We start from the raw sequence: 144,179 nt of genomic DNA on the forward strand, positions 1-144,179 counted from the left end.
GGAGTCAATGCTCAATGCACAATCATTAGTCCACCCGAAGCCTAATTTTCGTCAGTCTCCAATCTTCTGAGGCATAACAAACAAGTTCTTACATGGAGAACAAATTCTTACATAGTGAACAGTACAAGGGCAGTCATCACAGAAACTTTCGGTTCTGCTCATGCATTATGAACTATAAACAGTCAGTTCCAATATGAATACTCATTTGGTTTTTATACTTGATTCATATGTGGATACCACATTTCTCTCTTTATTATTATTATTTTTAATAAAATGCTGAAGTGGTAGGTAGATACAAGATAAAGGTAGAAAACATAGTTTAGTGTTGTAAGAGAGCAAATGTAGATGATCAGGTGTGTGCCTGTAGACTATGTGTTAATCCAAGCTAGACAAGGGCAATAAAACATCCACGGATGCAGAAGATTTCTCTCAGAACGGTGGGGGGGAGATTCTAAGCCTCACCTCTGTTGATCCCCATTTCCTCACCTGATGGCCCCCCTGTGGCTGTGCCTGTCTTAGGTTGTTCCTCCCTTGAGGAATCTTACCCGTCTCTGGCTAACCAGTCATCTTCCGAGGCCATACAGGGAAATGCTAAGTTGGTAAGTGAGAGAAAAGCCTTATTGTTTGAAATGGTTAGCTTTTTATTTTTTTGCATATTTGTGCCCTGTAGCTTCTATGCCCAGCATTTGTCTTGAGGTATCTTTACCACTTGGAAGAATTATGATACTTGGTAAATTTGATATGAGGCACGAATTCTATTTAAGGGTTGTAATTACGAAGGAAGAAGAAAAGCTATAGAAGTAGCAGGCGGAAGAAAACATGGGAAGATTGATTATTTCTTTGACATATCTTCTTGTAGAGTAACTTCAGCATGTATAGGTTTTAAGCTACTACTTAAATTGTGCACACACATTAACATAATAGGAGTATAGTTACATAACCAAAGCATATCTGTAATTACCAGCCATCTCCAGTGAAACCAAGAAAACCAGTTAGGCACCGTAGGCATTTGTGAAAACTTATCTATGATATGGTGGATATTGTCCAACTGAACTTGAACAGTCTGAGAGAAATCAGACAAATTAAAACAACCCATTCCTGGGGAATGTTCACATCCCTTATGTTCTTTTAACAGTAAATAGTCTGTAGTTGTAAGATTTTGGAGCGCTACAATTTGCACTTCTCCTAATTCTTGGTTGAGTTCCAACAGTATAGATCCAGTCAAATTTGTTGTTTTACTGTATGCACAGGCCAGCTTAGATATCTCCTTCATTCCCATGGCAAGTCCAGGAGCTGGTGGGATGAGTGCATCTACAGCTGTAGCAGTGCGTGGATCTTTGTTGGGGTTTTTTGATGATCATCTTCTGGCATGAGTCTTCCAGAGAGTGCTGATGTTGGAAGTTCTCTTTCATATCGTATCTTAGTTCATTTTCGAGGTAGCCCAATTAGGCTTTGATCCTCTGTATAAACGCAAACAGACCCTTTGCCTACACTTTTATATGCCCTTTATACCCTTGTGTAGAACTCATTGGAGGTTACCACACAGGAACTGCCCTTTTATTTTTGTTATGTTTTGTTTTGTTTTGTTTTTGGTATCACTAATCTACACTTACATGACGAATATTATGTTTACTAGGCTCTCCCCTATACCAGGACTCCCCTATAAACCCCTTTACAGTCACTGTCCATCAGCATAGCAAAATGTTGTAGAATCACTACTTGCCTTCTCTGTGTTGTACAGCCCTCCCTTTTCTCCTACCCCCCAAGCATTCTAATCTTAATACCCCCCTATTTCTCCCCCCCTTATCCCTCCCTACCCACCCATCCTCCCCAGTCCCTTTCCCTTTGGTACCTGTTAGTCCATTCTTGAGTTCTGTGATTCTGCTGCTGTTTTGTTCCTTCAGTTTTTCCTTTGTTCTTATATTCCACAGATAAGAGAAATCATTTGGTATTTCTCTTTCTCCGCTTGGCTTGTTTCATTGAGCATAATGCCCTCCAGCTCCATCCATGTTGCTGCAAATGGTTGGATTTGCCCTTTTCTTATGGCTGAGTAGTATTCCATTGTGTATATGTACCACATCTTCTTTATCCATTCATCTATCGATGGACATTTAGGTTGCTTCCAATTCTTGGCTATTGTAAATAGTGCTGCGATAAACATAGGGGTGCACTGATCTTTCTCATACTTGATTGCTGCATTCTTAGGGTAAATTCCTAGAAGTGCAATTCCTGGGTCAAATGGTAAGTCTGTTTTGAGCATTTTGATGTACCTCCATACTGCTTTCCACAATGGTTGAACTAACTTACATTCCCACCAGCAGTGTAGGAGGGTTCCCCTTTCTCCACAGCCTCGCCAACATTTGTTGTTGTTTGTCTTTTGGATGGCAGCCATCCTTACTGGTGTGAGGTGATACCTCATTGTAGTTTTAATTTGCATTTCTCTGATAATTAGTGATGTGGAGCATCTTTTCATGTGTCTGTTGGCCATCTGTATTTCTTTTTTGGAGAACTGTCTGTTCAGTTCCTCTGCCCATTTTTTAATTGGGTTATTTGTTTTTTGTTTGTTGAGGCGTGTGAGCTCTTTATATATTCTGGATGTCAAGCCTTTATCGGATGTGTCATTTTCAAATATATTCTCCCATACTGTAGGGATCCTTTTTGTTCTATTAATGGTGTCTTTTGCTGTACAGAAGCTTTTCAGCTTAATATAGTCCCACTTACTCATTTTTGCTGTTGTTTTCCTTGGCCGGGGAGATATGTTCAAGAAGAGGTCACTCATGTTTATGTCTAAGAGGTTTTTGCCTATGTTTTCTTCCAAGAGTTTAATGGTTTCGTGACTTACATTCAGGTCTTTGATCCATTTTGAGTTTACTTTTGTATATGGGGTTAGACAATGGTCCAGTTTCATTCTCCTACATGTAGCTGTCCAGTTTTGCCAGCACCATCTGTTGAAGAGACTGTCATTTCACCATTGTATGTCCATGGCTCTTTTATCAAATATTAATTGACCATATATGTCTGGGTTGATGTCTGGATTCTCTAGTCTGTTCCATTGGTCTGTGGCTCTGCTCTTGTGCCAGTACCAAATTGTCTTGATTACTATGGCTTTATAGTAGAGTTTGAAGTTGGGGAGTGAGATCCCCCCTACTTTATTCTTCTTTCTCAGGATTGCTTTGGCTATTCGGGGTCTTTGGTGTTTCCATATGAATTTTTGAATTATTTGTTCCAGTTCATTGAAGAATGTTGCTGGTAGTTTCATAGGGATTGCATCAAATCTGTATATTGCTTTGGGCAGGATGGCCATTTTGACGATATTAATTCTTCCTAGCCACGAGCATGGGATGAGTTTCCATCTGTTAGTGTCCCCTTTAATTTCTCTTAAGAGTGACTTGTAGTTTTCAGAGTATAAGTCTTTCACTTCTTTGGTTAGGTTTATTCCTAGGTATTTTATTTTTTTTGATGCAATTGTGAATGGAGTTCTTTTCCTGATTTCTCTTTCTGTTGGTTCATTGTTAGTATATAGGAAAGCCACAGATTTCTGTGTGTTGATTTTGTATCCTGCAACTTTGCTGTATTCCGATATCAGTTCTAGTAGTTTTGGGGTGGAGTCTTTAGGGTTTTTATGTACAGTATCATGTCATCTGCAAATAGTGACAATTTAACTTCTTCTTTACCAATCCAGATTCCTTGTATTTCTTTGTTTTGTCTGATTGCCGTGGCTAGGACCTCCAGTACTATGTTAAATAACAGTGGAGAGAGTGGGCATCCCTGTCTAGTTCCCGATCTCAGAGGAAATGTGTTCAGCTTCTCGCTGTTCAATATAATGTTGGCTGTGGGTTTATCATAGATGGCCTTTACTATGTTGAGGTACTTGCCCTCTATTCCCATTTTGCTGAGAGTTTTTATCATGAATGGATGTTGAACTTTGTCAAATGCTTTTTCAGCATCTATGGAGATGATCATGTGGTTTTTGTCTTTCTTTTTGTTGATGTGGTGGATGATGTTGATGGACTTTCGAATGTTGTACCATCCTTGCATCCCTGGGATGAATCCCACTTGGTCATGGTGTACGATGGTTTTGATGTATTTTTGAATTCGGTTTGCTAATATTTTGTTGAGTATTTTTGCATCTACGTTCATCAGGGATATTGGTCTGTAGTTTTCTTTTTTGGTGGGATCTTTGCCTGGGTTTGGTATTAGGGTGATGTTAGCTTCATAGAATGAGTTTGGGAGTATCCCCTCCTCCTCTATTTTTTGGAAAACTTTAAGGAGAATGGGTATTATGTCTTCCCTGTATGTCTGATAAAATTCCGAGGTAAATCCATCTGGCCTAGGGGTTTTGTTCTTTGGTAGTTTTTTGATTACCGCTTCAATTTCGTTGCTGGTAATTGGTCTGTTTAGATTTTCTGTTTCTTTCTGGGTCAATCGTGGAAGGTTGTATTTTTCTAGGAAGTTTTACATTTCTCCTCGGTTTCCCAGCTTGTTAGCATAAAAGTTTTCATAGTATTCTCTAATAATTGTTTGTATTTCTGTGGGGTCCGTCGTGATTTTTCCTTTCTCGTTTCTGATACTGTTGATTTGTGTTGACTCTCTTTTCTTCTTAATAAGTCTAGCTAGAGGCTTATCTATTTTGTTTATTTTCTCGAAGAACCAGCTCTTGGTTTCATTGATTTTTACTATTGTTTTATTCTTCTCAATTTTATTTATTTCTTCTCTCATCTTTATTATGTCCCTCCTTCTGCTGACCTTAGGCCTCATCTGTTCTTCTTTTTCCAATTTTGATAATTGTGACATTAGACCATTCATTTGGAATTGCTCTTCCTTTTTTAAATATGCTTGGATTGCTATATACTTTCCTCTTAAGACTGCTTTTGCTGTGTCCCACAGAAGTTGGGGCTTAGTGTTGTTGTTGTCATTTGTTTCCATATATTGCTGGATCTCCATTTTGATTTGGTCATTGAGCCATTGATTATTTAGGAGCGTGTCGTTAAGCCTCCATGTGTTTGTGAGCCTCTTTGCTTTCTTTGTACAGTTTATTTCTAGTTTTATGCCTTTGTGGTCTGAAAAGTTGGTTGGTAGGATATCAATCTTTTGGAATTTTCTGAGGCTCTTTTTGTGGCCTAGTATGTGGTCTATTCTGGAGAATGTTCCATGTGCACTGGAGAAGAATGTATATCCTGTTGCTTTTGGATGTAGAGTTCTATAGATGTCTATTAGGTCCATCTGCTCTACTGTGTTGTTCAGTGCTTCCGTGTCCTTACTTATTTTCTGCCCAGTGGATCTATCCTTTGGGGTGAGTGGTGTGTTGAAGTCTCCTAGAATGAATGCATTGCAGTCTATATCCCCCTTTAGTTCTGTTAGTATTTGTTTCACATATGCTGGTGCTCCTGTGTTGGGTGCATATATATTTAGAATGGTTATATCCTCTTGTTTGACTGAGCCCTTTATCATTATGTAGTGTCCTTCTTTATCTCTTGTTACTTTCTTTGTTTTGAAGTCTATTTTGTCTGATATTAGTACTGCAACCCCTGCTTTCTTCTCACTGTTGTTTGCTTGAAATATGTTTTTCCATCCCTTGACTTTTAGTCTGTACACGTCTTTGGGTTTGAGGTGAGTTTCTTGTAAGCAGCATATAGATGGGTCTTGCTTTTTTATCCATTCTGTTACTCTGTGTCTTTTGATTGGTGCATTCAACCCATTAACATTTAGGGTGACTATTGAAAGATATGTACTTATTGCCATTGCAGCCTTTAAATTCGTGGTTACCAAAGTTTCAAGGTTAGCCTCTTTAGTATCTTACTGCCTAACTTAGCTTGCTTATTGAGCTGTTATATACACTGTCTGGAGATTCTTTTCTTCTCTCCCTTCTTATTCCTCCTCCTCGATTCTTCATATGTTGGGTGTTTTGTGCTGTGCTCTTTCTAGGAGTGCTCCCATCTAGAGCAGTCCCTGTAAGATGTTCTGTAGAGGTGGTTTGTGGAAAGCAAATTCCCTCAGCTTTTGTTTGTCTGGGAATTGTTTAATCCCACCATCATATTTGAATGATAGTCGTGCTGGATACAGTATCCTTGGTTCAAGGCCCTTCTGTTTCATTGTATTAAATATATCATGCCATTTTCTTCTGGCCTGTAGGGTTTCTGTTGAGAAATCTGATGTTAGCCTGATGGGTTTCCCTTTATAGGTGACCTTTTTCTCTCTAGCTGCCTTTAAAACTCTTTCCTTGTCCTTGATCTTTGCCATTTTAATTATTATGTGTCTTGGTGTTGTCCTTTTTGGATCCTTTCTGTTGGGGGTTCTGTGTATTTCCGTGGTCTATTCGATTATTTCCTCCCCCAGTTTGGGGAAGTTTTCAGCAATTATTTCTTCTAAGATACTTTCCATCTCTTTTCCTCTCTCTTCTTCTTCTGGGACCCCTATAATATGGATATTGTTCCTTTTGGATTGGTCACACCGTTCTCTTAATATTGTTTCATTCCTGGAGATCCTTTTGTCTCTCTCTATGTCAGCTTCTATGCATTCCTGTTCTCTGATTTCAATTCCATCAATGGCCTCTTGCATTCTATCCATTCTGCTTATAAACCCTTCCAGAGTTTGTTTCATTTCTGTGATCTCCTTTCTGGCATCTGTGATCTCCCTCCAGACTTCATCCCATTTCTCTTGCGTATTTCTCTGCATCTCAGTCAGCATGTTTATGATTCTTATTTTGAATTCTTTTTCAGGAAGACTGGTTAGGTCTGTCTCCTTCTCTGGTGTTGTCTCTGTGATCTTTGTCTGCCTGTAGCTTTGCCTTTTCATGGTGATAGGAATAGTTTGCAGAGCTGGGACGAGTGACGGCTGGAAGGACTTCCTTTCTTGTTGGTTTGTGGCCCTCGTCTCCTGGGAGAACAGCGACCTCTAGTGGCTTGTGCTGCGCAGCTGCGCGCAGACAGGTTTTCTGCTTCCTGCCGGGCTGCTATGGAGTTTATCTCCGCTGTTGCTGTGGGCGTGGCCTGGCTCGGGCAGCTACTCCAAAGTGGTGGATTCGCGTTGGAGCAGGAGCAGCTGGGAGGCTATTTATCTCCGTAAGGGGCCTCCCTGCTCCCTGCAGCCCAGGGGTTAGGGTGCCCAGAGATCCCGGATTCCCTACCTCTGGATTAAGTGTCCCGCCCTGCCCCTTTAATACTTCCAAAAAGCACCCACCAAAACAAAACAATGACCACCAAAAAAAAAAAAAAAAGATTTTTTTAATTAAAATAAAAGGTGGTCACTCGTTTTTCTTTATTCTCCGGTGCCAGCCTCAGGCCTCTGCTCACCGGTTCTGCTGCCCTGTTTCCCCAGTATTGGGGTCCCTATCCCTTTAAGACTTCCAAAAAGCGCTCTCCAAAACAAAACAACAAAAAGGAAAAAAAAAAATGGTCGCGCGCTTTTCTTATGTCTTCCGGCACCCGGCCTCCAGTACCCGCTCACTGTTCTTTCTGCCCTGTTTCCCTAGTATCCAGGGCCCCCTGCGCACGCACTGTGTCTGCGCTCTAGCCCAGATGGCTGGGGCTGGGTGTTCGGCAGTCCTGGGCTCCGTCTCCCTCCCGCTCTGCCTACTCTTCTCCCGCCGGGAGCTGGGGGGATGGGTGCTCGGCTCCCGCCGGGCCGGGTCTTGTATCTTACCCCCTTCGCGAGGCGCTGGGTTCTCTCAGGTGCGGATGTGGTCTGGATATTGTCCTGTGTCCTCTGGTCTTTATTGTAGGAAGGGTTGTCTTTGTTATATTTTCATAGATGTATGTGGTTTTGGGAGGAGATTTCTGCTGCTCTACTCACGCCGCCATCTTCCGCCCCTCTCCCTTTTCATTTTTGACACAGTAAATCATAAATTACAGAAATTTGGATAAATCAAGTTTAATTTTCATCTCACTAATGCTTAATGACATCAAACAGTTTTTCATGTGCTTGTTGTCCTTTCATATACCTTGTTTTATAAAATGTCTCTTCAACTATTTTGCCCATTTTTAATTGGGTTGTTTGTCTTTTGCTTATTGAGTTATAGGGTCTCTTTCTACATCCTAGGTACATCTTTGTCAGATGTATGTTTTGTGTCTATTTTCTCCCTGTCTTGGGTTGCCCATTCATTTTCTTAATCGTGTTTTGATAAGCATAAGTTTTAAGTTCTGATAAAGTATAATTTATCAGTTTTTTAGTTATTGCTTCCTGTAACTTTAGAAACGTTTGCTTATATACAACAAACATCATTAAAAAATTCTATATTTTTTTTCCTCAAAGTTTGATGATTTAAGCTTTTGCATTTAGGTCAATAGCCCATCTTGAATTAATTTTTGTATATAGTGTGAGGTAGGGGTTAAGCTGCTTCTATTTTTTTAAATAAATTTTATATTTTAGAGCAATTTGAGGTTCACAGCAAAAATGAGCAGAAAGTACAGAATTCTGTTGGTCAGAGTACTGTGCTCTGCCAGTTACCAATCTCGACTGCAAACACTTCTGCCCTTAGTGTCATCTTAGTATCAGAGTCACCAAGGAAAACACAACACAGTGAAGCACTGGAAGGAATAATGCTTTGATTACATAGAGAAGAGGCAGAAGAGGTCAGCTTCAATACTGGATGTACCCCATGGCAAACATCTCTCCTGGCAGCCAATACAGGACAATTCATTTATTCTCATCACTTTCTAGCCACAGTGGAAGGAACACTTACCCCTCCCTGGTGGGGTCTGAAATACTGAAAGCCAGGGGAATGCCTGAGGGCCACTGACTTCCATGCTTAAGCAGAACAAAGCAATACTCACCGCTCCTAAAACAGGGTAAGGTGTTTCCCCTTGAGCTGATAGGACTTGCACAGGCTCTGTGAGCTCTTTATCTGTTGATAAGCAAACTTTCAAGACCCAAGGCCCATTTTTTTGCAGCTGGGGTAGGGGAGGTCAAAAGACTGAATTCATGAGACCACATTTCTCAATAATTCCCATATACAACCTGTCCCCACACATACATAATTTTCCCCCACTATCAACAACACCCTGCACCAGTGATACATTTGTTATAATCACAGTACCTATACTGACACATTGTTATCACCCAAAGTTCATAGTTTACATTAGTGATCACTCTTGGTGTTGTATACTCTGTAGGGCCTGACAAATGTATAATGACAGGTATCCTCCATTATAGTATTGTATACTAGTTTCACTACTATAAAAATCCTCTATGCTCTGCCTCTTCATCTCTTCTTTCTCCTAAAGCCTGGTAACCACTAAATTTTTTTGCCTATCTCCATATATTTGCATTTTCCAGAATGTCATATAAATGGAATCATATACATACAGCATGTAGCCATTTTGGGTGGGCTTCATTCACTTAATAATATGCATTTAGGGTACCTCCATATCTTTTTCTAGCTTGATACAGTTCATTTTAGTGTTGAGTAACATTCCATTGTCTGGAGGTACTACAGTTTATCCACTCACTACTGAAGTACATCTTGGTTGCCCCAAAGTTTTGGCAGTTATGAATAGAGCTGCCATAAATATCCATGTGCAGGTTTTTGTGTGAACATAAGTTTTCAATTCACTTGTGTAAAAACCAAGGAACATGATTGTGGGATTATATGGTAAGAATGTTTAGCTTTGTAAGATACTACCAAACTATCTTCCAAAGTGACCGTCCCATTTCACATTCCCACGAGAAATGAATGAGAAATCCTGTTTCTCCACATCTTTGTCAACACAGCATTGTCTGTCCTGGATTTTCTAGCTGAATAGTGGTATTTTTTTGTTGTTTTAATTTGCAATTCCCTAATAACATATGATGTTAAATGACTTTTCTTACATCTACTTGCCCTCTTTATATCTTCTTCAGTGAGGTGTCTGTTAAAGTCTTCTGTCCATTTTTTGATTAGGTTGTTTATTTATTTATTGTTGAGTTTTAAGTGTAATTTGTATTCTTTGATTAACACTCCTTAAGCAGATGTCCTGTTTGCAAATATTTTCTCCAAGTCTGTTCTTACATACTCATTCTCTTGATATTGTTTTTTGAAGAGCAGGAGTTTGTAGTTTTCATGAAGCCCAGATTATGTTATCAGTTCTTTCATGATTATGCCTTTTGTGTTGCTTCTTATAAGGCATTGCTGATGGGAGTTGGGGGGAAAAGATGGCACGTGAAAAATGAGGAAGAAACCTCCTCCCAAAACCACATATACAATAAAATATGGCAAAAAGAACTAATCCTGAAAGAGTGACCCAAAGACTGCAGGACAGACTGCCTACATCTGGAGAAAAAAGAAGACCTCACAGAAAAGGATAAAGTAGCAAAACCATGATCTGGCAGGACCTAAGCCCTCCCCTGAACCCAGCTTACAGATGGGAGGAAGAGAAACAGAGTGGAGATGGAACAGAAGCACAGGAATGCTAAACACCCAGCCCTGAAGATCTGCTCCAGGAGCACAAACCAACATTACATGGTGCTCTGGAGATCAGTGGGGTTGGAAAGTAAAGACAGTCAGAATACTCAGTTAGACTGAGATTCCAGGCACTTGTGGAGAGCAGGTATGCACAACCAGCTGCTCCAGGACAAAAGAAAGGTAGGCACATTGAAAAACCTCCCAACAGTGAGAGGGGTGCTAAAAGGGCAAAGATTATACAGAGCTCACTGCTCAGGAGAAAAGGCAGATGGACAAACTCATCTTAGCACACTCAGCCAAGCAGTTTAGGAATTTTCAGGAGTTTCAGATGCTCCACCACCCCGGCTGGTAATGCAGCCCCAAGGCCCCCCACTGAGATATGCAGACTGCCGCTCATTCCTTCCAGCAGGCATTGGTCCACATACCCACTGCCACTGCCATCGCAACATAACAGGCAGCTGGAGGGCAGACCCGTCATGAACATATCTTCCCAGGCAAGGGAAACAAAAGCAAAAATGAACAAGTGGGACTATATCAAACTAAAAAGCTTCTGTTCATCAAAGGACACAATCAGTAGAACAAAAAGACATCCTACAGTATGGGAGAATATATTCATAAATGACATATATGATAAGGGATTGACATCCAAAATATATAAAGAGCTCACGCACCTCAACAAACAAAAAGCAAATAAGCCACTTAAAAATGGGCAGAGGAGCTGAAAAGACAGTTCTCCAAAGAAGAAATTCAGATGGCCAACAGGCACATGAGAAGATGCTCCATATTGCTAATCATCAGAGAAATGCAAATTAAAACCACAATGAGATATCACTTCACACCAGTTAGGATGGCCACCATCCAAAAGACAAACAACAAATGTTGGCAAGGATGCAGAGAAAGGGGAACCCTCCTACACTGCTGGTGAGAATGTAAATTAGATCAACTATTGTGGAAAGCAATATGGAGGTTCCTCAAAAAGCTCAAAATAGAAATACCATTTCACCCAGGAATTCCACTCTTAGGAATTTACCCTAAGAATGCAGGAGCCCAGTTTGAAAAAGATGTATGCACCCTTATGTTTATCACAGCACAATTTATAATAGCTAAGAAATGGAAGCAACCTAAGTGTCCATCAGTAGATGAATGGACAAAGCATATGTGGTACATATACACAATGGAATATTATTCAGCCATAAGAAGAAAACAAATCCTACCATTTGCAACAACATGGATGGAGCTAGAGGGTATTATGCTCAGTGAAATAAGCCAAGCAGAGAAAGACAAATACCAAATGATTTCACTTATCTGTGGAGTATAAGAACAAAGCAAAAACTGAAGGAATAAAACAACAGCAGACTCACAGAACCCAAGAATGAACTAACAGTTACCAAAGGGAAAGGGGCTTGGGAGGATGGGTGGGAAGGGAGGGAGAAGGGGGAAAAGGGGGCATTACAATTAGCACACATAATGTAGCAGGGGTTGGGGGAGACATGGGGAAGGTAGTGTAACACAGAGAAGACAACTAATGATTCTATAGCATCTTACCATGCTGGTGGACAGTGACTGTAATGGGGTATTTTGTGGGGACTTGAGAATAGGGAGAGTCTAGTAACCATAATGTTGCTCATGTAATGGTACATTAATAATACCAAAATTTTTAAAAATGCCATCCTTCCAAAAGCAATCTACAGATTCAATGCAATCCTTATGAAAACACCAATGGCACTTTTCAACAAACTAGAACATGTTTCTAAATTCATGTGGAAGCACAAAAGATCCTGAATAACCATAACAATCCTGAGAAGGAAGAATAAACCTGGGGGTATTACACTCCCTGACTTCAAACTCTTGGGGTTGTCTTTTTGGGTAAAACTAAAGGTATTCCTGAAGCACTCATAGACAAGGTCCAGGCTTTCCCCACCCCTACCACTATGGCAGTATTACAAGAGTTTTGGGATCTTTTGAGCTACTGGAGAGTGTTTACCCCACACTTGGCACAAATTCTGAAGACTTTATACTGATTGGTGCAAAAGGCTGTCAGGTGGGACTGGGATGAGACATGTGCATCTGCCTTTACTACAGCAAAATGGGCAGTCAAGGCTGTGCAGGCCTTGAGTGTGATAGACCCATCAAGGCCCTGTGAGCTGGATGCTCATGTAACTGAAGACGGTTATGGCTGGGGTCTCTAGCAGTGGCTTGAATGAACTTGCCAACCTACTGGATTCTGGTCACAACTCTGGAAAGGGCAGAGGTATGATACACTTTGATAGAAAAACAACTGGCTTCCATGTATCACGCCTTGCTGGCTACAGAACCCATCACTGGAATGGCCCTGATAAAGGTAATAACCACTTATCCCATCTTGGGGTGGGTATGAGACTGGACCCAAAAGCCAAGGAGTGGTGTGGCACAAACACCCACACTAGCCAAGTGGGGTGCTTACCTACAGTAGTGTAGTGCCCTCTCTAGCTGCCCCTTGAGTAAAGAACTCCAATGCTTGTTGGGGCCAGTGACATATACTAATGAAAAGCAGGAAGAACTTGCTTTTGAACCATTAGTAGCAAAGAGTCCCTATCAGGAGGGAAGAGCCCCTATACCTGAAGATGAATGGTACACAGATGGCTCCAGCCATGGGCAGCCCCGAAAATGGATGCCACAGCTTTCCATCCTAAGACTGAGACAATATGGATGGAAGATGGTGAGGGGAAGAGCAGCCAATGGGCAGAGTTGCAGGCTGTGTGGCTTGTGATCAGCCAGGAGCTCTCCCCTATAGTTGTCTGCACTGACAGCTGGGCTGTCTATCGGGGCTTGACCCTGTGGCTCCTGACATGGTACCATGCCAACTGGCTGGTTGGTCACCTACCCCTTTGGGGGCAAGAATTGTGGCAAGATTTATGGGCCTGTGGTCAGACTAAAATAATTACAGTATACCATGTGACAGGTCATTTGCCATTGGCATCCCCAGGAAATTATTAAGCAGATAAATGGGCCCAGATATGTTGGTTAGAAGGAAAGCCTGCCTCTGATGTAGCCTAATGGCTACATCAGTGTTTGTTGCATGTGGGACAAAAGACATTGTGGCTGTGACCTGGCAGTGGGGCTTGCCTTAGACCTTCAAAGAAGTTAGTAGAGCCCAGCAGGAGTGTGTCCTGTGCTCCAAAAGGGACCTACACCAAGTTCTACAGCAACATGGGACAATAGCTAAGGGGCCTATACCCCTCATCAGGTGACAGATAGACTATATTGGTCCTCTACCTGTGTCAGAAGGATATCGGTATGTGATGACTTGTGTGGACACAGTTACTGGACTTCTGGTTGCTTTTCCTATCCATTGTGCAGACCAGCAGATGACCAAAAGAGGCTTGGAGCATCGCTTTGCCACCTATGGCTGACCACAGGTAATTGAGAGTGATTAGGGCACCCATTTTACTGAACATACACTCCAAGAATGGGTGCGACAGCTGGGAGTCAAATGGAAGTTTCATGTGCCATACAATCCTACCGCAGCAAGCATGATAGAAAGGCACAATGGCTTGTTAAAATCCTGACTAAAGTCAGATACCAATAGTCTGCGGGGATAGTCAGTCCACTTATGGACTGTGCTATGGTGTTTGAACAAGAGACCCTGAAAGGGAGCCCTGGGCTCTGTGGACATGTTACCACATATGGCTGCCTACCCTATACAACTGCAAGTACAAACCAAGGAAGAATCACTGAAGCCAAAGTTCAGCCACCAGAATAACATCTTGCTTCCAGCACCAACTGCACTGAACCCCGGAGACTCCATTGAGTGGATATGGCCTTGGACCTTTCAACACATGGACCAATGACAGCTGGCTCTCCTGGCCCCTTGGAGACAAGGCCCGGAAGCTGGCCTCCTGTGGATTCCTGGAATAACAGCAGAGTGGCTCCCAAAAGTCATAGTAGTGTATCCTGAATGGCCAGAAGGTAGGAGCATCTTATTGGGGAGTTTTATTATTATGGCCAGTGCATGCACCTCCAGTAGCACTATACATAGACCCCTCAGTAACCCCCATGGGGAAGGAAGTAAAAGTATGGTATACTAGACCTGGAAGGGACCCCCTTCCTGCTACAGTCCTATCACAGGACCACTCTCTTGCATGCATCCTACCTGTTGGACAAAATTTGCCTATGTTGGTGCCATTAAAATGTGTGTCTTATAAACCCTAAGGTCTTTGTGGATTAGGAACTTCCTCTGGTTTGAGGATTATTATAATTTTTATTATTAGGAACCTCCCCTGGCTTGAGGATTACTATAATTTTTGTGACCTGTATCAAAATCTTGTTGTATCTTAATTTTTGTTGTTATCTCTAACTTGTTGTTATCCTCTGTTGCTGTTGTGGAATCTAGTTACAGTGCTCTAGCTTTTTCACAAAGGGACCATTGTGGAAGATTGAAAGCATGTAGATTGAAAGGAAAGAATCCTGAAGGGGTGGAGTGTGGGGAAGTTGGGGTTCCTATGGCCAGGATCCTCACTGAACTTAAACCATCTGATGATGTAACTGGCCTGTTGTTAGGCTACTGCTTCCACACCTTTAGGCAATAAGCTATTGTTACACTATAAAGAGATCTGGCCCAGTGCTCTGGGTGGAGGCAGAGATGCTAGTGCATGACCTACCACTGGAGAACAAGCCGGGTAATAAACCCTTTCACCCAAAAGAACATTTTGCTGTCAATTTCTTTGGTCACACTGAAACCACAGTGAAATTGCCCGGGGCTGAAACCCATTGGCAAGACATACAGTATGGGAGAATATATTCACAAATGACTTATCTGATAAGGGGTTAACATCCAAAATATATAAAGAGCTCACATGGCTCAACTACCAAAAAACAAATAACCCCATTAAAATATAGGCAGAGGATCTGAACAGACACTTCTCCAGAGAAGAAATTCTGATGGCCAACAGGCATATGAAAAGATGTTCCACATCACTAAAACCATCAGGGAAATGAAAATTAAAACCACAATGAGATATCACCTCACACTAGTTAGGATGGCCAACATCCAAAAGATAAGAAACAACAAATGCTGGCATGGATTTGGAGAAAGGGGAACCCTCCTAACTGTTGGTGGGAATATAAATTAGTTCAACCATTGTGGAAAGCAGTATGGAGGTTCCTCAAAAAGCTCAAAATAGACATACCATATGACCCAGGAAGTCCACTTCTAGGAATTTACCCTAAGAATGCAGCATCCCAGTTTGAAAAAGACAGATGCACCCATATGTTTATTGCAGCACTATTTACAGTAGCCGAGAAATAGAAGCAACTTAAATGTCCATCAGTAGATGAATGGGTAAACAAGAGGTGGTACATGTACACAGTGAAATACTATTCAGCCATAAGAAGAAAACAAATCCTACCATTTGCAACAACATGGATGGAGCTAGATGGTATTATGCTCAGTGAAATAAGCCAGGTGGAGAAAGAGAAGTACCAAAAAATTCCCTCATTTGTGGAGTATAACAACAAAGCAAAACTTAAAGAACAATACAGCAGCAGACTCACGGACTCCAAGAAGGCACTAGTGGTCACCAAAGGGGAGGGGTTGGGGAAGGTGGGTGGGAAAGGAGGAAGAAGGGGTTTAAGGGGCATAATAATTAGCACACACAATATAGGTAGGTCACAGGGAAGGCACTGTGGCACAGAGAAGACAAGTAAAAACTCTATAGCATCTTACTACACTGATGGGCAGTGATTGCACTGGAGCTTGAAGGACTTGATAATATGGATGAATGTTGAAACCACAGTGTTGCTCATGTGAAACCTTCACAAGGTTGTGTATCAATGATACCTTAATTAAAAGTAAAATAAAATAAAATAAAATAAAAATAATTGCCATACCCAAGATTATCCAAGAGTTTTATAATTTTGTGTTTTATATTTAGGTATATCATCCATTTTGAGTTACTGCTTGTGAAATGTAAGATCTGTGTCTATATTATTTTTTTGCATGTAGATATCCAGTTGTTCCAGCACCATTTGTTGAAATAACTATCTTTGCTCCATTGTATTGTCTTTGCTCCTTTGTTAAAGATCAGTTTACTACATTTATGTGGGTCTTTCCCTGGGCTCTCTACTGTGTTCCAATGATCTATTAGTCTATTCTTTCACCAATACCACACTGTCTGGATTACTGGTAGCTTAAGAACTGGTCTTGAAATCAGGTAGTATGCGTTCCAAACTTTGTTTTCTCCTTCAGTAACTGTTTTTTCTGTTGGCTATTCTGGGTCTTTTGCCTCTCTATGTAAACTTTAGAACCAGCTTTTTAATAACCACAAAATAACTTGCTCAAATTTTGATTATGATTTCATGGAATCTATAGATCAGGCTGGGGAAAACTGACATCTTGACAATGTGAAGTCACCTATCCATGAACATTTATTAAGTTCTTCTTAGATTTCATTAATCAAAGTTTTATCAATTTCCTCATCTTTTGCATATTTTGTTAGATGTATAGCTACATATTTCATTTTGGGATGCTAATGAAAATGTGTTAATTTCAAATTCCACATGTTCATTACTGGTATACAGGAAAGTAACTGACTTTTGTATATTAATCTTGTATCCTGCAACCTTGCTACAAATGCTTATAAACTCTATGAGGTGTTTTGTTGAATTTTTTTAAAGTTTCCTACATAGACAATTGTCATCTGCAAACAAAGACAGTTTTACTTTTATCTTCTTAATCTGTATGCATTGTATGTATTTTATTTCCTTTTTTTGCCTTATTGCATTGGTCGGGTCTGATAGCACAATGTTGGAAAGCAGTGGTTATGAGGGAACTTCCTTGCCTTCTTCCTGATCTTAATGAGAAAGCTTCAGGTTTCTCGCTATTTAATATGATGTTAGCTGTAGCTATTTTTTTGTAGGTGTTCTCTATCAAATTTTAAACATTTCCCCTTTATTACTAGTTTTCTGAGAGTTTTTATCATGAATGAATGGATGTTGGATTTTGTCTAGTGCTTGTTCTGCATCTATTGATACAATCATGTTCTTTTTCTTTAGTCTCTTCTGATGTGATGGATTACATTAATTGATTTTTTAATATTCAACCAGCCTTGCATACTTGGGATAAATCTAACTTGCTTGTGGTATAAATTATATACATTATTGGATTGGACTTGCTAATATTTTTTGATGATTTTTGCACCTATGTTCATGGCAGATATTGGACTGCAGTTTTCTTTTCAGTACCTCTGTCTGATTTTGGTATTAAGGTAATTCTGACCTCATAGAATGAGTTAGAAAATATTCCCTCTGTTTCTCTCTCTGGAAAGACTGTAGAGAATGGATAAAATATCTTGCTTACATGTTTGGTGGAATTAACTACTGAATACATTTGGGCCTTTTTGATTCAATTTACTTAATAGATACAGGCTTATACAGATTAATTTTTTCCTGTGTGGAGTCTGGCAGATTATGTCTTTCAAGAAATTGATCCATTTCATCTAGGTTATCAGATTGAGGGGCATGGGATCATCTAGGGATGAACTCTCTTTCATATCTGATATCAGTAATTTGTGTCTGTTCTCATAAGTTTTTAGTTAGTTTGGCTAGAGTTTTACCAATTTGATTGAACTTTTCAAAGAACAAACCTTTAGTTTTGTTGATTTGTTCTATTGATTCCTGTTTTCAATTTCATTGATTTTTACTCTATATTTATTATTTTCTTTGCTTACTTTTCATGTAATTTGCTCTTTTACATAGTTTCTGAAATGAAGCTTAAATAATAAATTTTAGATCTTTCTCCTTTTCTGTTTTCAATGCTATAAATTTCCCTCTAAGACTACTTTCACTGCATCCCACACATTTTGATAAGTTGTATTTTCACTTAATTCAGCATAATTTTAAATTTCTTGATATTTTTCTCTTTGACTCATGTTTTATTCAGAAGTGTGTTATTTAACATACAAGTATTTTGAGATTTTGCAGCTATTTTTCTGCTACTAATGTCTAGTTTAATCTCTTATAGTCTGAAAGCAGATATTGTATGATTTCTATTCTTTTAAATTTGTTAAGGTGATTTATGACCCAGAATGTGATCTATTTTGAGCTTTACCTCAAGTAGTTTGACACTTGTTGTTAGGTGCATGCACATGAAAGATTATGTTTCTTTGGAGTATTGACCCTTTTATCATTGTGTAGTACCCCTTTGTCTCTGATAACTTTCTTACTCTGAAGTTTCATTTGTCATAAATTAGTATAGCTTTATTTGATAAGCATTACCATTCACTTTTAATCTATGTTCGTCTTCATATTTAAAGAAGATTTCCTGTAAACAACATATTGTTAGATCTTATGGTTTTTATTCATTTTGACAAACTCTGTTTTTCAAATGGTGCATTTAGACCCTTGACGTTTAAGGTAATATTGATTGAGCTGGATTCATATCTATAATATTTATTACTGTTTTTATTTCTTGCCTGGTTCTCTGATCCTATTTTTTGCCTTCCATATTTTGTCAGATCTTTGTGAATTTTTTCAGGCTTTGAATATTTTATATGATTTTATTTTCTCCCTTAGCATGTCAGTTATATTTTTTACCATTTTTTGATGTTTGTCCACAGGTCATAATATACATTTACAACTAATCCAAGGCCATAACACTGTACTGCTTCACAGATAGTGCATGTACCTTATAAAATATATATATACACACACACATATATATATATTATATTATTCCTAATTTCTCCTTCACTTTTGAAAGGTAAATTTTCAGGGTACAAAATTCCATATTTTTTTTTCCTCTCAGTATTTTAAATATTTCACTCCATTCTCTTTTTGTTTATTTGGTTTCTGAGGACACGTCAGATGTAACTTTTAACTTTGTTCTTCTCTAGGTGTTTTTCTCCCTCTGGCATCTTTCAAAAAAAAATTTTTTATCTTTGGTTTTCTGGAGTTTGAATATAATATGCCTAGAAGTAGATTTAAAAAATTTTTCTGCTGCTTGGTATTCTTAGAGCTTTCTAAATCTGTGGTTTGTTATCTGACATTAATTTGGGGAAATTTTCAGTTATCATTGCTTTAAGTGTTGATTCTGTTCCTTTCTTTCTTTCCCCCCTTCTGGTATTTCCATTATGCATATGTTACACCTTTTGTAGTTGCCCCACAGTCCTTGGATATTTTCCTCCTTTTTCTCTTTGCGTTTTATTTTGGAAATTTCTATTGTCACATTCTCAAGCTCAGTGATACTTTCCTATTAATGAACCCATCAAAGGCATTCTTCATTTCTGTTAGTGTTTTCATTCCCTAGCATTTATTTTTGATTCTTTATTAGAATTTCCATCTCTCTGCTAAGCATTATACATCTGTTCTTGCATTTGTCTACTTTTTTCATAAAATCCCTTAGCATATTAATCACATATACTTGTTTCTTTAATTCCTTGTCTGATAATTCTTTGTCTGATAATCCTGCCATTTCTGACTGTGGTTCTAATGCTTGTTCAGTCTCTGCAAACAGTTTTATCTCTTAATATGCCCTTTAATTTTATGTTGAAAGGTAGGCGTGATGTACTCAGTAAAAGAAAGTGTGGTAAATAGGTAAGTGGGGCAGGGAGAAGCAGCCTGTAATCCTATAACTAGGTCTCAGTCTTTTGGTGCATCTTTGTCCCTGTATTGTGAACCTTCACCATTACTTCTCAGTTCCCCACACCCCTGTCCTGAGGTGGGACTGGATGGCTAGAGAGGGCTAGATTTGGTTATTTTCCTTCCCCTACATGGAAGGCTAGAGCTAGCTGGAGTTAGGTATTTCCTTTCCTCTAGTTTGATTAGATTCTAGTAAAATCCAGAAAGTCATAATAACTGGTAAAACAGTTTTTCTTGAGAAAAGGCCTCATTAAGAACAGAATGCTCTGGTATATTTCAAAATGACTGCTTTTTTCCTCCCCCTGCAGATGCATGAGGTTTTTTTCTCCAATATTCAGTGTGAGGGTACAGCTCCTGAAAGTTAAACTCACAAAAGTGTGGGAACCTTCCTGTGACTGGGTCTCCATTTAGTTTTTAACACTCATTAGTTGCCCATACTAAGCCTCTAGCAATTTGTCAAGTTTATGTTTCCCTACCCTGGCACTGACTGGTTCCTGTGGAGATTTCTGCCCATGGATTTCTGTTCTGATAAGCTGTGATTTTCTGAATCTGCCTATCTCTTCAGTATTTGGAGCAGTGGTTTGACCTGGGACATCTCTTCTCTAGGAGATCTAAGAAAAGTTGATTTTTAAGTTTGCTCAGCTTCTTATTTGTTAGGATGGAGCAGCAACTTCTAAACTGCCTACATGCTGGACTAGCCCCAATCACAATTAAGTTTCTTTTTATTTTTATTCTGGATACCCAATGATTATGACATCATTTTTTAAAGTATTTTCCTTTACCACTGGATTGCTTAAGGAATTTTTTTGAAAATAAGGTCACCATACAAGTACGGGTCTATTTCTGAGATTTCTAATCTGTTCCAATGTCAGTCTGTCTGTCCCAAGCTGTCTTAATTATGCAGAATTATAGTTAAGTCCTTTAATCCTCCAACTTTGTTCTTCTTTGAAGAGTGATTTAAATATTTTAGGTTTTTTTGCATTGCTATACAGATTTTAGAATCATTTGTAAATTTTTACAAGTAAATCTGCTAAGATTAGGATTAGGATTGCATTGAATTGTATCAATCAAGGGAGAATTAACACCTTAAAATACTGAGTCTCCCAATTCATTAACATAGTGTCTCTCTCTACTTACACAGGTCTTCTTAATTTTTCTCAAGAATGCTTACTGTTTTCAAAGCAGATATATCATACATCTACTGTTTAATTTATGCTTAAGTGCTATATGTATTGTGACAGGATTACAAATGAAAAATTTTTATACTTTATTTTCTAATTGTTTACTTCTAATATGTAAAAGTATTTTTTCATATTAGTCTTATATTCTACATCATTGTCAAATTTAGTTATTATTTCTAGTACTTTTTGTAGATTCCTTAGGATTTTCTATATAAACAATTATGTGTAAATTAAAGGCAATTTTATTTCTTTCTTTCTGATCTTTTTTTTTTTTTTGTAGATAATTATTTTTTATTGAAGGGTAGTTGACACACAGTACTACATTACATTAGTTTCAGGTGTACAACATAGTGATTCAACATTTATATACATGATAATTCTAGGTACCAGCTATCACCATACCAAGTTGTTACAATATTTTGATTATATTCCTTATGCTATACATTATATCCCGGTTACTTATTTATTTTACAATTGGAAGTGTGCACTTTTTTTGTGTGTGTGTGTGTGTGAGGGCATCTCTCATATTTATTGATCAAATGGTTGTTAACAACAATAAAATTCTGTATAGGGGAGTCAATGCTCATTGCACAATCATTGATCCACCCCAAGCCTAATTTTCATCAGTCTCCAATCTTCTGAGGCCTAACAAACAAGTTCTTACATGGATAACAAATTCTTACATAGTGAATAAGTTACATGGTGAACAGTGCAAGGGCAGTCATCACAGAAACTTTCGGTTTTGCTCACGCATTATGAACTATAAACAGTCAGTTCAAATATGAATACTCATTTGATTTTTATACTTGATTTATATGTGGATACCACATTTCTCTCTTTATTATTCTTTCTGATCTTCATATCTTAAAATTTTTATTTCTTGACTTATTCCAATGCTTAGGGCTTCTAATTAATATTGAATAGAAGTGGTGACTGGGTATTTTTTTTGCCTTTTCAATAATATCTGGGAGAAAATATTCAATATTTTTCCAATGTGTATATTAGCTATAGATTAAGGAAATACATCTTTTATCAGATAGGGCAATCCCTTTATTTCTAGTATGCTGAAAATTTGTATCATAAATGATGCTTTCTCTGCATTTATTGAAATACTATTTTTCTCCTTTATTCTGTTAATATCTTATGCTTACAATATTTTTGTCATTTCTCTGTCTATATTCACAAAGGATATTTATCTTTAGTTTCCTATTTTTATAATATTTTAGTCAGACTTTCTGTTAGTCTCATAACATGATCTGTCTTCTTTTTTGTGAAATATTTTGTGTAATATTGGGGTTATTTCTTCATTAATGTTTCTTAGAATTCACCAGTGAAACTATCTGGGTATTTAGTTTACTTTGTGCTAAAATATTCTATAACAATTCAATTTACTTAAGAGATATAGTGCTATTGTTCATATGAATTTGGGAGTCACTAAGCTTCTGTGTATCTATGATTTTGTGTTTTTCACTATTTTGTCCACTATTTCTCCTTCTCCTCCTTCTTCTTCTTGCTGTATTTTCTCCTTTCTCTCCTTTGGGACATCAATTATACATATATTAGAACTTATGATATTATGCTATTAGTCCCAGAGTCTCTTTTTATGTTTTTAAAATATTTTTCTATTTTTCAGATAATTGCCATTGACTTAGCTCAGTTCACTAATTCTTTCCCTTGGAATCTCCATTCTATTATTAAGTGACATTTTTATTGAGGATATTGTATTTTTCATCTCCAGAATTTCTATTTTGTTTCGAATTTTTTTTAAATCTCTGTACTTTGATTTCCTAGCTTTTTAGTCATTGTGATCATATTTTTCTTTACCTTAAGTTACTTCATTGAGTACAACTCCTTAATGTCCTTCTAGGCTAATCTCCACATTTGGTTCATCATGCTATTGGTATCTGCTGATTATCTTTTCTTTTGAGAAAGGGTCACATTTTTCAGATTCTTCATATGTTAAGTGACTTTGGGTTGTATATATGGTATTTTGAATGATACACTGTGGATTCTATTATATTCTTCTGACTGATTAATTTGACTGAATTTGAAGTGCAAATTCTTTAGTAGCTCAAGTCCCAGCTCAGTTATTTTATCTTTACCTAGGGAGTCTTCCACACATGCATATTTCAGTGGTTAGCCAGAAAATTATGTAAAGCTTATGCAGAAAATTGGGGGCTCCCATTCTCTGGTTCTCTGCTTTCCAGAACTGCTCCTTACTTTTCAGTGTTCCAGGTCATAACTCTGTATTTGGTATTAAAGACCAGAAGGCCTATAGTTTTCCATCAGAGTTTCAGTCATCCCACATGGCTGCTCATGGTAGTCTGCTCCTCCCTTGATAACCCAAACCCTGCCAGAACTCCAGGGACCACATCTGCATATGAAAACGGCTGGCATAATAAAAAAGGCATCTTTGTTCATGCATCAGTAAGGTTGTCAGAAGCCTTCTCCCATGGCAAAACTGTTACATGCCCATCCTAAAGCCAGTCGCTAGCAAAGATAATGATATATTATGTTTGGTTCAATTATATGGCCTTGAGGTGGATGGGGGGTTCACCAAATAAATTAGAGACTATGTCACAAAGGGAAAGAGTGGTAACAGTTCTTGGAGAGGCAGTCAGTTTTGCCTGCTATATGAAATATCAGGAGACACTTCTCACATAGAATGACACTGGAATGATACACCCCAGAATTGTGCAATGTGGTGCTATTAAAATTAATTAGAAGATAATTTTATGAAAATAGGATTGGGAAATTCATAAAGTAAAAATCCATTTTATTTCCAGTTAAGTGCACAGCCACTTAAATGGAAATGAGATTGGTTAAGAATTCAAAGTATGGACACTCTGATCATGGATATGCAAGGAAAGAGGAAAGCATTCTTGGGGGGGGGAGTATATAAAGCAATACATAATCATATTGAGAAAATATACAGGCAAAGGGAAATCATTAGATAAAAACTCTCAAAAAAAAAGCAAAGGAAGTATATATTAAAAACAAGATGAAACACTGGGTGATAATAAAGCAAACTTCTCTTTTTATAGCATCACTGATTCCACATTCTCCAGTAATATGAAAGTCTTGAAAGGGAAGGATAAGAAATTATACATTTCCTATAAGAAACAGTTTCAGGAAATACACTTTTGTTAGAACATAAACCCAGAATAGTATTCAACAGGACAACATCTGCTGAAGCAAGGACTGATTTAAGTCTCAAAATACTGCCCAATTTAAACACATTACCTCCCCAGTCTATAAATCTTGACATTTTTTAAATGAAAAATCATTAATAATCTATTGGTTAAAGATTCTCTCCCTAAGCAAAATCATGTTACTTTTACTAACTTTAATAATATCTGTATAGTATTGCTGAAAATAAGACATTACAAGAAAATAATGATGATTTACGTAAGGAGGCTTAAAATGGTGTCACTTTTGGAAAATGAGTAGCAGAGGAGCAATGATTCCCTTCTGTCATGCTCCTAACCTAAGCTTCCAGCCCCCTCCACAGGAATGTCACTCACTCTTAGAATTGAGAACAGTGCCTCACTGCTTCTCTCCACTGAGGAGTGATGCACTGGGGCTCAGGCTTTTAGTCTTACAGCTGCTTTGATGAAAGACAGGGATCTGGATCAGAGCCCCCTGCTTTGGCATGCTCTCCCATCCCCTGCTCACTGGGCCCTCACAGGGAATGGCCCATGACAAAATATTTCGCTTTCCCCTCATCCCCTCTCAACTGTAATATACCTCCAGCTTCTGCTCTTTCCTGATGGAAGTTGGGGAATGAGAGCTTTCTCTTTTTCCTCCACCAACATAATGTCAGCTACAAATTTCCAGTTTTCCCTAATAGTCATTCAGTGGGGTGACTTTGGACAATTCACTTGGTAATAAAGATAATTCAAACAGGAAAAAAAGGATTCCCTCCAAATGACAGAAGCAAATATTTTTAAGACAAAAAATTATGTAAATGAAACTGGCTCCCGAAACTTTATACAATTAATTTATTCCCAAAACACTCATCTGTTGTCATGTGGATACAGCCTTGCATATTTTCAGTAGGCCTAAAAGGGTAGTGTTTGTCAATAAAACGTTTCTAAGTACCCAAACTAATTATACTTTGTATTGCTAAATCTGGAAGTTGCTTTATTTTTTAAAAATCAGAGGTTTCTATTGCTGTCTGTATTTCATTTCCCTTGCTTATTTATGAAAAGATAAACTAGTCACATTTTCCTCCTGGCTTTGCGTAGTTATAATTTTTTTTTAACCTCCTGGACAATTTTATTTTGGACTTCAATATTGGATATCCTGTCCTTAGGTTACTATATTTGTTCTAACTTAAATTTTTACTTAATTTTAAAAAAGCATTAACAAAAATTCAACTGACAAACTCAAGATAGAGAGTTGAAAATGGCAGCAGAATTTGTTGTTGTAACTCTAACTCTTCAGCAGTGGATGAATAGGGATTGTTTTTTTCCTCACAGCCCCCTCCCCCCTTGTCTGAAAAAGATGATTTGGCATCATAACTCATGACTTTAGTGGCCAGACTGGGATCTTGCACTAAGAATCCTCAACAAAGGAAGCTCCAAATACTCAAGGGAATGCCCTCAAGTAGCTTGAAATTTTTTCTCCACTAATTATGTAGAACCTATGTGCAGCCATCCCACCTTAATTTTCTAAGCAAAATAACCAAATTATTTTTCTGTCTTGGCACAAAACTAGCTTAGGGGTCAAGTCTCTGCCCCAGAAAAAAGGAGAAGAGAAACTTGACACAGAGCATACAGCCCCCAAATTAGGGGAAAAGGCTCTCTAAATTCTGTTTCTGTTATATTATCAACAATCAAGCAGAAGAGTCAGTTATTTAGAACAAATATCTTCATTAAAAAGGAATAAAGAAGCAGAGATGATATGTTTACGTACACATTCAGAGCCTAAAACCTTCTGGAAGAATTCATAAAAATCGAACTCCTGAAAGAAAAACACAAGAAGACATCAGTGCGAAGTACCATTGTCCTTGTCCCTTAGATCCTTCCAGTGCAGATACCTCCAAACTTTGCCAACAGGCATTTCTGAGGTTCAAGTGCTCCATCTGGGTCTGGAGGGCTTTAATATTCATAGGATTATGCCAAAAGGCGAGTCCTGGCTCTGCCCTTTGGGCAAGCTACTTCACTTTCCTAGACTTCAACATACATATCTCAAGATATTACTTCCTCCTCTGTTTTGTTTGTTAATGACAAAGAACTTACAAACCTATTCTTGTAAGAGGAATTTTTCTGATAAATCAAACATTCATAGCCACCTTCCAGTTACAATGGGCTCCTTTCCCTGTTCTACTAAGCAATTCTTTTACTTGGGTTATTTCTGTCAATCTAGAAGTTGATCTCGAAAACAGACAGAATCGAGTACTAATTCATATAAGTAACATTAATCTCTTATAAGTAAATATTGAGCCACTGCAAAAGTTGTTTCTGTATTTGGAGGAAGGTGCTCAAAAGGTACAAACTTACAGTTATAAATAAGTACTAGGGGTGTATTACAACCTGCTGATTATGGTTAACATTGCTGTATAATAAATACAAGGGAAAAGTTAGGAGAGTAGGTCTTGAGAGTCCTCTCACAAGGAGACTTTTTCTTTTTATTGTAGCTATAGAAGATGATGCTGTTACCTGAACCTACGGTGGCAATCATTTCACATTATATGTAAATCAAACCATCATGCTGGACACCTGAAACTTACACAGTAATACATGTCAATTATTTCTCAAAACCAGAGAAAAAAAAGAATGAAAACGGGCCACTTTAACTCCTAGACATCCTCTTAATGCATGCTTTGGAGTTTTAACAAATTGTTTTTCAATCAATTCCAAATGATCTGATAGACTTTTATTTTTAATAATTCAAAACAAATCTAGATGTCTAATAAGAGGAGTGTGAAGGCCTGTGTGTGTGTGTGTGTGTGTGTGTGTGTGTGTGTGTAATGACAATAAGAGAATGAGTATGGTGATTTACCACAGGTAAGTTTCTCAGTGCAGAAAATATGAGATGAAAACATTTCTCACATATTATTTCCTATTTTTTACTATAGCAAAGATAGGTAAAACAGTAAAAATAGTATCAGCTAAATAAATGAATCCAGAAAATACTGCTATCTAGTGCTATAAAGTAGGAAATATCTAGCACAAATGAACAAAGGCAAAAGAGTATTCCTCAGCAGTTAGCCAAAGAAATGTTTCTGAGTCTTTTTTCTCTCTCTGCTTAGAAAACTTAAGTATATCAAACCAAAATATCAAAACCTCTACTGATAACTGAAATAGGAATATGAAATCGATAATGGGATGGACAAGGAGCCATTTTTGATTACTGAGCAGAAATTAATTTAAAAATAATGTATTTTTGAACTGTTATCCTGAGATCAGTCACCTTATTCCTTAGGTAAGGTTCAAGAGATTGATCAAGATGCTCACCTAATTTAGAGATAGCCTAGTATATCCTCAACGACAAGGACATCTTCTTCTAAAGGCATACATTGGAATGAACCCTGATAATTTTGTAAAATAAATAATAAATGCCCCAGAATTTCTGAAATCTTTCCTTGCTCCTTCCCTGTCCCATAGCCTCAGCAGGGGCCACTGTTGTTCTTGCAAGTATGTAACATTCTTTAAATATGTGAAGGCTGAAATTCTTAGGATTTGCTCATTGAGTGCATTTATAAGAAGCCCATGACCACTAGCCCTGTCATCCCAAACAGCTTGCTTTACCTTCCCAGGCCTCTTTCTTCTTCTTCTTCTTCTATTTTGTTTTGTTTTCACCTGTAAAGTAATGGCAGTGGGACTAAGGAAGTAAAAGTATTTTCTAGCCTTAAAGGTTCAAAATTTTATCATTGTTCAGGAAGATAAGATGAAAGGATAAAAAAGAAAGCCTTGATCTGAGCTCCATAAATTCTAGTCTATACTGATTTCTGCAAAAAGTTAATTGTGAAATCTGTGGAATTGTGCAGATAGTAGTCAACCCACAAAATTATCTGTATATATATATTTATATTCTATATAAATATATATATTTTTTTGTCTTGAGAGTTTTGGTACTTTACCCAGTTTGCATGCCTAACTGTACAACTCCAGGCTGGTTGCTTCTCAGTTTTTAAGGAATTGTCTTTGGATTAAAACAAAGTAGGCTAGAAAATAACTATCAATTTCCCTCATTCCTTTCTACACTAAACTACAAGCAAAGGTCAGTATAACAAATTTCCTCACCAGAAAACAACTAATTATTTTAAAGCTCAGTAGATTTATGTTAGGAGACATCTAAATTTTTCACAGTAAACTGAAAAGAAGAAAGCTAATGTTAACATAGGACATTCACTACAGCATTTCACAAATGTATGTTGTTTATGAAAATAATTTGTATTTTCCTGAATTTGGTTTTATAAACTTATCTATGTAAAAGTATTTTATTGAACACTTAGCAGTCAAAATGTTTTACCCTTTGATTTTGAACCTCAGAGTCATTGACTAAATGAAAAATACTTCTGCATAATCAATCAAAATGTAATACTGGATTATGTATTTCTTGAGAGCAAGTACCAAGTGTCATTATTCTTTGTACAGCTCAAAGAATATAGCATATCAAGCAAGCACTAGATGCTTCACTGTGCACTTTGAATTAAATTACACTCCCCTGTTATCTTGCACATATATAAAACCCATGTTATTACAATTTTTTAAATTTTATTAGGGTATCATTGGTATACCATCTTATGAGATAAAACCCATATTATTATGTACTGATTACTTACTACAGAAGATGTATACTGTAGTGAACATAAGAAACGGAATTACCCTGATTGATTCAGATGAACAGACCTGAACAAAGTTACCAGTGAGAGGAACAAGCACTGGATAGTGACCGCAGACAGGCGACAGAAAGATTTGTTATTATTCCTTCGGCTAAAGAGGTAAGTTTAGGAAGTACTATTGCAGGGACTCCAGTGATAGCTCGAGCCCTGGAGGAGGGATATCGACCACTGCCAGAAAAGAGACAGTAAAACAAAGAGGAGGATGAGGAGGAGAGATATACTCAGAGTTCTCTCTCCTCTGTGCTCCAATTCTGAAGATCCTATTCACCCAAACAGACTCTAGTCCAACTCTTCTGTCTAAGAGACACTAGTGATGTATAGCTGTCAACCCAGAGCTGAGCAGAGAAGGGCAGCAAATGGACCTGGGGCCAACCCAAGAAAAACCAGCATTGCAAATATTACATTTATCCAATGCAATAATATGTTTGTTAATAGTAACTAATAAAAAGTAAATCTTTGTTAAAGTCTATTTAACAGAGGCAACATTTTTCCAAAGGGAAAATCGGCATTAGGGAAAATTGTATTTGATAATATGTATGTTTTAATAGGGGGCACACAGAATAGCAGATGGAATACAGAATGCTTATCAGGACATAATTAAAGTAATAAGCTAGAAAGCTTAAAATATGCATCCAGCAGTCTGAGAGCTGAAAGGAGAGCAAGTCAGGTTGAGGTAGCAGAAAGGACAGAGCCAAATCCCCAGACTGAAGGAGAACCTGTGAGGGATTGTGCCGAGGTCATAAAATAGGAGAAGATGGAATCTTGATCCTTCATGATGCCAGACAGAAGTCACAGTTTCCTTCAGCTCTTTTTGAAGGTAGTAGGACAACCAGAAAGAAATTTCAGGGGCTCTTTTTTCTCCTACCAAATCTATCCATTTGTTTTCTGAGTTCTAAGAGATCCCTATATTGTCCACCATTAATAATAAAGTACCTAAAATTATTCATGCTGTTTACAAGGTAAGTTGCTCTGTCTTAGTTCTTGCTACAATCTTGCACCATGTACAATGCCCAGTTGGCACATAAACAGGTATCAGTAAAATTAGACAGATAAAAAGCCAACTAAGTGAACGATAAAGAAATAAACGCACTTTGTATGTCTGTTGTTGTAAAGCATTGCAACTTTAACAGAAACATTATGACCTGCCAATTAATTCACAAAAATAAGTGACTGATACCAGAATGTTTACCATTTTGATCAAGGATACAGGAGCAGGAAACCTAGAGAGCTGGAGGTAGAAGGCAGCACAGCTCTACAAAAGGACAGCTGGAAACAGAAAACAAACAGAACTCTACAGAGACTTCACAGCTTTTTCAAGGGAAGGTTCTGTTTACCATCAGCTGGGAGGAGACAAACAGCAGCTTTGTGGAAAAACGTTTGTTGTGTTTGGTTGTGTTTGATGCCAAGATGCAGAGTTCAGTTTCCAAGAATTTTTGGTGATTTATTGCATTATGAGTGACTTAAACAATTGCACATAGAATTTTTTTTCCTTCAAAAGATCGTTTCACCATCGTGGTAATTTTCCCTTCTCAGTAATAGATCATTAAATCTGTTTGATGGCTAGGGAATAGAAAATATTCTTTAGTTTCAAACTTTGAAGAATAGATTGCTCAAGCCAGTACCTATACTTCAAAATACCACACTGCTTTATGGAAATTTAATATTAGAATAGAGAAAGCAGAATCAAATTATAAATCTACTTTTCTAGGAGATGCCATAAATTTCCTGGAGAACTTCACATTCCAATTATATAGAAAAAACCTTGAATACTCTGAAAATACATGGTATGCATTGATCTCTAATCTTGTTCATTTCACACACTGTGATAAAATTGCCAAATATATGCCAATATTTATTTGGCTGATCAACTGTACTTAATAATTCAACTCTAAGCTATTTTATTACTTTTCTCTAGCTAATCTATTGCATCAAAGTTATATTGGTTTTCCATAAGTAAATCCTTCTAAGCCTTCTTATCACCTCCTGGCACCTCAGATTCATAGAACAATTAGTCGTCAGTGATAAGGAGAAGAGTAGAAGGGAAGAAGAAAAGGGAAAATGGACAGAGCAGGTATTACCAAAAAATTAGGACGACAACCTATAGTCTAGTACCTGAGTTCTAAACTCAGCCCTCCCACTGAGTGATGTGGGCGTCAGTTCTCTCCTGTATAAATGAATGAGCTGGATTCAGTTATTGCTAAGATTCCCTCTGGCTGTGAAGTATTGCACTTTACTCTGTAGGGTAAAACCTCTTTGCTTTTCACGTGAAACTCCTAGTTCAATGACAAAAAAATAAGATATTATTCTTCTATCTGCCCCAAACGTCTCTGACTAAGCATCACCTCTGGCTGCATCTCGGGAAGACCATAAGCCCCAACAACACCTTAAAACTGTTATCTTCCGTATCCAAAAGGGAAATGGGCTGGAACACATACTCCTGAGGGCTGCACTGCACACTTTAAAAATGAGGCCTGCACATGTCTACTTTGTAGAAAGCCTGGCTGACTTTTGACCTGACTTAGTACTATTTGGAGCAGCTTACTGACACTGCCAATAACATCACACATACTAGAACACACAACTGTAACTAAACCACAGATAGTGCCAAGCAACATAAAGAATCCAGGAAATAGATACTTAAAATAGAAACTGCTCAAACAGAATAGCTACTGAAGGATCTGGAAGTACATTAGCAAACTGCTTTTCTGAGGTTAAATAGCCACATTTTAGGATTCTTCAGGGGCTGCTGCCATGGTCTTGCTGTTAAAAACCTCAACAATTTTTCAAGATATCACATTTAACAAAAGGCCACATCTATTTCTCCCAATAAAGATTTAGCCTAATATTACTGGATACATTTAGGGCATAGAAATAAAGCATGCTTTCCAGAGACAAGGAAAAAAGAGACAAATAGCCGTTTAGAATTAGTAGGTACCACTCTAATCTGAAGCTTGCACTGTCCTTTTCAAACGCTGCAGAGAAACAATTAATAAAGGAACCCATTAAGACCTGATTATTGCTGCTAAAAAAAGGAAGGTAGAATTTCAGTCCTTTGAAGTAACTGAGAATGATTCAGGCCTCATTACAGAGATATAATCTACATTCATACATTTATGTTAGTGATTCAAATCTATTGGGAGAGATTGAATTCCGTTAAATAGTGCATCTTTCCTGTGGAACTTTTCTCAGGCTTTCTCGGGCTAACCTAAGAGGTGACCTAACAATGCAAAGCAGTGGAGTATTTAGGAATTCAACTGTGCTATAAAAGAAAGGCTGCACAGAAAAGAAAAAGAAGAATGAGATATAATCTAAAAAGCTATGTCAGCTTTTCCTTTGGGCTGTTTTGTAAATGCCCTTCCTGTCATCACGCTATACAGAAGGGCTGCAAAAGGGCTCCAGAACTTTTAAACACTGCACCTGCTGCAAGCAGATTTTAATATGGAAGTTTTAAAGATGTGATTTTCCCCTTTCCAGACAGAATAAAAGCATAAAACTTCAAACAAAGATCCGAGCAGCTTCCTCTACTGGAGCATAAAAGTGGTAGATTTGAGTGTCTAAGAGGGAGAGGGAGCAAGGGAGAGGAAAGAGAGAAACAGGGACAGACAGATACTACCTTCAGGGTGGGGTAGGGGTGTCTACGGGGAGTTTTAAAAACAATTAAAAGGATCTCAAGCTGGCATCAATATTGTTGATGCTCAGTGTGTAGAAACCTCAAAATAATAACTTCCTGTGTTTAGTAACTTTTTAAAGTAGAATCTTTATTGTATGGTTTCATCAAACACAATTTTTTTAAAAAAAAAAAGAACATGTAGTTTTAATTAGCTGTCAATTCAAGCAGTTGGATTCTGCTAAACAACTGAACTGAAACTCAAATCCCTTAGAAACGCTATGCTCTCAGGCATTTGTCAGCTCAGGTATGAAACTGAATTAGAAAATTAAAATTAGCACTGGGAGTTCATTTTTAAATATCCATGTTTTAATGAAAGAAAAGAATTGTTTGATGTATGCTTTTGAGTTGCTTAGCGTTCCAATTAATAGCTGCAAAAATTAGAGCTAATTATATTAAATTTGAATATCTACTATGGTGTTCACCACATTGTCAAAATCTTCTGTCAGCATTGCCATGGGTTACAAATAATGCAATTAAAATACTGATTCTAGTATTAAAAAGTTCTATTTCCAAGGCTCTGAATAAACAGGAAAATATAAGAGCATGCACATGAAGTCACTTTTCAGGTCACTAAACAATATAATTGGGCAATCATTCCTAATGCCCATCTCTAAAGCTAGATTTTCAATTCCTTTCTATTTTCTTCTGTTCAAACGAAGTTTGAGGCTAATGCACATTATAGGGATTCTGACTTGTATATGTTCTTCTGATTAGCTCCCTCCAAATTACAGTGACAGAGGTCAAACTCCCAAGTTCACCTTGAACTGATTCTCCCTCTCAGAATAGCAGCCTGAATATATTAGGTTGAACCAAAAGAAATGGTCACTTTTGAAGACTGTGAACTATCAGACTGGTAATTTCATATGCTTCAATATAGCACAAATGTCCAACTGTCCTACAAAACATAAACACTTTCTACAATACACCTGTAGGTACTCCTTCCAGCCAAACTTTCCCCAGTTTAGAGTTATTCTTAAAGAAGAGATCCTCTAAGAACTGTCTGTTACTCAAATTAGAATGGATTATCGTGATATTTTCTTCTTTGTGCCTCAATTCTTGGCAGGGACCTGATTCTGTCTACACCTGGGTTATGAGCAGGGTGAGCAATTAGGAGTTGCAAAGGGTTGAGTGTGAGCCAGGAAGACTGGAGGTGCAGTTGCATTATAAAATAGAGCCCTTAAAACATTAAATCTGAAGATAGAAAAAAGAAAACGTCCTTTTAGGGCGAGGTGCAAAAGAAACTGCATAGAAAACAGAACAGCAGAATATTCAGCCAAACTTCACGGTTAAATCTTTGCAAACTCAGTGAAGTGCGTTCGCTTTAGAGCACACGTATGATTCAGTGAGAGACCCATGTTAGCAATTAAAAATCAGTCATTTCATCATTTCGGTCCCTGATTTCATTTGCACCAAGAGAGGGGCAACTTTTAAGGGTGACGATAAATCTCCCTGAGCTTGAAAGGCAGAGAGGGCCAAAGTGTGAACTTTCTACTTCAGCAACGGAAGCGAGAAATCAATGATTCATTAAAGCAGAGACCTCCTTGGAAGCTGGCAGATGAGGAGGAAAGGAAGCTAATTATGTCTCCCTTTTCGGTGCTCGCTCCGACCAGTTTATAATCTGCTGCTTTGGGAGGTTTACCCTCAGCATCTTCTGCTTTCTCCCTCAGCCCTCCCCTCCTTCGGGGAGCGAGAGGAGGGAAAAGCCAAGCACAGAGCTCCAAACTCCAGGTGGCTCTCAAATGCTTCACTGCCAAGAGAGAGAGAGAGAAAAAAAAAAAAAAACTCCGACACAGGAAAACAAGTGAGAAAGGGGCTCCCCAGAGGGGATTGGTTCATGCTGGAAAAAGCAAAATTCGGAATGCACGAGGATCCAGCTCGCGCCGGTGGCCAGCGCAGCGAGCACCAGGGCGCTCCAGCAGCAATTAGGCGGAGCTGGAGGCCCCCGAGGCGGCTGCGGCTGCACAGCAGCGGGACGGACGGCAGCCCCCGAGCGTCTCCTTCTCCCCGCTCGCCGGCTCTCCCCCCTCTCGGCCCCCTCCCCCCTCCCACTCGCTGGCGTTCCCAGCAGCCGAGGGTTTCAGATGTCCCACCGCAGTTTGACCCCCTCCCCCCGCCTCTCCACCCCTGCAAATGAGGTTTGACCAGCAGAGGCAGAGCCCACCTCTGGCTCAGAATCACTGACATTTAGACTCCAGGCTTCAACCTGTTTACAAGCGGGCTTTCCAAAGGGAGAGGGGAAGGGAAACAGGGCCAAACAAAACACCAACCTCCATCCCCCCCCCCACCCCCAAACAAGAAGTGACTTTCTGGAGGCTTCAAATCAACAGGCACCACCAAAAAGAGAAAGCAAGAGAGGGAAGAAAACAACGGCGAGCGGGCAGCTGCCTCCAGTTCGGACAACTCCAAAGGGACGCACTTTCAGAACTGGGTGGCCGGCTGGGGCTCTGCGGAGCGGGACTAGAGGGTGCCAACCGCAGAGCGACGCGGAGAGCCCTGCCAGCCTCCCACCCCAGCCCCTTAGGTTTTGTTCACCGTGCTGTCATCTGTTTTTCGGACCTTTTCTGTGCATAACATGGTGAAGAAAGGAGTGAAGAAGAGAACAAACTAACTCCTGGGGAAGTGAAGATCGCTGGTGACCAATACCACCGCCGCCGCCGCCAGCTCCTGCGTCCGCGGCCACCCACGTCCACCGGTCTCCCGCAGACTCGAGAGGAGCGCGGCCGCGGATCCGAGAACGGGGCGAGGAGAGGCAGCCGGCCCTTCCGAGGAGTGATGGATGTTGGTGCATTCACTTCTGGCCAGATCCGCGCCTGCAGGGAGCTAAGCAGCGGCCGCCACCTCCAGCTGTCTCCTTGCCTCGCACCAGGTCTTACCCTTCCAGTATGGTCCTTCTGATGAGACAATTTCCAGCGCCGAGAGTTTCAGTACAATGTGGAAATGGATACTGACACATGGTGCCTCAGCCTTTCCCCACCTGCCCGGCTGCTGCTGCTTCCTCTTGCTGTTCTTGGTGTCTTCGGTCCCTGTCACCTGCCAAGCCCTTGGTCAGGACACGGTGTCATCGGAGGCCACCAACTCCTCCTCGTCCTCCTTCTCTTCTCCCTCCAGCGCGGGGAGGCATGTGCGGAGCTACAACCACCTCCAAGGAGACGTCCGCTGGAGAAAGCTGTTCTCTTTCACCAAGTACTTTCTCAAGATTGAGAAGAACGGGAAGGTCAGCGGTACCAAGAAGGAGAACTGCCCGTACAGTAAGTAGCAAATGCACGCTCCCCTCCTTCCAATTATCCACCCCCACCCCACACGGGGGGAAATCTGTTCCAGATGTGGCCGGCTAAATATTTACGTCCCCAACCCCTGTAAAATGATTAAGTGGAATACTTTCACACTAAGCCACCCCCCTCCCCGTGTATACATTTTGCTGCTGCACCCCCTCCCCTCTGCGCGGCTCCCTCCACACCCCCCCGCTCCTTGCCACCCTATGGGCCGCCCCTCTGGCTTGTCACTCGCCGGACCACGCAGGGCTCCTACGAGCTGCTGCAGTGCCGTGATGCCTCCCTCTCTGTCTCCATCGTCCTTCCCCGCCTCATCCCGAGGTCTCCTTTCCCTCCCTTCTGGAAGTGGCTCAAGTAAACACATTGTTTCTTTTCCCCGGCAATCTTATTAAGAGTTTTGGGGCAGTTTCCTCAAGCTGAAAATGATTATCTGCTGTCAATTATAGGGGCTTTATGTGAACTTTATTCAAGAAAAGAAAGTCAATTCCACTCATCCCCACCCCCCACCCTTATTACTCTACCACCCCTCTAGATAGGAGTGAAAGCATTTTTCTGGTTTTGATTTTTTTTTTTCCGTCCTTCATGTTGGTTTGAGTGATTGCAGTCCATGAAGTTAGCTTCTCAGGCACCACCGCTGCTATTTGTCTTCTGCCTGCCTTCTCTCTTGGTAACATGATGCTCATGTCTGCATTGTCAACAGCATATGCGCTGCTCTGTGGTGTCCTGGTGTACTCGTTTCTTCGGAAACCTCTCATGTTGCAGAGCAGTACTACTACAGCATTGTAAACATCTGGGACTGGATTCACGCAGACCTCACATAAATTTCATTGTCATTCTTTTATTTTCAAAGTAAAAGTCATGAGTCTGTTTCCATGCTGTAGTTTGTCGGGTAGGATGAGGTTTTCTTCTCAGTACAAATTGTGCCCTGGAACCCTTTCCTTTTTCCTTTCTCTCTTTCTTTCCTTCTTCAGCTCTTTCTCTTCTTTCCTTCTGTAGGGGTGTGGACTGGTAGGGGGAGGGAGAACTAGAAGAGGAGGGGTGGATATTGTGTCTCTTCTTGAGTCAAGCCAGCAAAGCCGGATTACTCTGTTGGCTTCCTTTCCTAGTTACTTTCAAGTGGTGAGACTTATTCATCCTCTATTGATTGCTGTTTGAAAGGATCCCGAGGCTATGCAATGGCACACTGAAGACAGTAGACGAGGACATTTAAAGATCTTTAATGACCATTTAGCATGATCTCAATGGTACTTCCAAGTCACCTTTTAAAGGGACCTTTTCATGTCAATTGCTTGGGAATTACAAGCACATATTTGCCAGCTAACTTAAATATATGGGTCATACATTTCAAGATTCCTTGGCCCAGAAAGTGTCTCATACTCAGGAAATATAGGTCTCCAGAATTTACCATTTCCATTTTAAATAAAGATTTACAAGAACTAAGACTTAGCTTTCTTATTTGGGGACTCACATACATTCAACATTAATTTCTGTTTCTCCTCACCTGCTGCTCCCATTTACTAAAAACACCAATATGTATTCAAGCAATAAAAATATTTGTAGAAGTTATTTTAAAGTATTCCATTATATGTTTCATACTAGAGATGTTAAATAATCCATTACTTATATTTTTTTCCACTCTGATTCATAGAAAGTGACTGAAATAATGCCAGTTATGATGACTATAAATATATTTTTGGTCGAAAGTCATTTTTTACCTGAATTCATTACATATTATGTAAAGATGTTATGGTTCTTGATTTAAAAATCAATACTTTTTTTTACTTCTACAACAAAAGAGTTGTGGTGTCATCAGTAGGACATTTGGGAAGAAGTGGTTCAAACACTTACTGAAGAGCTGGGAGTTAAAAAAAATTCCCAGGGACTGAAGTTCTCTGTATTTTTAGTACCTGAGGATAACTCAAAGAAACATAATAAAATTTCAATGTTAACCTTGAGGAAACCTTATTCTTTTCTATTTTTTTGACACTAACTTGACTTTGTTGTATTTGAGTGGGTTTCTGATGTGATGCAGGACCAATCTACTCATTTACTTAGGCAACTTGTACTATTTTCTAAAATAATGATCTTTGTGAGATTAACTGTTTAATTACTTGATTTCCAGCATACACATTGAATTACATTTTTAAAATCAGAATTATCTGCAAAGAGAAAGGTGTATATTTCTTATTGCACAATAATGAGGGTAGATAGTTCCTATCTTAACTGTCCAAAATATACTAATATCTCTTCCACGTGACAAGGTATACTAATAGTCTTTGTTAAAATGACAATGTTACATACAGTAATACAATCTTAATCAGTGGTTGAAAATGAAAGGGCTGGGGCTTGCTCTGTTAACTAATGTCAAACCATAAATAATTTAGGCTTTCCAAGAACATCTGTATCAAGACACAGCAAGTGAAATGTACAGGTTGAAAAAGCCTTAATTTCACATGTGGCCAGGTAATCAGAATGCTGCTACAATTTCCAGCTGCACTGATTCAGCAAAACTACATGGTATGATTAAGATATTGTCTAATGTTGTATAATTACATGTGAATAAACTTTTGTCATGTCTACAGGGTAACGAGACAGCCAGTCCACCAAATGGTAGCTGTTCAATATTAGGGTATCTAACTTCTGAAGACTGTCAGTTCCTTGTCCAAAAACCACATTTCAGTCACATTTTCCTAAATAAGTAATTAATTATTCTTAACACTCAAAGCTGTTCTTTTGAGGTTTGCTTATTTGAAGCTTAATTTTCTTTGTTACTTTTTTTCCTCATATTATTGCTTCTAAAATATCGTAACATCTTACCTAAGAGGTTATATGTTTGTGATGTCCTGGGCAATTAAACAACTGTTTTACCAGCTTTTTGCCAGCAAAATGCTAACAAAAGGGAAGTAAGGAAGTCACCCACAGGCATTGCAAAATCATTTTTAACTTCTACCTCCAAAGCTGGTTCCCAGAAATTGGATAGTTCTAAAAATATTACATGTGCTAAAGAAACTCTTCTCAATTTGGGTGACGATAATTTCTTTCTTTTAAGGGGGGTTGTATTTTTGGTTTGTTTCTTTGCCATTATATGAGAATAGAATAAAGGTAACAGAGATAAATTATATTTCTCCTGCTAGAAGTCTGAGAAAGCTTGAATAATTTAGAATAGCTGTGGTGTATCTGTCACTAGATATGCTCAGGCTCATTTAGGTTTGTTTTATCATTCTTTACATCTAGAGCTTTGCCCTTGAAACATTACCACTCGGCTCCAGTTCTGGCCTCCTAGAAAGGCTGGATACAGCTGTTAGGTACCCTTGCAACTGGGACTGGTGGGCTTATTTTTGGATGTGAGTAAAACAGCTGTGGGCTTCTCCTGTGGTTGTCACTTGTAGAAAAGGGCGACCTAATGAAAGGAAAGTGTATTCCTAAACTTGAGACAGCCAAGGATAGATATTCTACAAATGGAGAGCCATAGTGCTTGTAAGTCTTTCTGGGAAAGGGGTATAGGAGAAAATAGAGAAACCAGGATGTACTGAGTATTTAGCATGTGCCTATTTCTTTATACATATATATATATGTAATATTACTATGATTTAGATATAGCTATTCACATTTCTCAGATAGGAAAACTAAGCCTGAAAAAAGTAAATTACATAAGGTCATTCAGCCAAAAATAGGCTGGGCTAGGATTCAAAGCTTAAGTCTATTTGGTTACATCACTTGTTTCTTCTATCGCTCTTCTACCAACAACACTGATACCAATATATTAGATTAGACACCCCAAACACTCTAAAAAAGCAAATTATCCAAAACCTTGATTGTTTCTTGCTATGTACACCAATAGTTCCTCAGAATGAAACTGGAACACTAGTACAGTGACAGTGCCAAAGAAATGAAATATCTTAAAGTTATTACTGCAGAAGTCTACAAGGTCTCAGGCACTGTGAGTGCATTCTCTAGGTGAAGTATCTCTTGTGATATTACATTTGGGAATATGATTGCTCATAGGAACACAACACACACATCCATCAACCTCACTTATTTGAACAGAGGGCATTAGAAATATAAGACCATTTAAGAAAAATCCATGAATGTCATCAAATATAGTAATTGTTTATAGCTGAGGGCCAAATGTTTAATTGTTCCCATGTGTAATACTGTATTTTGAATACCAGTGTGAAATTGGGCTGCTGCCGAAACTTCTGATATATGACTCTAGAAAAGGGCAAAGTCTTTGAGAACTAAAGTTATATATATATATATGTGTGTATATATATATATATATATATATATATATACACATATATAATTAAATATATATATAGCTTAATATATATAGTAAGAAAGCTTTAAAATGAGTCCACAAATCAAAAAGGTACTTCAACACATATAAATGACAAATTATTGCCTAGGATTAAAGCTTTACATTGTTACTTTTTAATCAGGACTAGAGCTTATTATAGGAGTTAAAGTAAGAAAATACTTCTTGAGGAAAATAGGGACTCAAATATTATCTCCAAATAAATATATAACAGCTTTCTGGGAAGAAACCTATATACAACAAGTCTTATTTAAATTGTGCTTGTTTCTAGCATTTGGTTGCATAATTTACAACCAGCAGCATTTAATCATGAGCATTGAGGATTTATGAAGGTGAAAGTCACTGTATTTAATGTTTACATGACACTATCCTGTTACCTTTACTACATTCCTACCATATGGACCCTCCACTTTGATGGCATTATCATAAATCCATTAAAAATGCATAATTACAGAGAATTGCCTCTTCATAAGTCTGCAGATCTATTTATAACCATCTACTAGAAGAAATGCAAGAAAACAGTTGGCAGAAATCACACGCCAATATTGAAGTATGAGAACTCAGAGACACCAATTTCTAGGTAGGTCTTGGATAGCTCAGTAATCGTTTCGCCAAAGGTATGGAAGGACCACTCTTTAAAAATAGGTGTTTTCAAAATGATATTTAAGCATAGAATTTAAAACAAGAAGAATCATGTCTAACAGAATGAAGGAAACCCCACTGTATATATGTTTTCTTCTGCATTTCTACTGACCACTTTCAAGTAAAAGGCCTATACCAGTTCTTTAGTGTTTAATGAACTTACAGGAGAACATGAATAAGCACTCTAAGTTCCTAAACTATTACCTTAATGTTCAGAGTCAAACCCCATTTCTTATCCAAATGCCTGACTTTCTAAGTGCCAAAATGTTGGAAAAAAGTTGACAGCTCATTTGAAATGGAGCTAATGTTCCTCACATTTATGAGCTGCCTATGAACATCTACATCTTTCCTAAGCCTTAAATGCCTGTATGCTTATCCAAAATTGTAACACAAATGATATTTCTTTATTATGCTTCAGAAGGAAGCATAATACATGTGTATTAGTTCAAAGTGATTTTAATCTATCTTAACATTAATTCTGTGAACTTTGCAATGAACAGTAATTCAGATGACATTTTTAGTATTACAGTTCCAACATTTGTCAGCATGAATAGTTGAGGTTTGTTTGAAGCAAATAAGTAAAATATTAGCATTTCCCTCCCAGAAATTAAAGTTCTCTTTTAATTTTCCAGTAAGATGGGGCATAGGATTGATGTTTATGTAATTTTAATAGTTTTATCACAGTCTAGAAAAGTAAAGAACCTCATTTTGTCTCCAGTTCTTTATGCAGAAGTATCTTTATTTTTCATGGTATATCACAATAATTTAAGATAATTTATGTTTGACATTTAACCAATGGTGTTTGTACTTGCTTTACAGATTAAAAATATCTACTTTTCATAATTTTTTTTCAGTCTATTACCTTTACTTGTGCCAGTCATTCAGTATAACAAGTAATAATGGAGAAATGTGCCTTTAAAGTTAGTGAAAGAAAGTCATACCTGTATCTTAGGAAGTCACTCTGATACTGAATTAATGAATACAAAATGTTGATACTTACAGAATCAGTTTAAAACCAACTACTTAATCAGTATAGATACTATACAAATAGAAAGTTTCCAGATATCTAAAAGGGAGCCAGGTCACAAAATAATGGCTTTAAATGTTCCCTTGCTTTTAAATCAGGTCAATTGTGTTCCTTCTTTGAACACTGTGTTCTAATTGGAACAATAAATCAAAGAAGACACTCAGAGTAGATTCCCATGTAAGGTGGACAACTGGACAGTGACTTTTTACTGCTGCTAACACGTGCTTCCAATTACCACTTGATAGATTCATAGTGCTGGCAGTAAAGCATTGCCTCATTTTATAGTTCACCTAATAATTCTTTAACCTAAATGTGTTCACCGTTACCTATATAGAATCTGTCAGTATGTGTATTATCATTAACGAGGAATTTTCAAATGTTTGGCATGCTTCTTATAAAGAATGATGACAGTGAAATATTAATTAACCACCTAATTAACCATAATAGAAGACATAAAGTATTAAGTCAATATATTCCCAACTTCAAATAATTGTCAAGTAAACATAATCTAAACATTTCACTAATACTATAACTTAATTATGAATAGTGTGGGCTAACTACAACTTAATTCTCAATAGTGATAACTAACTGTGAAATTGAAAACTTTCTTAAAAAGCATTTTTCTATAATTATTACTATTTTCTTTGAGGGACCTTGTGTTAACATGCTTTATTGATAAACATATGTGTTAGTCCTTCCTTAATCTTTTTTGGGGCATTGCCCCGGTTTGAAGATACCTTGACATATTCATATCATCTTTACAGGTTTAGGCCCATTAGCGTCTTCCTAATAGCTCTGTCTTAAGGTAGTTACACATCTGAAACATCAGCCATCTGTGACAACTCTGCCTCTGAGTGCTGTGGATCCCTGATACTTTATCACCCTCCATACCAGTCCATTATTTTCTCCTCCTTTGCTTGTTTCCCCCCACACCACCACCCTTTTCCCTGGCTTCTAAACTCTTATATACCATTGAGGCCAGGGAAAGGCATCCATTCTCATTGCTCAGCATCCCATGTAATATTTAGAGCTAGTGGCTAGACCTTTTTTGGATGTAGATCCAAAACATATAGTTTACATTCTATGCATGAAAGTCTCCAATAATGTACATTCAACATACTCTAATAGGAGCCTCTAATTTTGAATCTCCAGTGAATTCTTTATTCCAGTGTTCAGGACAATTTCTTATAGCTTTGCCTTTAGTCAAGTGGACAAACCACAGATCAGCACTTTCTGAGAATGGATACTGATCATCTCATCACTAAGCCATCACTCTGCATTTTTCCTCCAGGTTAAATATTCTGTTCCCAGTAACTCTCCCTGTAGGCTCATTTCACCTTACTTTGAAATTGTTTTAGTACATGCAATACTTACTAGCTACTTTGTCAGTTTCCTTACCTTTTTGCCTTTGTCTGGATTCTGTAAGAGAAGGAAAGTAAAGATGATTTTAGAAAATCAAATCATTATTTCTCTTCTATTTTTGTCATTTATTTCAAAGAGGGTGAATGCTAATCTGGAGGCCTTTAATATTTCCAGCTTCCAGATTTCACTTAGATCATAAAGGTTATCTGTACACCCCTGCCAAATGTAGTTCTTTAAAATGAAATCCATGTTCTCATTAATACTGGTTATCATAGGGAAAAATGTAAAATATATATACACATATAGTCCAGGCTGACCAACTATAGAAATGCACATATCTTTATCAGAAATATACTGACACCTATAGGAGTTAGAATTTGAATTAATAGTATACACGTGTTCACGTACTCCTTTCAGTTTGGCACTGATTGCTGAATTAGATTTTTATTATATGCAGAATCTGACTATATATGTTAAATTAGTCTGTTATTTTAATCATAACTAAAAGCCAAGCTTCTTTTTATAACTGGTTTCAAATTATATGGATAAGTATAGATAGATTTCCAAAGCCTAAACATTTTTGATTTATTAATAGAATTAGTAAAAGAAAAATTAATATTCTGTAATAGGTGAAATGGTAATACATGATACTAATTTACATAGTATTTATGACCTCAAGTGAGATATATTTATAATGTTATTAATAACAGTAATTATCAATGTAGTAAACCAGATTTCCAGGGCATTTGTGGGGAACATCTCTGTAGAAGGATATGATTCCACAAATTTAAAAAGAGTGCTAGGGATGTTAGTCAAATTATGTATAACAACTTCATGAACAAAACCAAAGAAGTACTCTAAAGCTGAAACAAAGTGATGGTAAAGAACATATCATTAGAATGTTAGAAACCAGAGGAAAAGCAGAAGAGGCCCCAGAGCATTTAGACACAGGCTGTGAAAGGAAGAGGAGGCGCTCTGCTGGAGTGATGAAGACAAGTTTTTTGAACTCCCAGGAAAGAGATCAAGCTAATGAGTAGCACTGCAAAAGGGCTGACATGACAAGAAAGGTGTGAGGGAAATATAACCCAAGTCCTGGCATTCAACTGGATGTTAAATTAACTGAAATGAGAACCTGTGATCTAAAGGAATCCCACCGAAATAATCGCAGCCATGGTATCAAAGAAGGGAATGTTAAGTCCAAGTTTCCGCTGAAGAGGCAGTAAAACTAGAGGGATTAAAAGTGTGGGCTCTGAAAGTGAGTACAAGCATGACCTGGTAAAAAGTCAAAAGTAAGCTTTGAAGACACACAGTTGTGTGCATTTGAGACTCCAAACTGCCAGACCATAGCAGATGACTTGGGCAAGCTGTCACCGGTAAAAAAAAAAGGACATTAACAGTACCTACCTCTTTCCTACCTGGTAAAGATTTAATGAGATCATTCATTCAACAGAAATTTATTGGTTCCTGCTTTGTGTCAGGTACTGCATGACACTTAAACACAGTGCTGAAAAAAGATGCTGGCTTTGTTTTCATAGAGCTTTCTTTACTCTATAGAGAGTGCCAGAAAAACACACAAGTAAACAAGGAGCTATATGATGAAAATTTGGGGTAAATGCTGTGGAAGAAACAAGGTACTCTAGTAGAAAACAATCAAGAACTAATTCTAAGCCTCATGGCCAGATAAGTCTTTTGAAGGTAGGGGACAGGAGGAAGGGAACAGCTTGGGGAAAGTTTGGTGCCTCTTTAGGAATTATAGAAAAGACACACTGAGCCTGAGGTTGGGTGTGAAGTTTGAAGTTAGACTTAATGCATTTAACAGCTTAATAGGTGCCTGGCACATAAAAATCCCTCATCAAGTGGGTATTCTATAAGGGAAAAGTAAATATGATGCTTCTCCTTGTTTCAAAAGAAAGCATCCAAAAAGCAGCTAGCAGACTGTGTGATGAAGTGGTAATTAAAAATATTGAAATTGAAGAAAGAGGCAGGAATGGGGAATACACCTGACATTTTTTAAAAGGGGAAATAGCACATCTGAAATTATTTAAGATTAGCAATTGTAGTGTTCATCATGTTCTCAGTTTGGGGGAAAGAGTAGAGACCTGGTTCTATAAGAGACCAGCAGCACCATTTTGAAGACTGACTACTTGGAGAAGAGTGAAGAGCAAAAAACAAAGAATGGAAGATAAAAGTTGTGTTCAAGGACACACTATGAAAGAGAACAAAAGGGAAAAAAGGGGACAAAAAAGGTAACCATGGATATTGAATATATAAGATTTGTTTTGAAGTATTTAAAAATTTGAGTCACTTTTCTCTTTTTGCCTTTCATGAAATTTTTAAATATTTCAAAACAATTGTTTTGAACCTTATATGAAATTTGAACCTTATATGAACCTTATATGAAACTCTTAGGAAAAAACGAGCAGGCCACTGGGGTGGAGCAGAGTTTACAGGCTGGCAGCTGCCTTACAAAAGGTAAAGCAAAATACACCAGAACATGCTGTCATGTGAGAGGGAAGTATACAAATACCCTGATATTTGAGGATTTAAATTTTCTGCTAAAATATGACTTAATACACTTTTCATTTAAAATTGGCCTTCCTTATTTATTTTACTTTTTGAAGTAAAGATAAAACAGAGAAAGTGGAAAAATATTTGAAAGAGTACAAAATATAGTATAATTGGCATAGCCTAAATATATTACAATTGGAGCTTGACAAGGAAATAAAAGCATTAATTTTATTCTAGGGACAGGAGAAAGTAGTTCTTCTGATCTACACCAAATGATATCATCTTTAGCATTCCTGACTTGCTAAATAATCATTACTTAAAATTTAAAATAGTCGCTACATTTTAGTAATAAGAAGTTCTTAACATATACATGTCACTGGGAAAAGGTTTAGTAATTCTGTAGCAGATTTCTGATAGAATGACTGAGAGTTGGTATTACTTGCTACAATTGTGTATTTTTTCTTGTCATTCCTGTTCTAAATTGTCTTAGATTTACTTGGTTTAGGTGATTAGGTAAAGAAACAAAGTACACTACAACTCTTTCTTGCAAAAGAGTGTACTTAAGTATTTTTAAAACAAACTAGGAGCAGGATACAGATGGCATGTATGTAACTGCACCCACTATTAAGACCATGAGCTTGGGAGACAAAGTTCTTGATGTAGAATCTAGTTCTAAAACTGCATTGTACAAATTACCCTCTGGGTCTTGATCTCTGCAACTGTTAAGTGAGGAGAATATCACCCACTCATCGTTGATGGAAAGATGAGTTTGTGAATTTACAAGTGAGACCGTAAATGTGAAGTTTTTAATATTGGGGCTGGCACATTTTAAGAGCTCATTACTGTCTTAAGCTACGACTGCTGTGTTGTTTGTTTTTTAGTATCCCATTTTCTGAAAGATCCCTAAATCATGGAATAATATAAAATTAAACTGAATATTGATATCATACCACCTTATAATTTATCAAGTGCTTTCATGTTTCCATTAATTACTTTCAGAAAAATTCTGTGAAATTGGTATAATAGTCAGTTATCCCATATTATATTTAGACAAGAAAATTGAGTCTATAAATTATGATGCCAGACTGAAGTTATAGAGTTAGCATAAGTGAACCAGGATTCAAACCTAGGCTAGCCTTAGGAAGGTGGGACAGTCTCATATTTGCCTCTTGTTGTGGCATATTATTCATAGTACCCTATTGATTCTCAAAGTATCCCATTTCAAAAATAGCCCTAGTCTTAGCCAATCTGATCTGTGTAAGGCACAAATCTACAAGCCAGTCCCCTATAAATACTCCAATTTCTTCATTATGTCAGAATAATATCTATATTCCTTTGCATGTCTTATTAAGGCCCTCATGGTATTTTTCCCTGCCAGCCCTCCACCCCACTTGATTTCTTTCTGTACTCCCCATTATAGTCAGACTGAGTTGATTTTAGTTCCAGAACATGCCTTGTCCTCTCACATGCAGCCTTGGAGCACACTACTAGGTCTGGATGGAATGAAGTTCCTGCCCTAGTCCCCAGGTCTGCTTCCTCTAAGGTTTCAGTTAGATGTCATTGCTAGGAAGCCTTCCTGACTACTGTATTGTCCCCACAAAATCTGTGCTCCCCAAAGCTCCTGTATCTATATTCTAACATAATCTCATACTTGATTCATTTACCTCTCTTGTTTCCTCAAACACAAAAAGCTTCTTGAGAATGAGGACTGTACTTATCACATTGACCATGCATGGAAGCCTTTAATACAGTGCCTGGCATATAATGGGTATTCTCTATATAGTTACTAGGTAGATTACTGTTTTTAACTACATGTCCTTGATCCAAGTCACTTAGACTAACTTTGGTTCTGTTACCTGAACCAAAGTGTGATGAATATACTACCCACTTGAAAAATTTGGTTGAAGTAAATTATCTTTTAAAATTCCATTAAGTTCTAAGTTCCACAATTCTGAGAATTCAGAAAATGTTAGGGCTATCATTACTTAACTGAATGTTAAGTACTTAAATTCAAAGTCCTGAATAGAAATATTGTGTAATGCTTGAAGTGGATTGTTTTCCATATTTCTCCAGTTTGCCTAAGGTAACTATTGGATATGTTCAGTGGAGATAATGACAACTTTACTCCCCTTTTAAAGTTTGCTCTGACTATGAGATGGTTATTTACAGTTTTAGAGATATATTTGGGTTCTGGAATAGTTTTGGTAACAAGAAGTGAGAAATTCTTGGTAATTTATTTAGAGAAGAAAAATAATGTACTGCACAGAGAGGCAGTACAGGGCTATGGTTCATAGTCTTGGCTGTGTGAGGACATTCTCTGTTCAATCTTAGGCATATCACTTACTTTATCTTGGCCTCAGAGACAATCTATGACATGAGCATACTGAACCAAGTTATTATTAAATTTTTTTTTTCTCAATACACTCATCTCCTAGATTAAGGACCAGGGTCCAAGAGCACACCTACTTTAAGAGATAATAACTATAGTACGCTGAATAACAGCCACCCAAAGATATCAGGTCCTAATCCCTAGAACCTGTAATGTTAATATAAAATTTTGCAGAGGTGATTATGTTAAGGATCCTGATATGAAGAGATAATCCTACATTATCTAGGTGGGCTGTAAATGTTATAATTTGTTCTTACTATAGAGAGAAACAGAGAGAAACTAGACACACAGAGAGGTTTAAAAATGCAATGCTCTGGCTTTGAAGACAGATGAAGGAGCAATGAGCCAAGCACTGAATGTAGCTGTAGAAGCTGGAAGAGGAAAGAAACAGATTCCCCTCATAGAGCCTATGGAAGGAATTTTGCCCTCCTGACACCTTAATTTGAGGCCAGCAAAACTGATACTGGACTTTTGGCCTCCAGAACTGTGAGGGAGTACATGTCTTTTGTTTTAAGACATTAACTTTGTGATAACTTGTTGCAGGAGTTAGAGGAAACTAATACAGATTGTGATATCTTAGAGAGGTGTGCTGCTGTAACAAATACCTAAAAATGTGGCAGTGGCTTTGGAATTGGTGAATGGGTATAGGCTGGAAGAATTTTGAGGCACATGACAGACAAGGCTTAGATTGCCTTAAACAGACTTCCGTTAGAAATATGGACTTTCAAGGCACTCTGGTGAAGGCTCAGGAGAAAGTGAAAAGCACAGGAGAGAAAGCTTATGTCATTTTAAAGAATACATATATCTTCACAAACTGAATGTTGGTAGAAATGTGAATATTAAAGTGAAATTCTAGGGAAAGTTAGAGGAAAAAGCGGGAATGTTATTGGAAACTGGAGGAAAGGAAATCTCTGCTGTGTGTGGCAGACACATAGCTGGACTGCATGTTATAGTTGTGTGGAAGGCAGAACTTGGAAGTTCAGCTTAGGAGATTTCCAATAAAAGTGTTGAAGGTACAGCCTGATTTCCTCTTGTTGCTTATAGTAAAATGTGAGAGGGAATAGATAAAGTGAAGAAAAGAATTACAAAGCAAAGTTGAACCAGTACTTAATGATTTGGGAAATTCTCAGCCTATGCAGACTGCAAAAGATGCAAAATTAGGAAATACTCTATTAAGAAAATATGTAAAAAAAGGCCCAGTGTGTGGCTGGACAGACTTGTGCTTGTGTTGAAGAGATTAGGTACATGACTGATAGGTTCCCCAGCCATCTTGCCAGAAGCTAGGAATAGAGATTACCAAAGAGAGATTTGAGCAGGAACCTCTTCTCTACTCAAATGAGTGCCTATGACATACACAGGAGACCCACAAAGTTTTTGAGAAGGTTAAATCAGCAGAAACACTACCAGCTTGAAACAGAAGAAACAGAATATGAAAAAATAAAGGAAAGCTCTCAGACTCCCAGAATTCTACAGGCAAGAAACAGGCTGGTAAACTATTCAGCTTCAAGAAAAATGAAGGGTCACAATGAAGGCAGGGCCCTCAAGCCACAGAGAACTAATCCCAGGCCTTAAGACCTAATGGAATTTTCCCTGCTGGATTTTTTAAATGGTTAGAACTGGTGACACTTTTCTTCCTTCCATTTTTCCCTTTTCTGTAATGGAAATGTCTATAACTGCTACACTATGCCTGTCCCACCATTGTATTTTTGGAACAGAGTCCTTATTTTCTAGTTTTTCAGATCCAGAGATGTAGTGGAATTTTGCCCCACCATAGATCATACCCAGAGTCTCACCCATACCGGATTTAGATTATTTAGATGATAAGACTTGGGATTTTTGAGCTGATGATATTTAAATGAGATTCTGGACTGGAGTTTTTGCTGTAATGTGTATAAACTTTGGGGGATGTTGGAATGGGGTGAATGTAGTTTACATATGGGATGTCTGTGAATTTGGTGTGAAATTGGTGGGGTCCAGAAGGTGGACTCTAGTATGCTGAATAATGGCCATCCAAAGATATCAGATCATAATCCCTGGAACCTCTGAGTGTTATTTTATGTAGTAAAGTTTTGCAGACGTGATTAAATTAAGGATTTGGGGATGAAGTGATTATCCTGGATTATCCAAGTGGACCAAACAAAACACTATCACAAATGTCTTTATAAGATAGAAGTGGAGAAAGGTTAGTCATATACACAGAAGGCAGAGGATGGTTCAATGATTGAAGCAGAGAGAGAGATTTGAAGACGATATATTGTTGGCTTTGAAAACAGAGGTGGGGCCATGAGCCAAGGAATATGGTGCAAGAAGGTGGAGGAGGCAAATAACAGCTTTCACTCTAGAGAGCCTTCAGAGGGAATGTAGTCCTGCCAACATTTTGATTTCAGCCCAATAAACTGGTATTGAACTTCTGGCCCCTAGAACTGTGAGAAAATAACTGTCTGTTGTTTTACACCACCAACTTTGTGGAAAATTGTCCAGCAGCCCTAGGAGACTAATGCAGTAACCTATGATAGCTCTATGTGGCCCAAATTCAGGATACTTTAACAAAACTAGTATATTATTATAGAAAGCACTAAGCATGTACTCAAAGAGATTTAAGTTCAAATACTTTATCCACCTCTTCTTAGTTGTGTGACCGAGATAGGTCTCTGAGCTTCTGATTCTTCATCTGATCAAGAAAATTAAAATAAATTATGTAAAAATATCTAGCTAAGTATCAGGCTCATACTAGGCCCTCAAACTTTTGCTTAATAAATATAGTTTATTTTTCATATGGTGCCTTGACTGCTGGGTACCTACAAAAGCAAAGGAAGAGCTTGGATTGTTTGATGTGGAACCTGGCTATAATAGTGTTCAGCTTTCCCATTAGGTTTTAAATTCATTCTGGATTAAAGTATATTTGTTCTCTTCTTCCTCACTGGTCCAAGAGCCACCCCTCTGAAGAGGCATGCTAATCCCCTGGGAACCTTTCAGTTAAGGAAGCCCCTTTATAGGTAAGAGTGATAGAAAGTCTACTTAATCAATGGACAATTAATATTATTAAAATGAAAGCAAGTAGTACTTTCTGAAGTATTTCAGTAACTAAATATTCAACAATTTGACACTAAATTCAATAATTCAATACTGTACATTTGCTATCTTTGAAACCATATATCATGGATCATCTATCCTCTTTTACTATGGATAGAATTTGTATGACATCCAGTTTTTAAGCTTCTCATATCTCAAAATGTTTCCATAATAATGCAACCCTCTAAAATTTTATTATCACAACTGTTTATATCAGTTAAATTTTTAAGGCCGGGAAAAAAAGCAGGATTCTAAAACTGGCATTTCCTCTTATGAAAAATTAGTTTCCCTCACAACAATAGGAGCCTATGAAGTTGCAGACAGTAGACAAATGTTTTGCTGTCATGTCTTAGAGTAATGAGGCTTTTTCCAAGCTGAGGCTGACAGTGACATCTCCTAATTTAGAGTATTATGGTGCTCACTCTTTCTTCTCCTTAACAGTAATTGTTAACATAGTCGTTTGAGAATGGAGGTAATGGTGGTGCTATTGAGAAAGGTGAGTGTGATTAGGAATAGGGCTCTGGTGCAAGGGAATGGTTGAAAGATCTGACCCAGGATTACCCTCAGCACATGAGCGTGCTAGGGGTGAGGATCAATCCTGCCAGCCATAGTGGCATTCAAAAGTTTTTACTTCTAGTCTCTGAGAACAATCAAATAGCATAGGTCCGCCCAAATCTACAGAAGACTTCTGAAATTTTCTTAGCAATAGAATGGCCACAAAGACACTTGTGAGTTCTGGTTTGAGATCCAGCCCCTACCCATTCCTCTTAACAAAAATAAGATTCTTTATATTAAGTACTTAGGAAAGTGGTTTGGAGCAAGAGGAGAGAGAAGCCAGATTTGAAAGAGTTAATAGTAATAGGCAATGTTAAGTATTTTCCAAATTTGGGCCTATGGATGGACCACACATTAGAATGGACTAGAGTGCTTATGCAAAATACTAATTATAAGAGTCCTATTCCAGAAGTACTGCACAGGAAAAGAGGGCATTGATAAAAGGTGTATGCACAGGAATCTGAACTTTAATAAGCCCCTCAAAGCATTCTTAATGCCAACAAATCTCTAAGGAACAATAAACAGTGACACTAGGTAAAGTGTGGAGGTGCTGGGATGATAGGCCAAAGGTGTGAGTTCGGGAAAACCCAAAATGTCTGGAAGAACAAATTTCATGTACATACTCCATGCTCACATATTTTCCATGTTTGTACACATTCTGGGAAAGGAGAAAGTACCAGTGCATTCTGTAAAGAGGAAGTAATTTAAAGTAAGTTAAAACACATGCTAAAGTTTGGTTGGTGGGAGATACTCCGATAAACCTAAGATTAGGTCTGTTTTTAGCCCACTGTTCTAAGTGTAGGAGTTGTGTGTGGGTGAGGGAGAGACCTGTGAGAGCCAGCAAAAGCTGACTGTCCCCTCACGGTGTCAGTGCTCTGCCACCGCTGTTTGTGGGGAGGAGCCACGGACGCTACACCACGTGACAAGTGTGTAAACAAACGCTCAGGTTCAGGCTCCTCCCTACTTGTTTGTTGGTGATGTTTTTAGGCCACAGGAATTTGTGCATAAGCGCCTCTAATCCCAGGAGTGTTGGCAGCAATGTAGCCCTCCAAATGATTCTGCGTACTGAGTAAATAGTCTCAGCTACTCATCTTTAACTCCATGGTTTGAAGTATTGTTTCAAGTCTGTTTTTAAAATAGGATAAAATAGTAACAGCTAATGGTATTGAATACTTCTTGTGTGTACTGATTTAGCCTTCAAACAACCCTAGGGTGTGGATGCTAGTGTCAGCCCAATTTACAGTTGGGAAAATCTGAAGCCACTAAGAGATTGAATAATTTCACTTAAGTATTACAGTTAATAAATGATGATGCTAGGATCTGAACCCAGATAGAGTGGCTCCAGTGCACACGCACCTAACACTATAATACTGTACCCTTCAATGAGCTATAACATAGCCAGTCTAATTTGAAATCCTTTAGTCAAGCAGAGAGAAACTGGGCACTATGGTACATTGGCAAATTCAATTTTACAGCTGCACTAGCTGTATGTAATATTCTGTGCTTTCTTGACTTGACTTTGCTTAGATAAAGGCCAAAGAATATTTCTTCTTGCCATCTACAAATTTGAACCAGCAGCTGCAAAAATCTGGCTCCTTATCACTTTTGTCTTGATACTCATGATGACTAAAAAAGAAATAGGTCAAAAAATATGTATACTTTTCTAGCAGTAACCTTTTTATAGAATGATAAACTGGAAATGTTTTAAAAATAAAGTTTTAGAATATGGATTCTTTTTTTATCAATTCTTTCAGCTTGAAATTCTTTATATCATTCATCTAACATTGAAGACCTAATCACATGAGAAAATATTTATTCTGGTTTTCTTATAGTTTGGGAATATTTGTCTTGATGTCCAACTGCCCAAAGACATATTCTTTCACTAAGAAAGCAAAAATTTAAGAGAAGTTTACTTAGAATTGCTGATCATTTTCCCTTTACTTAAGGTTTTCATAGAACCCAAGTTGAAGACTTGACACATTCTCTTTATGTAAAAAAAAAGCCATTCATATTAAACTCGTACATCTACATATAGCCATTTTTAAGTCCAAAGAACTTTAAAATGATCCAGATATTGAATCAAAAAAAAGATTTATTTCCCCATCTTGGCAAATGTCTTTCCTAGTGAATTTCAAAACAACTGACCTAGAATCAGCTTTTGGCATACCTCATGCTAATGGTGGACTTGCTTTCTGCTTTTGAAGGCGAACTGATATTCACAAATCATATGTCACAAGCCACTAAAAGTGTCAAATCCCACAGCAGGCCCTTGGTGGCTTGTTAATCTCTCCTGTTTAAAGGAAACAGACTAATTCACTTAAATATAATGAAAGCCATGCCTGCTCCAGCCGGGTCCCTCGGAGTGTCAGCCCATGCAAGCCCTGCCTTCTTTCTTCACCTCCTTCTTTCCTGGCTCTGACAATTAAACATGAAACTAAGAAGCAATGATTTCCCTAATGTTGCCATGTCTGAGTTGTTTCAGATGTCACACATGTGCAAAATGCAGAATGCTTTTTTTCTACACTGATAATATATATAAAGAGGTATCCCTGCTCTACCTTCCACCATTGTTCCCAGCAAAGCCTCAAAGATAAACCAGGATGTTAAATGGAAGGACCAGATGTATATATAACCTTTTGCCCTCATTATTCTAATTGGCTTCTATTAGGAAGAAGGAAGGAAAAATAGTACAAAGTAGGAAATAATTGATATAGAGGTGTGAGAGTGAATTTTTACTGTGAATTTGCTAAAATCTCGAATTATTATGATCAGAATGATAAAAGGCAATGTTCAAATTATTTTTAACATTTCTCATATTTACATTTGTTTCTGTACTTTGAAGGAAGAACCAAATGATCTTTGACTCTTTTTGCCCAAATATACACAACCCACACACTTTTGGCTAGTTCTGTTTGTAGACAGTTTCCCCTCCTAACTTTGGTTATTTTTCCATTTTAGTATCATTATGTATGTGTTGTTTTCTATACTGAAATGAGCTGCAACACATAGAGAGGTTAGATCTTCCTATTAAGTACCTTAGTGACAAATGAGGGAAATGTAGGACTGCGATGACATCTTCCTAGGATGAAACAGATTTTTACTTTTAACATATGTCTTAATCAAGGCTTAAAGTCCTCAGAGTGAAAATCTGGAGTTAGGACATTTAGAGGGAAGAACGATTTTTATTGCAAGCATACTGTACATGTTAGTCATGGCTCAGTGGAATAGAAATTTTATGGAGCGAGAAGGGGGAGGTGCAAGAAGAAGGTTTTGAGTTTCCTTCCAAATGTATTGTTAAAATAGCATTATAGAATCAGAATTTATGAAGAAAGGGAGACAGTAACAAAAAGAAAGCTTTTCCTTTGACAAATTATTTGATGGCTGAATTGACCACCAGGAAAGGGGCATAAAGAGCCCAAGCAGAGATGCTTGACTGAAGAGCTCTTGAATGTGGCAATGTCTGGAATTCTACAAGTCAACCTGCCAGAGCCTATTGACAGCTAATCTGGAGCTATAAAGTTTGAGCAGACATTGTAGGAATAGAAGGGGCTTTCAGAGTTCACTGAGATCACCCCCACTCCCTCCCCACAAACCACACCCTTTGTTATTTTAGATTTCTCATACCCACATTGATAATACTCTTTGTAACTGGAGAACCTACAATACTCATCAATAGCCAATGGTAGCATTTGAATATAGTATCTATATATGTATTAAATGTTTAACTTAAATCTCTCTTAATTTTAGATCACTTTGTCATGGTTTCTCCCCATGAGAAATAATTGAGTCTAAAAAACCTACTTAAAATCTTTAAATTTGCTATTTATTTCTGTCTTCTTCAATTCTTTTGTTAAAGCCTTATAGATATGTACCCTTTAAGTGCACAGGTTGTTCATCTCCTTGGTTAAACTTATTACTAAGCATTTTATTGGTTTTGTCACCATTGTTAATGGGGTTGTTTTCTTTCTTTTTCAGATAGGTGGTTATTAGTAAATAGAAAGGCAGCTGGCTTTGTATCTGCTAATTATATTTTCCATGTAAAACCATCCACAGAAAATCATCCTCAGAGATTATATTGCCATAATTCTAATCTTATTTCCTTGAATCAAAAGGATTCATATTATGGTTTAATACATTCGGGTACTTTACCTGGATACTTTTATGTATATGATTTTATTTGGTTTTCACAGCTGCTCTTTCAGCTAGGCAAGGTAGAAGGTTAATATCTTCAGTACATATATGAAAAAACTAATCATATTGCACTTTAACTAGAATTCTTTTTCTCTGATTTCTAATTAACCTTTCCTCTATTATATTTCTCCTTGATCAATCAGGGTTTCTTAACTGTAGCACCACTGACATTTTGAATTAGGTCATTCTTTGTTGTGGGAGGATGACCTGTGCTATGTAGGACGTTTAGCAATGTCCCTGGTCTCTACCCACCAGTTGCTAGTAATACCCTTCTTGCAGTTGTGACAACAAAACATCATTATAATGGGCCATGGGCTGAGAGGTTGACAACCTGATTATATCTGGAGAGTAACTGTATTTAATTACTGTTAGGTAACATGAAATTCCCTAAATATAAGATGTGTATCTTCCTATTAATATACCTGTGATTGTTGATGTGTCACCTTTTTTATAAGAAGGGCACCTGTCTACTCACAGAGGATATAAGGTAGTACCTTCCCTTAGTAGTTCTAAGGCCTTTAGTTTCCCATCATAAAGTAATTTTCCATCTTTCCTTTAAAAGAGTCATACTAAGAAATGTTATTTTTCTTTTTTTCCCAAAAATTTAAAATGCAAAGGAAGAAAATATAACTTGGATGAATTTGGTAGTTTCTTAGCCACCTAAACCTTGGTCTATAGCCAAGGTCTGAGCTCTGAAGCCTTATTTCTTTGTGTGATATTCTCTGAAGCTATAAGCTTTTGAAATATGCAGTGGATTCTACAATGCAATTCACATGTGAGGAAGTTGTGTTTAGTACTAGTTGCTACTTTGTTGCCTCATTACCATGTGATCCAGGGCTACCTTACTTGTGTAGTTGGAAAGATAAAAACCTGGAGAGAGAAATTAGGAAGGAAAATTTTTTCTGGGAAACCAAGAAAATATTAATGAGAACAAAAAGAATGAGTAAGATTTTCCATAGACCAAAAGTGTATATGAAACTATGAGTGATTTCAAGTAGCTGTATACAGTGACACTGTACCTTCTAAGTTAATCATAAATTTCCTAATGACACAGAATACCAGTTTGTACAAAATTCCTTTCTTCTTATTATAAAAAGGGTATCATTAATCCATGAAGAAAGATATTGTCAATGGCCCTATTGAAAAGTCACATTTAGAGCAGACAAAACTTTCACACTCTACATTCACTTTTCAACAAAAGTCTTTTTTGATACTTCTTGGTATGTAAGACAATTTGTGTGAAACTTCAAATTCTGTGAAATTTGCGTGGTCCAATTTCTTACAGAATGGTTATAGAAATCAATCTGTAGTTGAAATGTCTTTAAACCTTCCAATCTCGCTGTATTTTTTAGTTGCTACTGTTTTCAAAGTGACTTAAGTCTGAATCTTGCTGGCTCACTGTAAGTAATAATTTTATTTCCTTAGAAAATGTAGATACCCATTTCCTTACTTCTATTTATCTATATTTCTTGGTGATATTCACAATTAGCTATTAAAAAGAATTATGTTTAATTTAGAAACACCAGTTATTTCAATGCAAATTTTTACTTGAAGAGCCATTACCTTTTGTATTATAAGTTGAAAACTTTATTAATAGTGCATTAAATGATTAATAGCACATTAAAATAGTGCATTAAATAATACATAAATTAAATGAAGGCCATTTAGAGATATGAGGCAAGTGAAACAAAACTTTTTTATAACATACAATTTTTAGGTAAACTGTACTCATCTGTTGTTTTTTTCCCCAAAATGAACTTCAGAAAAATTGATATTATTGTGGAATACTGGAAAAGTTATAGAGCATACTTAGTCAGGAGTACCTCCGTTATTCAAAAAATAGAGCACCTTCTACATTCTAGACGCTGTGAAATGTTTTGGGGATAAACAAAATTGATCATTGCTATCTCTCACATGGAGCTCACAGTCTAGAACCAGAGATTGACACACAAACACCTAATCACATAGTATATTAAGTGCAAAGGGACAGTGCAGTGGAAGCCCAAAAGAGAGGACAGTTAACCCTGCTTCAATCTGAATGTTTTGGGCAGAAACATTCATAGAGGAGTGATGTCAGTTCACATTTCTCCAGGTGGGGAATATCTTCAGCAGAGGAAGATTAGTGACACTGTGCACAGAGGGAGACTAGCGTATATAAGGACAGATAGGATCTAAACAATTATCATATTTAGGGAAGCAAAAGAGACTTAACTTAGTCTTTATTCTCTAGCAACATAGTATTCATTGGTACTGTATGGCATCTTTACACAGGATAGAAAACATGACAAAATGGATACAGGACAGGGTACTGTGAGTAACATTGGTGCTGTCAAATCTGAGGAAACAAGAATAACTACCGATTGCTGGGTTATAATTTATATATGTCTTGGTTAACTCTGTCAAAAAGAGTAGGGAGCAGGTGATATTTTTCTATTTTTCAGAAGTACTAAGGGATAATTTGCCAATATTGACAAGGACAGTGAGTAGCACAGCTATGATGCCAAGAGAGGTCTGCTTGAAGCTAGTCACTATGAAATAATGTCCTTCTATGTTTATTACCTGGTCTAGTAAGAATCATTAGAAAGAACAGTCACCTCAAGGGACCTTTCGGAATGGAAGCAGAAGGCATACAGGCAAGGATTTGTTTGGACAAAATAAAAACAGATCAGCTTTCTGGTAGAGGAAGCAACCAAGAAAGGTAGGAAGTGACTTTGTATGTGCATTTGAGAGAGAATTTTTGCAAATGCAGATGAGAGGGGATAAGAAATGATATCTAGGTGCTTAGGAAATAGAAACTATAAAACTGCTGAGCAGACAAACCAAAATCAGTGAAAATTTTCAAGTAAATGTATAGAAAATATCACATGCAGATTTATTAAGTGTAATGCAATATGAGTTTGTAAGACACAAAGACTGTAGAAGTCCAATGCTTCTAAGTCTTGCCAGACTATGCAAGGCAGACATTTCTCTCCTCCCTGGCTCAGCTCCTAAATAGAGCTATTATCTAGAGAGATAATTCCAGATGCTCTGACCCCTTCCAAATTCTTGTTTGATGATCAGTCATCTGGAGTGGAACTCTTGCTCTCCATTGGGTTTCAGGGTGATGTACCAAGCTTTGCCTTTCTAATTAACACGATGGGTCATCTCCATGCACCCAGTAGTTCTTGGAGACTGTCAGAATTCTCAAATCTATGACATTGCCCCTGGGGAGGAGAGGGATGTGTGGACCCCTTGAGTGGCCTTTAAATGCCTCAGCATTAAAGTCTCTCATGAGTGTCTGAAAAATATCAGCTGCTGTTTCTCCAACTTTGAAAATGTTTGAACTCAGAAAGCAGTAAACTGCAAGCTAAGAAGGCCCAGAGAGCTCCTGTGGGACGGCAGAAGCTGTTTTTAGCTGAATTAGCAAACTCTCTGATTGTCATCATTCCAGTCAAGATTTCAACACTGAAGAATAATCTTGACAAGGTTGCCTCTGCAAGACAACTCTTCCCATTTAAAAATTTTATTAATGCTTGCAAGTGCATGGAGTACCTTTTGATATAGACATTTCAGGGCACTTTTGTTTGTGTTCTATATTGGGTCACTGAGATAACTAGCAGGACATTCATTCAAAAAAAGATGCACGAGTTAGGCAAACTAGGAATTCACCAGCATTTGCAGCAGCACCAGGACTCCTTAGAAGATTCAAATCTTGAAATATCACTAAGAATATTTTTTAGATAAAGTCATGCCGTTTGTATTTGACAATCAGTCAGTTGGTGATGGGGTGGCTAGATGTGTCTTGCTACCCTGAGTGGTAGTGATAATAATGACTGTCACCATGTGCTGCAAACATCATTAAGTATCTGCAGCCAAACACAAAGAGGCATAAGATTCCAGTCCCCAATTTTTAAAGTCTTGCAATCTAATTTAGGAGACAAGGTTCTAAATATAATGATATGTACCTATAAAATTTCCTGATTAATGAATATAAATGGAATGGTATATAAAATCAATACAGAGGCAGGCATGAGGAAGCCATGGGGTATGTACTTGAGGATGCTCTTCGAATGAAGGGTGCAATCTAAAGAAGAGGCTGAGATGGCAAGGAATTCAAAGTGGTGGCCATGGCCTAATTAGAAATGTGGCTAGAATGATCAGGGATCTAGGACCAGATAGAATAAATTGTTGCCATAGGAGGAGTGTGGGGTATTAGCAGGAAAACCTACACAGGCATTCATAGCAGAATAATGCTTAGACTTCAAAATTGTCCTATGTGTCTTGACAAACGTCATTATGAGCACTGAATGAACCCCAATCAGTACAGTCTTTTTTTGTTTTTCAGGACTATGAAAATTGGGACAACTTGAAGGGGAATTCTTAGGGTTCATAAAAGAATATAGTTATTCCAAGAAGTTGATTCAGTTCAGGATGGTGTCATTTTCTGAACAATCATAGGGCTATGCGTAGATCACATATTTTCAGGCTTTCCAGTCCAATCAAATTGGATCACCATTACCTAACCAGCACAAGCTACCTTGGGAACTAAGGGACCAAGTAATCAACCACATACAAATTATTGACATGTGCTATTTTATAGGTCCCTACTAAAAAGTCCAGTGAACAACTCTTTCCCTCAGTGTGCTGGATTGACCCAAAAGAGGTTTATTTAATCCAGACTTCCCTTCTCCATGATAATGTGTAAGGTTTTGTGATTTCCCCGTAAAGCTACACAGTTACAAATGCCAAGTAGAATAATAATGAAATATTTTTCCTAGGAGATCCAGAAAATATCAGTGTCTTTGAAAATGCATGTGATTTTGCAATACTACCAATGTATGTCAGTATAGTTTTTCCTTACAAAATCCCTTATGTAAAAACGTGCAAGATCAGAGCACACTGAATAAGCAGGAAGAAAACCCTTGCTTCACCAGCACACAAACGAAATATAAGCACTCTGCAAGGCACTGTGGATGGTTGAAAACAAGTACAAGATGGTACTTTGTCTTTATAAGACTTCTAATCTTGTTAGAAAGCTGTCATTGGGGTATAAGACTGAATATAATCAACTGCTGAAAAGATTAAGCTTTTGTGCATACAGAGGTTTGGAGATATGGGCCTGTATTGCATCACACAGAAAATAAATGTACCCCAAAAGCAGGGACTCTTTCCTAGGATAATGTCATTCTGAAATTTTCTATTTTGGGAAGCTAACCCCATTCATTATATAATTTCCATTTTTTCTTTGCTTTTAAAATGATACATCAATTTAAGATACACTGTACTTTTACTGTTGTCATGGGTAGAGCATATGCCATTAAAATGGATGTGTGGAGATAATATGCACCACATGGTTTCTTACTGTCTATATGTCTGGCTTTAATCACAGGATTCTTCATGAAATGTTGCAATCCTGGGGTGAGCTAGCTGTGAGATTCTTCTGGGGTACAGGCTGGGTTGTGGATTATAGGTGAAATTGCATTACAGGGCTACTGAGGTTAATTATGCTTGAAAGTTTCCAGTACAATCCACATCAGTTGACACTCTGTGCACACTACATAAACAATCTGGATGGAGTCCTTTATTAGCAGAGCAAGAAAGCAGCTAGCTGTCTGTGTTCTATAATATCCTTTTGTTTTTTAGAGCTTTTGACTCAAATAGCCCTTCTGTTTACTTAATGTATGCTTAATCAGATGTGTTCTCATTTAGCCAAATAATTAAGAGACAAGAGGATCAAAATCTTGACTATAGATTCCCTCTCTGAAGGAACAGTTCTGAATTTAAGATTATGTGCCCCAGGACAGCAGTTCACTGCACCACAGGGAAGGCATCCCACTGTTTTCTCAGAACATGAAAATAATGCAATGTAGTTCTCGGAGCCTTCATGAACCTGCAGAAATATTATAAAGAAGTTAGCCAATGAGCATAGGTTAAAGATCTTCTCTCTGGAGTATGTCGTGTCTTATTTATTGGAACTTCTGCCATGCAGAAGCCTCTTAACTCTCAATGAGTTATAATCTGCTAATCTGTAACACTTTTTCAGTTCTTAAAGGTAGGGTGGGAAAACACTAAAGGCCCAATAGTCTAAGATGACCCGTAAATCCCTTTGCCTTCCATCAAGTCTCCTAGCTTTGAAGTCACTGATTCTCTGGAGTACACCAATTCCATTTTTCATCATGTGGGCTCTGCTTCCTCATCTTACAATTTGGTGGGTATGGTAAATTCTGGAGAAGGTGGAGGGAAACATATAATTCCTATAGGTCTTAATTAACTCCATGGCAGAAAAGATTAAGAAGCTTTAGTGTCCTGATAACCCTGACAGTGAAAAGGCACCATGCTTAGCCACAAAGAAAAACCTATGTTTCCCAACAAGTTGGGAAGCAGAAGAATTTTGTTCCAAATTGACATCTTTGTCATTAAACAACTTAAGCACCTTACAAAGAGAGGCAAAAAGCATACTCCTTAAGATCAAGGACACTGGATCCATGCTGAGTTGGAATCCTGGCTTCATCACTGAAAGAGGTATATGACTTCAGGCAAGTTACTAAACCTCAGATGTCTGTTACTGCTCAGTAAAACAGGATGCTAATAGTATCTCACTCATGGGGCTGTCAGATGGTTAAATGACTTGATATGTGTCACCTGGTAAGTGTTAAAAAAAAATTTCAACTGGAAATTCTCAATTCCATCCATTTCTCAGATATTAAGTTATTATTAGTCATTTACAAATAGATCAATTTTTATATTTCTAAACTGAGAAAAGAAACACACATGGATTACAAGGTGTCTACATTTTACCCTATCCCAGTGCTGGTGAACTGTGTGATTGTGCAATTACTTGATCTTTTTTGGGCTCAGGTTTCCTTGGCTGTAAAATGAGGAGGTTGTGGTTACTTCTATGGCCCCTTTCAGGTCTAACATCCAATTGCTCCAACTTGCGTTTTGTTGCTGCCACGTCAAAATAACTCATCATGTTTCCAACTTACAATAGAATGTTTGCCTTTTCATAAAATTTTAGGAAATTACAGGTAGTCTTAGTGATTGAGATGGCAACCCTCACCTACATACATATATGTATATATTTTCTTTATAAGAACCCTTTTTCTAAGAGTTTTGGCAGTTGGAGCAGGAAGAAGTGAAACATTAGATTTTTGAAAGCAAAGTCTATTGCAGGGGAAGGGTTATAAGGTCACCCAGTTAGTCTGAAGTGTGTAATTCTTTTCTCTCTCACCTCATTCTTGCTTCTTCAGAGTAGCAGTTGAGTAGTATTGCATCAGTTTTGATAAGGCTCTATTGCCCTTCCTAACAACTAAAACCATCCTGGACACCTTTTCATGGACACTCCCTCCATTAAAGCATCAGAGAACTTTAGAGCTGCTTTTAAAAATAGCAGATAAATTAGTGATTTTCTTGAGAAGTACTAACTGCAAAAAAAAGTCTAACTGATAAAAACAGTTGATTATGCTATAGAAGATCCTTATACTGAAAAAGGACACAGAGCATTTTGCCTCCAGAAACATGCTCAGAAAATATCCCTGAGACATTGATATTAGAAAAAGAACAGACACAAACGCCACTGCATTTCGCTGCCAGTAAAGAGCTCATTTTGTTTACATTATTACTCTCCAAAGAAGACAAGATGAGATTGTCATTATCCAAATGTTGTCCAGTGTTTTCCAACTCAGTTCCTGAGCTAAAGTAAGAGATTGCCAAAAATCATGTTTACAACATTGAATGCATTTTGTAATAAAGTGTGAGGTAGATCAGCTAACAAAATTACTTATTTTAGACTTAAATCTAAGTTGAATTTGGGTCTAATTCTCCTCCCTAAAGGGGAGAAAGAAAACTAATTTTCCAATAAGCTGAAACATACCCAACTTTTTATTGATAATAGGGGGTGAGATCCTTTATCTAGATAATGCCCATGGGAATCATTCCTTTTCAGTGTGAGAGGCTGGCCAGTTTCAACTGAATTGCTAGTGGTCATCTTTCTAATTGATTTTGATTCTCAGATATGTTAAAACAAAATTGGCAAAGAATAGTCTTTACCGTTCCTGCTGGCTGACCTACAGACTCTGAACTGGTAAAAGTTTAGGGATGGAGCTGAAATTAAATCCTTAGATTCCCATAATTGATTTCCTAGGGGAGACTCTAACAACTTCACCTCCCACCCTTCCCTGATACTGAGAGTTGTATGACCAGCAATCCCTTGTTAAAGTGTTAGTGGATCAGGCCTCTTGGGAAAAGCAGTGCTGTGCCTTGAAAAATTTGGCTCAAGGTACCACTTGGGATAGTTTACCTCAATTTACTCTACTTATAAAATGCAGGTTAGGAAAACCAAATCATGATACTGTAAATATAAATGCATGCTGCTCTTAAAATAACCATGCAGAGTCATATGTAAGAAGTCTTCTCCTCTATACTATGTTGTACTTACTGTCATCATTTTAATGTTGCTAAAGTACTGCAGAAAAATATGGGCCATTGGAATCTCCTTGTTTTTATACCCTTGTACACTAACAATTAGTCATCCCCGTTTTGAAGCTCAGGAAGAATTGGAGATATTTGTTAATTCTCTGCTTTCTTAGTAAATGGTACCATTTTAATGAACATTGTAAATATAGAGGATATATTCACACTTCAGATTTCTCAACAAGCTTCCTGTTCTACTTGAGTCTATTCATATCAGACCCTTATAAGTTTTTTTCTCTTTCTGCTCACTCTCTTAACATGTCCACAACAAAGATATTATATTATGCAGAAAGGAAATACACTTTGACTTTTCTATAAATATCCCCTTTAGAAGATCATTTGTAATATTAGTTTGGGGCCACATACATCAGAGTGTTTGGTAAGATGAGTCACATGCTCAACACATGCTCAACAGTCCACAAGACAATTGCTATGCTTCCTGAATCAATTTTCTTCTTTCCTACCCCATTTTCCCAACTCTAAATACAATTGAAAAAAATGTTTTTGCAAGTCCTATTTTCCTTTTCATGCCATTGAGACATAGTTCTGCACTATATGAATATATAATTTAAAGCTGGGTACATGTAAAGAGGATGGAGTCACCACCTTTTTAAGTTCTGAGTTTACATCAACCCTGCTTAGCCAGATAGGAAGCCTAATGAATGGAAAAGGGGGACTGGTATTACAACCGTAGTGAATTATGAAAACTAATAAAAAACAAGATCCAACCAAAGCCACAACTGGGAGTGAGGTTTTAAGGAGCAGGCAGGAATGTGCACTAATTATCGGATTGTTAATATGTTACATGTGTTTTGCAGAGGAGATAGTGTAACTCAGGGCAGGCAGTAGCTGAACTAGTAGTCCTGGGTTTTATCCATCATAGATTTAGTATTAAAACACCAGCTGCCTTATAACTTTTCTAATGAAACAAATTCCAATACATGTCTTGGTGCTACAAACATACTATCACTTTCAGAGATTTTAACATTTATTTGAGGACTGGTGACCATCGGGATACCTTCTGAACAGAACAGAAAGTGTAAGTACATTCATTAGGTGATGCTTAAGGCTTTGCAGTTGTGGGGTGGGGTCTCAAAGTCTTTAGATGCAATTAGATTTAAAGTGATTATTTGACTTAAAGCCAATATAATTGCCTTTAAGTATGAGGTAGTTGGAGAGTCAAGGAAGATAATATTAAATATAAATATAGTACAGATTATATTTATATTTAATAAGCACTTCTACTTAAAAATATACCTTTCTCTTAGCCAGTCTAAGAAATACCACTAATCACAGTATTAAGGCAACATATATGCTAAGAAAAAAAATTTTAAGGAACTGAGAACACAGATATTTAACTTGTCACCCACTGTCTGATTTCAATTTAAGAGTTTTACGTGAAAAGGAGATTTAAATGTTACTAGAGATGCAATTGAAGAATTTTTGTATGATTTTGTTATGGGATCTTTTCTTTGTTTATAGTCCCCTAAGAAAAGGGAACTCTGTAACATTCAGAAAGTAAGGTAGATCCAACATACTCTAATTCACCTAAACTAAGAAAAGAAGTCCAGAGAATGATAGCTTCTTATTCATCATCTTACTGTATGCTTTGTTTTACTACTTGGTTGTATTGCTGTGGTGTAAGCAACCAAAACAGAGGTGGAAAAAAATCCTCAAATTATTTATGAAATAAGTGCATTTGCTACAATTTCATTTCATTTCAGAAATGGAAACATCTGAGCTAGCTGGATAAACTAGAAGTGCTCTTTCAAGCTTAGCTGCTTTCTGTCAAGAAAAATAACAGCCTTTTTCTTCATGATTAATAACTGAGTTTTCTCCCCAGTGATGATGTAGTAGACAGTTCATTTAATCTTAAAACTAATAAGAAGAGATTACAGGCCTCTGCAAATTTTCTTCGTAGTTTCTTTTGCTGAAGAAAAATTCTGCAGATACAACCAATTTTACTAACAGTTTTCCAATTTAGAAAGTATCTGAGAAGCTCTCATTATGATATTTAGAAAGTATGATGAGGATTCCTTTTCTTTTTTTATTCTCCTTGCTTGATTATCAAAGGATTTGAGGCAATTAAAAAAATTAAAATTCAAAACAAAAAAATAAGCTACTTAGCTCTACGCTTAATGAAATGTAAAGAAGAAAAACATGAAGCAGATAGCTCTCAATAAAAAACAAAGCAAAATAAAACAAAAAACTAACAGGAGAGGTCATCTGGATAATAAAAAATATGTCATAGCATTGTATTCTTTTGTGGGTACTAAAGAGGGAGGATGGATTACAGATATGTAAATTAATATTAAATAAGAAGAGAGTATTGACTAAATACTGTTCTAGATACTTTACCTGCATAATTTAATTCATAAACATTACAGGATCTGTATGAAATGAGTAGCATTACCTCCATAGCATTACCTCCACACTAAGGCTGTGTTATCTCATGCTACCCACACCCGGAATTAACTATGTCATATTAAAGGAAACAGATTTTTTATTCCAAAACATTTTTTCTAAGAAATTATCTCATCTATTCTTATGACAAACCTAGGATAAAATATTACATAAAAACCCTGAAAGTTTATTTTTAATAGTAACAAAACAACTTCTAATAGCATTTAATGAGGACATACTATACACTAACTCATTTAAACCTCAGGAAACCCTTTGTGTTAGGTTTTATTATTAAGGGATTTTTTTTACTAATAGCCTTGTTTTAGTGATGAGGGAAGTCACAGAGAGATTATCTTATCCAGGTTCACATAATAACAGAAACTAGGAATTTCTCAGGGTCCAAATCACATACTCTTAGTGATCTAAACATGCAGTGGGGCTTAGAATACTTTGATAGATATTCTCGGACTTTGGACTGCTCATATCAAAAATCAGTTATCTCCAAGTTCTGACAGGAGCTGGGTAGGAGTCAGGTAAACTTTCTGAAATGTACAGTTGATATTTAGTTCCCAAAATGTGAGAACCTAGCTTGTAGCCTAACCCAGATAAAGGCCCTGCCATCTCTGCATTGGTCTGGCATGAGTTCCCTCTGTGGCAGCTTTTATGATGTGTACAAGCAGCTTTTTTACTGAACCCTTGAGTTCTGACAATGGATTTCATTATACACAGCACAGGTGCATCAAAAGCTTTAGAGAAGCCCCTCAAAGCCAAAGCCCTCACCCTGCTGACTGGGCCAGGGGCATGGTCTTCTCTTTGCTCATAAGCCTTGATACTGTGGCCTGGGCTGAATGACAGTCACCCCTCACATGTCAGTGCATCCCCATAGGTACTCCTCTTTTGTGGATTATTATTCTGATTAATTTTGACCCTCCTTAGCCTGAGAATGAACTACTAATAATAGAATAATTGTTATACAATAATAGATTGTTTATATATGTATGTATAAATATACAAGTAATACTTTTATTCTATAATAATCCACTGGCTTCTAAATTTTACCACTGAATTCAAATTAAAGTTCAAGTTCCTGGTTGTTGGAAAATTCACACCTTAACATGGTCCAAACTAGTACCTCCAAATAACAAACTTATAGTAGTAAAGTATCAATAGAAATGTTAGTATAGAAATTAGTCAATGGCAACCTGGAAGCCTTCCTTGCTTAAGAAGGTAAGATTCCAACAAGCTGCTCTGGAAAGCACAGACTTCTGGTTTCTGAAAGAAAAGCACACCGTGTAGCATATTTCTTTGTTGAAGCAAAGACAGTATTTCTGATCATCTAACTCACGTTTTACTTACAGTTCTCAAATCCTCAGAGATTTCTCCTGTTATTAAATATTTAGAAAGCCACTTAACTTTAAAAACAAGTTACATCATATCAGTTAGGATAAATCAGAGAAGTAACATATCTTTTATCAGTCATGGCCTCTAGGCACCAAGAATGTGAGAACGAATCAGTGACTCATTTTATCTATTTTCTATCTATCTACCTATCTATCTTTGGAACACAAATCACTTATTTTTGTGAAAATGATATACACTGTCATGACTTCTACAATGGAGTATATTTTGAATAAGATAAATAAGAAATTCATATCATGAATTATGTCATCTTTACTCAAAAGAGAGAGATATTCAATTCCAAGATAATTCAAATTTTAATATGGGCTAAGCTGAATTAGTTTATTTTTATTAATTTAACAATGCCAGAGTAAGCAACCTAACCTGAGAAGATTAATTCCAACAAATGGATATTTACCTATTTTAAGCACTTTTAAAGTTCTTAGGTGCAATGTAATACAAAGAACAATTTTCAATGGCCATTTTTTCTAAGCTACCTAATGATGCAAATAAACAAGTTTTTGCAACATGGAAGTTATTAAAAATCATCATTCTTCTAAAAAATAACTGCACTGCCATCTAAAGTATGAATCAAAACCAAGAATGACCATAATGATTTCATAAGCTCTTGGCTAAACCCACATACTGATTTTTTTCTTCATCCAATGAACCATGAGTAGAACAAAAATATTATTCTTTCATTTAAAAAATTTCTTACTGACCATTTTAAACTGAACGTATTTCTTAAGTTTTATGTTTTACATACAAAATATATATAAAGACCATATATATGTTAAGTGTACTTTTATGTATTACATATGATGTTATACATATATAGATGTTTATATACACACATAGGTATATCAATTTTTTATTGCTAATAGAATTGCATGTCCACTGCTAGAAATATGTAAGATAAAGAGGTATTAAAATAATCAACTTTCATACTTCTGCTACCCAGAGGTGACTGCTCCTCTGTAGTTGATTTCCTTTCACTTTCTTTCTCTGTGTCCATGATTATATAAGATATGTGTCTGAAGATACTCTTAGTGGATATCATACTGTACATAGTACACTTTGTTATCCTAGTCACAGTTTTGTTTTCTCGTGGATACTTTTTGATATTATTAAAAATATTCATAGATATTTTTTAAGACTCCTGTAAGAATCTTACAGTTATATAATTTACTTAACAATTTACATATAATAGACATTATATATCTAGAAAATATCATTAAAATATTCAAAATAGTTCCATCAGTTTATGATTCTTGTTATCCCAAACTTTCAGATAAACAAATGAGACTTAGATATTTTCAAAGCTAGAAAATGGCAAAACTAGGATTCTCTGTATGATTCCACATACTATGCTCTTAGGCACTCAACTTCACTGCCTTCAGGATTTAAATTTTTAAAGTTATTGACACATATTCTGAAACAGCTTTCATTTTTTTCCTAAAGATATTTAACTAGAGCAAATTTAGATTATTAAACAATTTTCAAAACCAAGTATAAATCAAACTGATGCGAGATATATACTGAGGCTAAATATAACTTAATCTCAAATTACAGAGATTACATTCCAGCAAGGGAAACGAAATGACTTTACCAAAGGCAGTGAGCTATGTATACATGTATATATATATATATGATTTTTAAAAATTAAGGTGTCATTTGATATACAATCTTATGAAGCTTTCACATGAGCAACATTGTGGTTTCAACATTCACCCATATTATCAAATTCCCCCCCACACCCCATTGCAATCACTATCCATCAGCCAGTAAGATGCTTATATATGAGTTCTCTTAGGGAAGAATTGCCATTGTTAAAAAATTAAGCCCATGAAGACATAATCTATCAAGTCACTGAGATGAGAGAGCTAAAATGCTTTGCATGTAAATGTAATAGAAATCTGGATGCTGGGGTTAGTAGCAAGATTAGAAAAGCTTGAATAAATGAAAGAGGAGGTGAAACTAAATAAAAGGAGGCAAAAGACAAGGGAGACAAGCAGATAGTGAGAAATTTACTTACAGTGGGAAGTGGGAAGGAGCCAGAGAGTATGATAGAAATATTCCAGAAAATAAGCACATCTTTTATGGCCTGTATCCCCTCCCTAATTACAAATTTTAAGGGAAGCCTGCTACACACACAAATGCCTGAAAAAGTTTAGGGGGAAAACATTACAGAAAAGAAGCCTTGTTTCACAACAACAGTGAAGAGCTTAAGGGAGAGAAGATTCATGGAAAGTGAGATTGAAATTTTAGTGGACACATGAGATTGAGAGTTTAGTACAAGCAAGAACTTTGAACCAGAGGTGATAAAAGAAGCATAAATCACTACCTCCTGGTATCCACCCCCAAGTAGGGTTGCCAGATAAAATACAGTACTGCCAGTTATATATGAATTTTCTTCACAACTCAGATGATAGGGCAAATATAATATGCATAGTTTGTATCAGAATGATTATAAGAACCAGATCCTGTGTTAAGTGCCTGCTATGGTGTCAATGTTTGTGTTTGCTCAAAATTCAGACGTTGGAAATCCTATGCCACAAAGGTGATGGTGTTAGCATGTGAGACCTTTGGGGAGATTATTAGGTTATGAAGGTGGAGCCCTCATGAATGGGATCAGAGCCCTTATAAAAGATCCACAGATCTCCCTAGCAGCTTATGACCTCTGAGGATACAAGAAGTCAGTGGCCCAAAAGAGCCATGCCCAACCATGTTAGCTTCCAGATCTCAGACTCTCAACCTCCAGAACCGTGCTCAAAAAATTTCCACCATTTATAAGCCACCCAGGCTGTGATATTTGGTAACAACAGCCCAACAAGACCAAGACAGCACCTTTTCTTCTGTTCCTAGTTCTGCATCCATTATGGAAGGACTATTCTTAGTAAAACATTAGTAAGTTTTATTAGTGTTAACTTTATTAATACTTATAGCATATTTCATCCTACTGTTGCAATTCTACTCTTGATTTCATAAAAGAAAATTACATTTTTAAAAACTCACTGCTGATCCACCTTTAAATATATAATAATCCTTAAGAATAGTTAAGACATTTCCTTAAACGCTGCATGTCTAGTAATGCCTTATTGACCACTTCATTCATGGTTGAGCTGGAAGGCAGGTGAATCCTTGGGATTTTCTATTAACCATCCTCATATTTGTGAAATATTTTCACTCAGGTTCTATTTACATTTTATATGAAATTATTGCAGTCAAGAAAAATGACATACTGCAGAATTGTTGTACGGAAGACTCTTATATTTACCTTCTAAGTTCAGAAGTATAATATGGCCCCAACATAAATAAAATTTATAATGTTGGTAAATTTTATTTATGTTGGGGCCATAAGGAAATAAATATTTATAAACTTGTATTACCTGGACACTAAAAATAATTGTTCTGTGTAAGAAAAATGGAAGAAAAGAAATAGTTTTTTTATAGGAAAAACAAACGTCTTGAGCCAGCATTGCCAGGTCCCATCCATCAGTGCAATACAACCCTGCTCTAAGGCCATGAGCTGAGTTTAATTAACAATTACTGATAGAGCATTTACTGCATGCTATAGCTAGATCTTTTGCTCTGTGTTAAGGTACAAAGTAAGTCACAGTCCCTAAAACCAAGTGCATTATATTCATGCATTTTTGTATCAATCAAAGTATGGGTAAGGTAGAAAGGTGTTTTAAAAAAAAGGAGTGATTCTCACCAAGAGAAGGAAGATTTGCTATGTGTGAATCATTAGAGAGAGCATTCCTTCAGATACATAAGGGTTTGCCAAAGATGAGAAAGAAGTATTGCTCACACCAGCCCAAGATGTGTGAAAACTGCAAGTATTTCAGTATTGCTTGAGTGTAAGATATGAGGAAGGGAGACCCAGGGAGGCAAAAGCCATCACATCATTAAGGAATACTCTTGGTGGTGAATTACACAAATGTGTTTTAAGCAAGAGTGTGTGACTTGCTCACTTACGTAACTCAAAATGGTCACTTAGACAGTGACATGAAGGAGACACTTATGTGAGGCAGAAGAAGTCTAAGGGGCATGCTACTGTTAATGGTCTGAACCAGAGATACTTGGCACAGGCCTAACTTCAGCCAGAAGCCAAGGGAATGGATTCATCTATTCATCCATCCATTCTTTTCTGCAAACATTTATTAAACTTACCATGTGCTGGGCCCTCTTGTAGGCACTGAGTATACAGAAGCAAACAGACAAAAATGTCCCCACCCTATGAAGTTTACATTATAAAGAAAAGAGAAACAAATTTTTCAAAAGTAGTTTAACAGATTTTTTTCAAATATGATTTTAAATTTTACTTAAAACAAAGGTAAGGTATTGTGCTAGAACTTCACTATCGACTATGGTAGCACCACCACAAGTAGCTATTTCAATTTAGATCAATTACTGAAAATTAAATTATTCAGTTGCTCAACATCACTAGTATTTTCAGTGCTCAACAATTATAGATAGGACAGCATAGATTATCAAACATTTCTGTCACTGCAGAAAGTTCAGGATGAAGCCACTTTAAGACAATTCTTTACATAAGATTATTTATTTAGGAGGAGATGACATTTGTACTGAGACCCGAATGATGGGGTAGAGTCAGCCACGTCAAGATCGGGGGAAATAAAGCTCAGGCAGAAGACACAAGTGTGAGAGCCTTGGAAAATGAAATCAGTGTGTTCAAGAAAGAGAAAAGCAGCCAGTGGGGTGGGAAAATGGTTTGTAAAGGAGAGAGTAGTGGGAGTTTAAAAAGTAGATCGTAACTCTCTAGGCCATGTTAGGAAGTCTAACATTTATTCTAAATTAATAGGAAGCCAGTGAAGGATTAATTTATGGTTTTAGAGAAGTCACTTCAATTATTCTGGGGACAAGGGATAGTAGGGCAGAAAAATGAAAGCATTATGCAGGTGAAGAAAATGATGGCTTTGAAGCACTAACAACAGAACTGTAGAGAAGTGGTGGATTCAAGACCCACTTTGGAGGTAGCACAGACACATCTTCAGGTTTGACTGTTAAATGGGGGCTGGAGGTGAAGAGGTCAGAGAAAGAGTAAATGGTTTGCTTTGTAGTGAAATGAAGAAACCTGTGCAGGCAAGCAACAACTTTGGGAGGAAAATCAATTGTTTAATTTTGGAGATACCAAGATCACTATAGTAAAGGCAACTGCCAAGTAGTTAGAGGTTGAGTTTTTGGAAGATGTCAGGGCTTAAGATGTATATTTTAGCAGCAGCATCATATGTATGAAATTTAAAATCATGAAATTGAGAGAGTCCTGTGGAGACAGTGTAGGAACCTAGGTCCTAGTCCTAATATTTCTATGCTGAGTAGTCCAGAAGGAGAAGATAGGAGAATAACTTAGAAAAAGTACCTAAAGGGATAGGAAAAAAATCCAGAGTGTGTGCTACGTCAGAAGGCAAGTAAGAAAACTGTTTCCAGAAGTATAGAGGAATAGTAATTTTGAAAGGTAAGTTGAGAAGAGACCATTGGAACTTAGCAACACGAGCCCTGTTTTGGGGCCTCATGGAAGGGTGCCAAGTGGAAGTCCAATTTTATTACCTGAGAAAGAGCATGAAGATTGAGAAAATGGGGATGTGTAAACAATTTATATTTTGCTGAGAAGGGGAGAAAAAAATGGAAAGAAAATTGGGAAAAACTTGAGGTCAAAAGAAGGTTGTTTTATGATGAGAAATACCCAAACATATTGCAGAGTATGATCCTGTATTTGGACAGAAATTGATGATGGTAATGGTCATTCACTTGAATGGAAGTTCAATAATAATGGGGAATTTTAATGTATTAATATTCTTATAAACCAAATAAAAATTTGGTTGAATTCTAATGTTCTCAGAAAATATCATCTTTGTTCAGTTTTATTTTACTCATTTTTTCCCAACATATCTCCAGTAAAATCTCATTTTCTCATTCTACCTTATTCATTATTTTTCAATGAAACAATATACTGTCAGTAATTCCCAACTTTTCAGCATCGGAAGACCATTTTTAAGGTTATAACATTTTGCAGCTTCCCACATGGAATCATTATACTTACATAATGATAAAAAGCTAGTATGAATACTTTCAAATAAATGTTATCATTTTATTCCTACAAAATATCCATATACATGTGAAAAATAGTATATATGCTTGGGATATGGTGCCTATTCAGGTTATCAACAATGTGTAATGTGATCATTGATCACAATAACTGACATCCTCCTGATGTCCAAGGCCTCAGATTCTATACAGTATGAAAAGAACAGAGCCAACAAATCATTGTATACACTACTGTAGCCTGAATCAGGGAAGGAGCATTCAAGTGTTTTTATCCAAATTTAAAAAGTTATTTTGCCAGTGAAATCCTTTGAAAGTCCAAAAACTTCCTTTCCTTTACTGACCCCTAGAAACCACTGACTCAGTACATACCATAAAATCAGAACAATGCTGAAGCTTACTGTTATTATTAGCAAATGTTTCACAGAAAATCATCTTGAAGGAAAATTTGTATCTTTCAATCCTAAGTATTGGAAATGCAAAATATTCATCCCTGGAAGTAGAAGTGGGTCAGGGAGTCAGGAGGAAAAAAGTCAGGAAAATCGTAATTTTGGTAAAAAGAAAAGGAGTTTGACTTTTGCCTACATTATATCTCAGCTTAAATATTATGTTTTTGCTGCATTTTGCTGTTTGTTTTAAATTTAGGGACAAAAAAATACTTGTTTAATCTTTCTAAAATTTTTAAATGATATATCCTATGGTTTTGTAGCAATCTAGTGAGAAGTAAAATTGCTCCAAATGCTACTTTGCTAACAGTTTGTCTTTAATTGAACATGGTGTCATCATCTGCGTGAATTTATCCTCCAGAAAGGATAAAATTTGGTTAAGCCTCAAAACTGGTCCATGACAATGGAATGCACGGTAGTACGTGGGGCTGAGAGAGGGGCTTGCCTCAGCCTTGAAGCTGATACCTTTTCTGTGCTGTCATGCTCCCTTGTCTCGTTATTCTCTATGGATCTCCCTTTCTTTGCTGTCTGCTCAGATTTCTAAAAGAAAACTTGTTCTTCTCACTTGTCCTCTTGGTCCACATGTCTGGGCTCACACCTGCCCCGCTCTCTGCTTCCTGAATCGTAGCTTTACCTGCTTTGTCTGCATGTAGTAGGAGTAAAAATTGACGTCTGTAAGTTTGCAGACATCACCAAACTCCTCTAAGAAGAAACATTCCCCAACCTAAATTTATTGAAGTATCTCCAAGTGTGCAATGGATTTTTTTAAAATGTAGATGAACTTCAACATGGGCAAGGCTACAAAGAATGTCACAGTATTTTAATTTCCTTTACTCTAAGGGCCCCTTGGCTTCCTCCTTCTGTCTGGGCTCTGCTGGAGTGTTTGACTTAGTGCTGGCAGTAAATAAGTACTTTGAATAATGGATTCTGTTTTTTCCATAAAACCTTCCATAATGTTCCTAATCTAAAATCCTTGAACTCCTATTGAGTTATTGTTTATACTATTTGGCAACATCTATATTTATAGATGGATTATGATATATATATATATATATATATCTAACATGCATGGCTTTTCACAAATTGTTTGCCGCTTGACAGAATGTGCCTAACACAGTGTTCAGTGAATTTCAATGGCTGGATTAAGAGTACAGTCTAGATGCTAGAGGGTGACTTCCACTTCCTTGTGTCCTGGAGTAAATAATACATGTGTGATACTTGCTAAGCTATCATTGATTTATCTGTGCTGCTTATGAAGATCAAATTTAAGACTAAAGTAATAACATTTTATAGAGAAGACAACTAATGAAGGAATAAATAGCAATAGGTGGTATAGACTGAAAATATAAATCCACTGATTTACAAATAGGATTAAACTCATAAATATTAAAGGTACAATGGGGCTGTTAAGAGGAAACACCTAATTTTTAAGGCTTATGTTAAAAAAGATGGTGCTACCTTCCCGGCTCTGCCTTCAACACCACCAGATGGTATTTCCACAAAGCCTTCTACATTAGTTAGAATATAGAAATAAGAATTGCTATTATTTGTTGAATACTTTCCATGCATTAAATAATGTATTCCATATATAAATATTTTTATTTTATTCCTTATATAAATAAATTTAAATAATGTATTCCTTATGTAAGCCTTTCAAAGTAGGATTGTTCATTATCATCTATAATAAAAGAAAGACCTGGGTTCAGGTCTGTCTGATTTTAAACTCTATGATCAATCCACTGTTCCACAATTTCTGCCCAGTCACTACAGGTCCTATTCTGGAGTGTTTCTATTCTTATATTTAGGTCCTACAACAGCAGTGCTGAGCAACCCAAGCAGTGCCCTAGTTGACTTAAATCTTCACATAATGGTGTGAAATCACTCATAAAGGTGATCCCCATGTAATAGGGGTGGTCTATGATGTGGACATTACAGAGCTTTCATTGTTTTACCCAATGTTCAGTGTTTTAAAGTAACACCTGCTTGTAAACTCTGGTTAAGTTTTATATCCTTGTTTTCTAACAATGGGGAGGCAGGGTATGGGAATAGCTCAGACTATCTACTTTATCTATCTATCTATCTATCTATCTGAATATGTAAAATAATGAACCACATTATGTTGGTCTTTTACTGTATTTAGTAAATCAGATTCATGACCTAATGAAGTAGAACTGAGTGATACAGTTTTATTTAAATTCTTGCTCCTTTCTAAGATTTCCTTATAAACTAAATCTAACAAATTTTTATTTAGTCCAGCATTTATTACATGTATCAAATTTCCAAGGAGACAGGTTTAATGAACCTGCACAATATAAATAGGAAAGAAGCAAATTCCATTGTAAAACTTTACACTATAATATTTATTAGACTAACAAACATGTATTGCCATTTATTTCACCAAGAACCATGTGTAAAATTTTACTCTGGAACCTAGATATCAGACAGACCCCAGAGATGCTGATAAAATAGGAACAAAGGAAGAATTAATTTGAATAAATTCTTCTCCTACTAGATGGACAGTATGTTTCAGATCATTGTATAAATCCATCCTTACATTCAAGGTATTTCTCATGTTAATTTCTAAGATTTATGTAGGGAAGTGGATTTTTGTCTTGGGGCTGATTTTACCTTTGATTGCCATATCTTTTTTTTTTTTCCTGTTGGGTAAAGGAAAATATATGAAATCCTAATTCTTTTTCTTCTGCCTTTCTGAACTTACCTGAAGTGGTAGACTCTAAGTCCTAGAAAGAAGACTAGCTGTGTATCAAAAACAGGGAATCCACTGGAACCTAAATTCTCAAAAGGCATTCTCTCTCAGAATTCCATATTTGGAAGCACACTTCAGTCATAAAGTGAGAGTTACAGGCACCATCATTTATGTTAATATTGGCAAAACACTGAAAAGTAAAACCATCATATTAACAAAAGACACTTAGAGCCATCATGTCCTGGCATTAACTATTCTTGTCTTAATGCCTGCATGTGCCATGTCCTTAAACTTCCAAACTTTTACTGTTTCATATTTTGATATTTTAGTTCTGGATTTTTGAAAAGAGTTAAATGGGAACATCAAGAAGCCAAAAAGAGGCATTTTACGGGTACAAAGATAGATTTCAAACTCTCCCTCAAGTTTATACTTGTCAGACAATTCTTAGAGGGACCCTAAAAGGAGCAAGCCCTAGGAATGTCATTTCTGTTCTTTGGGCCACTTTCATCTCACCTTCCAAATTCTGCTGATGCATTCTCCTGATTTTTCCTTCCCCCCGCTATTTTGTCCTCATTTGCTATTGTCATTTTTTACATATCCCTGTCTTTTTTCTTGCCACCCCTCCTTAACTGTCACAGGCAGTAGATGTGTGTGAAGAGGAAACAGTCAGTCACTTTGGCAGTAGTGGCAACTGGTGAGTGAGGAAATAGAGAGTAGAGAAAAAGTGATATTCTAAAATTCCTTACTCCCATAAATTCTAGTTTCTTACCATTTTCTGTCCTATCAATCAAGTCGTAGAAAGAGAAATTTAAAGGTAAGGTAAATGAACAAGATGGCACCGTTGCAAAGAGGTGTGTAAGAATGAAAACCTAAGTCTTCACAGGCAAGAGGTGGGTGTTACAGGAGCCTAGAAAGAATTGGGGCAGACGGCCTCAAGAGGCAGTCCTCTGTAGGAGACAGTAAGGAGCCTGTACGAGGGGGAGGATTCAGTCAGAAGTAAGGTGAGGAACTGAGGAACAGGACAGAGAGCAAGATGTTACAGACAGAAGTCCAACAGCCAGAGGAAACCTTTAAGATAAGAAGACCCCATTCAAAGAATCTCAACATGGAAAAAGAGGAAATAAGTGGAAATTTCTCAGCATGGGCCTAATAGGTTCCTGTTTCACATATAGAGTGGTGAAAGGAGGGTATCACTGCATTTTAGATAATTAGCAGATACAGAACACGGACAATTCTCTTGCTAGGATAAAACATAGCCCATTCATGTAAAGAAGGGTAATTTCCAATGTAGGATGCCTTACACTAAATTTTTATTTTTACTTTGTGTTGTTTTTCTATTTTCCTCAACTCCACATTTCTTTAATAATAAGAACAGTATTATCATTTGCACATTTAAAATTAAACACCAATTTAATATCTGTAACATTTTTGAGGGGTGGGTTAATTTGCACTTGCTTGTATTACTCAATTCTAAAATGATTTAGCTATTCTGATCATCATTTTATAACATTTAGAATCCAAGATGTACAGACTTCAAATAAAAATAAAATTTTAAGATGTTCTTTGTGCTTGGATTTTAATCTCTGTTTTGAGATATTAGATATTTTGGAAATTCTTAATAAATGCCCTCTTTAAATCATATTCATTGTTTGCTTTGATCACTTTTAGAAAGGAAAATAGTAAAAGGAAAGGAGCTTTTTAAAGTTAAGTATACTTGGTCCTAAATTAACAGGAAATTAGCTTCATTGATTTGGCTTTACGCAAACATCTGTCCACATTCCAATTGACATTTGTAACATGCTTTAAATTCATTATTAAGTAGCTGGTTAGATAATCTCGATCTAAATATAGTTTGCTTTTCTACATTAATTTTCTAAGTTATCTTCTTACATTCCTCACTAAAAAACTATAAAATGTCTCATTATTTGTCTTTGATACTTGAAACAGAGCATATAAATCACAAATGGCTAATGAAAATTAATGGCATACTTTAACTCAGCTGTTGGGGCATTTCTGATAAATAAAGTTATAGATAAACTTTGCATTGTAATTCAAAGCTGAGGAGAGGCCTTTGTTACAGTTTAGCCTCCTCGGAATAAATGTCTCTGAACTTGGGCTGCAAGGAGGGAAGGCAAGGGGAAAGCTTTGTTGATCTCTTACACACATCAAAGCCTTTGGAAGCCAAACGTGTTGGACAGATGCTTTTGTCAATCTGTATGATAACTGTGGCCCATCTTTCTATGGAGATACGGCATTTATCTCCTCTACATGGCAAACAGAAGCTCCTGTCACTGCAGGCACTTCACAGAGCTTCATGATTTCTATTCTTTTTACTGTCCTTCAACTTTGATTAAGTCCTCTTTCCTGAAAGTCAATTTTGTACTCAAGAGAAATGATCTACTAGGTGTAGAAAATATAGAGGATTATAAAGAAAAATAAAAACAATAGAGCCATCACTCTGAAATAATCACTGTTACTTTAGATACCTTCCTCCTTTCTGATAGGTAATTAAATGTGAAATACAAGATATATGTTGAACTGTAGCTTTTACAGAATTGTGATCATACAGTATCACATTTAAAGCTTACATTATTAGCCATTCCTCAAATCCTTAGTTAGTTCTAACATTTTTCTAAACATATTTTCTATAATTGCTAGCAGAAATATAATAATCATATGTTAGAAAAATTATATAACACATACTTTTAGCTGGACATTTAGATTATTTTCAGTTTTTCAGTATTATTCATAATGATTTCAATGTACTTTTTAATATCACTGATTTTAGCATCTCTGACAGTTTCTTTGGCATATATTTTTAAAAGTGAAATTATCTTGTTAAAGAATATAATAATTTTAAGGCTATTCTAGCAAGTTACTCAATTGCTTTTAAAGTGTTGCAATTTACATGCCTATCAGCAATTTATCAAACTCATACCAACACTGGCTCTCATTAATTCTTTTTATCATAGCTAATTAGATAAGAAAAATATTTATCTTGTCTTTTTTTGGATTTATTTTATTAATTAAGGGGCTAAATATTTTGCATGCCTAAAACCTGTATTTTTCTTCTTTTGGATTGTATTTTCATGTTCTTTACCCAATTTTCTGTTGAGTTTTAATTATTTTTTCATTTATGTATGTGAGCTGTTATTGACTGGGGTTAATTCCCTTGTCAAGTTTGTGGTAGAAATATTCTCTTTTTAAAATATTTTCTTTTTGTTTGTTATGTATTTTGATGTAGAGAATCATTTTATTTTTAATATTCAAATCTGTCATTTTCAGTTTAAGAGTATGTCTGCATTTTTCTGTTTTCTCATACCCTGAAACTACATTTTTTCCCTGTATTTTTACTTCTGATTACATTATGGTATTGCTTTTCAAAGGCAACACTTTTATTAACTTGTAGTTTACTACTGATTTGAGGAAAGGATAGAACCACTCCCCTTTTTTACCCAAATAGTTGGGTAATTTCCCAGCACTCTCTAATGAACCTTCTTCTGATTTTGCATGTTATCTTAATCATAAACTATATTTGACACACTGAACAATTATTTACTATTTATTTATACTGTTTCCAGCTCCAATTATTTAAGAAGACATGAAGATAAAGGATAAAGGTTAAAATAAATAAAATGAAGCAAAAAATATCAATAAAATTGTAGATGGAGTCAACATAAATTTTTACCTTCAAATGTTTTAGTATACAAGAAATGAACTGTAAATAGTATCCCTTAGGTTCTTAAACAGTTGGCAAGAGGAGGCAAATTTAGTGTAATATGAAATTCAGGATTCACAGGTATAAAAAAACTAACGTTCTTAAAAAAATCATAAATTATCTCTTTAATGAAACCATAAGAAACTACGTAATGTGGTAAGTACATTCTTTACCATATTTTTATAACAAACAGAGCAAACTGAAAAAGAAATCTGTTTCATGCTAACATAGTATTTTCAAGCCCTTGACTTTGACTTTCTGATGCAAGTATAGTTTTAAAAGTCATATTTATAAGAATAAATTCCATATCCCTCATATTTCTTATATTCTTATACAAACTTTTGAAAGATACTGAGTAGCCATAAATTCAAGAATATTCAACCTGAGATGTCCTTGGGCTGCCACTAATGTATGCAGCCAGTTGAGGGCAGAACAAGAATTAACAATTTGAAGAGTTAGGATAGAATCCACATCTTCTTGAGCAAAACTGAGGGGTGTCAAAAGGTTAGGTCATGTTTCTGAAGAGAAATGCACCCGCATTTTGCTTAAAAGAAAATTTTCTATGTAGGATAATTAGTGTTTGAGCTTGTGCCATTATTACATTGTTTAAATCATTACATCTGTGCAATACATTCTATCATATGATAGTAAAATGTTTTCTTCAAAATTACATATTTTTCAAGTTGAAATTTGACTACTTTTACTAATTCCTTTACTAAGTTAAAAGATTGAAATTTAAATTATTGAAATTGCACTAAGCATATAATAAATGAAAAACTGAAATGTTTATAATATGCATACTTCTTTATACTCATCATCTTTTACCTCTCAAAGTTTCATAATTTCCATAAGTGCTGCATATTTTGCATGATTATTTCTTGTTCTTATTTCTTATGATTTATCAGAGCATAATTTTTATTTTATTTTCCAATAGTGATTGGCATATAGAAAAACTATTAATTTTAAATATCTTATACTGAGTCAATGTAAACAACTACGAAGGTTTTCAGTAGATTATTTGGATATTTTAGCTAAGTAATTCTGTCATCCAAAGGTAATGATAGTATGTTTTCCTCTTTTCAATCCTTATCCTTCTAATTTTTGTTTAATGACCTGACCTTCTTGGTTAATGTTAAATTCTAGTTGTTTCAGTGGGTGTGTTTACCTAATATTAAACTATGTTTGAATTGCTGAACAATTCTTGCTTGATCATAAGGGTATCTTCTTATACTGTACTATCGAATTTGATTAATTAGTATTTTATTTAGGATTCAATGGTAGCTTTCTTTTTATCAAGTTATCTTTATCATGATTCTTTGTCAGACGTATGCTTTCTTTGCAGAATAAATAAATGATCAGGGATCATTAATACATCTCTGGATTACCTATTTTAGAACATTTAATAATATTTACAGGCATAAACTTTAGAACCTTGAACCACTTTTAGGATTTGAGAAAAAGTGGTAGTAATGGAGGTATTCTATCTTATTTAAGATAGACTCTCTCTCTCAGGTTGAGTCAGGTGATGAAGTCAAAGATATTTGGGGGTCACCTTTGGTGTTAAATCATCATCATTACTAACATTCACTATTCTCATTTTTTAATATGTAAGAATATGAGTTATTAAAATGGGTATGCATATGTAATATAGCATGTCCTATAAAGTTTGTTTACAGAATTTTTTGCCTTTTTCACAATCTGTTCTTTTCTAATGTGTAGAGTCAACAGGGAGGAAAACAGTAAATGAAAGCTGGTCATATAGGCAAAGTCTAAGCGTATAGCTGAACTATGAGAATTTGTACAAAGGACTTGTTTTCCCTAATTACCTTCCATATATTAAACAATGAATTAAAATAGTGACCTAATACATAAAATTTCATTGATTTCTATTAACGATGCTCAAGTTGTAATCAATGAATAAATTTAGCAAGCCAAAAATTACATTTGACATGTAGCTTTGAGATCATAAAATCTGAATGTTTCTTCCCTGTAGACCTCCCAATAAGACTGATTTATATTTTCTTTTATTTCAACAAAGTATCCTTAATATGAAAAGAGATTTTTATTATATACTAAGATCCATACTAGTAGAACACTACCTATGAACAGGATTGGAGATAGAGCCAAAATTGAAGTTTCTCAATTATCAAAATTACCAAAAATTTTTGATACAAAAAAGACATCTGGGGACCCTTGCAATCTAATAGTCCTGGCTTAAGAACAGGTTGTTTCTCCTCATTAAGATGCGTGAGTGTCTCTTGATGAATGACCACTGTTATGAATGATCCGTGTTATGTATTCCCACATGTAGGCTTAAATTCTTATAACTGATGGTTACAAAAAGACAACCTAATCAAATTTTTCCCTATTCTCCTGCTATTATTCACCATTCTTTATGCCGAAGTTAAATTCTGGGTCTCATATTATGTAAAAGAGATTAAATTAACCCAAATACAATATTCTATTTAAAAGTCCTGCAACATTAGTAGAGGGAAATATTCAATGTGAATGATTAGAAGAGAGAGAGAAAAGTACTTCAGTGCTATATTTTTCTTACACTCAGTTATGGTTGCTCCCTCAGAATTTATAATCAATTTCCACTGAGCCCTCCTGGGTTTTATGACCAATTTATTTTCCAGCTGAATGAACAATATCAGGCATCAGCTCTCTTGTTGTCCTGTCATTAACATTTCAGGTAGAAGCTACTTCACATAGCATCATTTTTCTAGAGCTAGTGGAAAGAATATTAAGCTGGGATTGAAAAAACCCTAAGCTAGCCATGAGACTATAAAGCTAAGTAATTCATTTAACCATTGTGTATATACATTCTGTCCAACCCAAATTACTGACATTATTAATACAACCTCTAGAGGTACTTCTATTGATAAGCTCTAGGCATTTCTGAATTCATTTTTTCTTACGTGAAGTGACCATGTTCCCCTTAGTAGTTGGAATAGTTAAGTGGCAGGCAATATTTTTTATTGAATTGGAATAAAATTTGGGTTGATATTGGGTTTCGGGGAATCTTGGTAGAGAAAGCCTAGGAATATTCCAAATATACTGGAGCAAAGGACTAGAAGCAGCAGTATTTTTCAAGCGGATTCTCACTACAGGGATAACATTATAAAATGGGAGAAGATGGAGAGCCTCAGTTATGAACATAACCAGGGAGCACTTATCTCCTCATTCAGAAAAGTGATGTGGGGCATCACAGAGTCTCAAGACAACTGGGGCTTCCTGGAAGCAGAACCCTGGGAAGATAAACTTGGAGTAACATTTACTATTATTGTAAGGAAGTGCTGCGCTTCTTAGTTGCAGGAGTAAAAAGATGGTTATCGCATTTTGTATCGAGCCATTTTGTTTCTGAAAAGTGAGGGAAAGAGAGTATAAGAGGAGGAAAGCCCTGATGAAGGAGCAAAGTTGGAAACCAGACCTAAATACAGATGAGAGTGGCAGGTCTTGCCTTTCCTCTTCCTGTCAACTCCCCCTTCCAAGAGTGTGACTGTTGGAGTCCCACTCTCCACATACACAATACAAGTGTAGAAACAGTGGGATCTGGACACAAACCATTTATTATTCAAACTGGCAGCCTCAGAATCATCTCCATCCATTGCACTACTGAAGCAATTGTGGAGAATATGGAAATCAAATCACACTGAGGAAAAGGCCCCTTTCATCTTTTAGTCAACTGAAGTTAACATTTTGAAAACCAATGAAATGCAACATAATGTAGTGATTAAGAGCCCACACATTCGAGCTCTTTCAATTTCAGCTTCCTTACATATGTAAATGGTATGTAATAGGGCCATTAAGGTAATGACCACAGTGTGCTTAGCACAGGGTCAGTACAGAGTGATACCACATAAACTGGAGTTATTAATCTCCTTTAAGTTTTGTTACACTTTATCATAGTCCATTTTCTCTTCCCTTCTGTGAAATGAATTCACGATGTAATGCTACAAGTTGTCTTCCTTGTTTAGATCTATAACTAGCACAGTGCTCTGAGCATAGATACGGTTTTTTGCTGATTAACTTAGACCATTTTACTGTTTGGAAAGAAGTACCACTATGCCACCATCCAGTGCATCTAACTATATGGATTTGCGTTTCCAACAGCACAGCTTATTCTGTAATAAATTACACAAATATGGTAGCCATTGTCTATCTAGATTGATTTTAATGTATTTTACATAATTACAGAATTGAAAAACCTTGATTTAGGTCCAACTAGTTCTGATTTTTTGTAGGCCTGTTAATTAAATTTGCTAAAATACAATCAAACATTAAGAGGGACACTATTTAGGTCCAAAGGCATATGCCATCCTATTAAACCTAGACTTAGGAACTTTCTAGAGATGGTGAATGATCAAGAGCAATGTGGCTTTGCCACATGAACCCTTTCAATCCAATGGATTTATTTATTTCCCCCTTCCCTCACAGTCCCCCTTCTTTCCTAGCCCATCTCTCTCCCCATCCTTTTACTCCTCCACCTTCCTACTAACTAGAAACATACTTCTTAGCACATGCTGAGTACGTTTCCTTCCTTACTTGAACTAAGGTCCTAAGACCAGCAGCATTGAAATCACCTGGGAGTTTGTAATGCTGAAGCTGAGACACCACCTCAGGCGATTTGCAGAGTTTAAGAAGCCCTTACTTTAATTTGTGTGTGATTTAGGGAACATATGGTCTCACCCACTAGAGGGCAGTAGGACAAGTGCACCAGTAGGCATGGCATTTATTTCCCAAGTATGGTTCAAAGTCCTTTTAAGAATCACCCACAGTTGCCAAAGGAATAGATTGCTTAGTTTCTTTAAAGGAAAAACAACAAAGTCAAACCAAGTTACACAGAGAAAATTCAACATGTAAGAGTAATGAAATGAGCAGTCCCATGGCACTAGCATAGTATAAAACCAAGTGCCAAATCCTAAATTGTAATTTTGGCCCTTGTTCATAGATCTTAGAATTATAAAGCTGGAAAAAGCTTTGATAATCACCTCTGGGGCAACCTCCTTATTTTACAGATGTGGAAGGAGACTCTGAGAGGTTAACTGGCTCTTGCAAATCCATACAGCTCACAATCTGCCAAGCCAAAGCTGGATCTACTATCAACAGGCTTCCTACCAAGAGTAAAAAGTGATTTTAACAAGATGTTAACCATATCTCTGTGATATTTCTTGGCAAAATGGAGTTCATACTTGTGCTTTACACATATGATGGGTTTAATACTGTTAGTTGTTGTTTAAGAGGTTGTACATAGAAAGGGAGGCATCTGCAGTTTTTTTCCTTCAGTTATGTTCAGCTGCACTGCCATCAGAACACAGCCTCGATACCGCCAGCTGCAGCCCAAAAGTGTCCACATGTAACCATCAACCAATCACTAAGTCCTGAGTAATCATAATATTCATGGCACTGTTTCACATTCTTTTTAGCATGATGCTAGCATGATTTCTACCCTTGGTGGTCTTTGGTTATGTGTGATATAATAGCTTGGCTGGTAACTGCTTTTGATTCTCAATCCCATATGCTTTTTTGCATGCAAAATGGGATCAGCAACATTTGATCAGAACCAAAGATAAAGAAGAAGATGAAAACAGAGTGGTGGATCCTTATTCCTTTAAGAATCTGGCAAGACTTTACAGAGAAAGGGACCCTAATTGTATATATAACACCCTCAAGTATAATTTGCGCACATGTCTTTAGAATGACCTTTTAAATGTCAGTTCCTTTTTAGTAAAAACTGAACCAAACATGGAAATCACATGAGAAAAATTTCTGAATCTCCAATTAAAGGCACAAGAGCCACATTTTCAATTTCCTCTTCCTTTTTTCTCCTATCATTTAAATTATTTAATAAAAACTAAAATCACCGTGGGCATAGCATTTGGATAATTATGGATATAATACAAGCAGTTTCTTAGAGTCCCTGTTGTTGATCAGAGCTCCAAGATGTAAAAAGTGGTGAAGCAAACAAAGTCTTGATGGAGTGACCCCACCAACAAAGAAACTCTAAAATAAGAGTACATATGTTTAAGGATTATCTAATCTTGCTTGTTTCTGCCTTGACAAAGAAATTTAAATTTAACTCCCAAATACATTTTTCAGACTCACTTCCCATTTACCCATCTCTCCTTTTACTTTTAGCTATAGCATAGAAATGCCATAAACTACCGTCATAATTTTACCAGCATAACTGTTTATGGTGTTACCTACAAACTCACTTTTAATTATCAAGAATATGAATGCAAAATTCAATTGCTAAAATTGAATCACAGTCTGAAGCAAAAGATACAAATAGGTTATTTTTTTCCTATTTTAAACAAAGGAGCCAACAACTGTAGCAAAAAAAAACAAAAAGATGATGTCTGATCAGTTGAGCTAGTAATCCATGATCTATAATTTAAACAATTTAAAGTATAATTTGATATTTCCCTAAGTGATAAACCAGATTACATACTATTTATTTAGGGCCTGTGTTTTCTCTACTGTAATATGGTAGGACAACCATAAAGAAAAGCAGTAGCATTTAATAAGCTTTATTTTTAGCATCCACATAAAATATCTATGCAGTTATTTGAGGAGAGTAGTATTACCATTTGGACTTATCTACCTATTTCATCTGAGAATATCCCCTATTTTTTGCCATTATAAGAAAAGAACAGCTTTTAATTATTGCCAATAATATTAGTGGCATACTCATGTCTCAAACATGCTTTTAATTTTCTGAAACAGAGACAAATTGCTGGTGATATCTTAATGTTTGGAGGTAGTTAATGCCGAAAGGCTTGGACCTGTTCTTAAACTGAATATTTCCCAGATGTGTGGTAGGGTGAAAGGTGGAACAACTAACAGAAAACAACTTCCTATCCATGTTAGCCTTACTTAGGTAAATTTTAAGGATTAATTAGTGAGACTCTGTAAGCAGACAACTTCACAGCTCCCAGAGATAAAAGCTTGGGACCTGCTCAGCTGTAATATAAGCCATATGTGAGAACTGAAAGTATCAACTACCACTGTCTCTTTGCACCTTTTTTATAATGCCCTTTTAGACAACTTTGCTTTGAAAATCCAATGCTTTTGTAAATGTCGAAAAGCTATTTACTAAAGGATTAAAGAACTTAGTTCTTGACATTGAAGTAGCAATAATATATGCAAAGCATTTAACTCATGCAGATGAGCTCATAAATATAAAAGGTCAGCTTAAGAATGGCAAGAGGAAACTGCTATTAATTTGACTTATCCTAGACCAGCTTTGTCCTGGCAGATACCCTGGGGACACTAAGACTCTGAAACTCTATGTCTCTATGGGAAGCCAAGCTGCCTATTTTAGGAAAGGAATTTGGTGTAAATTCACAGTTGTTTGTCCAGATTCAGTAGAAACTAAAGATGAATTGGAGCAAGATCTGGCCAATTATCCATTCTGAGAGGTTGGGTGCCTTAGTGTGACAAGACTTTGTCATCTAAAACAGCTGTTTTGTGTTAGGAACTAGATGGTTATTTTGCCAGGGCTACTTAGAAGGTCTGAACTACAAGTGTCAAAGCAAATGCTTCTGTTAACAGAAGTGTCTTGCCTGAGGGGGACTGCCCCAGTTCACTCTGGATTCAGTGAGACCAAATAACAACAGAACATTATGGGTAAAAGGGTTTATTCTCACAGTGGCAGGTCAAGTGCTGGAATCATGTCTGCCTCTGGAATCATCTCCATCTCTGCCTTCAGAGCACAGGGTGGAGCTCTTTATATAGTAACATTGACAATAACAGCTCATGGCCAACAGAATAATCCTATTCACTCCCACATCCCAAACATGCAGGAGCCAGGCTGATAGGGACTCCAATGGTTTCTGCTAAAACCAGGAGCCCCAATCCAACAGTTCTGACCTTGTGTAGGGGCGAACGTAATGTGCTCCTTGACCTGGGGAGAAGGCTGCACCTCTCCTGGAGGAACCACAGTGGCTGCCTCTTTATTTTTATTTTCTTAACTATACTGGGTGAGATTTCAGTTAAGGAGTTGGTGCCTCTGGCACCACCTCTACCTCCTCGTCTCCCCTGGCGTATCCTCCACCACTTCCAGAGCCAACGGCAAATCTCTCACCACCCCACAGAGCACCTCCATCTCCATTACCACTACCTCCTTTACCTTCTCCACATCACTTCGCAGCAATGCCATCTCAATTTTCAACAAATCTTTTACCTCCTCCGTGGCACCTTGCAGTTTGCATTTCCATGCTGCCTCTTCTTGTGCACCTTGCAGGAGCACATCCTTCTCCTTCACGGTCTTTGCCCCTTCCACAGTACCTTGCAGCACCATTGTCTCATTCTGCAAAAAATCCTTACCTCCTCCACAGCACCTTGAAGTGTGCTTCCTCACACTGCCTCTTCGCATACTTCTCACAGGGGTGCGTCCTTCTCCTCATGGCCTTTACCTCTTCCACAGTGCCTCACAGTGATGCCATCTCATTCTTCAATAGATCTTTTACTTCCTTCACAGCACTGCACAGCCTGCGTTCTTGTGCTGTCTCTTCTTGGGCTACCATAACATCCTTTACCATCTCCAAAGCACCTTGCAGAGATGCCACCTCAATCATCAATGAACTTTTTTCTTCCTTCATGACCTTTATCTCTTCTTGTGCTTCTCATAGGAATGCGTTCTTCTCCTTTATGGCCCTTAACACTGTGAGGAACAGCCAACCCTTGGTTCTCACTGCCTCACAGGCACTCTATTCTTCTATGAAATTCCCTGTTTTGCAGAGGGCCTCCCCTACTCCCTCAGGCATCACTTCTACCTCCCCCTAGTCCTTGGAGAGGCCCACTCCTCTAGGAGGCAAGCCACCTAGGACCACATGCCCAATGGGAGTTACCCGCTGAAGTACCCCTTCCATGAGGGCAGCTTATTCTGTATTTTTTTCGGTCTGCAACAAATCCTACCAGCTAACCCAATTGTCTCATCTGAGTGGGATTGTCCCCAGGCAAGTTCACTCTGGATCCGTTCAGACCAAATAACAACATTGGAACATTGGGGGTAAAAGGGTTTATACCAAGCTTTATGCTCACTGTGGCAGGTCGAGTGTTGGAGTTGCATATGCCTCTGGGGCATTCGCAGTCCCTCTCTGTCTCTGCCTCTGGCAGAGCAGTGGGTGGAGCTCTTTATATAGTAACACTGACAATAATGGCTCATTGCCAACGGGTGTGTAAGCAATAGCCTATACAGTAGGCCAATTACATCAACAAGTAGTTTAGAGTCAGGTAAGGATCCTGGCCATAGGAACTTTCATTTTCCCTTCAGGAAGTATGCTCATTTTGTGATATTTTTCTTTTAAATTATCATGTACATACTAGTGCTGATTGAGGTTGGCAGTATTGATGAAGTAGAAGACAGTGATGTCAAGTTAAAAACCTAGGGTCAAAATATGTCAGCCAATTAGGAAGACATCTGCTTCAACAGACAATCAATGAGATGTACCTATTTGCTAACAGTAAGAGCAAAATCTTCATCAGTAATATCAGTTCTTCAAATACGTCAAGAAGTTATTCTGAATAATAATCTACTTGAATTAATTTTCCTAATATGGTTTTCTCTTAAACTTTTAAAAAACATTTACTAACAGGTAAGAATGTCAGGTTTTAGAAAGATTATGGGAAATGTACAGAATCTAAGAAAGTGTCTTAAAGAAAATAACCTACTTTTTCTGCTATAATAAATTGGCCAGAAAATTATGTCTAACAAAAGAGTCACTGTGAAAATACTTTCTTCAACTTAAAAGTCAAAATACCTCTGACTTTCCAAAGTGATTGCCTTACACAGTAGTTAGCTAGCAAGGGAAATTGTGGGGGAAAAATCTATCAGATTCCAATGAGTAGTACACACCTCACTCTACAGGGATGCCAGTATTTTTGGAAGGGTTGAATGAAGGTGAAAGGAAAAAACATGAAAACAGTTTTCAATTACAGCCATTTAACAGTATAGCATGCACACCACATGAAATCTGTGAATGAGAACACAGCTAAGAAAATGTCTCTGAAGCTCTGTTTTTGGAAATTAAGTGTGTGTAACTGTAGAAGACATGTGGCACAAATCTGTGCAATTAGATCACATAGCCTAATATTGTAAATGTAATTATTATTAGCTGTTTTTGTCAATTGACAGGCCAGAGAAACAATAAAAATAAAAAGAGGAAGGCGTGAAATGGTTGTACTCTTACAGTAGCTTTTAAGTCTCAACATAAAGAAAAGACTTTGTCATCCTCTCCAGACTTAAAAGTATTGACTGAAAAAGCAAAAAGGGATGAGGAGGCTGTATGCTAGCAGAACGAAGATAGAACCTCCCACCTTACTGCAAAGCTGTTAAGCATTCAAGATGAAAACACCCATCAGGGTTCTAGAGTCAACAAGTAATTGTTTATATTTCAACATTTATGGCACACCTCAGTCCCTTCATATTCTTGACCAAGTTTCTGAGACAAAGAATATCCAGAGCGTGGACTGAGATACTGGACTTCATGGTTAGGGGACTTGTTTTTTAAAAGCTCTTGTAACATCTGTATTAGGAAAGGGAACAAAATGGTGGTTGGATTTTGCTGCTGTTGAAGCAGGTAAAATCTAGTAGGAAAAAATTAATTCTGGATTTAGGCTTGGGATTCTGTTTTATTCTTTCTCTTCCTCTTACATACAAGTCATAGTAGCTCTTTTTCTGCTCAATAGATGGATTTCATACACAGTATGCACCAAATATTTGTCAGTGTGATTTTCATAGGTTATATTTGATAACAGTCTCTCAAGGCAACCATTCATTACTTATGGTTGAATACACATTTACAATAATGTGAGGAATCAGTCTTCAGACTAGAGACCATGCAGAGGATGGAAGACAAACTGGGCAGTGGCAGAGGGGGCAGGGGTTGGAGAGGGGTGGCATGCTCCTTATTATTCATGCCTACCCTGGAAGGTCATGAACTGGTTTCTGATTTTACTCCACTGAGTACCTTGGGTAGAGTTGTCACCCTTGAATAAAAAGAGAATAACTGCCAGTGGAAAATAAGTTCATGGAAATTGAAACAGGTACTTTGTACATTAATTTCTTCAGAAAACTTACTGATTTGTTCATGATTATATATGGAGCATCTGCTTTAGGCTAGGTACTGGTAGTACAAATACAGCCCATAAAAAGAAATAAAAGAGCTTTCAATAAACTAAGGGCAAGTTGTGTCTCTTCCTACCGCCAGTCAAATTTGGTCTTCTCTTTCTTCACCATAGTTCTCACTTCCGCGAGGTGATTGAAGATCAGAGTTTTGAAAGAATCTAAAATCTACATGCTGAACATTGCTCTGTGATATGAAAATATGCCTAGTTCTTGTATCAATGCATCAAGAATTAAGTTCAGCTACTCAGTAGCTGTACCCTATTCATAAATAAATATTGCCTAATACAGACCTACTTCTGATTTCCATTTCCTTGGTATGCCATAGCTTAATCAAGCTTTTCAGTATTTTTGAGGCATGTCTGTTTTTTAACATTTACAACTGTATTTCTAACTGATTTGTCTAAGACAGATGTGCATGCTTCTATTCATCTATTTAATAACAGTGACTATGAAATGTATGCTATATTATGGGTCTTGAATTTCTGAGTCTGTTTTGGTAAAATATGGAGGCTTTAAATATATTCCCTACTAAAATTAAATTATGACACTAAATTTGACATCTATTTGGACATCATCTGTAAAGATTTTTAAAGGAAAACAAATAGAGTTTATTTTGAGTCTTACCCAAGAATAATCTACACTGAAATACTTCAATGTTTTTACTAAATTATATTACAATAACAATTTTTTTCTGGCTTATGAGAATTAGTAGGAGGAAACGTTTGCAGTAGAAATCAAATATTATGAACTGTTGAATGTTGCTTGTTCTATATAGGTTTTCAATTAATTCATTAACCTGACTTGCTAAAAAGGCAACCATTTAACCTAGAATTGAGTGTTGTCATTTTAATGACAACCTGATGAGTTATTTTCAAGTCTCTAGCTTCTGTTTTTCCCTATCCCGTATCTATGCAACAAAATTTTCATACCATAAATTATTATAAATTAGTTGTTTCATTTCAGTTGACTTTAATAATTCTTTGACAACACAATCTAGTTAGAATTGAGCAAGTCAATGAAAATTCCTTCTTGCAATTGATCATATGATTTAGATGATATTGAGTCTTTGGGGGAGGAATGTTTTCATATTTTGACAAATAAATATAAGTGGAAACCTTTCTTCAAAATGTAATATTTTGGAGCTTTACCCAGATGGACAGAGGTATACTACAAAGTTTAAGACAAACTTTGGATTTCTTTGAATACTGTTTTTTTTTTCTTTTTTCAAAATTGAAAAGGCTTTAACAATTTTGGATAGAATTTGAATTGAGAAAATGAGACATCTGCAATTAGCATGGTTTGGATATGTATTTTAATGCAAGATAAACAAAATCCAGTCAGTCCAATGATCTTATTTCTCTCAGAGTTTCTTCTCTTCAGCTTTTAGTGTTTGGTTTCCTCTTTATCTCTCTTTTTTTTCCTTAATCTGAATCCCAGAAATAATATATGCAGAAGAACTAATACATAGTAGTTGTAATCTATCTTCTACTCTTAAATGCTGACCTTTTAGCATGTTTTATTTAGAACAGTTTACTAAGATTTTCACTAAGATGAGTATGAAACACCACCTATCTGAAAGATATATATATGTTCTCCACACATTTGCATCTAGGTATTTTTTAAACCTCTCCTAATGTTTCTGTTGATTATGGGGACCACCACTTATATATAATCCTCCCTTACCCATCAGTTTTCACTTTCAAACTTGAATCAGCTGGATCATATTTTATTTTAAAGACTATGTGCACCTTCTCAAAAGCATACTCGTTTAAACAAATTTAAGCACTGATTTTTAAATAAGATGTGATATTGAGATAACTCCTGGTCATTGTCCACCATGGGAAAACAGATATGGCAAAGAAGAACTCATTTTGTCTAATATTTCTTTACAGATAGCTTATTAACTCAAGAATTAATGAAAACAACAAAAATATTCAATGAGAGTTTAAAAACACATATAACATTCCATTTCCCATGTATAATTACAAAGAACAATAAAGATTATATGTTGGGTTCTAATATCAATCTGTAGTTGCATTTCACTAAAGAAAAAGTAACACCTTTACACTCACATGTAGTTGTTAATTTTATCTGTTCTTAGAACATTTCCTGCTAGTCTTATGTTGTTTTCCCATGTTGTCTATACTAATTCAAATGTCTCTTACACTGAGCTCCAATCTTTGCTTTTATGCTGTCTCCAAATACCATTTTTAAAGTACTAGGAAAACCCTTTACATTAATTTCTATAAAGTATTTCCTCCAATGTGCTCTGAAAAATCCTGGTTGTGTGCTTTACTAGTGATCCAAACTGAATATGTGATGCTGTCTTCTGTTACCAACTTAAGAGATGTGTTTTCTTTGCCAGCTATGTGTTATGACAATGGCAGGGCAGTTCCATGAATTTAGGGGATTAAGAATCACTTCCACCTATGTGTATGGCCAAGAAGGGCCACCTTCTGTCCAGAGGGACATAAGCTTCCTGAGTATCTTGATTAAACATCCCCCTTTAAGCAGAAACCAGGATTCCTTATTGCCAATCTCATGATTACAGAAATACATAATTTTATATATGGCAAATGGATCAATGTTTCAGTTTGGCAAGCATATAAAATGGGCAAATTGTTTTTTTGCACAAACAAAAATACACATAACAACAGTAGCATTTCTATTTCTTAACAAGTATTATAACTTCCCACTAAGTAATACAGAATCTTTCAAAGAGTTGAGAAACTAATAACATTTAATTCCATATGAAGTTTAAAGGTTGGCAAATTTACAGTTGTACACATGTTCAAAGCAACCTTGAGCTTGAATCCTAAAACTTGCTCTACATTAAGTATTTAAACTAACTACTTAGGGCTGTTCATGCTTAGCTAATCTGTGAACACTTCGATGCATCAGGGAAGATATTTTCTTGCCAGAAACACAACATCAAGATATGCTCCACTCACCCATTTTATCCCTTTCATAAATTGAGGAGGAAAGGTATTCTATATTGTGTTTAACTGTATTAAAGAAATTCATAAAACCTTTAGTGAATGTAGTAGACATTTTATAGAAGTATCTTTAGGATAGATATCTACATTGACATGATGATCATTTAGTGAACTATGCCATGAATTAATTCCTCTAACCCTTTATGTTAACTTAAAAATTTTTTTTCCTTTATAAGTAATGTGTAATGGTCAAGCTCAACTAGAATGAATTGTTTCAGTGTTATAAACAAGATAAATTAGTCTTTAAAACATTAAGTAGATATGAAATCTTTGCCTAGCTGCCAACAGTTTGTAAATGTTTATCAGAGCCTCATGATGTGGTAGAAAGAACATGTTTTAACTATTTATTTAAGGCTGTAAGTAATTTTCTAGAGGTGCTTGGGTAAGTCCCTCAATGTCCCTGGGTCTCCCAGTGTCATCTGTCACAGAAGAAAATCAGATGAACCAGACAGTCTCCAGATTTCATCAAGCTCTTCAGACTCTACAGTTTGCTAAGACCTAGCTTTGTCTTAACCTTAAATGATCTGAACTTTTCTTACTAAAGAAAAAAAAGAGACTAGGTTTTCTTATTTAATAATTTTAACTAATTTTGAGGCTTTGAAATTTGTGCTTTAGACTGATCAGAAGTTTTGATGGAACATAGGCTATTTCTCAAAATAAACTATAATGACTTAGGTTTTTTACAGTTTGTAGTATTATAATTAATATGCCTACCTATGGTTCTTTATAATAAAAGATCTAATTTGGGGAGTTTGGTGTGCTTTTATTAGAGCATAACAAATTTCTAGTATTATTTTACATTCTCTATAGATTTTTCCAGCAGCAATAAGATTGCAGTGATTGGCTCTTGTTGCTAGTTTCTGATACTTTTAATGTTAGTTCAGTGTCAATGGTTAAATTACAATACTGGTCTATTAAATAAAGCCTTGAACTGAGAAGTTTTCTAGAATATGCCACTGTACTCATCAATAAGGCCAAGCTCATCACTGCATTTATCCTATGACTTAAAGTACCAGAGCTTTTTTTAATGTAAAAGGTCATTTGGCTCTGTAGCAAATTGGGAATGATGTGTCTGATTTAGAGATGGTAAGGATTTTCTGCTAATGCAGGTCCTGTTTCTGTCTGCAATTCTAAATGAATGTCAAGGGTATCTGAAAGAACTGTAGCTGATAGAGAAACTAAATAGCTCTATTACATTATGCTGAAAAGGCAGTTGGAGTCTATAATAGTACAAAGTAGCCCACTCTGGTATCTACCTTTCAAGGGTGGTGAAATCATTCAAGAGCAAATATATGCCTTTAACTCTGTGTGGAGGGTGAAGGAACAAGTGAATCCCTACTAAAGCAATTTCTTGGCAATCAGTATAATTTAAAAGGGCTATATAATCCCTTAATTCTTAGAGTGTCAACATAATTAGCCCTATAAGAATGCGTATAAAATACTTAAAGGAGTAATTGAAAGCACAAGTTCCCACCAACATTTCTACAGTCTTATTGAGAAGAAAATTAAGATTCTGATAATAATCTTATTGCAGATCTTTAAAAAACTGGCCATAGGCAGCAGTGTAGTATATCTGCACACAAATTCCAAATCTACATTATCAGTTATGCAAATGTTGAGTCCCACACTTAACAAAAACAAGCAAAAGAAAACCCCATATGTCTTTCCATAGTCTTTAAAAATTTCTCTTTGATGTTAAGCTGCTAACATTATTTGTGTCTTTTCCTATTTGTGGTCTGCTTCTCTGCACATTTCTGCCAATGCTTTTCTATATCAAAGGTCTGCTCTGATTCTGAATTGTAGTATGTAGAACAGTGTGTGGTCCTTGGACCAGCAGAATCAGCATTGCCTGGGAACTTGCTAGAAATGCTAATTCTCCACCCCCATCCCAGATCTACTAGATCAAAAATCACAGCAATATGTGTTTAAACAAGCCTTCCAAATGATTCTGATGCATACTCAAGCTTGACAGCTGCTAGTATAGAAAGACTTAGTTAACTTGCCACCACTCTGTTTCAGCGCACAGTAAATACCTGTTCAATACCCACTTTCCATGATTCTATGCAATCCTGTGAGCTGTAGGCAATTAGTCCCAATTTGTAAATGAGGAAATGAGGATACAGGGAGCATAATTGATTTATCCAAGTTACACAGCTAGTTAAGTAGCAGAGCTAAGAGTGTTAGCCAAGTTCTTTTCTTTCAGAGCTACCACTTAATTCCCTTTCATTTGCACCTAAACTCTGCTATTAATTTCATCACATTAAATGTGACTTTGCTGCTCCCTTTTTAAAATTGTGTATGTCTGTATTAGCTGCTTCACTGTGTGTGTGTGTGTGTGTGTGTGTGTGTGTGTGTGTGTGTGTGTGTGTTTGTGTGTGTGTGTGTGTGAAGCGAGAGAGAGGGTAAAAGGGAGAGAAAAGAGATGGGAAAATAAATAGGTAATACAAAAAATAAAATTAATCCCACAAAGGTTGCTGTTGTTCCCATTATTCTTAACACATAGCAATATACAATTACATAGGTTTTCAAAAACCCATCCTCTTCTTTTTTTTTTTTTTTTTTGAGGAATTTCTGAGTTCTTTATTTTATTTCATTGATTTACATGTTTATCACTTTGCTAATATCATAGTCTTTATTATACAGTTAACCCTTGAACAATGCAGAAGTTAGAGGCACAGATCACCCACTCACACACAGTCAAAAATCCATATACCTTTTGACTTCCTGAATCAACTACTAATAGCCTACTGTTGATTTTATAGTAGCAAATGATAAAATAGACTAGTATTTACAAATATGCATTCATGACATACCTAGATTTTTATTAATTCTATTGATATTTTTAGGCTATGCAGTTTGTGAGTTTTTTATCTCCAATCTCCCAAATGTTTCCAATATATTTATTGAAAACTCTGCATATATGTGAACCTATGTAATTCAAACCTACGTTGTTCAAAGATTAAGTGTAATTACATAATAGTTTTTAAAATAAGTTTTTTAAAAATAGTTTATTCATTTTTGTTCCTTTAACTCTTAAACGCATTTTAAAATAATACTTTCTGTATCTACAAAATTCATCCTAGGATTGTGAGAGTAACTGGGTTAGAATTACATATCAATTTCAGTACAACTAGGATTATATTAGTTAGCTGAGGCTGCCATAACAAAATACCATTAACTGAGTAGCTTAAACAACAGAAATTATTTTATCACAGTTTCAGGAGGCTGGAGGTCCAAGATCAGGGTGCCAGGAGGTCAGGTTCTTGTGAGGATTCCCTTCCTGTCTTGCAGCTGGTTGCCTTATTGCTGTGTCCTCCCATAAAGAGGAGAGGATGTTAGCTCTCTGGTGTCTCACCTTATAAAGGTAATAATCTCATCATGAAGGCCCCAGATTGATGATTTCATATAAACCTAAATACGTCCCAAAGGCCTCACCTCCAAATACCATCACATTGTTGGGCAGGGCTTGAGAAATGTAGTGATATTCTGAAGTAGACACCAAATAATTATGATGTCAAGAAGACAGTGTATTTATCAAGTGAATCTGGCACATGATACATTATTCTGTGATTGAAGACAATTTTGAAAGAAATAATGGGCAAGATTTCATCCTTTGCAGAGCCTCCATCAACCATCTCAGCAGCAGTTCCAAAGGACTTTCTTAACTCCATGTTAAAGAAACTATATTGCTAGTATCCTGCATAGCAGGCCTGGCTCCAGGTCACAGCGCTCCCTCTTCCCTACTTCGGCGGGAGGGCTCTTCATCCTCTTCTTTTTTACATTAACCACTTGTGGACTATTTTACTGGGTACATGCAAACCATGAATTCAGTGACAGTTTTCCATTCCATAATCACCATGAGACTTCTTTGAGTTTATGGAATTGTCAGGCAAACAAACAAACAAACAAAACCCAGCACCAGACAAGTGTTAAAGGTGGTGAAAAGGATTTTATCCAGATGACTGCCCTCAGGGAGCGAGACTGCTGAACTCAAGCTAAGACAAAGGTAACTGAGGGTTTTAAGTGAGAATAGATAGGGAACAAAGAGGGATTACAGAGAAGAGAAAAGGATGAGACAAAAAGAGGCTAGAGATTAGGCAGAAAAAAAAATTATAGAAGAGAGTAAATGGAGAACTACTGAAAATGGTCTGACAAGGTGGGTTGGGACAATGTACAATACTCAGTTTGGCAGCACTGTGTTTACTAATGCAAAGACTCAGCACAGGGTTTGGTGTCATTTTTAGGGACACAGGCTAGTGCAGGTGGAAGCCAGGCTAACGTTTGCTTAAGTCTTTTAGCACAAGAGTTCAGGAAGGTCCTTTGTGCTGTGTAGGAGTTCAACAGTTCACATAATGTGTTGAGGCTTCACTTAATTTAGCTCTGTCTCACTTTAAAGACAGGAGAAAACACTGTTATTTGAAAGATTTCTAATTATTATGATGGAAATTATTTAGATATTTAAAACTGCTATGTATTTTTTCTAGACATGATCATACACAGACCTAGAATCTATTGGACTTCCTAGATGTAGAGTAGCATTTCACTATCAAGAATCATGTTTGGAATCATGTTCTCAACAAGTTAAATGGTGTAAATGAACTACCTACCAGCTGAAATAATTGCTGTATAATTTTGTCAACACCAGTATTTATGAAGCAAAATTATATACCATTAGATCATTTGCAAATTTGTCTAATTTTTACAACATAGGAAAAATCGCTACATTTGTGTCATCATAGACATAAAAGGTAAAACTAAGGTAGCTTTTTCTAGACATAAAGGTAAATGTGTTTATGTTTCCCCAAGAATTTTAACATGACATTTGGGTAGATGTCCATTCTCTGGAATATAACTGAGAACCTATCAAGAAGAGATCCTAGGGTTTCTATACAAAACCTCATGTCCCGTACTCAGAGAAGAGCATTGCCAAACTTTGCCCATATTTTTGACTCAAGTCTAACAAAATTACATGTTAGTCTATCAGCTTGTTTTCATGTAGGTTACTCAGGATCTCCTGAGAACATTCTACTTTCACAGCAGAGAAAGTCATCAGAGCTAAAGTTGACAACCCTGAGTCATCAAGAAAAACATTAAATTTTGATCAGTAATCTCCTTATATAAACAAGGAAATGAGTGAACTTGAAGATTTAGGTGGTAAATTATTTTTTAATAAGTAAATTCTAAGACTGGTAAGTTATCTAGAAAATTAATGTATGAGTAAGTTAATCCTCTTGTGTTTAACTAAACAATATGCCTTCCTAAAATACTTTTGAAACCTAAAATTCAAGTGTTTGCTAGAATATGGAGACAAATATTTAAAATAGGTAAAATTATCTTTAGCATTGCCTTTGTTATTTTGCTATTTTCAAATTTATTCAATAAGGCCTGAGGTAGTCAAAAGAAAATGGGTTTTGGATCCAAACACTGAGTCTATCATACCCCAGTGAGTATTATCCCCACCAATTTACTTAATTTCTCCAAGGCTGTTTTAACATTTATAGAATAAAATGCTTACCTGATATATTTTGTGAAGATTAAGTGAAATATGAATGAGACTTGAAACTATATGACACATGAGAGGCTTTATCAGTTCTTGATTTTTGTGCTACTACTATGTTTAAACTAAACCTACCACAAATGGTGCTTCTCTTAAGCAAGAATGTTCACTTAATTAGCAACCTCACAAACTAGATAGCCTTTCAGGTACATATTTGAGATCCCTTTTATCACAATTTTAATAATGAAAGTTGCAGAACCATACATATATCATTTAGAACATTTAAAGGAGTTTCAAATTTATAATAATTTACCTACAAATGTTAACACTTATATTTTGTAATTCACTGACTTTTCCTTTAAACCATACACATTTTGGCATTTCCTTTTACTTTTATTTTCATTTATTTCAATGTGGTATTATTAATTCATCACAAGGTTTTGCACATATGACTGTACTGTCAAAAGAAAAAAATTTTGTATTTACTGAATACCCAGTTTTCCTTTACTCAACCAGCCATGGGACTAACCACTAACTGAACACACAGTAAAAACTAGGCACTGCTCTTAAAAAAAAATTAGATGAAGGCCACTGTGATTGCAATAGTTCTTTGAGAAAGATACACAGTTAAGGATACAAGACCCATAGAGATTCTGAACTGAAGACCACATTTGGAGTCATTTAGCCCCAAAATCTTGGGTATGGCAATAGAATCTCTGAGGTATACAGTGTGAATGTAATCACCATCCCGGACAGCTCCTTAAGTTTTTCTGTATCAGGATATAATAGATCCATTTGGGACACTTGAAAACAATTCATGAGAAAGATTTACAGATGTTAGGAATTTGTATACTACAGTATATTAATCATGAGATGTTTTAGCACATTGACTAAAATGATCAAACTAAAGAGTATTATAAACTATCTTGAGTTAAAATGTTTAGAGAAAAGTAACAGACATGACTGATTCTAAATTCATGAGGCTCTGACATTTATTGAGCTGCTTCCAAATTCCACAACAAATTTTTTTGAAAAGTATGTTCCTTACTTGGGGAGGCACCACTGCTACTCAATGAGGCAGAATCCTTAGTTTATCCAAGAGTAGCCCCCACGAAGCACAACAGTTTGGGAGAGCCCACTGTGGCTTAAGCACACACTGAACTCCCTTCTTTCTTCATGCCTTTCTCTGTCACTTTCCTCTGCCTAGAATATTCCCCTCATCTTTCCAAATACCCACCTATTAAAATCCTACTCTTGAAAGGTTCACCTCAAAAACCAAACATCTTCTTGAGGACAGTAACTTTACAATGTAAAGCCATGGCAACACAATTTCTCTCTCATATGATATATGTTCTTTGTATTGTAATTAACTTAATTATTAATGTTCTTACCCTACCAAGTTTTAAAACTCCTTGAAGGTAAAGACTCTCTCTTCAAGTTTGTCTTTGCATCCTCCATGGTGAGAGCTAACACAAACCCTGCACACTAGCCAAACTAATTTACTCAAATAATGATTCCTTTACATATCCATGTTCTTTTTACCTAGGAGAGGATAATAGGATTTTGCATTTATTTTTTATGTCTAGCTTTCCCTCTGTCTGTATCCATTCTATTAAAATTCTACTTGCCTTTCACTTTCTACTATTGTGTCCATAAAAAATATATGTATATTTAAGGAGAAAGTTGCCATCCAGGCCAATAGCTTGTTTGCCGAAAAAGAGAAATAGTCTTGGTGCCAGTCTTGGTCCCACATGATGGCTGGAGGGCTAGTGGATCAGATCCTTCTCTCCTAGAGAGGTGCGAGAAGCATAAACTGGGAAAGACACTTATAAATAACCTTCCTCAGATTAGCCACTCAAAGATTCATCAGAACATAACTCAGGCCCTGCAAGTGAAATGAAAAGGTGAATTCCATAAAATTTTTGTCTTATAGATTATTTCCTTTTGCAGTTCATCAGTTTGTAAAATCATCCCCATTACTATGGTGATCAGATGCATGTTATGGAGAAAGTAGAACTAGCCCATTAATAGGATTAATAATCACTTGTAATGTTGATTTATCAAACTGCACTATTTAGGATTTCAAATATTACTTCAAATAAACTATAGAGTACTATTATTTACTTAAAGGAATTTGCTAAATGTTGGCTTCTTCAGCTTTTTAAAGTTAGATATTTTTAGATGAAATAATTCTTATTTGCCAAAATCTAAGGATTTTTTTCTACCCCAGATGACTGATTGTTGAGTCTGACTTAACTCCCCAACCTTACTTCTCACAAACTCCGGTGTTCTTCTTTGTTTTCTAGTTGGCAAACCAACCTCTGATGATATTTCTGAAAACACCATACTGCTTCACCTTAATTCTTTGGCTCAGATCTTCCCATATTTCCCCTTGATGCTTTTTACTCAATCTTCAAAACACAGTTCAGGGCTCATGTCCAATAATAGTAAGTGTGCCCTGACACCCTAGCCCATATGGACTGCCTTCATCTTCCTCCACTGCCTTCCATCTTAGCTCTTACTACTGCTTGATATGTTTGATTGTAATACACTGTGTATTTGTCTTTTATTCACAATAGAACACAGACTTCTAAGAGGAGAGCCATTAACTTATTTGATTTCATATTCCCATATCCTAAAGAAAATCTCTACTCATCATAGTCTTCTCCTACGTGTTTGAATGAAACAGTCCAAAAGCCCTTAAATAGATTATACCACCTGGGACATCCATCTCTTCAGAGACATCAAAACTGATGTAGTTACAACTTAATATAAATAATGGTATTTCACTACAAGAATGTATATTTAAGTTTACAAAATACCTTACATGTGAATGGGAAATATAATTTTTACGTTCCCTTTTACTGATGATATAATTTTCAGGAGTTAGCAGTAATTTTTATAACTTTTAGTGTGGAGATAATTGTAGATACACATAAATTGTAAGAAATTCAAAGAGACCCTCTATGCTCTCTCACTCTATCCTAGAATCCTGTTCTTCAATTGGCATTTAATTTTGCATCAAAGTACACATGTACAGAACTATTAGTTATTAATCTAACAGCCCTCAAACAAAATTCTGGTGTTCCTTTCCATAAGTACTTTTTAAAAACTGATCCTCCTCACCAAAAAACATAGAACACTGAAGAAAATCCTTCCAAAAAATAGACAGGTGTTCTAGACTTGAGTCCCTCAGAAGGTCACTCTCATATTCACAGGTGCTTATCATAAAAGGCATTGTCTATTACCTACAAGATTATCAAATCATAATTTGCTGACAGATGGTATATCCAAAAAATTATTTTCAGAATATGAAAGGCCCTTAAATCACCTAGGTCTTCCCTCTTTCTGTTTTGAAGCATAATAAACCTTTCAAGGTAGACTTAATTGGTTGAGAGTGGGAAAAATGGTTAATTCATTGATGGAATCTTTGAATACTGAGTTCCTATTTTGTGCAAAATAGAAAGAAAGATGCAGGGGTTTCGAAGTTAAATATGATCTGCCATGTGCGATGCATTCTTAAAATTACCAGTCAAGGATTTGGCAATATTTATATCATAATGTTTTTCCTTTTGTCAACTCAGTCTGTTACTATAGCTTAATCCCAGGACTTCCTGTTCACCTTCAAAAGTTTTGGTTTATTCTTGGCTGAAATCATCCTTCATTCTTTTCATCCTAACAATTGCCAGTTACAAAAGCCTACACAGAGAACACTTTGCAACTTGCTGACAGGGCTTAGTTGCCTCTTAGGCAAAGTAAAAATACCAGTCTAAATATTTTGCCCCAAATTTCTACCTCTTGCCTTGCTCTGTATGTCCTACTTGTGACAAATTAAATATAGTATGTTAGATTTCCTTCTCTGACTCAGACATTACCCTCTGTGGCATGCCTATTAAAGACTACTACTGTGGGTAAAATTGCAACATTTCCAGAATCTCTCTCCTGGCCTTTGTGCATCACCATATCAGAAGGTGTTTCCAAGGGGTGGAGAGAAGTAGTCCATCTTCATATCAATAGGTAATTACAAGAGGGAGCAAGAGCATATCTGGATCTGAGAGGTTAGGTGGGGCCCCTTTTTTCTGCAGCTGGGTCATGACAGACATGGGCGAGCAGAAGTGGACGACTGTTTGTAAGCGATAAACAGATTTCTCCCACTTTATTTCTCCCTTTGACTGTTCTTGGTTTCAAAGGTATTTTGCCCCAGGATTTTCCCCCCAGAAGTTACAACCACCTTGGGTAATTTTGTCAGACAGCTTTCCCGCAGGATTCCTTGTGAGAATGGGAAAGAGTAAGGACATGTGATGGAGAGCAAGAGAATCTGAAAGTCAGACGCTTAGGTGTTAGATCCATCATTGTTGACCTATGTCACTTTCTCATCTTGTGTGGGAGTTATATCACCTCAATATCCTCCATTTTTTCATCTGTAATTGGAAATAATAATACCTTCTTAGAGGAGTGTTGTGAGAATTAAAGAAATAAACTACGAGAAAAATACTTATTAAAATATGCAAAAAAAATGTGTATTTGTTCATACCTTGAAGGCAATTACCAGGATAAGGAAACAGGATGTTAAGAATACTGAGACTTCACAATCTTCCCTTGGTTTGAGATTGCCAATTGAGATCTATCTCTGTTAATGAGAGGGTGTGCTACATTAGATTAGAGACTTTTTACAGGATGCATGGACAGAATGGCCAACGGCATGTAGGGCTGGCACAAGTCTCTCTGGTCATGTCAGCTTTGCAATGGGGGAACTCAAGGATGTCTACTGGCCTCCACATGGCTCATCAAGCTCTGAAGGTAGAGGAGGAAAGAAAGTATTCAAATCTTAAGAACAAGCCACTCTTTCCCCATGGAAATAATATGAACACTATTTGTCAACCACATTTAGGATGGTGTTTCTTGTAATAGGTAATGCATGATAAATGGTAAACACAATCAACTTTCAGATTTTATGGGCTAAGCCAATGGGAATCTGTATGTTCTGTTTTGGATTTATACAGCTTATTGAAGAAGTTCCAAAATCTAGAACTGTTAGAAAACTTCCTTCTAATAATAATTAAGGAGGCATTAAGCTCTAGGTAAGTTCTAGTTATTTTATATTTATCATTTCATTTAATCCTCACAACAAGACTATGAAAGAGGTACTGTTATATTGCCCATTTTTACAAATGAAATGGAGACATAAGCAGTTTTAAAATGCTGATGGATTTTTTTCCCAGTGCAAAAAAAGTGATTCTGCTAATTTAAAGACAATGTTGATGTTGGGATTGGTCTTTCTGTATTTTAGAATGTCAACACATTCTCCAAAAATGAATTTATCAGTTAAATGTAGCCAAGAGATTTAGTTTATCTAAGTGTCCTACAAAGAAGAAATAGTTTACCACTGTTCTTACAGACTGAGGTAAATCTAGCATATTATTGACATATGCTATAGATTTAACTTAATACCATAGTACAGATGTGTGCCCTGATAAGTTTTTGTGAAATCTAGGCTAAGATGAATAGTGTTGTTTCAATATTTATGGAGTTGAAAATGCAGAGTTAGCGAAGGAAGCATTCTAATTAAAACAATACTTCCCCTTACATGTTAGAGTAAAATGTAGGGGAATTCCTTTAAAGGCTATTTGTTTCTATATAGCTGCTGGGTTTTTAGATACATTGAAAGAGGTTTGGGGTTTTTTAATCTTTTGATTTTAGAACCATCAAAAATTAAACTCAATATTTCTTCTGATTTTTCTTTCTTTCAACTAAATTTATGTGACTTTTTAAACTTTAATCTTTTTTGTTGTATGTTTTAGGTATCCTGGAGATAACTTCAGTGGAAATCGGAGTTGTTGCTGTCAAAGCCATTAACAGCAACTATTACTTAGCCATGAACAAGAAGGGGAAACTCTATGGCTCAGTAAGTATTCTGCTTTAATTTTCAAAAGCCACTGCAGTAAATCAGTACCATAGTTTTGGAACATTTCCCCCAGATACTGAATAGCTTTGTTATCATTCTTTTGCCAGTAAATAGAACCACACTGGGCTGGTCACCAGAGTTTAAGGCTGGCAAAGCAGCTCTTCCAGCTCTCTGATCTCTGTTGGTGACCCAGTAGTCTAACACATAGGCTGTTGCTGGCATTTGTCAGCCAATGTTCTGAACAGCTAACCGGTCATACTCGTGGGGAAGCATGTGATCACGCACTGCAAACAACTTGGAGAAGAATCATTGAAAACCAAGATCTCGAATTGAGTAAAAAAACCATATATTATGTGTGTGTTATAGCTGAAGATAAAACAGGGGCTTGGTGTTTTGTATTCTATTAAAATCTGAAACAGGGAGACATACCAAGAAAATCATCATTTTGTGTGCTATTCAATGAAGTCCAGATTTTTATTTACCTAGAGAATAGTCATTAATTCAATTACGGAGCTGGTAGCCAGCCAGTGCTTTGGGTACATATATTCCTGTGTTTCATAGCAAGTATTAAGAATGCCACTTTAAAATGTATAAATAAACTTATTTTATTCATTAGCATAAGGATGACTGCAGAGCCTGTCTAGAGCCAACAGCTCTCAAACTTGACTATGTATCAGAATCACTGGAAGGATTAATTAAAACACACTCCCAGATTTTCTGATTCAGTAAGGATCTCACAGGGTCTAAGAGTCTGCAATTTTAACCTGATGCTGCAGGTTTGATAACCATAATTTGAAAACCATGGCTATTATTACAGAAGAACCTTGTATTTCACTCACATCAGGTCCACTTGTAATTGGGGAGTCAGGCACACTTAGGATCAGTCCCTTTGGCTAAGGTACATGCTTTTTACATGCTGATAATGGGCGGGGTGGTTCAAAGGAAGTTAAGTTTTGCTATTATGTGTTGCTCTGCTAATGAATGAGCTTGCAAGAGTGATGGGTCAGTTTAAAAAATGTTTCCATTTGGGGGTCCACAGCATAATCACTTTTGAAGATTTTTTTTTGTTTTTCTTTTCAATGAGTATGACTGAATCCCTGCTTAATCTACTATATGTCATAATTACTGGGCAAGAGGACCAGGTTTAATGAGATACTGATACAATTAGTCAAAACCAAAGCATTAAAGTGAAGACCCCTAATATGGATTTAGATTGAGAGAAAAATGTAAACCATTTTAATTTCAATAAAATTTTTAAATAATTTTAACTGATAAGGCATACTTCTTTAAAAAGGTGACATCAAGGAAAAATGGGTAACTCTCAAATAAACTGTGTCATGAAAATATTTAATACTTTTCCTCCCACTTTCCCCTTTTTTTCTTCTCTCACAACACAGTTCATGTTCTGTGCTATGCTGTCTCTTGAGCCCTATGGTATGGATATTATTTCATTCCATCTCTATAACCAAACTAGATGCCCAATTGCTTTCTCTCACATCCACCCATTTTCATTATCTGCAAGAGATTTATCTGATTTTCTCTCACTGATTTGTTTATTGCTGACTGTTTTCTCCCAATAGATTATGAGCGTCAAGAGGGCAGTGTCTGCCTTGTCCCCGACTATAGCCTCAGCCCCTAGAACCACCTAGAGCACAGAGCTGTACAATGCATAAATCCACCTATTCTAGGGGCTCAGCCCACCACAGCCTATACTCCACTTCCGGATGTCTCAGAAAGAAGCCCATCCTCTAACCATGGTGCTCTGTTTTTGTGATTTTGCATTGCCACCGGGAAGAATAAAATTTTATGTTTTGTTCAAATTACATGAAAAATCTACTCAACTGAATATCCTGCTCAGGGATAGGATATGATAGGAACTCTGCATCTAAAGGCTTATACCATCAAAATGTATGAGTACACACCCAATATAATTCTGTATATCAAATGATAACTCATATCATCACTTTTTTTCAGTTAATTTCCATTTACTCCAAAAGCCTTCTTGAAACAATCAGTTAGGCAAATACCAGAGTGATTGATTAAATCAGCTGTATATTCTAAATCTCTTGCATATTTTCCTCTATTCCCTTTTGAGAAATGTATCTCTTTCTTATATTTTTATTATTCCTTCTCTGAACAATGCATCTATTGTATTCTGAGTTTTCTCCTGATTAATGGAATTAGGAAAATAAGTTGTAAAACTGAATTTAAATAGAACAGGCCCTCACAGGGCATGATTTAAGAACCAAAGAAATTTAACAGGTATCCTAAGGAAATTCAACTTTTTTTCTAAACCACCCAAACCCTACTTTTAAGATGTTTCTCTAGCTTAGTTTTTTTAAACTTTAATACTTGTGATTCATCTAAATGCTATAAATGATATTCTTAGGTCCCTCCTCCAGAGATTCTAATATAACATTTGAGATTATATATATATGAAGTATATGAATGAAGTACCTTACTTCAAGAAACATTGCTCTGTAAATTTATTTCTTGAAGGAAAAATAATTAAGCATCCACTGCTACTTTTCTATACATAGCTCTATTTCAAATATAAAATCATCTGAAATAATCTTAATCCTCCCACTGTCTCTAAATGGCCCCACCTTATGAAATAAATATAATTATCCATATAAAAAATCTCTGCTTTGAAAACTATATAGTTTTACACAAACTAAGATAAACAGAAAAAAGTAAACCAATAAGAAGGATTTATACTTTTAATGTGGAATTTTTTGTTGTATTAAAATCCTAATCTTAAATAATTTACCTTTCCTTCTTACTTTCAACCAAATAAATCATCATTTGTTACATTTAAATATTGTACAGGACAAATTCCATAAAACAAAGTTTAAACTAGTAACATTAACATAAAATATGCCAGTGTATGATGGTTCTGATAATGTTTGAAATGATTATCTAGCTAACAGAAACCTGGATATTTAAATATATACATATCCAGGAATTGGGAATTTAATAGAAACTTTTTAAAGTCCTGAGGTGAGAGAAAGTGTTTGAACTGCCCAGCAGAGGCCTCAACTGAAGGATACATACAAGGCCCTTGGATTGGATGGAGAAGATAGAACTAGAGAGCAGAAGCCCCAGATCTATAGCTCCCTAACTCCTTTAGTGCAGGTGCAAGGGAAGAAGGACATTTCTGAAGCCAAAGGCTTGAGGTTAGTGAGGTACCTTCCCTTCATTATTAACTCCAGAGTGAGACCCTGTATTTACAGAATGAATGAGACATCAAATTTTGTCCCAAAAGATCTCCTTAAAAATACATGGTCACATGAAATGAAGCCAAAGGAACTGTGGCTGTGGAGGGGAATTTCCCAGGTAAAGTCTCCAGGGTCACACAATATGTGCAGCGCTCCTCACCACGTTTATAATTTCTTTGATATGGTAATTCACAAAGCAAAGTGTTTCATATCCTGATTTTTAATCATTCCTAGACCTTGGAGTAAAACCTATCACAATTCCGCATTATAGAAAATTGTAAATAATTTATAAATTTGAGAAATCTGGTATTTGAAATGGAGGAAGACATCTCCCTGTCCCTCCCCAGGCTCTTGGTTACCTAGAACAATTAGGATTTTGCTATAAGATCTGATTTCTTATCATTGTGGGTGTATTTACTGTGAATTTTATAGGTATAATTTGCAAACTTGATAAGCCCACCTTATTAATATTTCCTGTAATTCTCTTTTTCCCATGAGACCCCCCTGATCATTACTCTGAAAAAAGGCGTATTAGATTGTTTGCTTCTTACCCTCATTCTAGGACTTAAACCATGTCATATTCTAAGCATACCAGCTTTTTAGAAGGGCCTGCATATGTGGTTATGATGATCGACTACAATGGATTGTGAGCATTCAAAGGCAGAATCTGTTTTGTGGTTGAGTTTTAGTCTTTTGTTGTTGACGGTGTATATTAAGTGCACAGTTTGTGTCTAAAGGCAACAAAAAACAAAATCCTTGACCTGGAGTTCTCTGATGGTCTGTGTCAAATTGAATCAAGTATCATCCACATAGGCATAAAAGATTTTGTTTTTCCTTTGCAGAAAGAATTCAACAATGACTGTAAGCTGAAGGAGAGGATAGAGGAAAATGGATACAACACCTACGCGTCCTTTAATTGGCAGCACAACGGGAGGCAAATGTACGTGGCACTGAATGGAAAAGGCGCTCCAAGGAGAGGACAGAAAACACGAAGGAAAAACACCTCTGCTCATTTTCTTCCAATGGTGGTACACTCATAGAGGAGCACACTGTTTGTGGATACAGTAGAACCAAAGGCTCTTTTGTCAGAAATAGTTGATATTCTTCACGAAGACAGCAGCTCAAAAGGCAAGGACACACTGCAGATATCTGCTTGCTTGAAAGAAAGGAAGTCTTTCAAGGTTTCTGTACTCACTGCTGACATATGACATTCTTTTAATTAGTTCTGTGTCACACCTTATAATTGAGATATAAGCAGATCAAATGGGATGGAAATTATGTCTAAGCAAACAACATTATGGCTGGGTTTTTGGTTAAGCTTTTGTTCCTGTTTTTTAACCTCTGAGACAGAACTTAAAGGACATGGAACAATCTGTTGAATGATCTTCGGGAAAGTTATTTATGGAATACGGACTCATATCAAAGACTTTCACTGCTCATTCAAGCCTAGTGATTCAATGAGCAGTAAGACACACAAGAATTTACTGGAAAGCACTTGGGTCATATTATATGCACAACCAAAGAAGCTTTGGGAGTGGCATCATGGAAGAATCAGATAGAATTTAAAAATCTAAACATGTTAGTATAAAACTGTTCTAAAAAAACAAATAGTATGGTATGCTTGTGCATTCTGCCTTCATCCCTTTCTATTTCTCTCTAAGTTATTTATTTAATAGGATGTTAAATATCTTTTGGGGTTTTAAAGAGTATCCTCAGCAGCTGCCCTCTGATTTACCTTTTCTTTTTCTGCAGCACACCACGTGCACATTCATGACAAAGTGTTTTCAAAACTTGGCAAACACTTCAAGAACAGGAGATGAGATTGGGGAAGCAGTGTGAGTGCCCGTGCACTGTCAGTTGACTTGATTTGCACTTCTGCAATAAGAACCACTAACAAAAATATGACAGTTCTGTGGCATGGCTTGACTGGGGGATCTCTGCAATCATTTAGAAACATCTATCACTCTTAAGGCTTCTTTTTTTAACAAATAGACAAGAAGGCCAAAATCTTCTCTTTCATTACATCAATGGGTCTCTAAGAAAACACTAAAAGAAGGGAATTTATTGTTAGATACATTTCAGTAGCCTAGCCTCATTATTTACTAATGAGTTTTTGCCGTATGTCACAATGGTAAGTGATGAAGAGGCTGTCTGCATATTAAGAACCCTGTATAAGTCCTACATAGTGCATCTCCCCCAAAGAAATATGAAGAAATTTGTTATGAAGTGCAACTCTCCCAGGGGCTTAAACTGAGCAAATATATTCTGGTATATGTGTAACTATATACTGAAACCTGTTCAAGCTGTATGATCTAGTCTTACAATACCAAATAAAACTTACATTGTGTAAATTTAAAGAGCTTCGGAAGGTTCGATAATGTAACCGTATTGAAATTCATTTGTTAGAGCAGGTATAGAAAAACAATACATGCGTGTACCAGTCATCACCACATTGTATTCCACTAAATAAATACATAAGCCTTATTTGCAGTGTCTGTAGTGATAAAAAAGAAGTGTAGAAAAATACTATTTGTTCTAAATACTTTAAGTGATAACTATAAGATTATATTGATGCTGCAGTTTTTTTACCTTCATATTTCTTGTTTTGAAAAGGTCTGTTTATTTTTATTGTTTGGACACAGTATTTTGGTACAAGGGAAAGACTCACTAAATGAGTCTTTTTTACTAAAGTTTAACCTCTAGAAAGGCTGGTGTTTGTGATCCACTCTTATAACTTAATTGTGTCAATGCTTAACCAGAACTTTCAGTTAATCTGTTATTTAAGAATTAGCTTTATTAAGAAACTTTCCCATAAAATAATCCCATATTTTTCTCATTCCTTAAAAAAGTTGAGATTTCAAAAGAAATGCATTTGAGGCAGAGTGTTTTAGCTTATGGCTAAAGTTGCATTTCATGGCACCTGGCTTCCAACTTGCTTTATGACAGATGGGATTCTAAAAATGTTGAATTTTTGTGGTTGGACTCTGTATGTTAAAAATTAATTGGCAGCTGAGTGTATAGGAAAGCTATAATGTGATGCATTCCTATCAGAACTTGATTATCTTTGTTCTTTTATTTTAAAATAATAATTGTACCTGACACATGAACATGGACCACCCACAACCAAAATGAAATGTTTGATGAGATAAATACAAATACAGTATTAGATGACCCCGGTAACAGCAAATAGGGCACAAATTAGATTCGAATTTCACATAGCCATTTAGATTACCAAAGAGACTGTGTGTAAACAGTCATCATTATAGTACCCAAAACACTGAAACAGCTTCTAGCAAAATGTATCAAAGCTTGCAGAAACCAAAAGTACAAAACATCTCACTCTCCTCTCCCCCTCAACACACACACACACATCCACAGAGATAAAGGCAAAAACAGTTTGGTAAGGAGAAATGAGATTCTCTTGCATTTAAAAATGGCATCTCTGCCCAATATTGAGATAAAATTCTGGTCCCCTTTGCAGCTGGATTGTTCTACTGGAGGAAAAGCAGCTCCAGTCCTGAATGTTGTATGTTTAAAAAAAAAAAAGCATCATAGTTTTGGGAGTACTGCCTCTGCAGGAAGTGTGGCCCCTGGCCACAATGTCAAAGTGTGTCAGCTACAAATGTGTGTCTATCTGAGTGTTGGTTCTGAGGATAAAGATAAAGAATCCCTCATAAAGATAGAGAATCCCTCCCTCCTCCTACCTCCCAAAAACCTCCCAAAAGGCTGAACAGTGTATTGTATGTTACATTTAAATAAATCAATAAAAATGCTGGGAAAAGAAAATAAAACTATTGTCTTTGTTTGTTTTCTTAGCCTAAACTATACCTGGTAATAAAGAAAGAAAAGCAAGTGTATGCATGGCAGGATGTGGTTAAATGCCCCACAGCCCCAAACAACAACAACAGAAGAAAAAAAAAAATCACTCAAACTTTCGTAAGGTTTCTTTAATGTTTTACATGTGTGAGTCAGCTATCCTTAGTCTAACAACAACCAAATGCTTTCCATTTTTCCTAAGTATTCAGGTCCACCTAGTTTACACAGTGGATAAAAAAGGATGAATTGGAAACAAGGATGGCTTGTGAAACAATGAAAGACTTTTGGAGGGAAGCCAGGAGGCTGCAAAATATGATTTCAAGAGGATAGAATAGGCCAATGAATTTCATTTGAAAAGTAGGGAGAAAAAAATACATAATAATGCAAGTTGGGTCCAGAGACCAAGCAAGATTTTGGACACTACCTCAATAGATCAGTATTAATGCTGCACAGTTCTAATAATGGATGGTATTAATTCAGGGATTTTGATCATTCAGCAGAAATAAAATTTACCTTTTCCTTATCAGTGAATACTTTAACTGGACCAAATTTTGTTCAAATAAAGATATCTATAGGAAGTCATGAAATATTTAAGTGAAGTTATCTAGTGCTTTAGAAGTAACACATTTACGTGCAAATAAATACCATGTTGATAAAGAATTCTTGTCTTTCACTAGACAGGACTTTTTCAGCTTAAACTAAAGAGTAAGAAAAAAAGAGGGATTTTGGAAGAACACTGGAGAGAAAGGGGTAACTCTGAGTTCCATCAGAACTGAGATGTGAAGCAATTAAACTCCACTTCCTCTCAGGCACTCATTTCCTCTTACTTATGATTGGCTTATTTGCTTGGCTACAATTTACATCCAGTTCTTTCCATCTTCGAAACCCAGAACCTCTTTTTCTCAAGACCCCAAAATGGAAACATCTAAGTCTGACTCTTACTGGCCAGGTTAGGATAACACCAACCTCTAGAACAATCAGTAGGAAAAGGCACATGGGCATTGTGATTGGCCAAGCTTCGGTCACATGACCACAGAGCTATAAGGTGCAGATTTTGGAGGCCACACCGTTGGAACTAGTGAAGAACAGTGTACCAAGGAAAAGCGGCGTTGGGCAGGTGAGAAAGCAAAAATGATTCTTAGCTATCACTATTTAAATGAAACTACTTATTTAAATATATATCTTCCAATTTTGCATTTTCCACTTATTTGAGCTCATCTATTTGTTCAAATAAGAGTGGTCTCATGGTTTCTCTTTTATGAATTTTTTTTTTAGAAAGGAAAAATTGCATTGTTTGCTTAGGTTAGGTTTGGTTTAGCTTTAAAGCCAAGAATAGGGCCCTGAATATAGCCAGGCTTACTATAATTCTTTAAACTTTATAGTATGACAACTGAGATGAGTGAAAGTTTTCACTGAATAAAAAGGTGGTCCTTTTACCAAATATCAAACTATATCACAAAATAAGTATTTCTTTAAGTCATTCCAAGAGTATGTATTAGTACTTTAAGTATATCAACACAAAGAAAAAAATCTGTAACTCAAATGCCATTAGTTTTTCTAAAAAATTGTAAAAGAAAAAAGAAAAACCCCACTTTGTGTCTTTTACTATGTATTGTATACGTTCAATATGAGACAAAAGAAAATTTTGCATTTCTCTTTTCTTTTGATTAAACAATCATAAGACACAAAATGCCTTTGCAAGTGAATAATCTACTGAAACCACCTTTACAAATAACATGTATTAGGTAAAATGGAATAATCATGATCAAACTAATGCGATCAAAGGAATTGGTCTCATTACTAAGTGACTGACTAATAATGAACATTTCCATGTGGCTGTTCCATAGCAGCTAAGAACAGCAATTCCATACTCAAAGAAAAGCCATATGCCAACCATATATGCATGTGGCATGTATTATCTTACACGTTTTATTATCCTCCACAAAAGAACCTATGTTCATTTTTTAATATAGGCAACTGCATCCTCTAGAGATGAGCAAAACAAATGAAGAATCAAAACAACCCATGTTCCTCATTACAACTGAAAATTGAACATATTCTTTTGCACAACTTAGGCAGTGACCCCAGCTGTAGAAAAACCAACCCATCTAAAGTTTGGTTTTAATTACCTTATGTACATCATAAATGCTTAAATAATCTTATAATTTTTGAAGTTATTTAGTTATCATTTCTGTGGTTAATTTAAGCTGCTGACAATGCAAATATTCTTAAGTCTTTCAAGGAGCAGTAAATTAAAATAAGTGTTTCATGTGAAATTATAAATCAAAAAAAGACTGTTTTTTACGATTACAAGACATTTGGGTTAGAGGTCACTTATCAGTTCAACTCAACATGAAAATATTTTAGCATCTAGTATTTAAACACCAGAGTTTCTTTCAATAGCCATTTTTTCAGTGATGTGATAAATATGTTCAGACATTAATAGTATTTAAGCCAATATCTATAAAAATGATATAAGGAAAATGTCTGCTTTAGGGAGTTTTCCAGCTAAGAAACACTGAAAAATGGTATTGCAAATAAGTAAAGAAGCAAACAATCTTATTTGGTTCCCTGATAAACTGAATATTGGATATTAGATGCATTTTACGATGAAAGCTCACCCTCATGCAGGAAACAAGTGAAACTAAACAGTATTTTTAAAAATATTAAGTCAGTATCTACAATCATTCCTCCTCATCTTAACCCTAGGCAAGTTCGGCATTCCATCCTCCAAGATCTCCTAAGAAATAGTCATATCACCATATTTCAAGTGCAACAGTCTCATTCTCCTCATTTTTAACTCTAGATGATACTAAATACCTTTGTGAAATCTATTACCTTATTAGACTCACAAGAAAAAGATAGATGTTATTTAAACCAATATCTACTTCAGCTGCTTCAAATGAGTGAAGTCTCCACAATAATGTTAGTGGAAATTCTTGGATGCAATTAATATCAGGTACCTGGAATTATTCTTACATTCTCCTTCCTATGTTTTTCTAAAATTTATATTTCTCTTCATGCTTATGAATGTTCTCTCATGATAAAATTAATAACTATTAATCATTTAAATTATTCATTCCTGGTATTTTGGAAAAAAGATGGCAGAGCAGGAAAGCAAGGCAGAAACCAAAGAAGCAACTACAACAAATAGAACTAAACATGAATATGACCTGATCAATGCAGAACAGACCACATACACCTGGGAAAAAGAAAAGACTGCACACAGAAGGATAATGTGAAAGAACCATGATCAATCGGGATCCCAGACCTTCCCCTATCCCAGCCCACAAGCTGGAGGAAAAGAAACGGAGTGGGGAGGAAATAGGAGCTCAGGAACTCTGAACATCTGGCCCTGGAGATCTGCTCTAGGAACCTGAATTCACATTGCACTGGGCTCTGGTAATTAGCAAGGTTGGACACCAGGGTGATTTGGAGCACTCTGGGAGGCTGAGACTCCAGCCTCTTGTAGAGAACAGGCAGGCACACTCTGCCAGTCCTGCTGTGACCCAGAGCAGAGGTGGCAGTTTGAATGATTTGCCAGCAGTAGGAGAGGTGCCAGAGGGAAAAGGGTTGGATAGGGCACTTTCCACAGGAGATAGGGCAGGTGAACGACATTTCTCCAGCCCTCACTTGGCCCAGCAGATCATGCACTCTCCGGAGCCCAGATGCTCCATTCCCCTCACTGGTTGCTCAACCCAAAGGACTTCCCTGTCCACCCACCCACCCACCTGCTAGGCTCAGCAGCAACAGACTTTGCTGTCTGGCAGGCAGAGACAGAGGCTTTCACAACTTTCTCGGCCCTGTCTCAGCCCAATCAGAGAGGCACCAGCAGAAGTCAGCTCTGATCAATTCTCCCCGCTCCTTTATTCTCTTGGGTGCCCAAGTCCAGTGCCCTGCATCTTGCCACTGTGAGACTAGCCTCCACTATGTGCCTGCACATCTTGCCATGCACTACTTGCCATGGCAGCAAATTGAGATAGACCACTGCCAACAGATGGAAAGGCAACCCCGCCCAAAGCCCACCAACAGCTGGGGCTCCACCACAGAGAAACAGGCACTGGAAAGTAAAGAGTCTTAAGCTTCTGGGCGCCACAGAATGCCTTCTTCATATCCATTACCCTGTAGACCAGGGAGCATAGCATAATACAAAGGAAGAAACACAGAAACCCTGACAAAATGAGGAGGCAGAGAAGTATGTTCCAAACAAAAGTAGAAGATAAGACACCGTAAAAGTGGGCTTAATGAATTGGATATCGCCAGTCTTCTTCATAAAGGTTTCAAAGTAACAGTCATAGATATGCTCACTAATCTGCGGAAAAGTATTGAAGATCTCAGGAAGGACTTCAACAAAGAGGCAGAGAGCTGAAAAGAGCCACTCAGAGAAGAAGAATACAGTTACTATAATGAAATAAACAATGGAGGGAATGAACAGTATACTTCTAGAAGTAGAGGAGAGGATTAATGAGATGGAAAATAGAAAAGAGGAAAACAACGAAGCCAAGGAACAGAGAGAAAAGGATCTCTAGGAATGAAAGAATGCTGAAAGAGCTGTGTGACCAATCCAAACAAAACAATATTCACATAATAGGAGTACCAGAAGGAGAAGAGGGAGACAAAGATATAGAAAGCCTCTTTGAGGAAATAAGTCTTAGGAAGGAAATAGACAATTAAGTCATAGAAGGACAGAGAGCTCTTAACAAAAGGAACACCAGGAAGACAACACTAGAAATATAATAATTAAAGTGACAAAGATTAAGGAGAGAGATTGAAAACAGCCAAAGCAATCCTGAGAAAGAAGAACAAAGCCAGCTGTATTACACCCCCTGACTTCAAGCTATACTATAAAGCTACAGTAATTGAAAAGTATGGTACTGGCGCAAGAACAAAAACATAAATCAATGGAACAAAATAGAGAGCCCAGATAAAAAGCCACACATATATGGTCAATTAATATATGATAAAGGAGCCTTGAATATATAGTGGGGAAAAGATAGCCTCTTTAATAACTGGTGTTAGGAAAACTGGAGAGCTACATGTAAGAGAATGAAAGAGGATTACTGCCTAACTCCAAACACAAAAGTAAACTCAAAATGGATCAAAGTCCTAAATGTAAGACATGAAACCATAAAACTCTTAGAAGAAAACATAAGCAAAAATCTCTTTAACCATAAGCATGAACAACTTTTTACTGGACATCTCTCCTTGGGCAAGGAAAACAAAATAAAAAATGAGCAAATGGGGCTACATCAAACTAAAAAGCTTCTGTACAGCAAATGGCACCATCAGCAGAACAAAAAGGCAACTTACAGTATGGGAGAATATATTCATAAATGATCTACCCATTAAGGGGTTGACATCCAAAATATATAAAGAACTCATATGCCTCAACACCAAAAAGCAAATAACCTGATTAAAAAAGTGTATGGAGGACCTGAACAGACACTTCTCCAAAGAAGAAATACAGATGGCCAACAGGCACATAAAAAGATGCTCCACATCACTAATCATCAGAGAAATGCAAATCAAAACCACAATGAGGTATCAGCTCACACCAGTTAAAATGGCGATTTTCCTAAAGAGGAGAAATAATAAGTGTTGGTGAGGATGTGGAGAAAGGGAACCCTCCTACACCTTGGTGAATGTAAATTGGTGCAGCCACTGTGGAAATCAGTATGGAGGTTCCTCAAAAAACTAAAAATAGAAATAGATTGTATTTCTTGTTTACCCAGTAATTCCATTTCTAGGAATTTACCCAAAGAAAACTAAATCCCTGATTCAAAAAGATATATGCACCCCTGTGTTTACAGTCACATTATTTACAATATTCAAGTTGTGGGAGAAACCTAAGTGTCCATCAATAGGTGAATGGAAAGGAGATGTGGAACATACATACAATAGAATATTATTCAGCCATAAAAAAAGAAATCGTGTCATTCGCAACAACATGGATGGACCTAGAGAGCATTATGCTCAGTGAAATAAGCTAGGCAGAGAGTGACAAATATGCTTTGACTTATTTATGGAATATAAAAACAAAACAAAACAATGAACAAAATAGCAGTAGAGTCACAGACACTGAGAAGAGAATGGGGTTATCATGGGGGTGGGGCGGTTGGGTAGGGAGCACAAAGTGGGTAAAGTAGCACAAAAATTCTCAACCATAATATAAGTTGGTCTTTGGGATAGTAGCACAGCCTGGAGAATATAGTCAATGATTCTGTAATATCTTCTTATGTTGATAGTAACTGCACTAGTTGGGGTAAGGATTTACTATATTGGGTAACTGTTGAACCACTGTGTTGTATACTTGAAACCAATATAAGATTGTATATCAATGATAATTAAATTAATATATATATATAATATGAATTATTCTTTCCTATTACTAGAAAAAAATACAAGCAAAATTTAAACATAGAGCCTGTTATGTGTTGGAGACCTAACCCCCAGTATCTCAGAATGTGACCTTATTAGGAAATAGGGTCCTTGAAGATGTAGTTAGTTGAGATGAAGTCAAACTAGAGTAGGGTGGACCCCTAATCCAATATGACTATATACTGATAAAATCAGGAAACTTGGACACAGACACACACACAGGGAAAACACTGTATGAACATGAATGCAAAGACTAGCATGACAAGTTCACAAGCCAAGGATTGCCCACAAACCACCAATAGCTGTTCTTTCTCACAATTCTCAGAATAAACCCCTGCTGATACCTTGATTTCAGACTTCTCACCTACAGTACAGTGAGACAATGAAATTCTGGTGTTTAATCCATCCAGTCTGTAGTCCTTTGTTATGGCAGCTCTAGAAAACTAATACAGGGTCTGTAACTTCAGATCCACAGAACTCATGATTAGGAGGTTGTTGGACACATCTGAAATCATAAGACTTTCATGTCAACAGAACAGAATTTGCTTTACACCAACCTTCATATCACACAACCTTAAACTCCTAAGCCACATCTTTATCAAGTGCAATTGAGTTTTGTTCAATAAATCTTTACTTAGTCAACCCATAGATTTTTGGAGTTGCTTCACTTCATGTTTTTTCATAAAAAATTTATTTGCAGTTTGCTCAATGACCTCAAATATGATAGCTCCAAATAACTATATTTGACTTAAATCTCAATATGCTAATTAAATGAGTTTGATGTAGGCAGAAAATTTAGCGAGGAATAGACATCCTATTGGGAGTTCTGATTTTTTTTAAATCTTGACCTTCCCTGTTTACTAAAGGAACAAAAAAAATACACAAAATCAAACTAGTACATACAAATATATGTCTATTTATGGTAGCCTCTATTCATTCCTGATAATTTATAACAATGTTATGAATCAACATAGCTCAATAATACTTTTATGTAAAAACATTTGGAATTAGACTATGAAAAAGACATGACTATAAAATAATGGAATTGGATAACATCAAAATTTATACATCTAAATGAGTATCACTCACTTCAGATAGAACATTAGGAGGCTATATTCATACTAATAATCGTTACCTCAGAATCTGATGTTCTCTTAACCAAGTGACTTTCTATTCCATCCCATCCATAGCTGTTTACACCAGAGATAGAAAAATTCATAATCCAGGCAGAATCCTAGCTTCCATCTTTTGAGTCGTAATTTTCCCAGAAAAATTTCAGAATAAACTTTTGAGTCCAAATACATTACTGACTTGGTTCCTCTGACCCTACTGTGTGCAACCACAAGATGGATGGGTAATAAGGGTCCCCATCTCCAAAAACTTAAGTAAATCCATCCAAAACTATGTGTAAAACAATGGAATGTTTGTGTTATATATACAAAAATGCAAGAATCTTTTATTAGTATAGTTGCACTTGCCAAAACGTCTCTCCTAATTTGTTTATTCTTTCTTCTCTGATCATTTACTGGTGAAGCCAATAATACCCAGGATACCTACAGTGTTCAGTATTTTATCCTCCTTTCTTTACCAACTGAACTATCATCTTCCTTTGTACAACTAGTAATTAAGCAAGGGGCTAGCAGGCCTTCAACAGAAGAGATGTCTGCTATAGAAATAAAATAATCTACGATAACTCTATGCTAATCAGTGCTGCATGTAACCACAGGCATGCTCAACATTCAAAATATCACAGATTGGTTCTGGGACATAACATAGTCCCATCACTGGAAACCCTGCCCAAGATTCATCTCCTATATCAAAGGCAGTACATTAGTGGACATGTAGATCTCTATCATTCTACTTTTGGTTCATTTATTTCCTGAAGCACACTGCTGGGCAATGAATGCAGGTTTTCTGATTCCAAAATTACTCTTTCCTCCACACAAAAAAAGAAAGAAAGTCAGAGCAGCACTGTTTATAGCCCAATGTCTTTTTCAATTTTTTCCAGAAATGTAATAATAAGGATAATGAAAGTGTTCATTTTAATAACACATCTCTCTTAATAGATACTTTTTGGAGAGGAGAAACGTACTTTTGAAAGACAAAGAGCATTTTTAATTCTGGCTCCACAGCTTTCTGGCAATGTAAACTTAGAAAAGTTACTTTGTTTAAGCAGAACTATGAGCGAATTGAGCAAAACTATAAAGGAATGAACAAAAACCTTGAATAATAATTCCTAATACTTGTGACAGTTGTAAGGATTCAATGTTACCATATTAGTTGACTGTTTGCTATAATGACTGGCAAGCAGTAAGTGCTCAACACATGCATTTTCTGTCTTCTTGGTTAATAATGAACACATAAAACATTTTATAATGTGCTAAAATAATGACTAGGTCACCTTCAAAATTTTCACTTGCACTCAAGATTATTTCAGTATGTAGATTTCAGGCTTAATTTGTATATTATCTCTTTCTTCTCCATAAAATCCTCCATTGACCAGACCATCATTACATATTAAAATCATGTGTCTCTCAGCACTGTGGATGATTGGGCTCTGGGCCATCTTAAGAGGAAGTTCTTAGGTTCTTGAACCACAATTGTCCCCTCTGGAAAGATGGGCTTCCTGACGCATCAGAACAAAGAAGGCAGAGATGATGTAAAAAGAGCCTAAGCACTATCTTACTTCAAATATAGTGAGGACCCTGTCTTTGGAGAGTTTGGTTTAAGAACCAAGAGGGTCTGAAGTGTTAAAATTTTCACTTGAAAGGAAAAGCACACCTTATGAGCATGAGGGTTTCTAGATAAGCTGTATATGTCTCAGTAGAGCAATGGTTTAGCAATATTCGGCTTTTTTCCCCAACTAATACAAAGCCTCACTTTCACAGAAAGTGAAAGTAATAACTGTTCAACCCACAAGGAATGGGGGCTTTAAAAAAAAGACAAAAATCTTTCGCATATTCTGTACTGTGTAGCCACGTATCTTTTGTTAAATTTTTAATCCTTTTGTAATTAAAATGGGAAATGAAGGAAAGTGTATCTGTCATCTTTGTTTCCAAGAAAACAATTCAGCTCTTAGAATTCTGCATAGTAATGGGTGGTACACTGCCCAGTTCTCCTTCTCAGGGCCTCGGCAGTCATTCCCTATCTGCTGAAGGCACATTGCACGTCCCACACTGTGGCAGTCACATCCAATGACAGTTCAATTCAGGTATTAAAGCCTTGTCACCTTGCTCAATTGGGATATAATTCAAAGAGGTCATCTGTTGTGGGATCAGCTGAGATATTCAATGTGACTTCATCTCAGATCAACTTTCTTCTCTCTGCCTAACCTGCTTCCTTCACCTCTCACAGGGTCGCAAGAAACTCCCCAATAAATTTCCTACATGCAAAGTCCTGTCACCGAGTCTGTTTCCTCTGAAACTAGACCTAAGACATCCTGTAAGTACAGTTAGTTCATTTTTAAGGTGGAGACTATTTGACAAAATTATAGCAAACCAGCTTACCCCCTCTTCTGAAAGACGGTTGCCTCAGTTTTAACTTAAATAGCATGTGAGTTTAATAAATCCACTGGAGAAACCTAAGGACACACAACACTTCCTAGGAACAAACTGCTGAGGGAAGCGGCAATTTTTAGGACTAGCCTGCAGAGAGCCAATAGCATAGGAAAGTATGAATGGATTTATCAGTCTAGTTTTAGGATATGGACTAGCAGCACACAGGCACTAAGCTAAATGCCAAAGTCAAGCAGGAGCAAAACAGCAATTGTCTAAAATCTTTTTCTTTAATTGTATGAAAGAACTATCAGAGAGAACCTATGATAGATGCAGTTCTATCTAAAGGTTAAAAAAAGTATACTCAGACATTGCAAAAGGAACATTTCCAAATGTTTCCTTGCAGGAAAAAAAAAGTTGGTAGGAAGGGTAAATAAGAGGTGTGTGGGTATATGAACTTCCCTGTAAGAGAGATCATTTCAATCCACCATGAGTCCAATAAGCAGAGGCTAACATTCTCAAGACTAAAAAAAACTCTGGAATAGCCCCTCCAAACAGTTTCTGAGACCTAAGTGTTTGTATTTTTGCAAGGAAGTCACTGATAACAATTTGCTATTATTTCCTCCCAATGTGCTGTGTTGAAATTCCATTACTGGGAACCTCAAACATCATTATCCAGGACAATTCCCTATTATTATGTTGGAAATAGAACTTAATTTTAGGTTTCCAATTCCAAGTCCCAAGTGGGAACTAAATGTCACAGAACAAAATGTCATGCAATGAGATAGGATACTAAAATATGTGACAGCAACCAGATGTTTCCTTAACAACTACCGCTGGCAAAAGCCAGTTGAAGAAATGAGGTACAGTACTCACAAGTCAGAGGGCACTCTCATTGTTATTTGGCCTGTTGGTATTTACTAGTTTATATTCTAATGAGCACACCTTGGATGTACTTCTAAAGAAATACAGAACAAAATGCAAAGTGTGATTATTTTTATGAGAGATGTTTAAAGAAATTATTCAAAGAGGTCTCAAATAGCACAACTCACAGTATCAACAATATAATCTAGGCTCTCATTAAAATACGAAGTAGAGGGAAACAAGTCCTTAATCATTCTCCTAAATTCTCATCACCATCATCCCTGCCCTAATGCCTTCCCATTAACTACTTTGCCATCAGTGAGGCCTGAGAAGAGGCAAAAAGAAGAGAAATGGGACTTATGAGCCAGACGTTCCACTCAGAGATGAAGAAGAAAATCAGAGTTGACCGAAGAACAAGAACAGCACTCCTGTTCACCTGAGATACTATCTGTGATCGGATCCCTGAGTCTCAGTCCTTAGATTCATTCCTCAACATCAACACCGAATTGCCAGTTTCAGTGAGAAAATGATTTGTTTCAGAACAGATGTCCCTTTTGGCTCTCAATATCCAGTTTTAACAATGTGGGAAAGTGGTGGTCAGTACTGAAACCAGAGATGAAAAACAGAAACCCTCTTCAAGCCAACGGAGATACCCAAACCTCCAACGGAGATACCCAAGATGAAGGGGACACAGCAGATGAATGGATTTAATGGTTTAATGGGTTAGAGAAAATATTTCAATAACCAAAAGTCAGAAACAGATATAGGGATTACAAAGCCTTTTGATGTAAAAGTAAACTTAGATTAAAACAAGTTTTTGGGATCATCACATGGTTGGTAATTCCCAGTTTGATCCAAGAAATCATAATATATATTTAATTCACTTTATATGTGCAATGTTTCTCTGGAGGCTCTAAAATATTATATGAACTAGAATGTTTTATTATTAATAGATACATTTTAACATAGGATTGGATAACAAGAAGAGTCTTAAGTTCTAAAATGTATCCTTGAATTTTTTTCAAAGACTTCATTCTGCATTAGATCTAAGATACCACTAGGCAGCTAAAAGATAATATACTATAAACAGGTTGATCTTTTAATTCTGATTTTTCCAGTAAGTGTTATAATACAAAAGTATATAGTGTCCTTTTTTCACCTTCACATAAATACTCTTTGATGAAATTTGCATTTGTCTTCAGCATCCTTGATGTGCAGAATGCAGTAAACAGGTGACCCAGACCATGTGAAGAGTAAAAGGCCAAGATCTGCCTATGATTTTGTGCAAATTTTAATTTAGTATATTTTTTAAAATTTCTGCATGGCATTCCATTTCATGAAAATAGTACTATTTATACAGCCTCAAACTGATGCAAATATAGTTTGTTTCTAAATTTATAATCACTAATGCAGTAAACATGTCAGACAAGTCCCTTGTTCTACAAGGTCAAAAGCCCTCTCCATATTAACTATAGGTGGACTTAAGGGTTTGAGCATCTTTGAACTTTCCCACATACTGTCAAGTTGCTCTCCAGAGTGTCTCCAAAAGAAAGATTTTTAATTTTAACATGGTTTGTTTTTTCATATAATTTTAGAGAAATTCTTCCCCACTTAATGCTGTAAAGATTTTCTAATTATTTCTAAGTTTTGAAGATTCCTTTCATATTTAGATTTGAACTCATGTGGAATTAATTTTTGTTATAGTGTAGGATATGAATAAAATTATATATATTCTTTTCAATATGGATAGTCCACAGTACCCTATTTACTTCTAGGTCCGCCTTCATCCACCATATATATAGGATGACCATATATGTTATATATTTTCATCCAAAGAAAAAGTTTTGATTGAGGAGAGCCTTATTAATAATTAAGTTCAGACAATAGGCATAAACAGGAATTTTCCTAGGCAAACTGGGATATGTAGTCATATTACTCATAAATCAAGTTCAAATAAGTGTGAGTCTATCTTTTGATTACTAATTCTTCTCTGTCAAAACTTCTATCTATCCCTACAGTTGCTACATAGTTTTAATGATTAAAGGTTTATAAAACCAGATAGTTTGAGGCAAGTTTTAACAAAATTTTAAGAAAGACAAAGTCTTATAGCGTAAAAACAAATTCATATGATGTTCAGATTGGGAAATGATATTTCTAGCACATTAACAGTGAGAAAGATTTGTATGCAGAAAAGGCCAAGAACTCCTACAAATTTCTAAGAAAATGAAACAGTAAGAGACCACTTCACATCCACCAAATGAGGAAAAATTGGAAATTCTGATAACATTAAGTGTTGCACAGAATTTGGTGAAATGGAAACTCTCATGTGGTTCTGGACTCTTGGCAGACAGAGGAGCAAAAGAAAATGATCTTAACACTTCTTCACCAAAAGTGTTCCAAAATTTTTTTTGCTCCTTTTTATTAAACATTAGTTTTCAAATCAGCTCATCTTATTCCTCTAAAAACTGTTTTGGTTCATTTGGGTGGCTTTTCAACTGGCTACACCACAGCTTACTGGTGTAAGAAAGCACCACTGAATTTAAATTATTGATAACTTTGCTTTATTGCACCAATGTGATCGATGTGCCTGACTACCTACCCTAAGGGATAAACATGCCATAGAACGTTCAATACCTAGAAAGCCTTAGCAGAAAAGTGCCAGGGGGTGTATGTGGTGAGTGAAGGAGTTCAGTTGCCTTAAGTTGTCCTTTAGCATCAAAATGGTAATTATTTTTTAAACTTTTAAACTTTTGAGATACTCATAGATTCAGGTGCAGTTGTAAAAAATAATAGAGATCCCATGTGTTCTTTACCTAATTTCCCCCAATGGCAAAATCTTACAAAACTATGGTACAATATCACAACCAGGATATTGGGGTTAACAAGGTCAACACATAGGACATTTCAATCATCACAAGCATCCCTTATATTGTCCTTTTACAGACACACCTACTTCCTTCTCACCACCCCTCCGCCTTAACATCTGGTCATCACTAATCTGTTCTCTAGTTCTATAATTTTGTCATTTCAAGAATTTTATAAAATGAATTCATATAGAATGGAAACTTTTGGAAGGAAGGAGAATCAGAGGAGGAGAGGGAAGGAAGACTAGGGGAGGGAAGAGACGAGGAATAGGAAGTCTCATTTGGGCATTTTGATTGAATTGTTCAAAGTACATAGCTTAATAGGAGAAAATTATCTTTTTCCCAACTGCCTCCTTCTCTTGTTTAAAAAAGATTTCTTCCTCTTCCAATGTATTTAGGTTTTCTTCTTCTTAATTGCATCCCTGCCAATTGTCCTGACAAATATGGTGAAGGGAAGAGTCTGAAATGATAAACTCGTGCAGCAGGCCCTTTCAGTTGTGCATCTAAATTATGACAGAACAGCAGCTATTTCAATGAATGTGCTGGCTACCATTTCTTTACATGTAAGCATGTACTCTAGACTCAGGAATTGAATCTCTTTCTTGCTAATCCTCTGAAGATGTCTCTTACCATTCTCCTCCATGCTTACTCCCGTCCAGTACATTGTTCTCACTGCTTCTCAAACCCACAGGCACAAAGGCACTTCAGGACCTTTTGTGCTTGCTGTTCCTACTTTACGGGACTCTTCCTCCAGCGTATCTTTGTATAGTTCACTCACTCATTTCCATAAGGTCTCTGCTTAAAGGTCACTTTTCAGACAGGTCTTTCCTAACCATTTTAGATAAAATATTTGTGTACATGGATTCAGTTTTCTACATAGCACTTAACACACTCTAACATATATTTGTTTATTCCCTACTGGCATTTAAAGTGCTTAAGGGCAGATTCTTTTTGTTCACTGCTATATCCCCAGAACTTAGATTAGCTCCTGACATGTGGTTGGCAAGCAAATATTTGTTGAGTGAATTAATAAATGACTCAAAAATAAAAAAAAGCAATTTGCATGCCCTTAGAATGCTTGTATCTCCCTATGGAATAAATTTGGGGAGTTCTCACTGCTACATATTTTTACAATAGGGAAAGCCAGAGGAAAAATTTGAAAACAATCAGAGAATTAATAGCAAAACACAGGACAGAACCCAAACTTCAGGATCCAAAGCTTAAATCCAATCCCTCCCCCCATGAAGACTCTGACAATTCCCTACTTCTGGCATTATTATCTAGTTTGTTTTATAATCTGAAATTCTTATATCTGTTCAACCCACTGGAAATTTCGAAGAGTTTTTTGTTTTTTTTTTACATAAAACTTACAGCAAGAGTTGGCTTCCTCAAATCAGGTCAAAATTACCCCCAATAACAACCTTTCCCCATAGTATTTTGGCATTTCCCCTCTTTGCTCCAGTCAGATCCCAGAAGCCGAAAGGTGTTCCAAAGTGAAAAGTAACAGGAAGGAAAAATTAACCAAACTCCTGAAGCCTCCATAATGATTGGTTTCAAGCTGCACTTGCTTTTTGGTGTGGATTAGTCATGAGAGGTGAAAGGGAAGGGTTATTATTCAGTCTAAGCATTCAGGTTTGAGAGAGTCCTCTGGTAAGCTTTACTTGGAGTTTCTTTGTTTAAATCTCTCCTGTTTCTTGCTGACAATTCATTTTTAACAAAGTCCTCCTTCGTGTATATTTAGAAAATTTTCTTAACGGGAGCCAGACACATTCAACATAATCAGGATGGACCTAATTAAATAGGGGACAGATGTCGATCTTTCCATAATACATGGAAATCTTTTAAGATTTCTTTTTAATTGAGCATGAAATATAATCCAGATTTGTTGCCACCTATGTAGAATGACAGATTCAAGAATAAATATATGTGGTGGTGTACACATACATAATAGTTTTCAAAGATACAGGAAAATAAAAAATAAACACTGCAGAAAATATTTTACATGTTACTTGTTATGCAAGTCAGCAAAAACCCAAAAACTTAACAGCCAAGTTTGAGAAAGAACGATCTTCTACTACTTCCAGTTTTATAAAAGTACACTGTAGAATGATGAAAAACATTATTGCCCCTCCACACACACCCAAGGTAAAGTAACCCAACACATTTTTTCATTATCTATTTCACAGGCCTATCAAAGAACTAGCCTCAGCAATCTCAGCACACTGGAGAGAATATGGACATTTGAATCCAACATACCTGGATTCAAATACTGGCTCAGTCATTTTTTAGCTGAGTTTAATGTCGGTTCACTAATGGTAAAATAAGAGTTACAATTTTTCCTTGAAAATGTTATAAAGATTTGAAACAATGCATGTAAAGCTCCTAGCAGAACTCTTAGCTTATGGAAAATGGGCTCAATAAATACAAAACAAATTGAACTCTGAAAAGGAAACCACAAAGGTTCCTTACTGATACATGTTTCAGATGAAAAATGGATATACTCTCTAAGTTTTTCAGACACATACACCTCATATAATGTTACTATTAGGAGGGACCTTAAGAGATCAACTAGTTCAACCCACTCATTTTAGAGATGATGAAATAGAGGCCTTAAGAAATTAAGTGATGGAGGGGATAAGAACTGCTGTAAGCACATCTTCCAGTACACTCACATACCTAGGAGAATTGCTGGGACGTGTCCATTTATTACTTTACAAAGTGATGTGAAATGGTTTTTCACAGTGAGGGTAACAGTTACACTCCCCCAGTGTTCCCATCACAATACATCCTCACCAACATTTTGTATTTTCACAACTTTAAAAAAATATCAACAACCTGGTAGTGTGAAATGGTAACTCACTGTTACCATTTAAATAAAATTTATTCCCAAAATTATGAATAAAGATGAGCATTTCATATGCTTACAGGTAATGCTTGGCATACAGGCTGTCCTCAATAACTACTTCTTAATGAATAATCAAACAGAATTATATGAATTTTATCAAATCATGAATAGTGTTACAGCAAGATCCTACTATTTTTCTCACAGTACCAAGAATTTTGAAAACCAAACTAATGATATTTTGGAAAATGTTGCTCTATATCTTTTGGGACTGCAGTTGATTCAGTAGAAACAAAGTGGAATGGTATGTTTCTTATTTAACTCTAGTTTTTCTTATCATCTGCACTGGATCTATAAGAATATTTGCTCTTAATTAAAGTAATGCCCAGATAACATTAGCTTAGCCTTAACTTCTAAAGTGTTTGATAGGCAATTTAGGATTAGACTTACTAATCATTATTTAATAGATCTGTAGTTACAGATTATTTATAAATGAATATTTTCAAATCATGACGATAGATCAGTTGTAATTACCTGCTCTACATCAACTGTAGAAATGCCCCTAACGTTTTGTTAAATCAAAAAAGTAGGTTCTACCCACAGTGAACTTATTTCAGGTTTCTGAATGTTCCATCAACTTTGTTGTCTCCAGGTCTTTAAATATGTGGTTCTTCCTGTTATGAATTCCTCCACCCCAATGCATCGTTCAGTTTCTAGGTCCTTCATTTCCTTAGATTCTACATTTCAAAAAAATTTTTTTTCAATATCGACATTAAACTATTGTGGCAGATCCTTCCTCAGCAACTACATCCTCCTGCTTTATTACCTTTACTCACTACTCTTTGAACGGATAAAAACCATGTAGACAGCTGTTAATTTGAATTTATACTTTTCAAATAATCTTCATATGTTTCAACAATATCCAGAGAGTCTGAGAAGCCAATGAGTTTTTTCTTCTGAAAGACATATTTTCAAATAAAATTAATGGCGTGATTATCAGAATTTTTTGTCTGTTCTTTACACATTTGGGATCAGTTAAATTCTTGTCAGTACAAATTTTATATATATCTCAGGAAGACTATTTTCATAAACATATATTTACTTGAATCAATCCCATTTGTGTTCTTCCATCATACTTAATGTATATTGTTTAAATATAGAAAGAAAAATGTTTGACTCACCATTCCAATGAAGGTAGTAAAAGTAATTTCCAGAAAATAATTAAAAGAATCGAGTCAATAAAATTGTGCTGGCACCAAATTAAATATTTTTACTTGTCCAAGGATAATGACCATCCCCTGTAAGCAAATGGAACTTCCCTTCTGAGGCCAAGCAGCTTTCTCAGTGAGCTCTCCATCAAACATTTTAACAGTGTTTCTTAGAGCTTCCCATTTTGCTTGGGTTTTCATTTACTCCCCCTTGAAGTACTGTTCCATTTTCCATCTTTTAGACATTATTATGCATCTATAGAGTTTATATTAGGACTATGCCATTTTGAAAGTATTTGTACATTATTTTCAACTTTATTCTCTAAGCATTTTTCTAGACATAAAATAAAGATGAGTTCTGCACACCAGAGGCAGAAATGTGTTTCACTTCCATCCTCCCACTCCCAAAATTCAGATTTTTCCCCTGGACCATAAGGTAGGCTGGAAAACCTCTTGCTACTTCATTGCCTGCCTGCTCTTAAAGAGGATGTTTCCTATCACTTCAGTAATTATTGGGGTTGCCCTAAAACACTAGCAACTAAAATTCTACATAAGGAGTTGGATTAGGATTTCAATTCTAAGAACACCAAGGTTCACCTTCAATCCCTACTCCCAAGAGTGTCCTCCATGGTGAATAACTTAGGCATTTTAAAAACACACTGTGTTTATTACCTCATGAGTAAAAGAATTAAAGGGAAAGATAAAAAGGAAATAGAGACAAGAGATGTAGCTCTCCCTTGCCCAGAGTGCTTAATGTGAGGTGCTGATGTGTTGCCTTGATGGTTTCTTCAAATCGTCCAGCCTCACATCGTCTTTTCTCAGGAAGTACTAACTCTGTTTGGTATCTTCCTTATGTTTAATCTAATGAAACAATCTTTTTAGTCTGATTCTGGCATCCTGTAGGAGAAGTCATTTTTTTCAAAATGTTTAATATTTGTATTTCACCCCGAATTATTGAATACTACCAATTAAAGATAGATATGGAATTAGTTATTGATTTTATTTAATATTTGATATGAGTATAGGTATTGAAGGAACAATATTCTTGGTACTTTTTCATATTATGTCAATACATCTTATTAGAAAAAGTTTTGTTACTTCATTTGGTGTTCCTTTATGTGTGTAAATTACAGTAATTTAAACACAATATACATACACACATGGAAGTAAATCCTATCTGTTGGGCAAACCCTAATCTTCTGTATGTTATATAATAATTCTTATTGAATTAAGTGCCTTTAAATATTCCTTAAATTTCTAAGATTTTATTTTACTATGCTGGTTTTTCCAATTTTGTTAAGGAATTTTATTGTTTCAAGTTACCACATAACTTTGGTAGTAAGCAAATAATTTTGTGTTTTTGTTTTTGGATTGGATAGCACTCCTACCATAGATGAGTAGACTGTAAAATGAATTTGAAATTCTCTCAACTTTAAGTCATCCCATCACAAGTTAGACCATAGATCCCAGGGGAAAAGAGAAGTCAGCTGCATCTCAATAACTTGTAGAATAATTAAGACACCTAAGGTTTTGGAATTTCACTGCATCAATTCCATTTACTAGTGAGGATTCAAAAATGTCATTTTTGTTGTAACCTCCCTCACATTGCAATATGTAACCTCCCTCATATTGCAATATGAGGTGAATACAGTACAGTCCACTTACAACCAATAGTTAAGAAAACCCACTATTTGTGGGGAGGTGTCAATTGAGCACCTACTGTAAACTTGACACTAAGTATTTTTGTCTAATAATTTTAACCACTTATCTCTTAAGAGGTTTCCCAACCATTCCTATTTAGGAATATGCCTAAATAACCCATTTCTGTTTCCTAAAATATATCTATCCCAGTGACACAAAGATAGAGTGCTAAGACTGAGAACAGCAAATTGAGAACCTACTGTTTGTTTGTTTCCATTGCTTTTTAGATATTTGGACCTACTAAGGGTTAATGCTCTAGAAGTACATGACAATTTTCTATATTAATGGAACCCTTGGTCTTACTGGGAAGAGCAGGAATAGATACAAGATTTATACATGCGAAACAGAGAACTAAATCTATCAGATCTTAGTCTCATGTTAGCACCCTCACTACCATGTAAATAACATGGCAACAAGGACCTTGACTGTTGACTGTCTTATTCAGCTCTATCTTCAAGGCCTAGGACAGTGCCTGGTACAAGGAAGCCACAAACAATCACTGGCTATGACCTTGACTGTGAATGTGGCCGCATATGAAAGAGGGCAAGTTCATTTGACCTAGAGTGCTTGGAAAGGCTTATTTGAGGGAGCAGGGTCTGAATAGTGAAGCACATCTTTCATTCTTACAGAGCTCCTAACTGAGAGCTAATGAACATTTTAGTGATTAAAACCAACACTCCTCAACCATACTCCACTGGCTTCCAAATCCTTTACCACACTTGAAAACCATATCTTATTCTTTTTCTACCAACACTACTACTACTGTAATGCTACCAATAATGCTTAGATAACTTTTGACATGTTTATTTTTACAGTGTTTCCCTTCATGGTCTCTCTATACATTACAATTCTGTTACTTTTATTAAATCTTTTTGAATTCCGTTATCACCAGATGCATGAAAGGTGCTGAGAGCATAAATATGAATGAGACATGGTTCATTATTTAAAGACCTCACATTCTAATATGCCTAAAATATAATTGCCATAATGAATAAAAATAGCAGGAAGTGGAAAGGCTAGATATTATCAGGGGACCTACTGTGTTCCAAGCTCAGGATCAAACAGTATGCTACTGCTTTCCATGATCTTGCAAGTTAGTGTCTATTGTATCTAATTTTACATCTGAGGATACTGTATTCACAGAGCAAAATATCTTCCCAAAGCAAAAATTTGTACTTCTGGGATTCACACTTCACTGTGCTGACTACACTGGACTATAGCTTGTACCTCTGGAACCCAAACTCCATCAGACTTAGGGAATCCATCAGACACTTCTTAATGAGCTGCTTCTTCTATGAGTTTCTTTGCTCTCTCTCCTCTTCTTAGCCCCTGCCATATCCTCTGGCATGAGAAAAACATACATGATTAACTAAGCTGAGATATTCTTTATGATTTTAGTGTCCTAAAATTTCTTCTCATGATCAATGAAACCTTATAATTTCATATAATGACTCCATATTCTGTCTTTTAAGAAATGCAGAAATGCTGTTTTGTTATGGAAGACCTAAGGCACAATTCAAACTGATTCAAATAGTCTTCTACTGAAGGGAGGGGTAATTAACAGGAGTATGTTCCCATAGCCATTATAATACTGCTGGGAGTTTAAATATATCCCCATTGGCCCCATCAGAGCCTTTAGTCTGAACAAATAATAGCAAAGAGATATTTTCCCTTAAATCTGCTGTATGGCTCAAACACCAAAATTCATCTGTAAAATCCTATAAGGATTTACATATATTGCTATTGTCTTTACCTGAATTAAGAGCACCAGATCATAGGTTTTTAATAATGCACTCTGCTAACTAGGTCCTCAAACCTAATATGCGAGTTCAAAACAACCTTGTAAAAACTAATAGATCCCAATTATTTACACAAAGTCTTGCCTCTGATTTTATAAAATTCTTGTTCCAATAGCATCATTCATATAAAAGAAATTTGTTTGTTTTAAGGTTTTTTTCCTCTGTTTTCCATATTTGTGGTAACTATTCACTTCTATTTATTAATATTATAATACAGAAAGTGTACTTCTCTGAACAATGGTGTGGCCACTATGGCTGGAAAAACATGAGAATTTGCTTACAAATAATTAGCTACCAAAGTAAATAAACTGTTTTTGAACTATAAGAGCTGCCATAAAAATGTTTCTGGGCTTTTTGACCTTGTTTTTCCTTTGGATAAACAGAATTCAAGGACATGAATATTAACCATTGCTGACATAAAGTTTTTAGACTTCACTTACTGAATCCTCACTTTTCCTGTTTCTGAGTTGATGCTATGCCTCCAGAGGGTAACAACAATCCAAAACAAACCTTCTCAGTATTTTTCCAGCTCCAGTATGTTTTTAAGTTATTTTGACAGAGTGGCAGGAAACTACATATCCTTTTATCTTTCTGGTAACATTTTATATTTTAAATGTTTTATATACTTAATTGGCATTATTCTCTGAAACAAGTAAGTAGGGAATAAAACTGGCCATAAAATTCGAAGTCATGGAGCAGTGATAGCCTTAGGCCATGGGACAACTGTCTTTTACATAGATTCTCTCCTAGACAGACCACAGAAAGGGAAGGCAACCTTACTTTTTGGTATAGAGAACTAATCTGAGTATTTCATTACCTCTGGATTTGAAGATTTTGTTTCTTCTGGACTGATGGGTTTTTAGAAATAATTCCCTATAATCTTGTTTCACGTCACTTCCTACATAATTATTTATGTATCCTGGCTCACTGTCTGACAGATATTACCTTCTCATGTATTTGAAGAATGAACTAATTAATAAGATAATATATATAGCGAAACATTTAGGGAAAAACAGAAATCCTATCATTACGGAATATACAATGACAAATGGGAGACTTTTAGTATGGCTACCTTACTGGTAGAAATACTGTAGAAATACCAGATGTTTTTACTTAGGTCATTGTGATGACCTGAAAATAATTATTTCCTCTTTTGGGGGCCTTGAGGACCTGTGGCTGAGAAAAAAAATTCAATGCCTTGAAGCTCTACTGGAGACACATATAATCGTACATCTATCATCAAGGTAGCTTCAGAGAAACACCTTGGCAGCTTATGAACATGGCAATATCATACTGCATGATGTACCTTGTAAAATAGAGGTTGAAAAATCTATATTAAAGAGATAGGAACCCACTATTTGCAAGTGAGAGGTTTGAAGAAAACTTAACTTCTAAGTTAAGAGTAAACAAAAGCTGAACCCAGGCCACATCTATGCTTTCTTGGAAGTTATTGTCTATTAACAGTCTACCCTGTAGGCAATTCAGAGACGATTTTTATGAAATGCATAGTAACATGTTGGGTTACAAGAGATCTAAAGGTCTTTTCAACTCCTTCAACAGTTCAGTTCAGGAAGTCTCATTTTCTGTCACTTCCTGATAACTTACTGAGCAAACATTTTGGGATGAGGAGATGCCTGTGCCAATCACAGGACTTTTCTGCCCACAAACTATTTGAACTCAACAAAAGCTATTTCAGACCTATTGTTGAAAACAATTGTCTATCTGTGTTACATGTAACAACTTCTGAGCTGTGAATGCATCATCAGAGATATGAAATAACACCAAGAGTATGTTGAACCATGAGTCTGATACAATGAATAAATTACTTTCTTTGAAGGACTCTGAACATTCAAGTCGAATCCTGACCAAGCTTCTTAATGACATCCTGCACAAGGAAACATAGGTTAGCTTTATTGAATTAATGGGTGGCCAGTCATTAGTGTAAGCTCCTTTCTAGGTTTTTCAGTTTGATTTCAAATTGTTCCTTACTTATATGTATCAAAATAATTGACTTTTGTATTTTGACCCTGTATACTGTGACCTTGCTAAACTCCTCCATAAATTATTAAAAATTAAAAATAGAACTACCATATGACACAGCAATTCCACTTCTGGGAATATATCAAAAGGAAATAAAACACTAACTGGAAAAGATATTTTTGCCCCCCATGTTCACAGCAAGACTATTTACAATAGCCAATACATGCAAACAACCTAAGTATCCATTGATAGATAAATAGATTTTAAAAATTGTACACTACATAATATAATATATTATTTTATAAAATATACTATTACACATATAATATAAATATATAATTTAGCCATGAAACATGAGTAAATCTTAATATTTGCAACAACATGGATGGACCTTAAAAACATTACACTAAATGAAATAAACCACAGAAAGACAAACACTGTATGATCTCACTTACATATGGAATCTAAAACAAACAAACACATAGAAAAACAGATCAGACTTGTGGTTACCAGAGGCAGAGGTTTGGGGAGGAAGAATTGGAGGAAGAAGGTGCTAAGGTACAAACTTCCAGTTATAAAATAAATAAGTACCAGGAATATAATGTACAACATGATTACTATAGTTAATACTGCTATATGATATATAGGAAAGTTTTTAAGAGAGTAAATCCTAAGAGCTCTCATCACAATGAGAAAATTTTTTTATTTCTTCTTTTGTTTTTATTGTATTTATATGAGATGATGGATGATAGCTAAACCTACAGTGGTAATCATTTCACAATATATGTAAATTGAACCATCATGCTGTAGCTTGTGATGTATGTCACATCACAAACTTGTAGAGTGATGTATGTCAATTATTTCTCAATAAAATTGGGGAAAATTTTGTGTTAATAAAAGGATGTAAAGTAAGTAAAAATGCAGACTAAAACAGAGACACATAGCTACAGCACAAAACTAACAAAAGAATAATATAACCATAATATATTAAGGACTATAAATTGGTAAATAAGATAAAAGATAACCAAGAGAAAAATCAACAAAAAACATGAAGACATTCTACATAATAGGAAATATAAATATGAATAAATGTATAGGAAAACACACAGCTTTAACAGCAATCACACACATTCAAATTAAGCCTACAAGGGGTTGACATCCAAAATATACAAAGAGCTCATGCACCTCAACAAACAAAAAGCAAATAATCCAATTAAAAAATGGACTGAGGATTGGAACAGACACTTCTCCAAAGAAGAAATTCAGATGGCCAACAGGCACATGAAAAGATGCTCCATATCACTAATCACCAGAGAAATGCAAATTAAAACCACAATGAGATATCACCTCACACCAGTTAGGATGGCCAACATCCAAAAGACAAACAACAACAAATGTTGGGGAGGATGAAGAGAAAGGGGAACCCTCCTACACTGCTGGTGAGAATGTAAATTAGATCAACCATTGTGGAAAGCAGTATGGAGGTTCCTCAAAAAGCTCAAAATAGAAATACCATTTGACCCAGGAATTCTACTCCTAGGAATTTACCCTAAGAATGCAGGATCCCAGTTTGAAAAAGACATATGTACCCCTATGTGTATCACAGCACTATTTACAATAGCCAAGAAATGGAAGCAACCTAAGTATCCATCAGTAGATGAATGGATAAAGAAGCTGTGGTACATATACACAATGGAATATTATTCAGCCATAAGAAGAAAACAAACCTTACTATTTACAACAACATGGATGGAGGTAGAGGGTATTATGTTCAGTGAAATAAGCCAGGTGGAGAAAGACAAGTATCAAATGATTTCACTCATCTGTGGAGTATAATAACAAAGCAAAAACTGAAGGAACAAAACAGCAACAGACTCACAGAACCCAAGAATGGACTAACAGTTACCAAAGGGAAAGGGACTGGGGAGGATGGGTGGGTAGGGGGAGAAATGGGCATTATGATTAGCACACATAATGTAGGAGGGGGGTACAGGGAAAGCAGTACAACACAGAGAAGACAAGTAGTAATTCTATAGCACCTTACCATGCTGGACAGTGACTGTAATAGGGTATGTGGTGGGGACTTGATAACTGGAGAAATCTAGTAACCACAGTGTTGCTCATGTAACTGTATATTAATGATACCAAAAAAAAGTTAGAAAAAAAAATTAATCCTACAGTGAGATACCATTTTATATCCACTACATTGGCAAAAGCTAAGAAGTCTGATAATACCAAGTATTAGAGGACAAGGTGGATCAACAGGAACTGTATATACTACTTGTGAGAAAGTAAATTATTATGACTATTTTGGAAAATAACTAGGAATTAACTTGTAAAGTAAAACATTTTAATGTTATAAAACATAGCAACTCTACTCCCAGACAAATGTTTGCACATGTGCACCAGAAGACAGGCATACCAGAAAATACACACAAAATCCTTCAGAGCAGCATTATTCATAACTGTAAACAACAGAAACAAATGCTCTATTAACCATCATTAGGAAAATGAAGAAATTATCTAACATTCATTCAGTATAACACTCTACAGAATCAACTTACAGCTACATGTGAAAACCACAGATGAATTGTAGAAATATAATATTGATAAAATAAACATGTCCTAGAAACCTATAAATAACACTTTTATAAAGCCCAATTTTTTAGGGAGTCATACATAAGAGGGAAAACTATTTTTTTTACCAAGGTAATGATTAGCAATATTCAGGATAGTGGTTGTAGGAAGAGCAGGAGAGTGTGATGGGAGAAAAGCATATGAGCCTTCAGTGACTTGGTTTCATATCTGAGCAATTTATAATCATATGTATAAATTACATGATATATCCTATTTTTTATATATATATATATATATATATGTATATATATATATATATATATGTCTCAAGGGGCTTTTATCAGTTATATAATTTAACAGTTTTTAAAGATTTAATAAGATGCGTGTATGCACTTTAAAAATGTTTAGTTTTAATACATTATTTAATCACATGCAGAGGGAATGAGAAAAAGGCCAGATTTCCCAGAGTCTTCCAACCCCTTATACTGACGAGAAAAAAAGTTCCATCTAGATTAGTGGATCAATGACCATGATATGGTTTACTCTAGCACTGTACCACTACTGCTAAGAGACCCAGTCACTCAACCTGTCTCCAGCTTAGTATCTAGTGCAGGGTTTCTGCTCTCTCTGATTAAGGCAAATAAAAAGTAAAAAATAAAGCTGTATCACCAAAGGAATGAGTTGAGTTCAGTGTTTATGTCTATTCAACCCCTTCTCCCAAAAGAGAAGCAAATAAAAGACCAAATCTGTTACAAACCCTGAAAGACAAGGAGCCCAGTGCCTTCCATAATCCTACAAACCATCTTCTATCTTTTCATTAGGAGAAAATAAAATCAAAGACAAGAAAATAAAAGGGTAAAGCAAAAGAAACAATGCTTGACTAGTTGCTGAAATTCTTCTATTTTTGTCCTCTTGAAGTCAAGGCACATTTTTAGCTTACAGATAAACTTGTGCAACAACTGAATCTAGATAAAAGACAATAATTCCCTCTTGTGAGCCAATTTTTCAAAACTCACCTTTTTCTAGAAATACATTGAGTAATCTATTGAATCATCTTTCTGTGGCCAAATTATTCTACTAATAAATATGCAGACCATATATCAAATTGTGTGAAGTGGTCTTTCCCTTGATATGTCCTTGCCAAAACAAGTAAAGCATCCCTGAACTTAATGACAATTCAAAAAACTTCCATCCATACCTACTATACGATTATGGACAATAGTGGTTTCAAAAACTTGAAGAAAATCTAGTGAGAATCACTGTGGGAAATATCTTTATTAGAAAGTTATTGAAGCCATTACCCACTTGTCAAGTGTTAGAACTAAGACAAAACAAAGCAGTAAGTAAAAGGTAACTCAATTTATGTACTTGTATCTCCAAACACCATTAAAGGGATATACTCCATAGCAACATATTTGAAAACCCCCTTTATTTTCCCATAAGTTTTCTTCATATACTGCTACTACTTTCATTCTAATTCCTCTTTCTTCAAAAAAAAAAAAAATAAAGACAATAAAAAGGAAAAGGAAAAAGAGAAAAAAACGGAAGAGAAAGAAAAAATTCTCTCAGTCTTGTTCTCCACTTTCTCTTTCTTTCTCTATTATGTAGAATGCATCAAAAAGGGAGTAGGAGAAAAACTTAGTTTACAAAGCCAGAATCTTCTTCAGCGGTCAGTGGAAGAAGGACTATGGAAAATTTTAAGTTAAAATTTTTTGGCTGAAGTTATTTATGAGAATCATTCCATATATTCTTGTAATCCAAACCACATTTACCTAAACCAATTCAAACTTGGCTGTGAATTTGGAACACTTAAGAGGCTTTCATTTCTCCTTCACTATTGAAGGATAATTTTGCTGGATATAAAATTCGAGGTTGGTGAGTTTTTCTTTCATCACTAAATAAGTCATTCCACTTCCTTCTTGCCTGCATGGTTTCTGATGAAAAGGCTGTCAGAATTTTTATCCTGTTTCTTTACAGGTAAAGTGTTTTATTTCTATGGCTTCTTTTAAAGTTTTATTTTTGCCTTTTGTTTTCTTCAGTTTGAACAGGATTTGCCTAGGTATATGTTTTAGTTTCTATCCAGTTTGGCCGAAACTCTCTAGCTTCATCTATCTCCTACATTTTGAGAACATGGTTTTCCTTGTGATCTCAGTCTTCTGATAGGTTTATAGCTTTAGTTTGTTCAGACTTTTTCTTGTTGTAAGGAAGGGATAATGACTTCCAAGCTCTTTGCATGTCAGAGCTAAAACCAGAAGTCTTAAAGGTATTTATAAAATTAAATTGGACTGGGTTGTTGCTTAGAATTTGTAACTTCTAATGTGCAGTCATATTAATAATGACTTCCTTAGATTTTCTGACCTTAAAACTTTCCTAAATTATGTCACTACTCAATGTTACCTGATAACAAATCATGTGAAATACCCTAAATATTTATACTTTTCTTTCTGACAAATGTTACAGGGCTTATTCCTCCAATAGCATTATTCTATGGTGATCATTGTAAAATCTGAAAACATGGTTATAGCACCTATGGGCTTGATCCTGCATGTCAGATCCAGTATGCCACTTTTGCTTAGTGCCATTATCTATCATCTCCCAGAATCTCACTCACATGAGTCAAAGAGCTTCTGGATCAGTGACCTCTCTCCTATATTGAAGCATGCTATTATCCCAAAGAACTTCAAAACCCATATTAAAAAAGCATAAGCTCCAGAGAAGGCACACAGTGGATCTGTGGCATCTTACTACAATGATGGACAGTGACTGCATTGGGGTATGGGTGGGGACTTGATAATATGGGTAAATGTAGTAACCACATTGTTTTTTCATGTGAAACCTTCATAAGAGTGTATATCAATCATACCTTAATAAAATTTTTTTTAAAAAAGCATAAGATCTAGTCTCATAAATCCATGACTTCCTCAAGAACTTTATTTCTATTCCTCTTAAGCAGCCAACAACATTGTTGTCTCCTTTACCTTACCTGACCTCAATAACACGTAGCAATATTGCTTACTCTGCCCTCGATGATAGATCCTTCCATCACTGCTATAATACTCTTGTGGCATCTCTTCTTTCTAATTATTGCTTCTCATTCTTCACAGGCTTTTCTTCCTCCAATCTCCCCTAATTGATTGTGTTTTTCGGTGTTCCACTTCTTCCATTTCTCTCTCTGTTCTAATCACTTCTCATGGGTGATTTCACCTGCATTTTTTTATTCAAATATCATCCATCAGTGAAACCAAAGAACTGTCCTTCTACTTTCTCTAAGAAAAGTAGGTATTTCTATTTTTTGGTTATATATTTTACATGTATCACAATGTTAAGATGCATAGTTTCATTCTTAGTGTTTTATTATTACACAATATAATAATTTCATTATATAATAATATATAATGTATTTTTGTAAAAGTTTCAAATGCTCATCAAATTCAAAAGGAGCCTACAACCAAGAAAAAATTAAGTATCACTGGTCTAGGCAAGTGATAGATCATTTCTTATTGATTGACTGAATGTTAATCATCCACTTGCTCCAGTGCAAAAAATAGGATGTAACTTTTATAGTTTGAGGAGAATTACAAATTGCTGTCAATTATTTGCTGTTTTTCTGTGTAGAGATCTGGTTTCCTAAACCAAATAGTAATCTCCTCCCCCTCTGCAGAAACACTTAAGGTGTTTCTCTTCTTTAGGATAACTACCTCAGAACAATGAACCTCAAACTGGGTTAGCAACAGGATTCTGGTGCCCTAGCGCCATCTGCATTTACAATCTGCCCAGATGATTCTGTTTCAAATCAAGTACCTCAGTCTGGTCTACTGTTGAAGAACTGGTCATTACTGATAGGTACTTGTTAATTGATTAAATGATTTCTTTCCAAAATAGCTGGAAATCTGACTTCATATTTAACACATAAAAAGGATAACAATTTTCTAACAGGTAAGGAAGTTATTTCCTTGTTTCATTTTGCTATGCTTTTGCTTTTATTTTCTGTTTATCATTTTGACTTTGGATACAAATAGGGTTTTTTTCTTGCATTTATAGGATTATTATCCCTCAGTTTTGATGCATTTATTATAAAAGAGGCTTTGAGTTATTATATGAACATATGAGCTATAAATCCTCTAAAAATTCTCATTAGTTTATAGCATATTTCTCTCTTTATGAGAGAAAAAAATGATTTGTCCATGGGTATGCAGTATGTCATAAGATTATCTGTAATTTATGAATCTCGATACTTCTTTCCATTTTTTTTCCAGTCATATCTTCATCGTTAACATCATTTATATCATTATTGTATCCAAAGAATATGATTGCAAATATAGGAGAACATAAAGTGTAGAATCCAGCACCAATCATGAGCCAAGCTTATCCAGAGGGCACAAAGTCTGAGAAGGGAGATGTGAGATAGCCTTAAATTTCACCCTTAAGCAGAGTAAGATGTTGAGTGCGGCATTACTTTCACAGTTCATAACAGTGAGTAGCTTTGCCATCTGCTTTATAGGGAACATTTTTCCACCCTATAAAAATCTTTTTTCCGTCTCTTATTTAAAGCAAGGATTGATGATTAAACATTGAATTTTAATAAGTATAAGAAGATATTAGTTCACTGAGAGTAGAAGCATTCATTTGCAAGGTCCCATTCTAGCTTCAGGAAAACTTTTCTAACACTCTCTAGCATAATATAT

At 36.2% G+C, this 144,179-nt stretch overlaps 1 protein-coding gene across 1 annotated transcript; it reads left to right on the forward strand.

Annotated features, from left to right (window-relative positions):
• Positions 1–32,652: 32,652 nt before the first annotated feature.
• Positions 32,653–113,762, forward strand: FGF10 (fibroblast growth factor 10). The gene is made up of 3 exons (XM_036910935.2): positions 32,653–35,944; positions 106,650–106,753; positions 110,814–113,762. Exons 1-3 carry the CDS (start codon positions 35,626–35,628, stop codon positions 111,009–111,011), a joined length of 621 nt encoding a protein of 206 aa, XP_036766830.1. The 5' UTR covers positions 32,653–35,625; the 3' UTR covers positions 111,012–113,762.
• The last annotated feature ends 30,417 nt before the right edge of the window (positions 113,763–144,179 follow it).

Source organism: Manis pentadactyla, chromosome 2, assembly GCF_030020395.1.
Source record: "Manis pentadactyla isolate mManPen7 chromosome 2, mManPen7.hap1, whole genome shotgun sequence".
NCBI lineage: Eukaryota > Metazoa > Chordata > Mammalia > Pholidota > Manidae > Manis > Manis pentadactyla.

What these genes read in the sequence shown, in the direction of transcription:
- FGF10 (XM_036910935.2), top strand. Translation starts at nt 35,626, where the DNA reads ATGTGGAAATGGATACTGACACATGGTGCCTCAGCCTTTCCCCACCTG. An exon ending in GAAGGAGAACTGCCCGTACA is followed by an intron (nt 35,945 to 106,649) that starts GTAAGTAGCAAA and finishes TGTATGTTTTAG; the next exon opens with GTATCCTGGAGATAACTTCA. An exon ending in AGGGGAAACTCTATGGCTCA is followed by an intron (nt 106,754 to 110,813) that starts GTAAGTATTCTG and finishes TTTCCTTTGCAG; the next exon opens with AAAGAATTCAACAATGACTG.